At 37.9% G+C, this 144,179-nt stretch overlaps 5 protein-coding genes across 12 annotated transcripts in view; 3 read left to right on the top strand and 2 right to left on the bottom strand.

Annotated features, from left to right (window-relative positions):
* Positions 1 to 25,030: 25,030 nt before the first annotated feature.
* On the top strand, positions 25,031 to 89,221 carry GNAL (G protein subunit alpha L). Of its 3 annotated transcripts, none has more exons than XM_083360512.1 (12): positions 25,031 to 25,343; positions 25,647 to 25,719; positions 26,455 to 26,509; positions 26,647 to 26,766; positions 58,305 to 58,402; positions 77,197 to 77,251; positions 77,771 to 77,844; positions 78,850 to 78,926; positions 79,156 to 79,276; positions 80,215 to 80,345; positions 81,376 to 81,443; positions 89,173 to 89,221. In XM_083360512.1, the coding sequence occupies exons 1-12, from the start codon at positions 25,205 to 25,207 to the stop codon at positions 89,173 to 89,175; spliced, it is 1,014 nt and encodes a 337-aa protein (XP_083216638.1). In that variant the 5' UTR covers positions 25,031 to 25,204; the 3' UTR covers positions 89,176 to 89,221. The 3 variants fall into 3 exon arrangements, with proteins under 3 accessions (XP_083216638.1, XP_083216637.1, XP_083216636.1); XM_083360511.1 differs by lacking the exon at positions 89,173 to 89,221 and adding an exon at positions 82,062 to 85,070 and having other exon boundaries at positions 78,868 to 78,926; XM_083360510.1 differs by lacking the exon at positions 89,173 to 89,221 and adding an exon at positions 82,062 to 85,070.
* Positions 85,210 to 99,095, bottom strand: MPPE1 (metallophosphoesterase 1). 5 transcript variants are annotated; one of them, XM_083360505.1, is made up of 12 exons: positions 98,960 to 99,095; positions 98,432 to 98,594; positions 96,782 to 97,103; positions 95,433 to 95,824; positions 92,728 to 92,836; positions 91,425 to 91,528; positions 91,194 to 91,274; positions 89,734 to 89,842; positions 88,562 to 88,633; positions 88,338 to 88,460; positions 87,243 to 87,383; positions 85,210 to 85,670 (listed from the first exon to the last, which is right to left on the bottom strand). In XM_083360505.1, exons 4-12 carry the CDS (start codon positions 95,705 to 95,707, stop codon positions 85,488 to 85,490), a joined length of 1,197 nt encoding a protein of 398 aa, XP_083216631.1. In that variant the 5' UTR covers positions 95,708 to 95,824; positions 96,782 to 97,103; positions 98,432 to 98,594; positions 98,960 to 99,095; the 3' UTR covers positions 85,210 to 85,487. The 5 variants fall into 5 exon arrangements, with proteins under 5 accessions (XP_083216631.1, XP_083216634.1, XP_083216632.1 ...); XM_083360508.1 differs by lacking the exon at positions 96,782 to 97,103; XM_083360506.1 differs by lacking the exon at positions 98,432 to 98,594 and having other exon boundaries at positions 96,782 to 97,098; positions 98,956 to 99,093.
* Positions 99,096 to 101,237: 2,142 nt separating this feature from the next.
* Positions 101,238 to 110,302, bottom strand: LOC310639092 (uncharacterized protein). Of its 2 annotated transcripts, XM_083360513.1 has the most exons (7): positions 109,987 to 110,302; positions 108,165 to 108,307; positions 106,759 to 106,845; positions 105,473 to 105,563; positions 104,527 to 104,686; positions 102,385 to 102,482; positions 101,238 to 101,560 (listed from the first exon to the last, which is right to left on the bottom strand). In XM_083360513.1, the coding sequence occupies exons 1-7, from the start codon at positions 110,062 to 110,064 to the stop codon at positions 101,399 to 101,401; spliced, it is 819 nt and encodes a 272-aa protein (XP_083216639.1). In that variant the 5' UTR covers positions 110,065 to 110,302; the 3' UTR covers positions 101,238 to 101,398. The 2 variants fall into 2 exon arrangements, with proteins under 2 accessions (XP_083216639.1, XP_083216640.1); XM_083360514.1 differs by lacking the exon at positions 106,759 to 106,845.
* A 2,977-nt stretch (positions 110,303 to 113,279) lies between these two features.
* IMPA2 (inositol monophosphatase 2) lies at positions 113,280 to 133,606 on the top strand. Its single transcript, XM_083358416.1, has 8 exons — positions 113,280 to 113,870; positions 121,307 to 121,440; positions 123,520 to 123,624; positions 124,737 to 124,782; positions 125,897 to 126,005; positions 127,716 to 127,824; positions 128,331 to 128,482; positions 129,428 to 133,606. The coding sequence occupies exons 1-8, from the start codon at positions 113,763 to 113,765 to the stop codon at positions 129,541 to 129,543; spliced, it is 879 nt and encodes a 292-aa protein (XP_083214542.1). The 5' UTR covers positions 113,280 to 113,762; the 3' UTR covers positions 129,544 to 133,606.
* A 3,141-nt stretch (positions 133,607 to 136,747) lies between these two features.
* Positions 136,748 to 144,179, top strand: part of CIDEA (cell death inducing DFFA like effector a) — a 10,595-nt gene continuing 3,163 nt past the window's right edge. Inside the window, exons 1-4 of the mRNA XM_083361142.1 lie at positions 136,748 to 136,824; positions 140,939 to 141,086; positions 141,567 to 141,713; positions 142,965 to 143,149. Coding sequence (XP_083217268.1) covers positions 136,781 to 136,824; positions 140,939 to 141,086; positions 141,567 to 141,713; positions 142,965 to 143,149 — 524 coding nt within the window. The 5' untranslated portion in view covers positions 136,748 to 136,780. The remainder of the gene's footprint in view (positions 136,825 to 140,938; positions 141,087 to 141,566; positions 141,714 to 142,964; positions 143,150 to 144,179) is intronic.

Raw genomic sequence — 144,179 nt, 5'->3', positions numbered from 1 at the left:
AGACATGGCCAAGGTAAGAAAGGCTGAAAGACGACCACCACTGAACAAGACACACAAGCTGAAACGTCAAGACTGGGCCAAGAAATATCTCAAGACTGATTTTTCTAAGGTTTTATGGACTGATGAAATGAGAGTGAGTCTTGATGGGCCAGATGGATGGGCCCGTGGCTGGATTGGTAAAGGGCAGAGAGCTCCAGTCCGACTCAGACGCCAGCAAGGTGGAGGTGGAGTACTGGTTTGGGCTGGTATCATCAAAGATGAGCTTGTGGGGCCTTTTCGGGTTGAGGATGGAGTCAAGCTCAACTCCCAGTCCTACTGCCAGTTTCTGGAAGACACCTTCTTCAAGCAGTGGTACAGGAAGAAGTCTGCATCCTTCAAGAAAAACATGATTTTCATGCAGGACAATGCTCCATCACACGCGTCCAAGTACTCCACAGCGTGGCTGGCAAGAAAGGGTATAAAAGAAAGAAATCTAATGACATGGCCTCCTTGTTCACCTGATCTGAACCCCATTGAGAACCTGTGGTCCATCATCAAATGTGAGATTTACAAGGAGGGAAAACAGTACACCTCTCTGAACAGTGTCTGGGAGGCTGTGGTTGCTGCTGCACGCAATGTTGATGGTGAACAGATCAAAACACTGACAGAATCCATGGATGGCAGGCTTTTGAGTGTCCTTGCAAAGAAAGGTGGCTATATTGGTCACTGATTTGTTTTTGTTATGTTTTTGAATGTCAGAAATGTATATTTGTGAATGTTGAGATGTTATATTGGTTTCACTGGTAAAAATAAATAATTGAAATGGGTATATATTTGTTTTTTGTTAAGTTGCCTAATAATTATGCACAGTAATAGTCACCTGCACACACAGATATCCCCCTAAAATAGCTATAACTAAAAACAAACTAAAAACTACTTCCAAAAATATTCAGCTTTGATATTAATGAGTTTTTTGGGTTCATTGAGAACATGGTTGTTGTTCAATAATAAAATTAATCCTCAAAAATACAACTTGCCTAATAATTCTGCACTCCCTGTAGTTTAACATGGTTTTTGATCTGACTTTCCTTAACACCATTTTCTCTCATCTAAGTTTGTCTATCCACATGTAAAATTTCAGAATCCAGTCCAAGATCTACATTTGAAATCTACTCAGCTGTGGATAAACATATCTTCCTAGCATCACAATATTGTCATAAGACCAAAATTATACAAACACCAGTGTTGTATTATAAGAGTTATTATAGGAAAACTATCAATTCTCTCAGAAGGTACAGTTATGATTCACAAGACATTTATTTATTTTGAAATTCTGCTTTTTCCTTCTAGAGATTAAACTATTTAGAATACAATAATGAAAACAATTCTAACAAACATAAAAAATAAATATCAAAATTAAAAGAAAAATTCATTTTAACAAACCAGAAATGCAAAATCTAAAACACAGCTAGGATCTGGTATGGTTGTTAGCTACAACTGACTGTGTGAATAAGCAGGTATTTAGTTGTTTTCTGAAGGAAGCCAGTATTGAGCCAAGCTTCCCTAGGAAGAAAAAGATTCATGTTTGATGTGCTGCCAGAAAAAAAGTCTACTCGCCACTGCACCATGATCTAAATCCAACAATGGAAACATAAGCTGGGCTTCCCTAGATAATCTGAGTGCATGAGTTGTATGATGTCGGGCAAAAGCAATGTTTAAATATAGTAATTGAATCCTATTTTATATATTAAATAGATATGAATCTTAAATTGGGTTTAGTATCTTATAAGCAACTAATACAAAACTTTCAAGATTGTTTTAAAATATACCACTTATACTTTCTAAACCATCATCAAAATAGTTCCATATAAGATGCATTGCTGTAATGTAATTGTGAAAGTATTACTAAAATTAGATGGAATCATAGTTTGTGCACCAATTGAACGGTATAATGGCCTAGAGGTGAAGACGCTTGTCTCCCACTTGGAAAGTTGAGGGTTTAATCCTAGGCAGCGGCAGATGTTTTGCTATCAGGATGCAAAGAGAAAATATCTACTGCGAACTCCACATAGGCATCAGGAAGGGCTTCTGGCTAGTAAATGCTCAGGTCCACTTAGTTGCCCTGACACTACCCTGAAGCAAGGGATTAAAAGGTCATAAAAAAAAGTTTCTGCACTGATTGAAAATGGTCCTGACATGCTAGTCTACCTATGCATCTCGTGACAAATGAAAAACAATAAGATACTCCAAGCTCTGCAACTGATATTTCAGGCAGAATGCTACATTTTCTAGAACAAATCAGGGAGGGAGGTGTTGTGATTCAGGGTCAGCCTGTGGGTTCGGCAGTTGGGTCAGACGAATCAGAGGAGGAGGGGGGTGTTGAAGACCTTGCTGAGGGGGTTGAAGATCTTGCTGATGAGAGCCCTCAGCCAGGCCCCTCCCACTTGGTCACCATGGAGACCCAGCTGTGTGAGCCTGACAGTGTGGATGAAGATGACCCACAGCTGGCCCTGTTCAAGGACGCCCGATGCAGGAGGCAGTCAAGTAGGAGTAAACAGAGGAAGGCTGTGGGGCTTCTCGGAAGGAGGCAGAGAGAGGCCACACCCTGAACTCTTTATAAAGGGAATGTTTGGGGAGGGCTGGTTTGCTGAAAGCAACCGCTCAGATAGTGTTTCAAAGCTCCTGAATCTTGGTTCGTGTCTTGTTTGTTTTTTGTAGTAATAAATTTGGCAGACGTCATTCCAGCCTCTTGCCGTTTATAAAGGGGTTGCCTTTTCTGCAGGGCCGGTAGCAGGCTGGTACAGAACAGGAGAGAGGGAGGGAGGGAGGGAGGGAGGAAGGAAGGAAGGAAGGAAGGAAGGAAGGAAGGAAGGAAGGAAGGAAGGAAGGAAGGAAACTCATGGGCTTCTGCAACTTGTATCATATGACTGAACAAAAATATCCCACTAAAAGTCTCTGGTGGTGACCCTTTCTATAGGAATAAAAATGCCATAATGCTCATTTCAGTTCAAAATCCACTGAGTCACTTATGGCAATATCCCATCTGTGGTGTCAAAGGATTCAAAAATCCAGGAATATCAGCACAGTAGAACTGTCTATTTCCTGTCTTATAGTACAGGTCAGGGCAGCCAAGGATGATTCTGTGTTAAATCTGGGCTTGGAAATGGTTCAAAATAATTGGTTTATTCCAATCAGGATTGTAGCTGTATGATTGCCACTCCCTTCTAGCACCTGGTCCATTTTGTTTTGAGCACTGCGCACCTACCCATAAAAAATATTTCATCCAAAAGGTAAGATCATCAGCATGTGCTGAAATCTTTTTAAGATCGCTATACATTATTCTCATGAAAAGCCTATGAGAGAATGCCAAGATACCTGTGAATCTCATTTATTGGAAGGCATCTCAACTTTTTAAAAAAAGTTTTGGAAATTCCAAAGCTATTGTCCATGCCCAGGCTCTCTCCTTAACCCCTAGACAAAAGGCGTACTAAATGATAACATTAGTTAATGCAATTTTTTATTTAGAAACACAGATGTGTATTGTGCAGTATATTGACTTTTCGTGATCTTTGTCATGTTAATTTCCAGTGCTCTCTGTTGATATTCTTATGATCAATTAAGGTATTTTTAGGTTCATTTTTAGTTCACCTTCTCTTTTGTATATTTGTTTCTGGAGTTATTTTCCCAATACTGAATCAGGCATTTTGTAGTAAGCGCAGTATAATACCATCTTTTCTTTATAGAACAGACACGTCAAACTCGCGATGTCATGTGACGTCGCACAGCATATCAGGACGATTTTGCCATTGCCGGCAGTGGGGTGGGCGCGGCTTCTGGATGACGTGTCCAGCCCGCGGGCCGGCAGTTTGACACCCCTGTTATAGAACATTTTAGTTTCAGATTCAACAATGTACTCCATTGTAAAGCTAAGAGTTCAAAGTAATGGAAGTGCATTGTTGTGCAAGACAGATGCTGCTGCTATTCCGTTGCTGGGTAACAGGTGCTTGGTTACATAGTTGATGATTGTCATACATTCTCTCTTCCCCCCCTCCCTCCCTCCCTCTCACCATTTTATTTCTAGTATGTAAGATTTATGAATATAATTGACATGATCTCAGTGGCAATTTGCAGGCCTATAATCATTTTAAAACTCAGACTTTGCTCAGGTTAAATGTAGCTGTAAGTGATAATGGTCTGGGAGCTGTTGCAAGAAAGAGAACAATCCTTTCCCCCCCTATACCCTGTTTCAAATTACAATAAACAGAAAAATAAGATAGTTCAAATAAATTTTCATTCATTTTTGTTATAGAATAGATAGACATTTGTTCAAATAAAAAATGCATGCTTTCATTAATTTAACTTTTATTTTCACTCAATTGAATTTCAAGGCTTTTCAGAGTAAAGTTAGATGTATTCAGAATTGGAGATAATAGTTTGATGTTTGATAGTTAGGAAGCACATGCCAAGTAGAGTTCCCAAAACAGAACTAGTGTGATTGTTTTCATTTATTTACTGTTATAATAATACTTCCATGTTTCACTGCTTGATCAGCTGGCCAAGAATGTGGCACATTCCTTCGCTTGGATGTTTGATTTTTGTGATATGGAATCAGAATGAGCATGTATTTGTTTTTAATTTTGATGGTTAGTTTGACTATTTTTAATGAGTTTTATAGCTACATCTAGTGTCTGTGCAGTTTTCTGCTTGTACAGTGACATTTTCCTATCAGTCCTCACCTCCCCCATGTTCTCCTGCAGTACTTCATCAATTGGTACTCTTCAGTTAATGGGAAGCTACAATCTGATGTCAGCACACACACACACATTTTTGCATTCTTCACACTTTTTATTCTCTTCTTATTGTATCAGTTGATAAACTGATATTAATTGATAAATTTATTTCCATTAATTGCATTTAGAATATCTTTTCTTCCAATTTTGCATTTATTTATTAGAGATTCCTAAGAGAATAAAGAACCCATAGTTTAGAGCAGGGGTGTCAAACTGCCGGCCTGCAGGCCAGACGCGTCACAAGGAAACCGCACCCACCCCATTGCCGGCAATGAGGAAAAAGTTCCGATAAGTTGCGCCACATCATGTGACATCGCGAGTTTGACATGTCTGCTTTAGAGGGTTAAAAGGATAAAAAGGCTTTTCTGGTGTACAGAAATATAACTTATGAGTCTGCCTTTCTGTGTGTTGCTCTAGCTTTCACTAATCACTAAACAATGGGGTCATTTTTCTTTTCACACATAATATAGGCTTGTGCCATTTTGTCTCCCCTCACAACTCTTGGAGAGCCCCAGTGAAGCTGTCACCTCTTCCTGAACTCAAAACTGCCTGCTACTTTGCTGGGAGAGGGACAACTAAGGGAGCAGCAGACCAGAAGGAAAACTGTATCTCTGTTCCAGGATGTCCCAAGGGCCCCCTCCCTGCATAGAGGAAGATTGCTGGGGCTGCCAGCAATCACCAATTGATTGCTGGCAGCCCCAGTCCAGCCCTACCTTGCCAGCAGGCATCTGAATCACTCCCTCGTTCTGCCCATGCCAGCCACCACCATTAAAAGATTTCAGATTTTGGGCTCTGTTCCAAAGCAACCAATGGCTGGTCACCCATTGAGCCTTGCTGCCAGCCAATTGGGCACAGGAGCCCAAGAGAGGCAGGAAAGAGAATGGAGATAACTCCCCTCTTTCCTTGCACCACACAATCTATAGCAGGGGTGTCAAACTGCCAGCATCACCAGGAAACCGTGCCCACCCCATTGCCGGCAATGGAGAAAAAGCTCCGATACATCACGTGACGTCACGAGTTTGACATATCTGATCTATAGATTTCTGGGAAGCCTAGCCCAGAAGGCGTGGTGCAAAAATTTTGCCAAATTTCAATTCCACAGAAACTATGGGTCTTGGATTTTGGGATTCATTCAATAAGTTAGGCTATTTGAGGGCACGTTGAGTCAAAAATCGTTGCTCTGTGATAACCATTTCACCCACTCAAAGGTTACAAAGTATCAAACAAACACAAATGCTTTAGTGCAGTATATATTGATAACAAATGCTTAGCTAAATATTTTTCTGTTTTTTTCTTCCATTTGAGGAAAAGCTCTTGATTTAAGGGTTTGTTCCCAAGGAAAAATAACATTTTAAGGAGATTTGTGTAGTCCTCGAGGAGGCGGAAAAGCGTATCTGTTTTTCATCACATATGACGCTACTCATCTGCGGCCTCTGATTTCCCATGCACTAATTAAATCCCAAAGAAAGATTTTGTGAGGGAAGTCTTCCCACAGAAGTTGCTTCATATAAAGAGCAAAAGCAATCAGGGAAGCCTAGAGAGATGTATAACAAAAAATAATCTTTCAAGAATTGGAGGACAAATTTAAGATAACATTAATTTAATAATTTCAAAGTTAATCTCAAAGCTTAATTCTCTGAGCACTCCTATAAAGAACCTATCTAGACATGCAGGAAAATTATAATGAAGATGCCCCATCTTTGTAGACCAGTATTACTTATCTTTTTATTCTTTTTTTAAATAAAAAAATTAAAATTTTACAAAACACGCATAAAAACTAACAAACTATAATAAAGTGCAGAAGCAGTCACGAAAGAAATAAGAAAAGCACAAGTGCAGGAAAAAATAAACAAAAAGAAAAATAGAAAGAAGCTTCCAATTGCAGCAAGTATAAATATATTTACAAAATTCTCTCTTATTCTGTTCATTAATCAGGTTTGTATAGCTGCCCATCTTATAAAAAGTGACTCTGAGTGGTATACGATAATCAAGTAAAATGACAGATATAAAAACTACAAATATAAAGATATAAAAATCCATATTCAAAAGATAAATGTTATAAAATATTTATCTTTTATACAAACCCTAGCAAAGAGAGGATAAAATTGGCCACCAATAAAGCCATTGAAGCATGTCCGTGATTCCCTGGGAGCCCCAAGTCGGATAATAATGGAACCAGGTCTTGAGGGACTTCTGAAACATCAAAAGGGAGGGACCTAATCTAATCTTTGGGGGAGGGAAGAAAGAACATTGCAAAAGGTGAGAACCACACAGCAGAGAAGGCACATCTTCTGGGACCCGCCAAATGTAGCTTCCAATCTGATGGTACCTGCAGCAGGCCTTCTCTGCCAGAACAAAGATGATTGGGGGACTGGAGGCTAAAACATATCGGGAACGGCTGCTGGAATTGGGCATGTGCAGTTTAATGAAGAGAAGGACTAGGGGTGACACAGTAGCAGTGTTCCAATATCTCAGGAGCTGCCACAAAGAAGAGGGAGCCAAGCTATTCTTCAAAGCACCTGAAAGCAGGACAAGAAGCAACGGATGGAAACTAGTCAAGGAGAGAAGCAACCTAGAACTAAGGAGAAACTTCCTGACAGTTAGAACAATTAACTAGTGGAACAACCTGCCTCCAGAAGTGGTGAATGCTCCAACACTGGAAGTTTTTAAGAAGAGACTGGACAGCCATTTGCCTGAAATGGTATAGGGTTTCCTGCCTTAGCAGGGGGTTGGACTAGATGACCTCCAAGGTCCCTTCCAACTTATTATTATTATTATCTAATGGGAGTGGACTGATGTAACTGGGGAGAGGCAGTCCTTCGTCCTCTGAAAGGCTTTAAAAGTTCAAAGCAGCACCTTGGTTTGTTTCCAGAAGCAAACTGGCAACCAATGCAGCTTGTATAACATGTATTGTTCTGGGAGCGCACATAACTGATTGCACCACTCTATCCTGTACCTGCTGAAGTTTCCAGTTACTCTTCAAGGGCAGCCCCACATAGAACACATTGCAGTAGTCCAATCTGAAAGCGATTAGGGCCTGAGTGACTGTAAGCACACCCTTGGCCACATGCAGGTGTTAAAGAGGAGAGGAGAAAGCACCTAACCCAGTTGCACATCACATTATAAAGGTCAAGGGCAGGTGTTTTAATACATGTAGGATAAGCTTTTTCTGGGGTCACCCTTAATCTGTCATGCTCGGTTTGAAGAATCGTCCTCAAATAAGGAAGATTACCATGACAAGGAAGTTAGGGAGCTGGGTAAAGAAAGCTCAAGCTGAGGCAACAGCGGGCATGGTAATAAGCTCAAACCAAACAGCAGACCCTGGTTCAATTGACTCAGATGTCACCAAATTTTCAGTTGGATGCAGGCTGGGTATTTCATTTATTCATTTATTCAAGAAAATGCCTGATTGCTGTACAGTGCTGCGACATTTCTATGTGATGGGCCAATCTTCTGTCCTTGCACCATTTTTTAAATATGAAAACATCTTTAGACATTTCAACCTTGCCTGATGGTGCTGTTTGCTTGCCTCTTGGACCTTGATTTTCAGTGACAGTTCTGATTTCTTGTAAATGTGGACTCTTTGTAACGGTATGTGGAAATGGGAGTCAGGAGGAAGAGCCACAGACTGGACAATCATCGTGTAACAGCCTGATTGTTTTATTATTTGAATTGCTTCTAGCCTCCAGCTAGAAGGCCAAGTCACAAGGTGTGAAGTACATTTCCTTGGTCTGCATTCTGCCTTTAGATCTGACTGACAAGATGATAGGTATTAAATGTTTAATTTCAGTGAAATTGGTTTCTAATTTTCATTTTGCAGTGTATATTTTAATTATTGTTAGCTATTTTGAATACTTGATTGAGTAGAGAAATAATGAAAATCCAATCTAATAATTTAAAGATAGACTATTATGTACTGCATGAGAACAGATGTTACATCTTCTCTGCATTACCTAAATATTTGTTTTTCTAGCTTGTTGTGAAAGCTCTGATAGGGCTTCTTATTTTGCAATCAGGTGGGCACATTTGGAATTTTGAGACAGCTACAGTGGATACAGTTAGTCACAAGACTTTCATTTCTCTGAAAAGCGGATCTAATGAGGCTAAGTGACAAGCAGCTTATCTAGTTACTTGAATATAAAGCACCATTGGAATCTAAATGTATCCCAGTATGCTCCCAAACACATGCTGTAGCAAGCAATATTTCCACTGCACAATGTCCACTTCTCTTATTTCTTCATCTTTTCTAGGTTGATTTTTTCCCCAATGGTTATCTCATTTTCTCTGTCATTTTTCTTTTCCTAACCATAACCCTTTCTACCACTTCTGTCTTTAACTTTCTCCATGTCATCTTGCTCTCCTCATCCTAGTCTTGGTCTCCCTACTTCCTGTTCCCATTTCTTCAAGTCTGTTCAAGCCCTCAAAATTGGCAGCAGTAATCAACTCTAGGTATCCATTTGTTCTTCCTGTTGATTGAGCCATCCTCTTTTACAAGCAACTGGGAACAGTTCAAAGCAAAATAATGTCAGCAATTATTTTGCATTATCTAAATGTCTGTTGATCCATCTGGGGACCAAAGACAATCGCAAGAACGGAAAGGATGTTTGAGACACGGACTTTACTTTGAAAAGCTCGTTTTAGAATACTTTTTTTAAAAAATAAAACCTACAGAGATTAGCAGGGTGCTTCTCAGAAGCAAGGGGAAAATGTTTTTGCACCTGCAGCACCATATAGCTCTTAATTATTTAAACTTGTTATTGTTACGTTCTTTTATATTTGTACATCATGCTGGAATCACAAGATGAACAAATAATTATATAGTTTTTAAAAAATTTATTTATTGCATTACTGTTAGCAGCAGTAGAATACAAGGAACATTTATATCAGGGGTCTTCAAACTTGGCCCTTTTATGACTTGTGGACTTCAACTCCCAGAATTCCTCAGCCAGTGTGCCTGGCTGAGGAATTCTGGGAGTTGAAGTCCACAAGTCATAAAAGGGCCAAGTTTGAAGACCCCTGATTTATATGGTGCAAGTTTACTAATCATTGGATTAGTAGTTATTTTTCCTGCTACCAAACTTTGTAGTACCAATTAGTGGGAAGGTTGCTAAACATTTCATAAAGAGGTACTGTGCATCCATTTCTTAATCTGCCTCAGAAATCTTTCAATTAGAGAAAGAAAAGCAGCACGTTTTAATAAAATCATAACAATTGGGAGGGAGGAAAAGCTGTATGTGCAATGCTGAGTGTGTTATAAGAAGAGTGAGTCCTGGTACTAAAAGCCAAAAAAAAAAACCCCAAAACAACAACAAAAAAAACCCATGCTTTCACTACTTACATTTTGCTGAGCATGTTGACTCAGAGAGAAAGTCCTCAGACAATTTGTTTGTTGTGCTTCCATCATCACGGGTCTATTAGATCATTTTAATTGAAAAAAAAACCTACTTTGTTATGCTGGCATCTTTCCAGTAATTGTTCACGCTAGAGCCAAAAAACCCTCTTTTTCCTGTAACACAAAGGTCTACTGAATTCTATTGTTGAAATGGGTCAAATATAACAGGTTATATCTGTTAACCTTAGACCTGTATACTTCCAGGGTTTGATTCTGGAACTGGATCTTTTGCAAGTCGGGAGTAAAGCGTACTTTCACATTAAATGAAATCACTATCGTAATTTTTTTTTAGAACGTATACAGGAAGTTTCAATAGTTTCTTCTGAATTAGAGGTAGTTGTTAAAGGCTTCCAATTCAGTTCCTTTCCACTTAACTATAGCCAGAGAATTAGGAAATGCTGTTTTGTTAGGACTTTTTTTTTTTAAAAGAAAATTAAGTCAGTATTTTTCTCTTGCATTCATAGTTTATCGTTTCTTGAAGACTTCTCTAACAGAGGCAAAATGGTCTTTATGGGGGAGAGAACAGGAGATTTAATTGTCCTAGCAAGAAGAAACAAATCTCTCTAAATGATCAGATTTCTCTCAAGGTCAATTTTCCCATTTTGACTACTGTTAACCTAGAGCGCTAATGTTTTGCAAAGACTTTTATATCATTCTGAAAAATTACCTCCTTGTTAGTTATTTTTAATTCAAATTTTATTTAATCCCAAACGTTGTTTTTTTTTTAATTTTAATGGGTAAAAATATATCAGAAATATCATTTAGTTCCATCCTGACATGATGGAAAATTAGTTTTAATTTAACATTTGCAAATATACCAGAAACATAATCATGTAGTACAAACTGGAAATCAAATCATTGAATTACCTATGAGTAATTGCACAGTTTATTCCCTTACTTTCTTTCCCTTCTCTTCATTCCCTACACAGTTAAAAAGTTCATGTGAGCCAACTACTTCCTCTGTGCAGGAGTCCAAATTATAACATTCCCAACAAATGCTTGTGTACGCAACATCTGTGTGGATAATTGGCCTGACAAAATTCTCCCCCACCCCAAGATTTTGTCAATTAGGTTTGTCCTTTGCTTTCATTTGAGAATCTCATAGACAGAAAGTGCTGTTTGCAGGCTTACAGCTGGCCTCGACTTAACGACCATTACTTTAGTGATTGTTCAAAGTTGCAGTGGCATTGAAAGATGTAATTTATGATTGGTTTTCACACTTATGACCATTGCAGCATCCCCATGGTTCATGATCAAAATTTGGTTACTTGGCAACTGGCATGTATTTATGAGAGTGGCAGGGTCTTGGGGTCATGTGATCACTATTTGTAATCTTCCCAGCTGGCTTCTGACAAGCAAAATCCATGGAGGAAGCCAGATTCACTTAACAAACATATGATTCACATAACAACCGCAGTGATTTGTTTAACAACAGTGGCAAAAAAGTCATAAAATTGGGTACAACTCACTTAACAACTGTCTTACTTAACAATGCAAATTTTGGGCTCAATTGTGGTCACAAGTCGAGGACTACTTATACCATAACAATCATCTGCCCAAGAGGGATTCCACACAAAATTGTTCTTTTCTGTGGTAAAAGGCGTATTGGATGGACGGTATGGGGCAAGCATAGTGCCCTGTTTCCTTACATTACTGGTGTGCCACACGGATAATGCTGATCTTCGATCAGTTACACATATGATAAAAGAGCTTATCTAATAATTCCTAAATTAAACATAGTAAATAGAAGACACTCCTCTAAAGTGGCTAAAACCTGTACAAAATGAGGAAGTGGGTGACTAATCATTCTTCCGTGAGAACATGGAGAAGGGAAATGAATTGGGAGTAAAGTTGATAATTGTTCCTACTTCCTTGCTTTCTAAACAAAAGCCTGCATTTCTATAAACAGGGACCTCTGTTTCAAGCAATGAGAATTAAAGAATAAAGCTAGCTAAATGTGTTAAAAATTTCTGCTGGATTTAAAAAAATTAGTTACAAAAGTTAAAATGCTGTAACTTGTCGTCATGCATACACAATGTATGCAAGTATAGAATGTTAGCATATTTACATAGTTCACAGCCAGCTGCAATACAGTGTAATATATTCCTTTATAGAACTATTGTTTGGTATTCAAATAGGAAAATAAGCATATTGTATTTAAGCTATTTGTAATGTGTTTACTTTTTTTCATCGCATATACAGTAATTCCTAGGACCTAGGATATATCTAAGGGAACACCTGCTGCCGGCATCAACTTCCCATCGTCCTGTGCGCTCCCACAGGGAGGGCCTTCTTAGGGTACCGCCGGTCAAGGAATGCCGGCGGGTTATTCCCAGGGGAAGGGCGTTCTCTGTGGGCGCGCCAGCCCTTTAGAACCAACTTCCCACGGAGCTTAGGACTGCCCCCGACCTTCGCTCATTTCGCAGGGACTTGAAAACCTGGTTTTTTGAGCTGTCTGGCCCAGACTGAGGGGTTTTAATTATTTATTAATGGGGTTTTAGTTTAAATTCAGGGACTTAATTTAATCTTAGTTTTAATCGATTTTAACTTTGTATGTTATGTATTTTTAATTTTTCCCTGTAAACCGCCCTGAGTCCTACGGGAATAGGGCGGTATACAAGTTTAAAAAATAAATAAATAAATAAATAAATAAATAAAAAATAAATAAATAAATAAATAAATAATAAATAAATAAATAAATAAATAAATAAATAAATATAGAAATATAGAAATATAGAAATACACATGAGGTAGTTAGTGGTAGGGAATCATTGCAGCATAATGAAAATGTATATAGAGAATGAATCATTTGAACACTATTACCAAAAACATTCTTTAAAAAATTAAAAATGTTAAAAAATTGTAGGCACTAGCTTAAAAACAAAACAATGCTTCAAAATTAGCACTCTGTAGAAGGATGATACAGTATCCCTTTTTGTTTTGAATGCTAGAGATTAAAATATAAAATAGTTGCTTTTAAATATGAACATTTTATGCATAATTTTAGCAATGTATTCCAGAAAGACAAAAATGGTAAATAAGATGGGCGACCAATACATTTTATAAATAAATAAATAAATTTAGGGTTTTAAAGGCCATTTTAATTGGTGCTTGGTAAGCAGTTATCAAACTCAGGGCTGCTTTTTCAGTAGAGGCATCGTTGTACTTTGAAAGCACTAACTGGCCCATTTTTCACCATTTACAGTTCCAGGCTAGTTTTCAAGAATATTCCCACATAGAGTGTACTGTTGGGAATTATGGACAGTTCTAATCTGTCTCTGAATAGTCATAGCTGGTGAACTAACAGTTTTTCAGATGTGCTTCTTGCCATAACTGCCATCTACAGAACCAGTAACAAGTAAGGATCCAGACTATACAGAGGGACTGCAACCTCATTCAAAGCAGGTTGAAATGCAAGCTCCAAGTCCAGTTGTTTCCCGCCTTTAATTTTCTTAGGTTACATATCCTATACCCTTTTGTGTGTTGTGTAATGTTGCCTATCCAAAAGGCATTGAATGATAGTTTTGTGTGTCAGAGAGAGTGAGTGAGTGAATGAATGAGTGTGTGTGTGTAAAATGTCTGCTGGAAGGGATTCTGAAGCTGCTGACCCATATCTACATGTCAGAAATATGTTTTAACAAGACACCACTATTCTGCACTTTGAGGAAAATCATATTTATATATAGTAGCAGTTACTGAGCCTTGGTGGAGCAGTGGGCTAATGCCTCCTTAAGTAACACCAGCTGCCTGCAATTACTGCAGGTTCGCATCCCACCAGGCTCAAGGTTGACTCAGCCTTCCATCCTTCCGAGGTAGGTAAAATGAGGACCCAGATTGTTGGGGGCAATAAGCTGACTTTGTAATAATGCCGCTTGGGGGGGGTGTGAAAACCCTAACAAGCAGGCATATACATAGAATGAAGGCTATTGCTAAGCACATTGGTTTGTGCTTAAATTGTAAGCCGCCCTGAGTCTTCGGAGAAGGGCGGGATATAAATGGGATTAAAATAAATAAATAAATAAATAAATACTCAAATAACAAAAATGAATGTTCCTGTTACTATTAACAAAAGGATTACCTTGTAATGTTCACATTTAGAGTCGTCATATAAAAACATTGGCAGGTGGAGGCCAAAAAAAGTAAAGATGGTGTGCCTCTGGTCCACTTGTTTTTTAAATATATATGATGCATGTATTTGGGTGATGCTGGCCTTTAAATGGGCAAACCTTCAGAACTCTCCCCTCCCAACCCCCCCTTCACATTTTAGAAGGATTGAAGTGAAATGGACATATTATTATGTACCATGAATGTCCAACAGCTAATAGGAGGGGATAAGGCAGGTGGATTCTAACACCCTGTAATTTGTAAGGTGTTCCTGTGTGCTAATTCCAAAATGGTCCTTGAAGACAGTAAATAAGATTTGCCGCTCGTTAACAGGACAAAGTAGATCTGCCTTATGATGTAAACATAAATCAGACATGTCAAACACAAGGCCCGGGGGCCAGATCCGGCCCGCAAAGTGGTTTCATGTGGCCCGCGAAGCCACCTGGAAACAGTGATGGAACGGCCCCCACTGCCTTGGCCCTGGCCCAGAGACCCTCCTTTTGCCAGAGTCCCTCAGATCTGTCCCACTCCTGCCCAGGCCCCCATAGGCACCCTTGAGGCGAACGATGTAGAGTTGGCCATGCCCACCCAGTAGGCCATACGCACTCTAGCCACGCCCACCCAGTAGGCCACACCCACCCTGGCCACACCCACCCGGCCCCCTGAGGGCAACCGCAATTCTGATGCGGCCCTTAATGAAATTGAGTTTGACACCCCTGACATAAATCATTGGACTTCATAATAATAGCTGCCTGTGGGTGGGGGAATCTTTAGCTCTGACACACTCCACTTACCAAGGTTAACCATTAGTTTTGTTCTAGACAGTAATGAGTGTAAATCGTGCTTTGCTTACTCAGGAAGTCAATCTGAACGCTAGCTTGTTTGGTCTTGCTTTTGCTTTGCCTCTTTATTTGTCCTTTGACATCAGTTCCTCTTTTGTTTTGATCTCTGGTTCTCCTATCTTCCAATTTGTCTTCTGAACCTAACTTTTTTCCAATTCCTGTCAGAGTTAATTCCCACATCTAGTTTTGACACCATCTTAAGTCTGATTTACTGTTCTGAATGCCAAATCCGTAAAAGAAATATTTTTGAAAAAATATTTGAAAAAAAATTATCAGTGGCAAGGGGAACAACTACTTCTCCCAACTGTCCTAGGTCAGGAAACAATTGGTTGTTTGTTAGTTTGCTTATCTTAGATGGAGTTTGTTCACTTATTTTAATTTCCTTGTCAGACTGATTGGACTTTCACTGTGATGATTGATTGAAAGGAAAAGTCCAGAATAATCAATAATATAATTTTCATCATATCTTCCTGGCTCTGTCTTAACAGAGATCCTCCCAGAGAATGTCTCAAACAAATTCCTTGCCAAATGTATAAGTGAATTGAATCCAGTTAAATCCAGGATAATCAGGTTCAGTGAGAAGGACTTGGGAGTTGTCTTGTCAACCACCTGTTCAAGTCTTTTGCCTTGTTGTTAGCTGCGAAGTCGTGTCCGACCCATCGCGACCCTATGGACAACATTCCTCCAGGCCTTCCTGTCCTCTACCATCTTCTGGAGTCCATTTAAGCTCACGCCTACTGCTTCAGTGACTCCATCCAGCCACCTCATTCTCTGTCGTCCCCTTCTTCTATTGCCCTCGATCTTTCCCAGCATTAGGCTCTTCTCCAGTGAGTCCTTCCTTCTCATTAGGTGGCCAAAGTATTTGAGTTTTAGCTTCAGGATCTGGCCTTCTAAAGAGCAGTCAGGATTGATCTCCTCTAGGACTGACCGGTTTGATCATCTTGCAGTCCAAGGGACTCGCAGGAGTCTTCTCCAGCACCATAGTTCAAAGGCCTCAATTCTTTGGCCCTCAGCCTTTCTTATGGTCCAACTTTCACTGCCATACATTGCAACTGGGAAGACCATAGCCTTGACTATACGCACTTTTGTTGACAGGGTGATGTCTCTGCTTTTTAGTGTGCTGTCTAGATTTGCCATGGCTTTCCTCCCCAGGAGCAAGCGTCTTTTAATTTCTTGGCTACAGTCCCCATCTGCAGTGATCTTGGAGCCCAGGAAAATAAAATCTGCCACTACCTCCATTTCTTCCCCATCTATTTGCCAGGAATTGAGAGGGCCAGATGCCATGATCTTGGTTTTCTTAATGTTAAGTTTCAACCCAAGTTTTGCACTCTCCTTCTTCACCCGCAACAAGAGGCTCTTTAGTTCTTCTTCACTTTCTGCCATTAGAGTGGTATCATCTGCGTATCTTAGGTTGTTGATATTTCTTCCGGCAATCTTAATTCCAACTTTTGATTCATCTAGCCCTGCCTTTCTCATGATGTGCTCTGCATATAAGTTAAATAGGCAGGGCGACAGTATACAGCCTTGCCGGACTCCTTTCCCAATTTTGAACCAATCAGTGGTTCCATGTCCAGTTCTCACTGTTGCTTCTTGACCCGCATATAGGTTTCTCAAGAGACAAATAAGATGGTCTGGTACTCCCATCTCTTTAAGAACTTGCCACAGTTTGTTATGATCCACACAATCAAAGGCTTTAGCATAGTCAATGAAGCAGAAGTAGATGTTTTTCTGGAACTCCCTAGCTTTCTCCATGATCCAGCGTATGTTGGCAATTTGATCTCTAGTTCCTCTGCCTCTTCGAAATCCTGCCTGTACTTCTGGTAGTTCTCGATCCACATACTGCTGAAGTCTAGCTTGTAGGATTTTAAGCATGACTTTACTAGCATGAGAAATGAGTGCAATGGTGCGATAGTTTGAACATTCTTTGGCACTGCCTTTCTTTGGAATTGGGATGTAAACTGATCTTTTCCAATCCTGTGGCCACTGTTGAGTTTTCCAAATTTGCTGGCAAATTGAGTGTAGCACTTTTACTGCACTGTCTTTTAAGATTTTGAATAGCTCAGCTGGAATACTGTCACCTCCACTAGCTTTGTTGTTGCTCAGCTTTTCTAAGGCCCACTTCACTTCACATTCTAGGATGTCTGGCTCGAGGTCAGTGACCACCTCATTGTGATTATCTGGGACGTTAAGCTCATTCTTGTATAGTTCTTCTGTGTATTTTTGCCACCTCTTCTTAATCTCTTCTGCCTCTGTTAGGTCCCTGCCGTTTTGGTCCTTTATCATGCCCATTTTTGAATTAAACATTCCCTTCATCTCTCCAATTTTCTTGAAAAGATCTCTGGTCCTCCCTATTTTATTGTTTTCTTCTATTTCTTTGCACTGTTCATTTAAGAAGGCATTCTTATCTCTTCTAGCTATTCTCTGGAATTCTGCATTCAATTGGGCATATCTATGTTTTTCTCCCTTGCCTTTCGCTTCCCTCCTTTCCTCAGCTATTTGCAAAGCTTCCTCAGAGAGCCATTTTGCTTTCTTGCATTTCTTTTTCTTTGGGATGGTTTTGGTTGCTACCTGTTGTACAATGTCGCGAACCTCTGTCCATAGTTCTTCAGGCACTCTGTCTATCAGATCTAATTCCTTAAATCTATTTGTCACCTCTACTGTATATTCAACAGGGATATGATTTAATTCATACCTGAGTGGCCTAGTGCTTTTCCCTACTTTCTTCAGTTTAAGCCTAAACTTTGCAAGGAGAAGCTCATGGTCTGAGCCACAGTCAGCTCCTGGTCTTGTTTTTACCAACTGTATAGAGCTTCTCCATCTTTGGCTGCAGAGCATATAGTCAATCTGATTTCTGTGTTGACCGTCTGGTGATGTCCATGTGTAAAGCCGTCTCTTGGGTTGTTGGAAAAGAGTGTTTGCTATGACCATCGTATTCTCTTGACAAAATTCTATCAGCCTGTGCCCTGCTTCATTTTGTACTCCAAGGCCAAACTTGCCTGTTATTCCAGTTATCTTTTGGCTTCCTACTTTAGCATTCCAATCCCCCATGATGATAAGGACATCGTTTTTTGGTGTTAGTTCTATAAGGTGCTGTAGGGCTTCATAGAACCGGTCAATTTATCCTCTTCAGCACCGGTGGTTGGGGCATAGACTTGGACTACTGTGATATTGAATGGTTTGCCTTGGATTCGAACTGAGATCATTCTGTCATTTTGAGGATTGTATCCCAGTATTGCTTTTCCTACTCTTTTATTGACTATGAAGGCTACTCCATTTCTTCTGAGGGATTCTTGTCCGCAGTAGTATACCTGATGGTCATCTGAATTAAATTCACCCATTCCTGTCCATTTTAGTTCGCTGATACCTAAGATGTCGATGTTCAGTCTTGTCATCTCTTGTTTGACCACGTCCAGCTTTCCTTGATTCATGGATCTTACATTCCAGGTTCCTATGGAGAAAAAATCTTTACAGCATCGGACTTTCCTTTCACCACCAGACATATCCACAGCTGAGCGTCCTTTCGGCTTTGGCCCAGTCGCTTCATTCTTTCTGGCGCTACTAGTACTAGCCCTCTGCTCTTCCCCAGTAGCATATTGGACGCCTTCCGACCTGAGGGGCTCATCTTCCAGCGTCATATCGTTTTGCCTTTTGGTACTGTCCATAGGGTTTTCATGGCAAAGATACTGGAGTGGTTTGCCATTTCCTTCAATCTGATACTAGTTAGATCTTCTGGGTCCATAAAATGATTCTTCAAAATCATAGATGAAAAGAAAGAAGTGTTATGCATTCATATAATGCAAGTAACTAATATGCATTTTGTATTACATATATTAGTTATCTAATTTAATAAATTTAAAATTCAAAATTAATTACATGACCTCATCATTTCTTGATTAGATTCCTAGAGCGTGCTCTACATTGGGTTGATTTTGAACATCTGGAAATTTTGAACATACAAATACAGCAGCCTTGTTACTGAAAAGAGCACCTATTTGTGCTTCTGACCTTGCATCGGTTACCAATAGATTAATAAACATAATTCAGAGTCCTGGTTTTGACATATAAATTCCAATATAACTTGTTGTTTAAGAACCTTCAGGATTGCCGCCTTCTGTTTGAATCAGCCCATTCAGTAAATTGGCAAAAGGTTTTGAGCTGAACCTACTTTTGTGAAGTAATAAATTGGAAGCCAGGATGTGATAAGTTGCTGCTTCAGTCCTTTTATAATTTTGACTTCCTCCATCATTTCTAATGTTCAGGATCTTATTGATTGATGTTGGAACATATCTGAAGAGGGCTTGATTGAATAGTTTGGTCTCATCTTTATTTTACTTCAAGAGTTTTTTAATTGATCTGTTTGTTTGATATTAGTTTATTTGGTTGTACTGTGATGTTTTAATTATTTTTCATTTTCATGAGAAAATATAATGTCCAATTCCAGGCTGAGCAAACATACCAGCTCAATTTTTAAGTGGTTTACTGATGAATAATACTTCAGTCAATTACAAAGGGAGGCAGAGAGCTGCTGTGCAAATGCATACGTTGTACTTCAGAAACTTCAGAGAAATGAAGTCTTGTCTGATAAATGAGCACAACTTTGGTAATTCAGTCCAGAAGCATGCTATAGGAGGCAAATGGAGTATAGGTTCAGAGAAATGGTCATTGCAGCTACAGAGAAGCATAGTCCACAAAAATCCAGGAGTCAAACGCCACAGAGATTAATCAGCCTGTTGGAATTGAAGGAATGAAAATCAAGGAATATAGCATTACATACTTCTCTCCATGTAGACATAGTTCCATTGAGAACTACCTGCTGAGTGCGGTTGGTCAGCCAATTGAGAATCCATCAAATGGTGGTACTAACTATATCATATTATGTCCATAGCATTCTGGTCCACAAATTTATTTACTTCATCAAAACAGGCAATAAGGCTTGTCTGGCATGACTTGTTTATAACAAACCCATGCTGGTGTCTAGTAATCACCTTGTTTGTTTCTAGGTGCTCATGAATCCTTTGCTTATTTTTTCCATGATTTTCCCAGATATTGATACTATATCAAGCTGATTGGCCTATAATTTCCTCAAAGTTCAGTCTTGGTCCCAGTAATCTTCAACATATTCATAAATGATCTAGACAAGAGGATAGAAAGGGAACTCATCAAATTTGCAGTCAACACCAAGCTGGGGGGAATAGCTAATACTTGGGAAGATAAGCTCAAGATCCATAACAATTTTGAAGATGAGCATTGGGCCCTGTCCAATAAGATGCAAATCCTGCAGTGAGAAAAATAAGGTCCTGCATTTAAGCAAGAAATGCCAAATGCATAGGTATAGAATAGGTGATCCCTGGCTCTTCAGTAGTTACTGTGAGAGGGATCTAGGTATCCTAGTGGACCACCATTTAAATATGAACCAGCGATGTGCTGCAGTTGCCAAAAAAGCCAATGTAGCCCTAAACTGCATCAACAGAGGGATAGCATCAAGACAACTAGAAGTGATTTAAAGTTGCCAGAACCTTGGGGAAGAGTGACCACATCATATTGGAATTCAATATAATGCAAACACAAGCAATAGAATATAATCCAATCACTGTCTCAAACTTTAAAAGAGCTGCTGTTAACAAACCTAGAACTATGAAAAATCCCATGGATAAAAATCCTAAAGAGGAAAGCAACTCAAGAAGCATGGGAAACACTGAAAAATATGATCAGAAAAGCCCAGTCCAACACAATACCACTGAAAAAGAAAAACAAGAAATCCAAGAAGAAACCAGCATGGTTGCACAAATATGTCTCTGATAAACTGACAGACAAAAAGGATAAATACAAAAAATGGAAAGAGAGACACATAACTAAGGCAGAATATCAGCAGATAGCCCAAATCTACAAAGATGAAAGCAAAGTTTCAGAATGAACAATGACTTGCAACAAAGTCAGAGATCATTTAAAAAAAAATCTGTCAGTATATAAGTAACAAGAAAAAAGTCAAGGAAACCGTTGGTCCACTAAAGAGAGAAGATGGCAAGGAAGTAATAGGCACTAGAGAGAAAGCAGAGCTGCTTAACTCATTCTTTGTATCAGTCTTTATGTAAAAAGAAACTATAGCCCAACCTACCAAAAACATAACTGTAAAAGACAGACTAGAAATAAAAATTAAAATACCGTAAGCAAAAAAATGGTAAGAGAACTCCTATCTGATCTTGATGAATATAAATCACTGGGACCTAATGGATAACAGATTAAAGTTCTGAAGGAACTGATAGATGCTATCTCAGAACCATTGAACCTTATCTTTAAAAAAAATCCTGGGGGGGGGAACTGCCGGAGGATTAAAAAAGAGTTGATGTGGTTCCCATCTTCAAAAAAGGGGGGAGGGAAACAGACCCAGGAAACTACAGACCAATCAGCCTAACATCAATACCTAGGAAGATACTGGGGGGAAAATAATAATAAAAAACCAGATCTACGAACAGCTAGAAACAAATAAACTTATAACTAGTAGCCAGCACTGGTTTGTTAAAAAAGATTATGTCAAACCAATCTTATTTCATTCTTTGACAAAGTGACTAAATTAGTAGACCAGCGAAATGCTGTGGACATAATATGCTTAGTCTCCAGCAAGGCATTCAACAAAATAGACCTCAAGCTATTTTTTTGTAAATTAGAAGAATGTGAGCTAAACAGCATCACCACCAGATGGATTTGTAACTTGCTGACAAACCACACTCAACAAGTAGTCCTTAATGGTACTATATCTACCTGGAGGGAAGTAAGCAGTAGGGTACCACAAGGTTCCCTCTTAGACCCAGTACTCTTCAATATCTTCATAAATGACTTAGATGAGGGAATAGAAGGGGAACTCATCACATTTGCAGATGACACTAAGATGGCAGGAATAGCCAAGAGAAGACAAGTTCAGAATCCAAAAAGATTGTGACAGACTTGAACAATGGACCCTATCCAACAACATGAAATTTAATGTGGAGAAAAGCAAAGTTTTACACCTACACAGGAAATATCCAAGATACAAATACAGATTAGACGAAACCTGGCTCAAAAACAATACTGTGAGAGGGACCTTGGAGTCCTAGTGGACAATCACTTAAACACGAGCCAGTAGTGTGCGGCAGCAGCCAAAAAAGCTAACACAACCCCTGGTTGTATAAACAGGCATAGAATCAAAATCACGTGAAGTATTAGTACTGTTTTATAAATCCTTAGTAAGACCACATCTGGAATACTGCATCCAGTTTTGGTCACCACATTATAAAAAAGATATTGAGACTTTGGAAAAAGTGCAAAGAAGAGCAACTAAGATGATTAAGTACTGAAGACAAAAACATATGAAGAACAGTTGCAGGAATTGGGTATGGCCAGTCTAGAGAAAAGAAGGACTAGGAGTGACATGATAGCAGTATTCCAGTATTTCAGGGCCTGCCACAAAGAAGAGGGGGTCAACTTCTTTTTCAAAGTACGAGAAAGTGAGGCAAAAAACAATGGATGGAAACTAATTACGGAGACAAGCAACCTGGAATTAAGGAGAAACTTCCTAACAGTGAGGACAATTAACTAGTGGAACAGCTTGCCTTCAGAAGTTGTAGGTGCTTCATCACTGGAGGTTTTTAGGAAAAGACTGGACAGCCACCTATCTGAAATGGTATAGGGTCTCCTGCTTGAACAGTGAGTTGGGCTTGAAGACCTCCAAGGTCCCTTCCAGCTCTATTCTGATTGATTGATAGCACCACTTTACACTGCCCTGGTGAGACCACACTTGGAATACTGCAACCAGTTCTAGTCATCACAATACAAAAAATACATTGAGATCCAGAAAGTGTGCAGAGAAGAGCAAAAAAACTCGATAAGGGGTCTGGAGGCTAAATCATATGACGAATGGTTGAGGGACCTAAGTAAGTCTAGCCTATCGAAAAAAAGAATCAGAGGAGACCTGATAACTGTCTTCCAGTTTTTCAGGGGCTGTTGCAAAAACAGGGGATTGACTTATCTAGGGCAGGGGTCCCCAACCCCTGGTCCGTGGACCAGTACCAGGCCGTGGCACACCAGCGACCGGTCCGCACAAACAAGCAAAGCCCCATCTGCAAGATACAGGCAGCACACAAAACCACGCCTCTTCCGATCCATGGAAAAACCTCTCTCCAGGGAACTGGTCCCTGGTGCCAAAAAGTTGGGGACCTCTAATCTAGGGCACCAGAAGTCAGGACAAAAGGCAACAGGTGGAAGCTTCTCAAGGAGAGAACCAACCAAGAAGTAAGGAGAAATATTTTGACAATGAGAGCAATTTATCAATGGAATAGCTTTCCTCCTGGGGTTGTGGGTGCTCCATCACTGGAGGTTTTCAAAAAATAGGCTGGATATCTATTTGGCCGGGATGGTATAAGGCTCCTGCCTTCAGCAGGGTGTTGGTCTGGAAGATCTCCAAGGTCCCTTCCAGCCGTATGATTTCTGTGAATTTGTACACAAAAATACAAGGTCATTTCCAGTGGAGAGGCAATTACTGGCAGATGTTCTTGAATAGGCCAGATGCAAGTATGGCTCAGTTATGGGCATTGCATCTTTGCTTGTTGAGGAGCCAAATAGTTTGCCTTTGTATGGTTTTCCAAAGTTGCCAATGCATCCTGTATTGGGCACCCTCTTCACTTGACTCTTTCTGCTGATGATGATGATGATGATGATCTGCCGAGTCAACTTCCTTTGGTGCATTGACAATCAGTCCCTAAGTCTAGAAACTCCTTTGAGATTCAGAGACTTGAGGGGCCTGATCCAGAAAGTTGCCAGACTGCTTATGAGGGAGAGGAGTTCATAATTTATTAGTATAAATTGTAATAAAGAATAGTGTTATGGAGTCCATAAAAGTCACTTTTGTTATAATTTATATTTATAATATAACCTAAGGTTGTAAAGTGTAAGAGCAGTTAAGATCTATAGCTTTGTCTTTATGTGAATTTGTTGTGATATTCTGCAAGATCTTACTATTTGTTATTATCACTGTTCAATGCCTATATTCTCATTCCCTCCCTCCAAACGGTAAAGAAACAATTACAGTTTTCATTCTGACATTACTAGTAATGATCTTAAAAATGAAATTATCTTTTTTATTTGGGAATTTACATCCATTGCAGCACGTGTACCTTTGTCAATAATCTGTTTAACTTGGCTGTTTAGAAATCTCATGCAGTCACATATCCGCTTTTAACACCATCTATCATCTCCTAAAACCTGAGGAGACACAGAAAGCAACTATAAAAGTGTCACTGTTTCTACAAAGGCCAACATCTAAAGATTGTAAATCTATAATCTGTGGTTATAGTTGGGTTCACCTTTTGCACGATGGACTTTAATATTTAGAGAGGATGAATCTAACTAGAACCACATGCCAGAAGCACATTTTAAAAATAACTATATGCATGATTCAGTATGGATTTTTAAAACAGTAAATTCAGCTACAGTCAATTGTTTTTCTAATTCCCATTATCCCTTTTAAGGATTTGTTGTAAAGCCCAACCAGAAATCATCAGGAGTTAGAACAGATCATGCAGCTTTCTTGCTTCCACCTTCCCTTCTTTCTGTCTTCATTTTGCAGCATTGTATTTCCACTATTTCCTGGTCTCACAGAAAGAGGCAGTGCTGAGTTAGAAAGACAAAAATAGACCTTTACAGAGAAATATAGGGATCGTAATTGTCTCTGTGTGTGTGTGTGTGTGTGTGTGTGTGTGCGCGCGCGCGCGCGCGTGTCCGTCTGTGTGTGTGTGCACGCGCATGCTGGTGAGAGGAAGACAGCATTAGGCTGATTTCCAGGAGGAGCCTTCTCTCTCTTCAGTGTGTGTTAGGCATTTTGTACAGATTTTCGTTCTGTTAAAAAACACTTACCTCTTCCGGAAGTTCTTTATATCTCTTTGGGGGAGGAAAAAGAAACCAACTGTGATCAGAAAACAGCCAGAAACCATTTTATTTGAACAACTGGTGGGAAGGAAAAGGAGAGATACCATCACAGGGATATAAATATCTTGTGATAAAAATATTTGTTTGAAATAGAACTATATATCAGTAGTGCAGCCTGACGTCCACCCTGAGGGAGAGCCATGGGGTGTTTGGGCAACAGCAAAACAGAAGACCAGCGTATTGATGAGAAAGCGCAGCGAGAAGCCAACAAAAAAATAGAGAAGCAGTTGCAGAAAGAGCGACTGGCTTATAAAGCCACACACCGTTTGCTTCTGCTGGGTAAGAAGAATGGTTTCTGCAGGGCTGGGGGGGGGAGGAAGAACAGGGTGCAGTAGTGCAGTTAGTTTTTCCTGGGAGGCAGCAGATATTGTAGACAAACTGCTATGTATGTGTAAGAGAAAACGAGATGGAAATAATAAAAGAGTCCTGTTTCATTAACCAGAGTGGGTTTAAAATGGAGAGATTGACTAAAGTATATGTGACAATATTTTGGGAGACGAGAGATGCTTTCAACCTGTGTTTCCCATTTTCTCCTCTCCCCCCCAATGTATTTACATCATGCATTTTTCTCTTCTTTTTCAGGGGCTGGTGAATCAGGAAAAAGCACTATTGTCAAGCAGATGAGGATCTTGCATGTAAATGGATTTAATTCAGAGTAAGAATTATTAATACGTACTGGGGTGGGGGGGAGATTTAAAGAATCCAAATAGGCCATTTAGAACTCGTTATCCCAAAGAGAAGAACTGATATTTGTACACATTTTGTCAGTGTTTCCATTACTCGATAAATATGGACTTTACAATGACGCATATATATTCCAGGAATCATGAATTTGTATTCTCACACACACACACACACATAAAATCTGGTCTTTCTACTGTATTTTACACTGTTGTTACTGCAGTGCTTAATAGGCCCTTGTGTAGCAACAACATGGCGACTACTTACAACAAATACTAAATATTGACTGTATGCATGATTAAAGATATATCATCCATTTGTTTGAAATAACTATTACAGAAAAAATGTAATAATTTTCATATTAAAATAACCATGGTTCATTCTTACTTGTGAGTAATATTTTACAGAGTATTTTAGAATTTAATAATAAGATAATTTAAATACGATTGAACCTCTGGAACTGAAGTCATAGAACAAGCAATCAGATGAAGTTTTTCTGTCCTACAAAAATTCTTTCATATTTAATTACTTGACTTACAATATATCACGTGACATTAATAATTTATTTTAGCTAACTTGTATGCCAAATTTTGTACCAAGAAATGAGTATAGTGATTAGGGAAAATAGTTTTTGGCATGGCAAATTATTACTTGGTGAACATGTCAGAAATAACTGGAGTAACCAATTGATTTTTGCTATTGTATACAGAGAAAAGAAACAAAAAATTCTGGATATTCGGAAAAATGTAAAAGATGCAATTGTGGTAAGAATATTTTATTTGGTTTTTTTATATGTTTTTATATACATATTCAGCAATTGGATGAAAAGAAAATTGCCAGATAAGGTTAAATGAACTTCTATCAGTATTTAATATGTCCTGTTCTGATGTTATTTTTCTAGACTATAGTTTCAGCAATGAGCACTTTAATACCTCCAGTTCCATTAGCTAACCAAGAAAACCAATTTCGAGCGGATTACATCAAAAGCATAGCTCCACTTTCTGACTTTGACTACACCCAGGTAACATTTCTTTTTCTTTCTCCTTCCCAATTCTCAAAAAGAGTAGGAGGGCTTATTTTTCATTTGTGAGGCCTGGACTTTGTGATAAAATTATAATTTAATTATTTGGTATTGAAATTAGGAAAAAGGAAGTTATTCTGATCTAATGCTGCATTTTACTTTCCTAAAATATTTAAAATCAGTATAATGTTAATAACAGGCATGCAAAACCGTATCAGTTTTCAGTTTTATGGTTTGTAAAATTTGGAATTGATTCTAACATAGTGTAGAGTTTTGGTGAAAATCAGTGCTGTTTTATTATCAGAAAACTGTATTGCTTGTAGAAACTCCATTTTCATCCTTATGAAAATTTTGATGCAATATTGTGATTTAGTTTGTGCTAGCCATTCTATAAGCCATTGTACAGCTTATAACTAATTCATTTAGAGCAGAGGTTACTTGCATGTATTACTCGGATACACACGAATGTTAAGGTTAAAATTTCTCAGTCCACTCCTTTCTTTTAGCCACCTACATCTATCGGTTTCCATCAGGGAGGTCTGCTAATAATTATATATAATGCATGAGCAAGAGAAATTGATGATAAAAAGAGCAACATGGGGAATTCAGAGTATCAGATGTCATTTTTGGAAATCAGAGGGGAAATCATAGATTTTTAATAGGGAATGTATCTTCAAAGATTGTTGTTGTTGTTTTAAGAGTATAGGAAAAGGCAGTATGGTGTAATGGGCATAAGATCTGCTGGTTCCTATGCCCTGTTCCTCCTCCTGTTGTGTTCTGTAATACCATATACACAATTGTTTCCTTTTCATTTTGCATAATGAAAGGGAATAGAAAGGGACAGCTACTTCCTATTTCCTCATTGATGTCCTGCAGCCAATAAAATTATTGAATGATTGACAGACGTTTAAAATTGTTTGATGGTGCTCACAACTGGCAAATAGCAGTAAAATGTTCTTTTCTTTGTTGCGCTCATTATAATAATCCAAATATAACCTGAAAAAATTTACATGCAAGGTTACTTCTAGTATTGGTGAAAATGACTTATGAGGATACATTGGTAATAATGGAGATTTTTATGTGATTGTTTCTTTTCTTCTATATAAGTAACTGATGTTGTCACTATGAATCCTGAACTTTTAGTCTTATTTTTCCTGTTTTTCTTTTTGGATAGCGTGGGGTTTATTACTAGTTTTATTAAGAATCAGAAGTGGAATATGTGTGTTTGATTTTTGAAAGACACAAATTTGGTAGAGGATTATCTCTGGTTTAGGTTTGTGATATGGTACAGCTAGTATATTTCCAGATTCAGTATATTTTTTTGAAGAAATACAGCTTGGATGTTGTTATATATTTGCATTAAATACAACTATTCAGAAAACTGTCCTCATATACCTTGACTGTCTGTTACTTGAAATAATTTATTAAGAAAAATAAACTTTAGTTTAAGTTAGCTAATATTTAACTACATAACTTTTAAAGCTTCAGTGTTGTACCAACTTTGAAAAAGCTATCACTGAATTCAGCGTGATGCTATTTCTGTGGTACCAGTAATGTAAAATTGTCTTTTGTGTTATGCGCAACTCTCTTACAAATGTAAATGCCAGAGATAGTAATTTGACTTTTAGTTGCAACAATGTTCTTCTCCTGTCCCTTTATTTTTTTAAAGTTTGGTAAATACTATATGGACTTGACCATGTCATTCTTGTAAAGAGGCAGATTGGGAATGTCACAATGTCAAACATATTGAGCATTCAAATACTGCTACATCAGAAAATGAGAGATTTGGTTTAGACCTAATAATAGGAATGTTGCTATAAAAAGTGAACTTGTTGGTTTTCTAACTTGGAAAAATCTAGTATGCAGATTTAAGAGATCTCTTTTGGATTGAAAAAAACATAGAAGTCCTTCTCAAAGATATGGCAAAGCATTTCTAAAAATATTCAAACATAATAATATAGTACCCTACTATTGAAAATAAAGGCATCCGCAGGTGGTGGCTCAAAAAAGTCAAGATGTGACTGCATCATTAAAGCCTCACCTCTTTTTCCTGTGTGTTATATTCATTGCATACATAGAAAAAGAGCCAGAGCTTTGATTGCACAGTTATATCTGCCGTCTTGACTTTTTTGACCCAAACTGTGGATGCCCTGATTAAAAGGGGAAAAAAATCATACTTGTAAGCCCCTTGGCTCAACTAACACTCTTAGGTTCTTATCCAGTATATATTACATATAAACACTAGCTAATATTTTTGGGAAGGAATTCCAGAATATCTTAACTGCTTCTGATGCTGAATAACTGTTGTGTGATGCTAACCTAGAATGTAGAGAGTTGTAATTTAAATGGGATAAATACATTCGTTCTGTTGAACAACATTCTTAGGTTTAAATCGGTGGTATCATTGATACAGTGAAATTCCACCTTGACTCTGTTCCCTTCATTTTAGATCTTCAGTAGTGGAGGTGGTGGTGATACTACATTAATATCCTGGCTCTCCTTAGGGACCAAACAACTTTCATGATGGAGTTACTTCATTTTATTCTTACAACAACAGGCTTACAAGGTAGACTACCTCAAAGCCAATCCAGCTACATCAAAGTCAAGTGCATGCTGAAAGCTGTCCCATTACCTTAATCATTATTCAATACTGGTATTGTGCATAGAGGCAGCCTTTTTGTATTTTAATGCTTAACTTAGCTTAACCACATATTTGTATAGGCACAAATATCTGTAAACTATGGGGAGTCAGATTTGAATTTCTATACCAGGAAGGAATATATATACGTTTCCTTCTGTTATATAATTTGTGCTGTCTGAATGCATGTCCGGGGGGAAAAGAGAAAACTGTTTACGGAACCTTCTGAATGCAATTGGATTTTTCCCCTACTAACATAATATAAGTCTACCACTACATAAATACAGATAGGATTTCAACCCTCATTGAAATTATATCTCATTTAAATCAGTTAAATTTAATTTAGAGTAAAATACGGTAAGGATCAGGCTGTAGGAATAATTATTTGAAGATGAAGCTCTCCTAAATCATCAAAATGTACTGGATATAGATTCAGGTTGTGTTACTAAGAAAACATTCATGTTAATATAGAGAGAATTTCTATTCTATATAAACAGTAGTTTATATTAGTAAACTGCAGTAATTCTGACATCAGCTGCGGAGTTAGCATTTCCTTTTTGCTGCTGCTATTATTCTGTTCTTAGATGATGCTCATTGCTTCTTACTTTGGAGTAGTTAGTGAAGATAACTGAATATATTTAAAAGATATTCTAATATGTTTTGATACAGTAATTATAACTTCAAATTACATTTGTATGTATGTGTGTGGTGTGTTTTCTGTGCTATAAATCTTTAATTTTGCAAGTAACCATAGTTTTTTATGCTGTACACAGCCCAGAGTCACATTGCTTGACTTGGGATGCCTTATCAATCTTATCAGTAATTCAGTGTGTTATGATATGCAAAAAAATTAACAAAGAAAATTGTATGAGCTATGGATTATAATAGATGAGTCATGGTGGACTTGGATGGAGGCTGGCATTATTAAAGTCCTAGATTTTTTTTTTGGAAGCTTTCAAAACTGTTAGCAGCATAGCCTCTGGCCTGCTTGCAAGTGTCGGGAACTGGAATCATAATGTTGTGGTGGTTCTACTTCCATCTGAGTGGGCAGGTCCAGGTGGTGGTATGGGGTAATAAAGGTACTTCATTATGGAGTGCCTGAAGATTCCCAATCTTATTCAATAGCCCTTGAAACCAATGAGAAAAGTTCTGTTGGTTTCAGATGGGTGTGATAATTATAAAGTATGCAACATTTCATTTACATATCGCCACGCTTAACCGATTGGGAGATGAGATGGAAGTCATGACCCAAAGTTTGAAGGCTATCAAGATCTGAATGGAAGAAAACAGACTCCAGTTCAACTTAAAGAGCAAAATGTTATTGATTCCAAGGCTGACTAAGATTGTGCTTCCTCAGATAAGCAGGCCCACAGTCTGAGAGTCCTGGACTCAGCTCCCACTCAAAGAGTTGGTGGAGACTATGACTAGGAAAACTTTTACACAGGTTTTGCTGGTGTGCCTCTTTTAGTCTTACAACAGGAACAGATTGCATTTGAGATAGTCATCATACCCTTGTGATTTAAATATTCAATTACTGTAACTTCTTCCATGTAGGTTGTCCTTGAAGACCACTTGGAAACTTTAAATAATCTGGAACATGGCAGCATGTACACCTCGTGTGCAAGATCTACAATGATTACCAGTAGTTCTCCAAGTGCAATTCAAGGTTCAGGTCATTCAGGGCTGGTTATCTTAGAGACTACCTTTCTGCAAGTGCTACCTACCATAAAACACCATACAAAATAGTGAAAAACTAGGATATCCTGTTAAGGGTCCATAATTGTCAGGACATATGGCATGGATATGTGTGTGTGATCATGAGCATTCTTTGTAGATAGTCCCCAGATTTGGAATAGCTTCTCCTCTTGGATGAGTGTGGCCTCCACCCTCATGGCTTCCAGAAGCAGATAAAAACTTAGCTTTTCTGGAATGGTTAATTAAAACCATAGTGACATGTTAGCAGAAATATTTAAAGTAATGGTAATCATTTTAATGTAGTGATCGTGTAAAAATAATTAGAAGGGGTTTACAGTTTCAATTAATTATTACATTGATTTATATGGTGTTTTATATGTAAGTTCTATAAGTCATCTAGAGTCCATTTGGAGAAGAGTGCCTCAGCCATAATTACATGCCTCAGCCATAATTAAAACTATAAATATAGTGCCTGAGTTCAGACATAAAGGAAATTCAAATTACATATCTTCTGGTATCTACATTACAGAAAGGAAATAGAGGAAGAATATACAAGCCCAACATTTCAACAATATAATGTTGAACATTGCATAGTGTATCTGCTAATAGGCCTGCAACTCTCTTGTGTAAATATTCCACCAAGAAAATTCAGTTGGGATAAGTTTGTATTGCATCTTATTGAGTCACACTTTCAGTAGCATTAAATTTCTATCCCTCTGACTTTTTGTAGCTTTGATTGGCAGATTCACCAATGGATGATTCCCCCTTTTCAGTCCCTTGCCACATATTTCATTTCTTTCATCTTCCTTTCCCCCCCTAAATTTTCTACTTTTATTCTAAAATCTCTGTTTCTGCAAAGGAGAGCTGAAGCTGTCAACATGTGGAGCATGTCTATAATCTTTGGATTTTTGGATAGCCTGAAAACAGTAAAAGTGCACTGGTTTGTTGCCTAGCAGCAGCTATGCATATCCCTACACAGGTGCTTCTGCAAGTGGGAGAGGAGTGGGAAGAAGAGAAGGAAAAAGAGCCACAAGATCAGGAGGGACTTCCTCTGTTTTTTGTTTCATAATACCAGTCTTTTTCCTAAATGTGCTGCCTTGAATATTCACTTACGAAAAATGGGGAAAGTGGAAACATGAACCTTTCTCTGAGGAATTTATCAGCAATAACATTTATGGGTCAGGTTTGCTTTCTTAATCTCTGCTCTCCATCCCTGGAGTCTAGTTCTTCCAGGAAGATGGCAGTGCCACAGTCTATTCTCTGAAACTGGCTAGAGATAGTGTTAATTTTTTTCCCAGATGGTGACATTTGGCTCATAAAAATTGCCTCTGGTCGATTCCTGGTGGGGCCTAGATCTGATTCTTATTCAGATTCTTATTATACCTAGACCACAGAAATCTAGACAAGCACTAGATGATAACTTAGAAATAGAGAAAATTCAAAGTTTTTGCTGCCATATAGTACTGGAAAGTTTTGTAGTCTTGATTTGATAGTCCTTTCTGAAAAATTAATGGCTGGTTTTCCATATACAGGTACCTTCTAACCTCTTATGTTGGTAAACTATATTCCCAGTTTCTTTGGGTTAACTGAATTGTTGCCTCAACAATAAAGATAACACTGTTTGAAAGCAGTGAGATTCATCTAAGAATTATGCCCATCCTCTGTGGTTCAGTTTTCCTAAAAGCGTCGTTCTTTATACCAATAGTAGGTAGATCAAAGTTAATGAATATGTTAGTGCAGGCAGAGAGTATTGGATATAGTTTTTTTAAAAAAGATCATTCTACTAAAGAAAGTCAAATGCTCTGGAAGAATGGATGCAGTACACCTGAATTATTTGGTTTACCTCCTTTGAAACCATTCTTCAGCTTCAGATAACAAATCATTTGCTTTCTAGAGCAGTTAACTCACCCCACCATTTTTAAGTCTTGCAGGCTGTCACAAAGAAATATTTAAATATTTATTCTAGATAATTTCTCTGTGACATATACCAATAGTACATTATTTTATAAGAAATGGATGAACTAGTGGTCAATAGACAGAGAAATACTTATTTTTAAAATGGAAAATAATTATTTCAAATATGAAGTTAATTTTACAAGCAGGAGGGAGGGAAGACGCTGAAGATTTAAGAGGTGAAAAATAATGCACGGTAGGACGTTGGTGGCCATAAGGGCAGCTGAGGGAAGAGAGGGAAAGGAAGGTGACGGGGAGCAGAGGTGGTACCAAACTGGTACAAATTTTGCTTTATCAAAAGCCAGGAATAACCATATTTCTGTTGTTTTAAATATTTGTATGTATATGGAATGCTTAACATCTATAAGTGCTATATAGTTAGTTTAGAACAGAGGTCCCCTACCTTTTGGGCACCAGGGACCGGTGCCATGGAGAAAGGTTTTCCGCGGAACAGAGGGGGTGTGGTTTTGAATACCGCCTGCATCCCGAGGATGGAGCTTTACTTATTTGTGCAGCCCGCTTGCTGGCATGCTGCGGACTGGTGCCGGTCCACGGACCAGGGGTTGGGGACTTCTGGTTTAGAACACTGGTGAGCTCCATATTTCCTGACTTCCAACTCATAGGACAATATATGGGGTCTTCATCAACAGGGGAATAGTGTCTAAATAATAGGAAATACAAGTAGTGCTCAACACAACCACAATTGAGCCTAAAATTTCTGTTGCTAAGTGAGACAGTTGTTAAGTAAATCTTGGCCCATTTTGTGATTTTCCCTGCCATAGTTGTTAAGTGAATCACCACAGTTGTTAAATTAGTAACACAGTTGTTAAGTGAATCTGGATTGCTCATTGTTTTTGCTTGTCAAAAACGTGCAAAAGGTGATTGCATGACCCCAGTACACTGCAACTGTCATAAATATGAGTCAGTTGACAAGTGTCTGAACTTTGATTACATGACCATGTGGATGCTGCAATGATCATAAGTGTGAAAAATGGTCATAAGTCTTTTTTTCTGTGCCATTATAACTTCAAACAGTCACTACCTGTGGTTGTTCCATTTTATTTTTCGCAGTTTAGATCCCAGCTCCAGTATGGTTTCCAGTTGTGGGTACCATTCAGATAGAGTAGAACAGGGGTGTCAAACTCACAACGTCACCTGATGTGTCGTGACATATCACGACTTTTTTTTCCATTGCCAGCAATAGAGAGGGTGCAGTTTCAGCATGACGCATTCAGCCCGCGGGCCAGCAGTTTGACACCCCTGGACTAGAACAAGAGGATGGTGCCAAGGATGATTTAGAAGTTAATTTCTGTGGAATCATAGCAAAGAAATTTGAAATGTCTACCCTTCACAAGAGAAAAATCAAGATAGCTGAACAATATTATACAAAAGAAAATCAGAAATGGGTGTTTTCCATACTGATGTGCTGAACATGAAACAATGAATTGCAGATATAGGAAGCCTGATCCCAGCTGACTGATAGTGGGGGGGGGAATAAAAGTAAGAGCAGTTCAGTGGTAAAAATATTCAGAGTAGTTATGGGTGTGTTCATTGATTATATTCAGGCAGAATCACTATATCTCAGGACTGCTTTAATTTGGATTCATGCATTTAGCAGATGATTGAACTTGATGGTATCTCTGGCTTCTTCTACTTTATAATACCATATCTCATCACTTCTCCATTGGCCAGGAAGACAAATATTGTTATATCAAATCAGTGTTTGAGAGGTACTGTATGTTGACAGTTTCTCTGCAGCTTCTTGGAAGACTGGGTAGGCAATAAAGATTTAGTTGGCTGGATTTAAGTGTTCCAAAAACATGATTGTCTGTAATGAATATAATCTGTACAATTATGAATCTATTTTGGTTAAATTCAACTATTGGAGATTTAGTTGATTGAGTCAATTAATCCCTTTTTGGGTATTTCCATAAACCTCTCCCTAATTAAATGTATTTCAGAAATAAATTTACTCTGGAATTTCTTTTACTAGTTATTTTAACTTTTGGTCCATTATTAGAGCTGTTATAAAAATAATCACATTTGATGCACAATCCTGGGAAACAAAACTTTCAAATTGTTTTTTTAAGGATATTTATAAACATTCACCTGTAAAGTTAGCAAAAGTGCAGTATGATACTGGATACCCAATTAATATTGCTTCGTTAAAATTCTGTAATGTAAAATTATGTTTCCAATGTTCCTACGAAGCGCCTTTTCCCTTTTTGCAATAAGTGCTTTTCCGTGATTTTGTGTGTTGCTGGATAAAGTTATTTTTCAACCTGTTTCTCCGTTGGTAGTTGTTGCAAAGCAACTGTTCGTGTCAACAACTTGTTCTGGATTTCTTCCTCATGTGCCCTGGTGCTCTACCATGGTAACATTGTTAAGGCTCTTCCACTTGAATTCTAGTGTAGCAGCTGGGGAGCACTATTGTTTAATAATGGTGTTCACTAGAGAAACAGTGAAGATATCAGCTGCTAATACATTTACAAGGGAATTTTCAAGTACACGGTGCTCTTTTATTTTAAAGCTAAACAGGTCTCATTATTCCCCAGGCAGAAGATTGCCTATCATCAACCTGTAGAGTTTCCAGAGAAGGGTAAGATAGAAGTGGAATATATAGCACAGGTGGTTTTTCTGTTTAAGCTCAAACTGGATTTATTTATTTATACGATTTATAGCATATTATAACCAATTCCAGGCAGCTTCCAATCTTAAAACGAAACATAAAATCCATAATAAAACTATACAGCTAAGCACATCAAATCATCAAAGGGATAATCATCTATAGAGATTCTCAGTCATCCAGGTCATGGTTGCACCAAAGGTGCTTTTCAAAAGGCAATTGGACTTCCTTGGGATATTTTTTTCTTTGAAAATGTTTTGCTTCCCATCCAAAAAGCTTCTTCAGTTCAAAAAGCACCTTCGAAAGTACATTTGGGACAAAGGGATAATCAGGAACTGAAAGCAAGAAACCTTGATACAATTAACTGTGGATTTGATTCAAATGCTGTTCAAAAGTTTTGGAGGTCATTAAAAAAGGTTTCTAGGTTGTCTTTGAAACCCTAACAGTTGGAATATATATAAAACCATTTCTATACTAGTAGTTTTCATTCATTTAACAACCGTACAACGTTAACAACAGTGCTGAAAACAGTGACTTCTGGCAAGCAAAGCAGTTGTGTAATTCACCTAACGACTATGGTGATTCATTTAGTGACCATGGCAAAAGAGGTCATGAAATTGGGTGTGACTCACTTAACGACCACATCCCTTACCAATGGAAGTTCCAGTCCCAGTTGTGGTTGTAAGTTGAGGACTACCTGTATTTACCAGTAATCTTGCAAGATCCCATTCCTAGTAAAGGTTATCTTTAAAATCCAACAAGTTTCCAAAGAGATTAATTAAAGGGAAGCCTACACCAAGATAGCTCTTTAGACTTTGATGAATTACAACTGGCAACAATTTCAGTCAGCCAGAAAATGGCTTAGCAGGGGTCAGCAAACAGATCCAGCCTTCTGCCTGTTTTTGGACAGCCCACAAGCTAGAAATGGAAAGGCATGCAAAGAGCAGAACACTAAGGCTCAGCTTTCCTGTTCCTGGATGAAGAGCGGGGCCAAGATGTCCTGGGTGGTAGCCTATCAACAGTCTTCATCTTGGTGGTCCAGTGAACTCCAATGGCTGCCGTGCTACTTAGCCTGCAGACCTGCAAGCTGCCCCATGGAAGGACAGGAAAGTAGAATCTGGCCCTTCATAGAAATAGTTTGCTGATTTCTAGTAACATTTCTCACCTAGTAGTCATTGAACCTAGCAGTTTGAAAGCATATAAAAATGCAAGTAGAAAAATAGGGACCACTACGGTGGGAAGGTAACAGCGTTCCGTGTGCCTTTGGCATCTAGTCATGCCGGCCACATGACCACAGAGACATCCTCGGACAAGCGCTGGCTCTTCGGCTTTGAAACGGAGATGAGCACCGGCCCCTAGAGTCGGAAACTACTAGCACGCACGTGCGGGGGAACCTTTACCTTTACCGTTAGTGATTGAGAATTGAACGTGGAAAACAGGATTTTCTTAATCATGCTTGTCTTGTGTGGATTTATTTTGGTAGGAGAATCACTTTTCCTCTTGGTGTATGAATGTGTCTTAGTGACCTGGTTAGCCAAAACTATCCCAATAAAAGCAACAATTGGGGAGCTCCAAAGTTTAAATTTAGTGGCATGCTAGTGATTTAAGATGGATTACAGAGAGTCAAGCCACTCTCTATGGAAGGAACAGGATTTCCAGATGATGTGCACAAATAACTTGAATTGATGCAAATAGAAACAAGTAATTTATAAAAGACCATGAAGTAACAAACTGTACAAGTAGTCCTTGACAACTGAACCCAAAATTTCTGTTGTAAAACAAGGCGGTTGTTAAATGAGTTGCCCCCCATTTTATTTGCTTTTTGCTGCAGTTGTTAAGTGAATCACTGCATATGTTAAGTGAGTCATGCAATTGTTAAGCAAATCTAGCTTTCCCCATTAACTTTGCTTGTTGGAAGATGGCTGGGGAGATTGTAAATGGTGCTCGCATGATGTCAAAAATAGATGCCAGTTGCCAAGCATCCAGATTTTGATCATGTGATCATATGGACGCTGCTGTTGTGATTCAGGGTCAGCCTGTGGGTTCGGCAGTTGGGTCGGACGACTCAGAGGAGGAGGAGGGGGGTGTTGAAGAGCTTGCTGAGGGGATTGGACAGCTTGATGAGAGCCCCCAGCAAGGCCCCTCTCATCTGGTCACGATGCAGACCCAGCTGTGTGAGCCTGACAGCATGGATGAAGATGACCCACAGCTGGCCCTGTTCAAGGACGCCCGACGCAGGAGGCAGTCAGTCAGGAGTAAACAGAGGAAGGCAATGGGGCACCTCGGAAGGAGGCACAGAGAGGCCACGCCCTGAACTGTATTTAAGGGGAATGTGTGGGAGGGCTGATTTGCTGAAGGCAACCGCTTGGATTGTTCCTGCTTTTTAGCTCGTGTTTTATGGTTGGTGTCTTGTCTTACTCTGTTTTATGTGAATAAATTTGGCAGGCGTATTCCAGCCTCTTGCCGTTTCTAAAGGGGTTGTCCCTGCCTTTTCTGCAGGGCCGGTAGCAGGCTGGTACAGAATAGCTGCAATGGTCATAATTATGAAAACTGGTCATATGTTTCAGTGCCGTTGTAACTTCGAACAGTCACTAAACAAATGGTTGTAAGTCGACTCCTTGTATTAAAACTTTGGGATCAGTACAGGAAAAGAATTAGACATAATTTGTCCCCTTTGGCTATACTGTGAAAAGTTTACTTTTATCATAAGAAAGGCACAAAAAGTTGCTTAGTGAGAGTTCGTATAGTTTGTGAGATTTAATATATTAATGAAACAAAATATTTTGAATCTTCACAATGACTCAGTTCATTCGATTGGGTTGAGCATCTTCACATAAATAGTCTAATATTAAAAGAACTGCAGAAACAAGGAAGGATATTTCAAGATTTAATTGAATTTGAAAACTCTTAAAACACTCAGGGTTTTCTGGAGCTTATTTGTAATTATAGATGAAGCGAGATTCAGAAACTGAACAAGTTAGATTGTATGATTAATAGTTCCAGAATGTATATCCTATAGTACAGGGGTGTCAAACTGCCAGCCCATGGGCCAGATGCGTCATCTGGAAGCCGCGCCCACCCCATTTCCGGCAATGGCAAAACTGTCCCGATACGTTGCGTGACATCACGTGAGGTCACGAGTTTGACATGTCTGGTATAATAGATTTGCAACAGTGAGAATTTCAGTGGAAGAAAAATATTAAATTCACACTGTATATTTTACTTTAAAAAATTGCATAAAATGATCTATTATTAGTATATCATCCCAGTCCTGATCACTAAAATGGATAGGTCATTTTCTAAAAATGACTGGAAGTATATAGGTAAGGTCAGATCACTTTTTTCAAGTCTGGTGGCTATGCTGTGAAGCTGAACAAATTTGGAAAGTGATTCATATCAAAATGAAATAAATCTTAAAAGTAGAATTTACTTTTCAACCTTCAATACTTTTACTAAATTTTATTGAACAATATATTCCCACGCTACTACCGAATTAGCTCTATACATCGTAAATGCTGTGAGGATATTTTCTGCCTCCTATTGCAAACAAAGTTTAATCTCTTCAGTGGAAGAATGACTAACCATTGTTGGAGTGTGTTTCTATGATCAGGATAGTTTCGTATTTTAAAATAAATCTGACATAGAATTTAATTAAAATTGGAAACAATTACTAGATTACAATTTAACACAGGTTCATTTTATAATTAACAATTTGATATTTATATTGTGTCTAGTTTACAATAATTATGATTTTTTGGATTTTTAAAAAATGATATAATTAGTTATTTTCAATTAACTAATGATATATTGAAAAATGATAATTTCTATAATACATGTAAAACCCTTGTTTTCTAACCTTGTATTTTTTTTGTTCTTTTTCTTTGTTTATATTTTTCCCTTAAAATTGTCACTAAAATATATTTGAAATAAAATATAATCTAAGGATATGCGTAAAATATAGTATTTTGTTCATAATTTTGTTTTATCCAAAACCAACCAACTATTATAAGTTGTTGTTGTTAGTTGCGAAGTCGTGTCTGACCCATCGCGACCCTATGGACAACGTTCCTCCAGGCCTTCCTGTCCTCTACCATCTTCTGGAGTCCATTTAAGCTCACGCTTACTGCTTCAGTAACTCCATCCAGCCACCTCATTCTCTGTCATCCCCTTCTTCTCTTGCCCTCAATCTTTCCCAGCATTATAAGTACTCAACTATTATAAGTACTCAACTTATAATCACAATTGGGACCAGAACTGCTGTTGTTAAGCAAGGTGGATGTTGAGTTACCTGATTTTATGACCTTTTTTGCTATGATTGTTAAGCAAATCATTGTAGTTGTTAAGTGAATTGTGCAGTCATTAAATAAATCTGGGTTTTCCCATTGACTTCATCAGAAGCCAGCTGGTAAGGTTGGAAATAGCAATCTTTGGACACTGCAATAAACCTACACTGGTTGCTAAGTGCTTCAGACTTGATCACATGACCAGTGGGGATGCTGCAACAATTGTAAGAGTGAGAAACAACTGTATATTTTTTCCTATCTGAATTGTTGAATAATTTCAATGGAGTATACCAAATTTTACACACAAAAAAAATGGGTATCTAATGTTTTTGTGTGATATAACCAAAACAAAAAACCCTGCAGAAAAATCCCTTCTTATAATTAGAACTAGTTTGATCAATTGGGGGGAAAATGTACTTTTGCACTGCTTCTTCATTCATTTTTGTTTATGAAGGGTTTATCATACACTTGTAGCTAAATTTTGTTTTTACTGTTTATATTTTTATATAGTAATGAATGGATTTTTGTGTTTTATTAAGATAGAAGGGATACAATATTATTACTTACACTGAACCGAAGTGGGATTTTATGAATAGTAATTCCCACAAACAGAAACCTTTGTCCTATGTGGTATCACCAGCTCCCAATCAAAGAGTGATCAGGTGATAGAAAAACTTTCCGTGGATACAGTTATTATTGCAACTTTGTTGAAAGAAATGTAAAAAGGACAACTCTATTGCTAGGACATAAAATTGACTCCATGTAATTTACCTGTTTTCAGTATTTAGAGCATTGTTATCCACTGATTCTATAATAAGAACATGTTATCTATAATATGCACAGAGAAGAACAAACATCAGAGTTATAATTGTAAACCCCTTTCCTGGTTTGGTAGAAATTCTCTGTCATGAAGATTTATAATAAACTCTGTGAATTTGCATGCATGCAGCTTCGGTTTGCACATTTGTTTTTATGGTTTAGGGAAGGTCAGTGTCACATACATTTCTGCATTATGTTGCAAGATCCTGGAAAATAATAAGCTTCATTTTAACATTTCATTAGATGTGACAGTACTTTTCCCCATAGAATAGTTTGTTTTTCAAAACAAGCTCTTCAGGGAAGGAAGTTTAAAGCAGTCAATAATTGTTCCTGTAGATACCAACGAACTTTGCCTAACACATAATATATTGTACTACTACTTGTTTAGGAACTTTTATTGTACCATGTTTTCATGAAGCTTGATCAGAATACCGGTATGTGGCAGACCGATCATCATTACTATGGTGCTAGCAAACCTGAATTGAATTTGCTAAACTACTTTGTATGAGCCTTGAATTATTAATCTAAGTTTGGGCAGAGTGGGAGAAGGGAAAACAATTGATATATGACTTTAAGGGCCTTGAAACATTTTATAATAAAATAGATTATATACATAAATATGAATGTTTTCTAGAATCTAAATTGTAACATTTCTACATATTCATACACAGTGGATATGAGTTAACTCAATTATTTGAGTCATGAGCTAAATAACCAACAGTGCTTTAAGTGTGGAAAAACTGATAGGTAACTTCTAGGTCTAAGGCTGAACATGCAGAAAGCTCTGCTCAGTTCAGGATTGAGGATTCCATGGGTATAATCCAAGATAAGAGGTTCACCCATCCCTTTCAGGCATTTGTATAACTGATGCCAGCAGCACCTATATGAATGACATACACAAAGGGAGATGCTTTAAAGCAGACATGTCACACTTGTGATGTCACATGACATGCGATGTATCGGAGCTTTTTCCCCATTGTCAGCAATGGGATGGACATGGTTTTGTTGTGACACGTCCGGCCTGCAGGCCAGCAGTTTGACACCTCCTGCTTTAAAGAATCACAAGTTAAACATGAGTCAGGAATGTGATGCCACTGTTCAAAAGGCATTTGCTATCTTAGGACATTAACAAAAAAGTTAATGGAATGCAACTCATGGGAAATAATTGTTCCACTCTATTCTGCTTTAATCAGACCCTTCCAGAAATAGTATGTCCAGTTCTAGTCACCATAGCTGGAAATGAAGGGTGACACATTAGAGCAAGTTCAGAGGAGGACTTCCAAAATTATGGGAGGACTAAAAAAATCAAGCCTTGTAAGGAAAGCTGGAAGGATATGAGTAAAGGTCTCTAAGAGATGATATGGTAGCAGTCTCCAGATACTTGGAGAACTGTCAGCTGGAGAAGGACAAGATCTGAACCATTGAGCTAAAAGTACAGGATGATTCAGGGGAGATGTTGGGAGGAGCTTCCTCACTGTTGGAGATATCAAGTAGTGGAACATGAAGTGCTGAGTTTCTCCTTTGCTGGAGATCTTTAAGCAAAGCTTTGATGGTCATCTATGAGAATGCTCAGGTGGATCTTACACTGCATAAGGGATTGGACTAGAATGACATTTAAAGCCCTTTGCAACTCTCTGACATTATTACTCTGTTAAATTCCCAACTTTCTTATTGAATTTACCCATTTCCATAATACCATAATTGGGCTGCAACTGGTTGTATATTCCAGTGTACTATGTGAGAACCTAGAATTTAATCCTCTAAAATAACAGATTTTAACCCAAAGGTCTTCAATTATGCTAGCACTGACAGTCTTGTGCAACATTTAATCTTTGGACTCTACTGCTCTCACTGAATTTATAGCTTTCTAGTTAAATGCCTAAGTGAAGTGAAAAAAATACTTTCTGGAAAATATTGGGAGAAAATAGTAGGAATGATTGAAGCTACTTGTTCTATTGCCTTAGATTCTTATTTGGTGAACAAATAATGCTAAAAAAGCATACCAGGGTTTTAGTCCATTTATTAAAACATTAATAGGCTAACTAAAGCAGATAAAACAAAGAACAATTTCCCTGGATTACAGGAAGCATAGCAACTGTTGGACAACATATCACCACTTCAGTGTTATGTCCCCGACAGGCCTGGAAACTACATAAAACTACCTCTGATATAGAGATTCATCTAAACTGAGCTTTTTCTAATACTGAGTATACAGTTAGCACATTTTCAGTCAACAACTCCTGTAATAAAATAAAAAAATTTGTATGCTGAAATCACAATCTTATTGAAAAGTATTTTATGGTAGTAAAAGGAGTTGTAATTTGAAATTCAACCAAAGGTAAACAATTATGAAGGAACTGGATTTTTATGAGAATGTTATAAAAACAAGCATTATAACATGACATAATATAACTTCTTACCTCTGGCTAAAATTTGCACAATATTTATTTAGATAGTAGTATCTAGGAAAGATTTGAAAACATCACGTAAACCACTACACCCAAAATTTTATTAGAATTTTCCTTACCATATCTTAAAGTTTGTAATGAGTAGTATGAAAACAAGTAGAATGTAATTGTAAATGATCAGTTAAATAACTGTCCTGGCATCAGCCTCAGTCAAGTATGAACACGTTTGTAGCTGGTTAGTGATGTGTTATGTCTAAAATTAAGGAGGCAGAATGCTTTCACACGTTCAGATTTTATTCAGTAAGGCAGTAGACAAAATTAGGCCTACATCCTGATAATCTATCTTTGTGATAATTTTTTTTAAGCTTTGGGATTTTCAGTGTGCAATTTTTAATAAACTAACTGATTGGGTTATCTGGGATTCTCTTTAGCCAATGGACTCCAATTAAATGGATAGGATGGTCTCTAGTAGGACTCCTGCTATTTATAGGCATATTTCATGTTCCTCCTTGCTCAATATGGGGCCTGGGTGTGTGTGATGACCTGGATTAGGATAAAGCCAAGGGTGCTTTTCAAAAGGTAACTGGACTTTCTTAGTGTTGTTTTTTTTTGCTTGAAAACATTTCGCTTCTCATCCAAGAAGCTGCTTCTTTGCTTCTTTCATCACTTCTCTTTAAGATGGGATGACACTGTTAGCCTTGAAAGAGATTTTGGTATGTCTCCTCCTTAAGGGGTTCTCTTCAGTGTTTAATAATGATTGCACAGTCCCCACACTGTGTCTTATAGTCTCTGCTCAACCCACCAGGGAAGACAGACATAGAAGTCCATTTTGTAAAACAATGTCATCTAATAGGATCCAGCAGACTCTAGTAAGGTCCCTGACCTAGGGAATAGCCTCCTTTGAAATCTGGATGGTTTCAACCCTATCTGCCTTCTGGAAAGCTCCAAAGGCCTGACTTTTCCCCATAATTTAGAGCCAGGTTACTAGTGGAACCTTATATGTGTATTAGTGTGAGTTGGTTCTTAAGGCCTCATGGTGTTATCTTTGAATTGCATTTTTTTGGCCTTGTTTCATATTTGTTTTATAATATGGTTGTTGTGAGTAGCGTTAACTGCCCAAAGTCATTTGTTTAAGATGGATGACTATATAAATATAAATAAGATCTTCCCTAATGGGGATTCAGCTGAAGAATACTCTAAAGTCAGGTTTCAGGTTTGTGCATGGATGGAGGCAGACAGCTGGTCTTATGAATTACTTTTGCAGGACCTTGTTAAAGTTAGAACACAAGTCTTGGTCCTGTTCAATCCTGTCCAATAGATCCAGTTGGAGATTCTTCCTGTCTTGCTGTCGAGGGGCTGTTGGGATTTGAATCAGATGAAGCAAGCTGCAAATGAACACCAGGAAGATGGAGTTACTTTTCATTCACTGTGGTTTTCTCTCAATCTCCAGTTTTGCTCTTAAGTGAATGGCATAATCCCTGAAGGAGCAGGCCAGGTAACTACTCCATTATTATTTCTAGAAACCAAGTGGATGTCTTGGCCAGGAAAGCCTTCATCCAGTTTTGACTAGTGTCATAGTTGCAAGCATACTTAGAACTATAAGCTACAATGACTCACAGTTATTTACCCCATGGTTTAACTTCTGCAATGTGCTGTACATGAAACTGGCTTTGAAGACTACTCAAAGATTACATTGGTAATGGCCTTTATATTGATTGGTTACTATGGTCATATTACACCTGTTATGTAGGCCCTACTTTGATGCCAGTTGAATTTGGGATAACATTCAAAGTAGTAGTTTTTACTAAAAAGCACCTAGGCATGTTTAGGACTGTTGCTCCAATAGAGTTGACCCCTCTGAGATCTTTCAGGAGAAACTTCTGCTTGTGGTACCAAAATTTCAGAAAGTGGAAGCATGGGGAACTGAAGCTAAAAAGTACTATTTTTCCATAATGGCACCTATATTCTGGAATAGGCTCCCTTCACAAGCTAAGCTACTATCCTTGATAATGGCCTTCTGGGAAATAGTGAAAATTGAAGTTTTCCTTCAAGGAATGATTATGTGTCATCTGAAATTAAATTTTATTAGTGTATTAGCATTGTGTATTACTTGTGTACTACTAAAACTGTTACATCTATAATCTTTAACTAAGCAAAACAGTGCATTGTTAAAAAACAGTTTTTAAACCAAGGTACGTCAAGTGGGTCTCCTGTGGAACTGACATTTGGTAAATTGTTATAACACAGAAATTATCATAAAGCATTTATGGCAGCATACAAAATGTCATAAACATTTCCTGTAATCAAGTTCTGATGTTTGACTGCTATGCAGTTCAGCATAGACTACTTTCAAGACAGTTACATCTGTGAATATCTTCCTGAATGTTTAAGAACGTTTCATTAGAATTTCTGTCATTGTTGAAGCCATTGAGGAATCTGATCAGGATTCTCAGCAATGATCCAAGGGGTCATGGGCCATCGAGTTTATTATAGTTTTTTTATTCTGAAATTGTAAACAGTATAATGTAGTGTAGAAAGTGAAGAGGAACTAAAGAGCCTCTTGTTGCGGGTGAAGAAGGAGAGTGCAAAAGTTGGGTTGAAACTTAACATTAAGAAAACCAAGATCATGGCATCCACCTCTCTCAATTCCTGGCAAATAGATGGGGAAGAAATGGAGGAAGTGACAGATTTTGTTTTCCTGGGCTCCAAGATCACTGCAAATGGGGACTGCAGCCAAGAAATTAAAAGATGCTTGCTCTTGGGGAGGAAAGCCATGGCAAATCTAGACAGCACACTAAAAAGCAGAGACATCACCTTGCCAACAAAAGTGTGTATAGTCAAGGCCATGGTCTTCCCAGTTGCAATGTATGGCTGTGAAAGTTGGACCATAAGAAAGGCTGAGCGCCAAAGAATTGAAGCCTTTGAACTATGGTGCTGGAGAAGACTCCTGCGAGTCCCTTGGACTGCCAGGCGATCAAACCGGTCAGTCCTAGAGGAGATCAACCCTGACTGCTCTTTAGAAGGCCAGATCCTGAAGCTAAAACTCAAATACTTTGGCCACCTAATGAGAAGGAAGGACTCAGTGGAGAAGAGCCTAATGCTGGGAAAGTTTGAGGGCAATAGAAGAAGGGGACGACAGAGAATGAGGTGGCTGGATGGAGTCACTGAAACAGTAGGCGTGAGCTTAAATGGACTCCAAAAGGTGGTAGAGGACAGGAAGGCCTGGAGGAATGTTGTCCATGGGGTCGCGATGGGTCGGACACAACTTTACCGCTAACAACAACAAATAGTGTAGTGTACTATTCTGTAGTGTAGCATACTGTAGTGTTTTGTATTATTTATATTGTAAGTTAATACCTAATTTTTTGCTTTCATTTTGCATTCACTAGGCTATTATTAGTCTTTACACTTTCCCAGAATGCTGAGGGTAGATTGGTGATGCCCTAGATACATCATTCATTGTGAACAAAGCTAATCGCATCCATCTCAATTTGGACTTTAATGTTAGGGCAGGGTATGGTGATAACCAGTATTTTTGTTCTTTGGGCTCAGCTTGTGAATCTTGAAAATAATTATAGGATGTCTGGAAAGTGAGGAGTACCACCTGTTTTTTTTATATTTTCCCCTCCTGGCTTATCCAATATTGTCTGGTTTTTCTTCTTGTGAAAGGGTTGCTTTTATTTCTGCTTTAAGTCTATTGTTAAAGAAACCTTCTTCCTTCTCAAAAAGGTTGGGAAATTATCAGTCAGTGTCAAAATATATAATTTCTGGTTATGATAATCTGGAAAGCAGCTATTTTATATTTTTTCCTGAATCTGAATTCTGTAAGAAAGCCCACCTTTTCCTACTTTCTGGTGCTCTCCAATTTCTAGTGAGAATTTTCATTGACTTGACATTCTGGGAGTAGAGTCCGGCCCATTTGGAGGACACCAAGTTAATCTAGACATAGATTAACAGAGTTTTCAGTCAGGAAATGGGACTGCTAATAGATGTTCCTTTGCTGGAATTGAACAGAGAAGTCCATGCTACAATTTACATACTTCTGTCAGACCTCAAGATGCAGGTACATGTATTGAAATGTCTAACCATCTGTGGAATAGCAAGAAAAAGAATTGTTACAAAAGAGAGGAGTTTGATCATGTGACCATGGAAGTGCTTGACAACGGTTGTAAATACAAGGGCTGGTTGTAAGTAATTTATTTCAGTGCTGTTGTAATTTGAATCATCCTAAATGAATGATTGTAAATCAGTAACTACCTGCATATGACATGAGACAATTAAACATATATTTCTGCTCATTTAAATGCCTACTTACTATTTATGTGAAGTTGTTTCCAGATTCAAAATAAGGAAACAGATGCAGTGGTTTGGACATCCTTTCTTAAGTCACTAATAACACTTCCTCTGGCAAAAGTAAATAATAAAACTTGCAAATGTGTCTTGTAATCAGGTAAGGGCTTTTCTATTCTTGCTCTTGGAAATTTTTTGTCACTCATCCTTGAATAACTTTTTACTTCAGAAATATTTTTGGGTGAATTGGCATGCCCTGCATGTTTGAAATCTCCTGGTGGATTTTTAATAATATTTATAACTGGCTACCCTGAAAGCCATTTCAAAATATTTACTTTTCTTTTCTGTAGGGACTTCTTGGTTCATCTTAAAGTTTGTTTTGGATTGTCTTACTCAAATATTTGACTTCTTTTCATCTTCAATTTTGTCACTGTCTCCAGATATTAGCTTCTAGAATAGGTTAATTAAAGCGATTATTCCTTTTACTCAGATCATATTTCATATGTCAGTGGCTACCACATACCAAATGCTATAGAGCAGGGGCAGGGGTGTCAGACTGCTGGCCCGTAGGCCGGACGCGTCATGAGGAAACCGCACCCACCCCATTGCCGGCAATGGGGAAAAAGTTCCGATACGTCATGCGAAATCACGTGAAGTCACGAGTTTGACATGTCTGGTATAGAGCGATCCTCACATTTAATGATTAGGAAATATTCTTTTCTTCAAATGTCACACTCTTTCTCCTCCAAAAGTAACTACTGTACTTGTGGGCAACAGTCCAGTTTTTGTTTCATCAGCTCAAAGCACTTCTTCAAAAACAGAGCTTATTAAAGTTTCTTTTGCATACATTAAATAAGGGATTTTGTGATAAGATCAGATAAAAGGCTTCTTTCTGACCAGTTCCCCCTACAGCTTTTTGTTTTTATAAGCAATAGTGTACTGTGAACCTGTGGAAAAATGTCAGCTAAACTTTTCAGCAAGTTGTTTGCAGTGATCCATGGTTCTGTTTTACAGTTCTGAGCAGGTTTCAGGCAATTTTAGGAGAGGTGTTTTTATTTTGGGATTTGTGTTTCTCCCCCCCCCCTTTTTTTTTTTTTTTTGTCTTCCAGATATTGCCTTGACTTCAGCAGTCTCATGTAACTTTCTCACAGTTGAAATTGCAATCTGGAAGGATTTTGAGATTGTTTATAGCCTTTTCCTTGTTTGTTAGGCTGAATTGTTTTCATTTTTATATGCTCAAATGGCTTCCTAAGGAGCCCTTGTTTGTTAAAAGTAAACAAAACAACACTTATAGCCAGAGAACTCAAAGGGTCAGAGTATTTGCTCACCTGTGGAATTGTCTTCTCCTAGCTAATGGTAGTGAATCACCTTTTTGAGTATTATCAATATTTTTACAAGTGGCTATTAATCACTGGGAGAGTATTGCCATTGTTTTATTTTGAATCTGTACATAAGTTCATACAATAAAGCCAGCATTTGGGGGGCTGGGAACAGCCTTTTCAAGGTTATTCTTCCTGAGACATATCAGAAATTATACAGTTGACCTTTTTCAAACTGTATTTTTGGGAGGAACTTTTGGTTTAAAAGTGGGGAAAAAAGAAAATTACACTATTGAATTTCTTTTTGTAAATTGTGACAGTGCAAACATAGGGGGGTCAGGGGAATAAAGAGATGATTAAGCAGCAATATCATGAGGTAACAATATCGCTCTTCTCAAATCACTTAGCAGACCATCTTCGAGCCAACTATAACTCAAGTATGAAAAATACAGTAACACTAATTTGTTGAGGTAGGTAGGGGTGTATTGTGTACATATATTAAAATATAAACCAATGCATTTAGAAAAGACTTTCTAAATAGGCTGATACAAATTATTATAATTGCTCTTCACAGGATTTAGTCACCAAGCACTTCACAATCCTTGCTTTTTCTTCTCTGCCATCATTCCAGTTTTCCAGGGCCCCTTTTGTATTATGGTGATTAAACTGGACACAGTATTCCAGGTATGGCACTGCCAGTGCATCATGAAGCAGTCCTATCATTTTTAGTAATTTTGACACTATATCTCTATTGATGCACACCAAAACTTCATTGACTCTCTTGGCAACTGTGATAGATTGCTGGCTCATGTTTAACCCGACAGTCTTTCTACAAGTACTATTGCGAATCAGGCACAACCCGATCTTAACAAAATCATGCTGGTTCCTGGTAATAATCATGTTAGTTTCTAAGTGCTCACAAGCCCAGTACTTGATTATCAGATTTTCCCAGAATTAATGTGAAGCTCATTGATCTGTAGTTTCCTATGTCCACTTTTTCCTTTTTTAAAAATATTGACACTGGCTCTTCTACACTCTTCTGGCACATCTCCTATGCTCCAGGATTTCTCAAAGACTTAATGAAATTTCCCTGACACCTGCTAATTCCTTTAGCACCCTGAGATGTAATCTGTCCAATCCAGGATGTCTCCATATAATGATGGACACATTTTGGATTACTTTGCTGGGTAATTTTGCCAAATTGTTTGGAAGGTTACATGTATTGTGGTGCTGCTGGATCTTTGGAAGTAAAGACCTACTGATAAGCTTGGTCAATTTCAAATCACTTTCTGGTTCTGTGGAAACCCAACTCTACAACAATTATTTTTACTTACCGTACAATCCTGCTAGTCTGGGTGTGTCTGAATTTACAGGATGATTAAAATGTTTCAGCATACTTTTGAAATCATGTGGGAACATATTGCTATTACTTCTAAAAGAACAGCGTGAACATAAATAATAAGGATGAAGAAAATTGATTATACAGAATTATATAAACCAAATATATAAAGGTTTAGAATAGTTTGTCATTTACATTAGGTAAATGAGGCATGATCAGTATTGTTTTCCTGTTTCCCTTTTTGTAGCTCATTTACTACCTAATATTGCTTGGTGATTGCTATATTGAATTAAGTGGTTTCATGTAGGCAGAAGAATTGGAAAAGTAGCAAACATTTAGAAATGCTAATCATAGCTGGTGACCACAGAGAACCTGGTCATTAATTGAAATGTCAAATTAAATGCTTATTTAAATAATATTTACTGAAAAACTGTACCCTTTTATTGAACTATTGTGTATGAAATATTCTTCAAATGTATACAAAGTTGTTCTTAAATCTTACTAAGCAAATATTCAATGGCTTGCATCAGTATCTTCACTAATGTGAATAATTTTACATGAATGCTTGCTGTATTTTATCTAGAAAATAAAATGAAGTCCCAATCAAATCTGCTTGTTGGAAAAAGAATGTAAAAGGTCTTAAATGGAGTGTAATGAAATCACCAAAAATGTTCTGAGTATTGTTTCTGAAAAAGTATTTAGTATCTAGAAAATTGTTTTATTGTGCACCTACTGTAGTGTCATGGTGTAGAGAAATATTTTGTTAACTTTATAAAAGATTACATCATACAATTCTCTAGGAAGAAGTGATGTTTACCAATTCTCTATATTAAATAATGTGTTCTGCTACATAAATGGTACAATTACATCCCACCCAAATCAGTGGTGAATAATCAAATAAAATTGGAAAAATGTTTTCTCTTTTTTTGAAAATAGGAAAAAATGCTCCTATGAAAGAAAATAACTGTTAGTAATTAGCAAAGTAATTGGATGCTTATTGCATACTTAGAAATTATAGTAGGAAAAATATCTTGCCGGTGACAAATATTATTTTCTCCCAAGGGTTACTGTCTTAATTAAGTGTACACTAAAGCAGGTGTACAGTGAGACTTTGAACATAATACTAAGCATGTCCCATGGCTGCTAAGTTGGCTATTCCTAAATGGATTTTAATGACTGTTATGCCTTAGGCTTTGTGCTAATGAAGCTTTTGTTGTAAGTTAGAGAGAGAGAAAGAGAGAGACTCTGCCCTTGTGAGAGATTTATTTGTGTATTAGAGTCTTCTTTATCTTTGTTGCTAGTTTAGCACAACAAGCTGTTGTTCCCAATAGCAAAATAATCTCCTTCTTTGAATAAATCCATGTACGCAGCATGGAGAGATGCAAGTGTTAGACCCATAAGGGTATATCCAGTCCCCTCAACAAAATGTGATCATCATGGAACTAAAGTTGTTTATTTGAGCTTCAAGTGTACAGATTTTTATATTAGATTATGTTTAACTTTGTGTTAAGCAAATAATCTTAACATTTAGAATGATTATGTATTTTTCTGATGAGAATTCCTAAATCAATACCACTGTTACTAGCAAGTTGTTATATCCTGTTTTAATGTTCATTCCATTCTGTTCATGTTGTCATATAATTTAGTCAAATTCCTGTCCACATTAATACTGCATATGTTTGAGACAATTGAATAAACCTGATAAGTTAAAGTAGTTTTTTTTATTTCAAGCTATTCTCAGCTAAATAGCTACTAAAGCAAAAAATGAAGAAAAAATAACACAAAATACTTGCATGATTCCACTTTTCTTAAAGCCTTATTTTTGAAATTATTTCATAATTATTAAAATAAGTTTTGCTATTTTTAAGAGTAAGTTTCTACATTTATCCTTCCTTCATTAATGTCAGAGCAAGAGAGAGAAACTCCTACAGGAATAACAACAATCTGACTCTTAGATTATGGCGCTTTTAAATAAAAAACAAAGTTAATTCCTGTGAATCACATATAATGCTGTTTGTTTTAGAAAGCTGGTACAAACAGTCACACAAAGATACTAGCTTAATCAATTTTCCAGTCAGAGAGAAGAATATGATACTGCATAGCCAAAAATAGACTGCTAAAGAAAACCCTAGAGGGGATTAGAAAGACAGGTTCAAAATACAAATTTGACAAAGTGCATTCAAAAATTCTACAAAATTGAACTTTAGGGTAATTTCTTAAATAATTGAAGAGAGTTAGAGTATATTTCATGTGCCATTTTTTAATTTTGAACAACTTTCTCCTAGTTATGAGAAGGAGCTGTACTAGAGATATTTATAAACTACATCACTTACAAAATTCCTGACTATATTCATTACTCAAGGATTCTACTTGAGACTGAAAAAGTTTAGTGGCAGTACTAAAATATCTTTTGCAACAAGCCTATATTAGGCAAATTCATGTTTCCATTTCCTCCACTGTATTTATCAAACCTCTTAGTCCAGAGTTATAATAAATAGTAGAGCGGTTGCCATTGTCTACATGATTTGAGATAATTTGTTACATGAAGTTAAGCTTATAGGAGTTGGTTAAAGAGCTGTTTTCAAACATTTGATTATCTCTTAAATGATGGAACAAATGACTTATAAGGGGAAAAAAAGATTTAAGACTAATCACTAGGAAGAATTTCCTGAGGTTATGAGCTGTTCAGTAGTGGATAAGAATTTCTTGAAAGGAAGTAAATAGTGATTAGAGGTTTTTAAGTAGAAACTAGATGACTGGAGATCTATCAATTCTTGCCTAATAATGGATTTCTTGTACTGGCAAGGTGTTGGATTAAGTGACTTCCAGTGTGATCATAAAATGTTATCCTGTTGATTTCAGAAGTGTACATTTCTGAATAAAAAATAGACAGCATGCATCTTTCCTGATGGATGTTCATGGGTTTTAAAAAGTAAAAAAAAAAGAAAAAGCATTTCTAGAATTGCATTCCTTGATTCTAATACCAGTTTTCTTGTCACACTGCATAGATCGTATTTAAAATATTGAGGGTTTCCCCGTCTCTCCCTATGAACCTGTGTGATCAGTTCCACCCGTTATACAGTTTTTGTTGGGACATTCTTCTCTTCTGAATATTTTTAACTGCATTAAGTATCGATATCTTTCCTAGAACCAGGGCTTTTTTTCTCATAGAACGCTCAGAACGGAGTTCCGGCACCTTTTTTGGATGGAACCTTGTAGGATAGGGAAGGCGGGTTGTATGACATGTGTGAGTTCCGGCACCTTTTTCTTTTACAAAAAAAGCACTGCCTAGAACTAAAAGCTTTTTGCTCAAGCCTACTTCTGTATAATTTTTCAGTTTTTCATACAGTATTGTACTTTCAGTATATGTTTCTATTTTGGACACATTAAAAGTGATAATTTTGTGACAAAATGGGAATAGTTCTACGCCAAGACTTTTGAAAGCAGTGTTTAGGAAATCTCATGTTGTGCTTTCTAATTTTACCCATTCTTCTCACATCAACATATGGTGGTTCAGCAGTTAGGACTCAGCCACTCAGCGGTCCTCAGTTAGGACACTGTCTTAGGCGGTTAAAGGTGTCCAACTTGGCAGTTTGAGACACAAGTGCTAGGAGACAGAGTGAGCTCCTATCACTTGTCCCAGCTCCTGCCAACCTAGCAGTTTGAAGAATGCAAATGCAAGTAGATGAATAGGTATTGCATATGAGCATGGGGAAATGTAACAGTCTTCTGTATTTCACCATATGCTTTATGTTGTGGCATGAAGTTATGCCGGCCACATGACCACAAAAACATCTCTGGACAACGCTAGCTCTTTGACTTAAGAAACAGAGATGAGAACGGCCCCCTAAAGTCGGTCACAAGTAAAACCTGCAGGGACACCTTTTCTTACATCAGCTGTTAGAGTGTGTGGTGGAATCGATACGTTTTTATGTTCTTCATCTAATATTTTTATTCATTTTTCGTTTTATAACCAGTTTTAAAGCAATTACTGTCTCCTGTTCCCTCAATAAGCTGTGTTTCTTATTTTCATGTGTTGGCCTTTAACTTTCAACTTTTGCTGTTTGTCTCAAAAATTTTCTTCTATACTTCGATTTATAGGTAGACCTTGAAAAAAGAGACAAAGTGCATTTCATGTAGTTAGTTTATATAATTTATCATCATCATCAAATCTTTCTTTGGTCAAAAATCAGCATGTTATGTAATTTATGACTGTGATTTCATTCTAGTTCATTTTCAAATTGCATAATTGACATTTATAGGTCTTGGGTGTCAGTTTACATAATTTGCATAAATAAATTGACATAGATGGCATAAAATGTAAATTATGTAATTATACAAATTTCATCTGTGTAAATTCAAAGATATTTGTATCGAATGAATAAAATTTCCCCCTTTGTCTATTAAATCAAGATTGAGGACAAGTATACAGTCTTGTCCCATTGATCAGAGATTTGTAAAATAAGCTGGCGGAAGAACTTCTATCTTCAAGCTAAATTATGGGGAAGAATCCTTTTAAAGCTTTGAAGCTTTAAAATTGATGTTTTCTTGGAAAGTGTCAAAACTATGCTTTAAAATTCTGCTATAAACAAAGGATGCATTTTATTTTCTTTGCATCCGTACTGCCTGGCAGCTAAACTGATTGAAGGTTCATTATTTTAGATGCTCTACAAATTCAGGAAAATATAATTCCTGGGCTTGTTCACCTGTGTGATACATCCCTACCTAGAGAACAAAATATTGCCCATCCTTGTGTTAATTTTCAAGCCTACCTTTATTTCTTGTTTCATTTCTTCTTGTGTTTTATTTGAGATTTTCATTTGCAAACATTCTATGAAGTTTAGCTAAAAGCTAACTTTTTAATTTCCCAGACAGTTTAGTTCTTTTTGTTTTATTTTGTAAGTCTTTTCTGATGTTGGCTCTACTCTAGTGTAATATATATACATATATATATGTGTGTGTAAATTTTTTTGGATTGCTAACAAAGAATTAAAGGGAGACTGATATGCATTTCAAACTTATTTGTTCTCATATCAGTCTCCCTTTAATTCTTTGTTAGCAATCCAAAAAAATTTACACAAGTATGAGCTGTCACTGCTGTGACTACTGCCTGTTGATGGCCTTGGGTTAGGCTAAAACAGGAAATAAGATTTGTCCCATGTTTGGGGCCTAGCAAGGTAATCTAAATACTTAACAAACATTATATATATATATATATATATATATATATATATATATATATATATATATATATATATATATATATATATATATATATATATATATATAAATTATTCAAATTGCTAATAAAGAATTTGGGAGGCTGAGATGATCAGTTCGAACTTATTATGTTCTCATCAGTCAGTCATACCCTTTATCTGAGATTCGAACCTGGGCTGATTATATATTAGGCAGTTGTTTTAACTTCCTGAGCCACAGGTTCTTTCTCTCTTTTATTAGCTAGAAGGCAAGGGAAATATGTGTTAAGAATTTGTCAAGGCTTTTTTTTGTTATTTTGTTATTAGCAAGGTGCATTCAAAAAAAAAAGCCTTGACAAATTCTTAACATTATATATATATATATATATATATATATATATATATATATATATATATATATATATATATATATATAATATATATATACACACTATATATATATATATATACACACTATATATATATATACACTATATATATATGTATACACATACACTATATATACACTATATATACATACACTATATATATGCATACTATATATATATATATATATATATATATATATATATATATATATATATATATATATATATATATATATGATTTTTTACCTTTTAAATTTTATTCAAAATTAAATTTAAAGGAATTAACTTCACCCAAAGGTGCTTTTCAAAAGGTAAGTAGACTTTCTTGGTTATTTTCCTTGAAGATGTTTCACTTTTCATCTAAGAAGCTTCTCCAGTTCTGGTGAATAGTGGAGAATAGAAGGATTTATATTCCTTAGCAGTCCTGTGGTTACGAGCACTCTGAAGGTCAATGGTTACCTCTCTGAAAGTCGTTGAAGCCATTTTGGGATTTATTTGTACCCTCAGGGTCACCTGAATAAAAGTGCAAATGGTGTGGAACCTTCTTGGAACTTCTGGAAGGACTGTCTTGGCACACAAGACATATATAAGCTAAAGAGGAATAAGAAAAGAAAATTCTGCTGCTGATGTTACCTAGTCTGGTAACAAAACATTCAGAAACTAAACTGAAAAAAAGCTTGGAGAGCAAACCACTGCCAAAAGGCTGAAAGGACTGTATTGTAGACAGGGGATAGGTGATGTCATATCTCTCCCTCTTTGTTGAGAGACGGCTCTTCAACTTTAATACAGATTGCCTCTTTGACCCCTTTTTCAAACTACTGGTCCTCTCTGTCCAGAATATGGATTTTGCTGTCTTCAAAAGAGTGACCTTTGTCTTTCAGATGCAGATGGACTGCTAAGTCTTGTCCTGATGGGTTTGTTCTCCTCTGTTGTGCCATGTGTTTGTGAAGTTGTTGTTTGTTTCACAATGTACAGATCTGCATACAGTATGTCTCACTGCATTGCACAGAATATAGCACATTGTTCAATTTGTGTTTTATCCTTGGGGTGGACAAGCTTCTGCCTTAATATAATATTGATTTTAAAATGTGTACATATGTTGTGTTGAAAATCCTCCTGAGCTTTTCAGATATTCCTGCAACGTATGGAATGACAACGTTGCTTCGTTTGTTGTTTTCTTCTTTCCTTCCATTCCCCACCATTCAGTGAGAACTGAAGAAGCTTCTTGGGTGAGAAGCAAAATGTCTTCAAGGAAAAAAACCAAGAAAGTCCAGTTGCCTTTTGAAAAGCACCTTTGGGACAACCATGACCTGGATGATTGAGAATCTCCATAGGCAGAATTAAACTTAAGTTAGTAAGAATTTGGGATTAAAGTTTCAAAGCAAATATCATGGCATGTGGCAAACTTTTAGAACTTTTTTTTAAAAAAAAAACTGATACTGGAAATAAATAATTCCCTGAAATTTAACTGCAGTGGTAAAGGCTTTAAAAACATTAGTCTAAAATTGTCACTTCATGCAGCTGAAATGAGCACTATATAAATCAAATAAATAAAATTCCATTAAATTAAGATAACTTCAATTGCAAACTAATTAAGTAGTTTAGATTTTCTTTAGAGCATTTTTGAAATTCAATTTTCCTCAGTTAAATACTTATTTCAATTGAGGCTTATTTGAAAATAGAACTGTAACTTACATTAAGGTACAGCTGTCATTGTAATTAAGATTAGTATACAATAAACTAACATTTGTAGCAGAATTCTGTGCTGAAAAAAGGCACATTGTATTTTTACATAAAACTTCATAATATTTGTAAAAAGTACATTGTCATCTAGATATTCTCTTACTGTTATGCGCTTTTGATTAGAATGTTTCACTGCTATTTTCATTTTCTGTACATTTTAAAAAATATATGCTAGCTTCCTAGATCATGTCATAAAAAACTAATTTCAGTCTTTTAGAGTATTTTTAATAGCAACATTTACTTCCTATTTTCACTTTCATATGTTTTGAGGCAGGCAAAGTAATTTTGGAAGTGATAATATAATAACATTCTTGGACCCCCTGAACCAATGAATAATACTATATATGAAAATAACATTTCCTTTTTTTAAAAAAAATGAGCATTTATTTTCTCCCTTTTCCAACAACATTACATTTAAAATAGCACCTTACATTCTAATACCCATTCATGACTCAGGGAGAACTTACATTCTAAATGGGAATTGTGATACATAAAATCTATAATTGGATAATCTTTATCCAAATTGAACTATCATACTAAAGATTATACATGAAATTCATAAAATAATAGATCAGCAATTTACAGTATCTCTATTTAAAACATAGATATACCTAACATCTTTTAATAGAAATTTTAATAAAAGAATCTTTTGTTTTTTGAAATAAAAGTTAAAATAACATTTGAGAGGCAACATCCTACAAGGCTCCTTTTGAGTGTAAAGATGCTACATGATTGTTTGCATAGAGTGCTAATGAAGCTTCCTCCTTAAATGTTTTATAATAGTGGAATGATTATTTAAATACTTTATAAAATATATTATTAAATTTCCAATTTTCAGGAATTCTTTGAACATGCAAAAAAGCTCTGGGATGATGAAGGAGTAAAGGCATGCTTTGAGAGATCAAATGAATATCAACTTATTGACTGTGCACAATAGTAAGTAGCACTTCTAGGAAAATCTTTCTAAAATTGTGTTCTGTCTTTTATTACTACAAGCCAGTGGAAATATGCATAAAGTGTTCCTGTGTCTGGGATTCTGTCTTGAAAGGCAAAAGAAAATAATTTACATTGTAATTTTGTCTGAATCATTCATTCAGCTAAAAAGTCCATTCACCCCCTTTGTTAATAATTACTTTTATTGATACTAGTAGTACAGTATATAAATTTTAATGTGTTATTTACATAACATAATAAGTTTTCAGTTATATACAACTATTCAAAGTCCCTGAGTTTAAATATGTATGCGTAATAGGTTTGGTTTCTTTTCTTTCAGCTGATTTGAAATTTTAATTTGTATAGGAAGGCATGTTAGTATATAACAGAGGATTCATGATGGGTGGAAAAAACCTGCAGTCCACCAAGATACTTTATTATATGTGCCTTAGATACACATTAATAAAAACACGACACACTTTTTCCTTATAAATAAGACAATTAGGCAGTTTGATTTCATTGATCATTGGAAAATATCCAGTGGTGGGATTCAAATACCTGAGCAACCAGTTTTCTGCGTGGACGCCATTTCCGGAAGTCCATTCTGAGCGTCGGAGGCCTGGGGAAAGCCTCCCAGGCTCAGAACGGACTTCTGGAAGTGGTGTCCATGCACTTCCAGTGGGCTGCTCTGGGCCTGGGAGGCCTCCCCAGCTCAGAACCGGTTTCTGGAAGTGGCATCCATGCGCTTCCGGCAGTCTGTTCTGGGCCTTGCGAAAAAGGGCTAGGCTAGGACATCAGCCAGTTGGCCAAAGTCAACAAAAAATTAGCTACCAGTTCTACTGAACCAGTGCTAACCGGCTGAATCCCACCACTGAAAATATCTAATACAACGTATAAGCTATAAAATATACTGAAATCTTTTAAGGGGAAAAATAACGAAAAACATACAATAATGTGCTTGCTTGAAGATGCACATACTTTGAAGATTCCACATACTTTGTGGAAGTTTTAGTTTCCTTTGTTTCAGAGATGAAAAACAAATACAAATTTCTGAGTAAAAAATAAATTTTCCACAATATTATTGTCATCACTTCTGTTGTTGCTAATTACTGCAAGAACTGATATGGTTTAAACTAAAATAAGCATAAACTAGTGGTTTATGCTTATTTAGGTCTCATTGTAGTGACTAAATAATGGATTGTTTGCATAGCTGAAGGAGTATCTTTTAAGATACATTATTATCCCCTACTACTACTACTGTAAGGTAGTATACTTTCTTAAAATGTTACGTGTGTTATGAATATGCAGATTTCTTACTGTTGTGAATACCAGAGATTTCAAATTGATCACAGTTGCCAGGGATGTTGGCAATTCTCATTTGTTGCTTAATTGTACACTTAACAAGCTATAGATGCATTGTAGGGATTAAAACACTTTAACACTTCCCATTTCCCTGCGTAATGGTAAAAAACATTATTTTGGTTTGGTTCTACCAATTTTCAGGAACATTAACATTACCTTTTTTTAAAAAAAATGTTTTCTCACTTCCCAGTCTAAACTCCAGTTCTGGAATTCATGTGAACCTTTATCAACTCTGTTTATATTTCAGAGCATCCAACTTTGGCCCACCCTTTATCCAGAAACTCATGTAACAAGATACGGTTCATAAAACTGAAATAAAACAATATAACCACAATTATTCTGATTGAGCTGCCACAATAGAGGGAGAAAGTAAAGTGATAAAAAGCATGGTGAAGCTGTGGTCACTGTGTTCTAAATATGATTTTTTTTTAAAAAAAAAAACTTCCCCAATGGGAAAAAGCAGAAAATGTCAGAGCCAACCTGGTCTCGGGGAGGTCATCTGAAAGTTAGATGACGAAGAAGACTTTTGCCCTCCCCAACAAACCACATCTCTCGCAGTCATAGAGTGATGACATAGCCTCTTAATACTTGGGCATGTTATAGTGGGAACGAAGCTATCTGAAATATTAAGGTTTAAACTTTTAAGGGTTTTAAATATTACTAAAACTTAAAGCCCAATGAGTAGTACAGGTAGTCCTTGATATACAACAGTTCATTTGGTGGCCGTTCGAAGTTACAATGGCACTGAAAAAAGTTACTTATGACCATTTTTCACACTTATGACCGTTGCAGCATCCCCAAGGTCATGTGATCAAAATTAAAATGCCTGGCAACTGATTCATATTTAGGATGGTTGCAGTGCCGTGGGACCATGTGATCAGCTTCTGTGACCTTCTGACAAGCAAAGTCAATGGGGAAACCAGATTCACGTTAACAACGTTACTAACTTAACAGCCGCAATGATTCACTTAAGAACCGTGGCAAGAAAGGTCATCAAATGGGGCAAAATTCACTTAACAAATATTTCACTTAGCAACATAAATTTTAGGCTCAATTGTCGATGTGAGGACTACCTGTATATAAGACGTAAGTACAATTAATTTAGGACAGGTGCTCCTTGAACAGTGTTTGGGATAGCACTCCTATTGTTGCATTCCACAGTACCATTCTCCATGTTGTGCTCCTTCAATTTCCTACTTATCTTCAAGGACAGACCCTCTTGCAACATGTTGCAGTAATGCACCCAGAAGGATACCAGAGTATGAGTTATGTAACCAAGACATCCCATTCATGAAGATCCACAACTGCCATACCAAACACAAATGTCTCATTGTTGTCTGGCATACCCACTTGGATTTCAAGTGATAGAGATTAATCTTGGGAGTGCACCAAGAGTATAAAATTCAGTTTTAGTGTAAATTCTCAATCTAACAGACTTCAGATAGTCCTTGATTTACAACTGGTCACTTAGCAACTGTTTGAAGTTATAATCTACCTGAAAAGGTGAACGTATGATCTGAGCCAAAATTCTGATGGTGACTGCAGTTCGGGCAATCGGCAACATAGCCACATTTATGGCCATTTGCAGCATCCTCTGGTCATATGACTATGTTTTACAATGGTTTTGTCAAAAACCTGCACTTCCGTTTTTGGGCAAAACCAGACCGTGGTGAACAATAGGCTCACTTAATAACCATGACATTCACTTAATGACCACAGCATTCACACGCCTTCCACGTTCACTTAAAGACCACCACTAAGTAACCCATTTTATGATTGTTAATGACTTATGACTGTAACAGGCAGGGTCTATTACAGACCTAACTGGAAGAATACCTCTTCCAGGTAGGATAACAAAATATCAGTTGGAACTGAATGTCTATTAAATACTGAGATTACACATCAGTAGAATATGCATAAACTTCATAATGTAGATACTGTGGGTAAAACCTATGTAAAATGTACATTATGTATAAAAATGTAAAGTATAAAATGTACCATATTTTCCGGCGTATAAGACGACTGGGCGTATAAGACGACCCCCAACTTTTGAGATGATTTTCATGGGTTAAAGTCTGATACACCGGAAAATACGGGTAAGTAGGAAGTCAGGGCTGCTTCTCAGTTAGGTGAAGGTTTATCAAGAGCTTTTGGCCTCGAGATCAGCTTTGCTCTGCCTCACCTAAACCTCGTCTCCTCTCGCCTTGGCGCCCCCTTCTACTTCAGCCACATGCGCTGGCTATTTCGGCCAGGAGCGACGAGCATTGTGGCCCAACACTTCGGGAAGGCACCAGGTCTGAAAGAAGGCGGTTCTTTCTGTAGGTTAGTTAATGAACAGGGCGGCGGAGGGCGGGGTGGTGGTGGTGAAAGAAACGGGCTCAGCCCTGCGCCGCAAGTTTGAGATTCCCTCAAAGAAAGCCCCGAGTTTCCAAGTAACTAGAAACCAGAAGGAGCCCTGTGTGGCACTGAGATCAAGAAGCCTGTTTACCCTCCCCTGCATTTTGCTGTGCTTTTCTAAGGTTTTCCAAGAAAATGCAAACTCGGGGTTTTTCCTCCTTTCACTTGCATAAGATCGCTGGAGTATACAGAAAGGGGAAAAACCCTGCACATATTATAATATTTATTTTTCAAAAGGCTGCCTTCTACTTCAGGGTGGAGGGGTGACCCTGGGTTGCTGAAGCCCCAGCGCCAGCTTTCCACTGCGGTCTGCCTGTCGCAATTCCCAAGCTGCGCCTTCCTGGGCGGGTGTTGCTGTAGGTCTGGCCACGGCACCACGCCCTGAAGTCGAACTCCCAGGGTCAGGTGAAGCTCAGCTCCACGTGAACATGTCAGGTCGGCCTCCACCTGGCTTCCCGTGCTCCCTTGAGCTCTCCTGCTCGCCAAGCGCCGGAGGCTCAGCACGCGCTTGACTCCTGCTCCCTTCCAAAAAAAAGGGGGTCTGCTGCCCTAGGACGCCGGTAAGCTGGAGCCTCAGCCTCAGTTGGGCTGGTCGGTTTATTTATGAGGAGGCCGTCTTTCGCCATTCTCGAGCACTGGATTTGTCCGTTTCCACTAACGTCTCTGCTCCCGAGGATTTACTATTTTCTGGCGTATAAGGCGACTGGGCGTATAAGATGACCCCCGACTTTTGAGAAGATTTTCATGCGTTAAAAAGTTGTCTTATATGCCGGAAAATACGGTACAAACATTGTTCAAATTAATTCACCAAGTCAATTGAAACAAAGTCTATTATTGTCTGATATTCAGATTTTCCCCCCCATAATATTCAAAATCCACTGATTCAAGATTCATATAATTGAAGGTTTACTGTGTATTCAGTTGGAGATTTCACATTAAAGTTCCCTTTGCTCTTGCTTATTCTATACACCTTATACTAATACTAATAATTGTCCATTAGGTAATGAGGTGACACCATCTTGATTTTAGCCATTAATTAAAGGTGGTGATTTCAATTTTGTGTGTGCTTTCTAAAAGCATGTATGATTTTGAAGATAGTATTCACCTTGAACAGCATCCTTAAGTATTTAAATTGAACAGAAATAGCAAAATGAATATATGGACTGAATTAAACTCACTATGAATATAAATTCATAAATTGCTTGATTGTTTAATTATTAAATAGGTTGGTTGGTTGGTTGGTTGTGTGCCATCTTGCAATAGAATCACCTTGCTGTTATCCATCCTCTTCATCTTTCACTTTTGTATTTGCTATAGGACAACTCAGTCCTATAGCAACTCAGTCACCCTTAAACAGCCAGATAATATTTCCAGTATCTGAAAACTAGATGCTATAAAGGCTTTCTTTTCATTTCATTTTAGACTATTCATTATAATGCCCATGCCAGGATCCTTGGACTGCTGGCATGACACATAGCGTAGTACACATTTAAGTACTTGTACATCTATATTTAAAAGTTACTAATGAAGACCAGATTGCATTGTCATTACAGGTGCATTGTATTCTTGCATTGAATATTCTTGCATATTTTAGAAAGCCCCCACACAGTGACCCTTTTGCTAATGGAAAGGAGGAGAAAGATCACTAGGCTCTATGCCTTCTGCCATGAGAGCTAAAATCCAGTTCGCTTGATTGATGAACTGAACAGCAACCTAATTTTTTCTGAAAAGCTGCTGGTTTAGATTTTGGATGACAAAACATACAGCATTTGCAGTTTTTTGTACGGGCGATCTGTTTATTAACTTTTGAACTTCTGCTTTTAAAGAAAGTTGAATTTTCTTCATTTCTCATACTGTCTATATAATTTGTATTATTTTAGCTAGCAATAAAGCATAACAGCTACAGGCTATCTTATTGTGATAACTGCATGTTGTGTTTTAGTATGAGTTTGCTGTGGTATTATAAGGCTGATTTGCATTATATGTGATTGATTTTGTGTTCCTAGTATACAGACTTCTATCAACTTTAATATCCTACATCTTCCCCATCTCCATTCAGTTTAAGCAGCAGAAAAGGGCACTGCAGGAAAAGGGAAGCTGGTTTATGGGTCCCATTTATTTATTCCTCACTTTACGTACTTTATAAGTTATTTCTGCCCTTGAATTGTGCAGAAACAAGGTAGAGAAAAGGTTGTGAGACATGCAAACATCTCTTGTTCCTTGCAATACCAGTGCCCCTTCATGCTGCTGAGATGGAAGTAAAGAAAACCAGTCCTTAAGCCCTGCAGCAGAACGGCTAGTCTGCATAGCCACTGCATTAAAAGCCTCAAGCAGTTTAATTTTATAGCATTCAGTGTAAAATAATACAGTGTTGGTTCTATTTTTATATGCATTCTGAATAATGTATAGCAGATGAGAAACAAACAATTTAAGAACCTAAGAAATCATTTCAGAAGAGAGAGACAGAGAAAATCTGTTTAAATGTATATTAGAAATATCTTTAATGATTCTTGCTTTTGTGTCATAATCAGCTGCATTGCATCAACTAGCACAAACTTGTGTTTACCTTCTAGTATTACAAACTGGGCTTTTTTCTCTTCCCTTGCATGTGAACATATGCCAGAAATTTTTGCAGTAGGAACATCAGAACACCAAAATATTCCATGTGAACAGATATGTATTTTAAACTTAATACCGTGGGAGTCTGCTAAATTTGTTTTTATGTGGCAGTACTGCAGATATAAATCTTAATATTGTTTGCACTAGAACAAAGGTTAATTATTTGACTTAGAAGCCAAAAATATCTCTTCAACTAAAATATAGTTCATACACTACTGTATTTACCTGGCACGAGGACAATCCTGAATGAAGACAGTTTCTACCAAAACAAATTTATATTGCCTGGTCCTTAATACAAGAAGAAAGATTTTCTCATTACTAAGTTAAATTATTTGAAAAACAAACCCTCATCTTCTTTTCACGTAAATATAGTTAAGAAAACTAACTTTCCTCAAAATCTAGACTGCTTATCCATGACACACTTCACTTCTTTTTTTTTATTGAAAAGTTTTACAAAATTTTAATAATAATAAAAAAAACCTCCCTGTCAACCCTCCCCCCTTCCCTCCCCCCCCCCGGACTTCCCAAAGCAGAATACAGAGTATTACATATAGCAATCTTATGCAAACTTATGCTAAATATCTATTACCTTTTTAGTCCCATATTTGTTTTGAATATAATCAATCCATCTTTTCCATTCCAAAATATATTTTTCTTGTGATTGTTCTTTCAAATATGCTGAAATTTTTGCCATTTCAGCTACGTCCATTACTTGTAAGTATCCATTGTTCTACTGTAGGTAAATCTTCTTTCTTCCAAGTCTGGCTGCCGTTATTAAGTGTAATATTAATTTAGTTTCTATAACAGTACAATCCGAAATAATCCCCAATAAGAATAGCTGCGGAGTAAATCTTATTTTTTTCTTAAAAACTTTCTGAAAAATCCACCATATTTTTATCCAAAAGGCTTTAACATTTTTACATGTCCACCATATATGATAATAAGTTGCCTCTTCACTACCACATCTCCAACACTTAGGTGGTTGATTTGGATACAAACATGCTAACTTTTTAGGATCTAAATGCCATCTATAAAACATCTTGTAAAAATTCTCTCTTAGGTTTCGTGCTTGTGTAAATTTTACATTTCTAACCCAAATTTTTTCCCAAGTATCCATCATTATGGATTCTTGAATATTCTGAGCCCATTTTATCATACAATCTTTAACTAACTCCGATTCTGAATCAATCTCTATAAGAGCATTATATAACCTTTTTATATGCGATTGACTTTGATCTCTAATTTGCTTTATCAAATTTTCATCAGCTTTTATTATACCAATTTTCTGATCTTCTTTCCATCTAGCTTGTAACTGTATAAACTGAAACCAAGTCTGTACTATCTTTTCTTCCTTTAAAACATTTAAAGGTTTCAGTTTCAAAATATTCCCTTCCATCTTAAGAAGTTCTTGATAGGTAATCACATCTTGTCTCTGCTCCACATTTATATTTCCTATTGCATGTCTAGGTATTGCCCATATAGGTATTTTATTATTTAATATATATTGGTACTTTTTCCAAACTCGGAACAAAGCGTTCCTTAAAATATGAGTCTTAAAAATATTATCCACCTTTTTGTCATAAAATAAATACGCATGCCATACAATAAATCACACCCCTCAATATTCAATATTCTTTCATCCGTTAAATTGAACCAATCACTAATTGTTGATAACACAACTGCATCATAATATAATCTCAAATTGGGCATCTTCAAACCCCCTCTCTCACGTGCATCTTGCATTATTTTAAGCTTTACTCTCAGTCTTTTCCCTGCCCAGATAAATTTATTAATACCTTTTTGCCACTCATTTAAATTTGCGTCTTTCTTAAGTATTGGTATCATTTGGAACAAAAATAAAAATTTTGGTACACTTCACTTCTTAAGAGCATAATTTGATCTTCTGGATGAGGTCTTAATTATATTCCCTGAAGCCTGTGGGAAATTTATAGCTTGGGATATCTATTAACTGTTTGGTCTTGTGTCTGTAAATATTTTGTACATTATCTAATACCTAGGGAATGTCAAGCAACCGATAAATATGCATCAAAATATACATCTGGCTACCATTTATATTCACATGATTTCTAACCCTTCAAGACAAGCTGAACATAGAAATCCTTTTGGTGCAAAGTGTGTTCATTGCTGAAATAGCTTTAAAATCAGAATATGTTTGACTAATAACTGCTGAAATTACCAAAGGACAGGGAATATTGCTCTTAGTGTAACAGTTCCGATACAGATCGGCCATTTAAGCGTTGGAAATACAGGTATGAAATTCAAATGTGAAGTGGACAAGGATGCTTCAGAGCTGGTGTGAGCACCCTCACTATACCTACTGGCTGCTGCTTAAAGGAGCCACACATTTACCTGGGCTTATGTGATTATTATGAGAATTCGGGAACATACAAAATTTATTTATTTATTTTATTTATTTAATTGGATTTGTATACCGCCCTTTCCCGAAGGACTCAGGGAGGTTTACAGGGAATTAAAACAAGAAATACAAAAATTAAAAACAATTAAAAAGATTATAATAGTCCCTGAGAGAATAAAAACCCCAATTAAAATTAAAATTAAAATTAAAATTCTCAGCCTGGGCCAGAGAGCTCGAAGAGCCAGGTCTTCAGGTCCCAGCGGAATGAACGGAGGTCGGGGGCAGTCCTCAACTCCACAGGCAGCTGGTTCCAGAGGGCAGGCGCACCCACTGAGAAGGCCCTCCCCCTGGGCATTACCCGCCGGCAATCTTTTACCGGCGGCACCCTGAGAAGACCCTCCCTGTGGGAGCGCACTGGACGAAGGGAGCTTGATGCTGGCAGCAGGTGTTCCCTCAGATATCCAGGACCCAAGCCATTTAGGGCTTTATAGGTCATCACCAGCACCTTGAATCTCACCTGGAGGGCAACCGGAAGCCAATGCAGCTCACGGAGTAGAGGTGTTACATGGGAGTATCGGGAAACCCCCATCACAACTCGCACGGCTTCATTCTGCACCAGCTGAAGCCTCCGAGTGGTCCTCAAGGGCAGCCCCATGTAGAGAGCGTTGCAGTAGTCTAAACGGGAGGTCACAAGCGTGAGTTAAGGAGGTAGCAACAGAGTGCAAACTTGTGTCACCAAGATCTTAAACTGTAACATATATTTCCTAAGCCTGTGCAGCTACTATGTTAGCCCAGAAAAAAAAACATGGCTCCTTTAAGGAGCAGCTAACCCAGTGTCCATGCCTTTTATATCTGTATCTATAAAACCTTTTGTTTTGAATCTAAATACTGCGTGCCACATATATGAATTTGGGGGTCCTCCTGGACTTGCAGATACTGCTCAGAGAACAGGAGGTAGCCATGGCCTGGAGAGCCTTAACGCAGTTGTGCATTTTTCTCAACCACAAGAGAAGCCCTTCAGATAGTCACTCATGCCCTAGTCATCTCATAATGAACTCTACATGGGGCTGCCCTCTAAGACATTCACTTAACAGCCATGGTAATTAGCTGAACGAATGCTGCAAAAAAGGACATAAAATCAAGTCAGTCAATTGATACCCCACTTTATGACTAACTTACATGACTTACAATCGTAATGGGGATAGGTTGAAGACTACCTGTAATTCAGTTCAATTGCCTACAAAATAAGGTACTTGTTTAATAAAAATTGCCTCCCATTTGCATATATCACACATTTTCCCTCGTGTGTGTGTGTGTGTGTGTGTGTGTGTGTCCCCTTTCCCCTTAGAAATGCACACACTTACATGCTCCTTTGAGCAGAAACAGCCAGAATAGGAAGAAAAAAAACAAGCTAAGGATGGGATTTAAAATAATATGAGAGGGGTAGTAAATTAGGAAAACAAAGCTTGGAAAAAATTAGGAGAAGGGAAGAAAAAAGAGACAAAAGTTATGTTTAGGCATTACAAAATAGTTGAATTTAACCATGGAAGCAATAGGGATTAATCACCCCATAAATTGGATGGCAACAGCTAATAGCATTCTTAGATGCTTATTTTCAAAAGCATCTGTGCTATAGTTGTTTGCAGCCATTTGTTCCTTTTCAGCAGTAATTATTTGAAGAAAACCCTCATCTTTCTAGCAGGTAAATAGGATAATGCCAACCAACTGGCATTTCTAAGTCTGATGTTTATGTCTGTGAATAAAAATTCATGACTGCTCTTAAGCTGGTCTCTCAAATGTATTAGCACTATCTCCAAGCACATGCATCATGTTCCTCTTTTGTTCAAATTACAAGCAAGAAAAATACACAGGAGAAGAAGCTGCTTAGAATACTTTCCCCAAATTTAGTAACCTCACTATTGACTAGGAATTATACAGTTTGTAGCCCAACACATTGAACACATATTTCCCCTGGTTGGGGGAAGACTACAAGCAGTCTTCACTTAAGAATGATAATTGGAACTGGCAACTCTGTCACTAAGCGATGTGGTTGCAAAATGCAACATTATGTGATTGCACCCCATTACAGCATCATTTGCAGCAGTTCCAGTGCCATCATTGGGCAAATCCTGCACAGTCACAATGTTCCCATTGACTTTGCTTGTCAGAAACTAGCAGTGAAGGTCACAAAAACTAATCATATCAACACAGGACAATTGGAAGTTGGTCACCAGGTGCCCATATTGTGTTCACATGCCTCCAGGGATGCTGCAATGCCACAATTATAAGGATCCATCACAATTTCCCCATATTCAGCAGGATCCTAACTACAACAGATGCTGAAGGAGTGGTCATTCATCCAGGACTACCTGTACTTTAGTACCTCTGCAGTAAGTCCAGAAAGTACACGCTTTCCTTGTTACCGGTACCAAACTGGGGCCATGTCCTCGTAGACATGTGGCCATATACTAAGAGGGAAATGAGGGAAGAGAGAGAGATTCAAACCACTCAAATGATTTAACAGGCTGGAAATTTTGGTGCAGTAAGTAGCACCAAAGGGAACCAAGAAAAGACTGATAATCAGGCATACCTGGGCAAGATGATCGACAGCAGATTTGTAGAAAAATGGTGTGGGGAGACTGCATACTTTTACATGAAGCAAATAATAGGCAGATTTAACAGACATTCATGTAAGGAGGTTGATGTTTTCTAAAACAATTAAAAACATGTATAATAGGAAAATGACCCTGTCTGAAGGAAAATATTAAAGTTCCCTTAAATAGTTTTCACTATTTCCTTATGTCCTTTGCATAAGTCCCCTGTTTTTCAACCATTGAAATTTGTTTTTAATACAGATTTTCTTTCAGCAGAGATTCCACAAATTTCTAGGTTTCCCCACATTTCTAAATAAATAGCTACATAAGTTTGTATATAGTACCTGTCAGTTAATGTAATCAAGTGATAGATTTGACATCAATTCCAAAAGCCAAGGCCATGTACCCTGAGATTTCTCTCTCTAGCTATTTATAAATTAAGTTTTAACGACTGAATTTCAAAATGACAGTATTTTCTCAATTCATGGATATCAAAACTTGGGTCACTTGCATACATTGCTTTGAAACAAAAAGTTTCAACAAAATGGATTAATTTTTAAACAGTTGTTGGAAAGTAAAATCCCTTTAAGGCCTCTGTTAAACTTGCCGTTCCATGTGAACTGTTTGGAGTACTGAATGATTCTTAATCATTTGCCCACATATTATGTCATCTGTTATAGTACATGTAGTGTTCTCTGCCCTCTGCAGGCTATTTCAGTCATATTGAAAAGGCAGTTAACAAAAGATGCAAAGCATTTTTCTGGCAAGGCAAGTTAAAAAAAAAAGTCTGCCACTTAAAGCAGGGTGTTGCTTATAAAAATCACTCTTCTTGAGCTGTAATTTGAAAGTTATTGAACAGCATGATAATCTGCTGATAATGCTGGAAATACCATATTAAAAACTAATAATTATGTGCCCTGAAATGAAATCATGATTAATGCCAATAGATTGTATTTATCATACAGGTTAACTGAAATAAATAAAATTAATTAATTTAGAAGAACACTGAAGATGGCCATAAAGTGCTTATATTTTTTTTCCTAAAATCTTTTCTCTTTTCTTTCTCTTTTTTGGGACTTATATGCCACCCTATCTCCCGAAGGACTCAGGGCGGCTAACAACAATAAAAAATACAATAATACAAAAGTTAAAAAAGAATTAAACTAGCAGCCCCAATAGTAAAATTAAAAACATTTTAAAAATACCTGTCATCAGTCCAGGTCAGCCTGATGGAAAAGGAATGTTTTAAGGCTGCGGCGAAAGGACCGGAGATCTGGGGCCATCCGGAGTTCAAGGGGAAGTTGGTTCCACAGGGCTGGCGCTCCCACAGAGAAGGCCCTCCCCCTGGGGGTCGCCAGCTGACATTGTCTAGCTGACGGCACCCTGAGGAGGCCCTCCCTGTGTGAGCGCACTGGGCGATGGGAAGTCGTTCACGGCAGCAGACGGTCCTGCAAATATCCCGGGCCTAGGCCATGTAGGGCTTTAAAGGTAAGTACCAGCACCTTAAATCTCACCCGGAGGGCAACCGGTAACCAATGCAGCTCACGCAGGAGGGGTGTAATATGGGAGTATCGGGATGCTCCCATCACTACCCGCGCGGCCGCATTCTGCACCAGCTGGAGCCTCCAGGTGGTCTTCAAGGGCAGCCCCATGTAGAGAGCATTGCAGTAATCTATACGGGAGGTAACGAGTGCATGAGTGACCGTACGTAGGGCACCTTGGTCCAGATAGGGGCGCAACTGGCGCACCAGGCGAACCTGGGCAAATGCCCCCCCTGGCCACAACTCCTATATGATCTTCAAAACTGAGTTGTGTATCCAGGAGGACGCCTAAGTTGTGTGCCCTATCAAGGGGAGGTAACACCTCTCCTCCCATAACCAAAGATGGAAACTCTTGGACTAAACGAGATGCCAGTACGTAAAGCCACTCAGTCTTGGCTGGGTTGAGCTGGAGCCTGATCTTCCCCATCCAGATCCGTACCGCTTCCAGGCAACGGAACATCACATCGAGGGCATCGCTGGGTTGGTTCGGGGTGGAGATGAAAAGCTGGGTATCATCAGCATATTGATGATACCTCACCCCAAAATCACAGATGATCTCACTCAGTGGCTTCATATAGATGTTGAACAGGAGGGGGCAAGAGGACCGACCCCTGAGGCACCCCACAACTAGGGCCTCGGAGTTGACCTCTGCCCTCCTGCCAACACCATCTGCGAATGGCCCAAGAGGTAGGAGGAGAACCACCATAAAACAGTGCCTCCCACTCCCAACCCCTCAAGACGTCGCAGCAAGATACCATGGTCGATGGTATCAAAAGCCGCTGCAAGATCTAATAGGACCAGGACAGAGGAATAACCCCTATCTCAGGCCCGCCAGAGATCATCCACCAGCGCGACCAATGCCGTCTCCATGCTATACCCGGGCCTGAAACCCGATTGGTACGGGTCCAGATACTCAGTTTCCTCCAAGACCAAAGGGAGCTGCCGTGCCACCATGCTCTCAACAACCTTCGCCAGGAAGCGAAGGTTGGAGACAGGACGAAAGTTATTTAAAATAGCTGGATCCAAGGCAGGTTTCTTGAGGAGGGGCCTCACCACCGCCTCTTTCAAGGTGGCAGGGAAGCACCCCTCACTCCAAAGTTATTTTTTAAAATTGCTAATTTAAAGCCAAAGCTAAGGCTGGCTCAAGCTCTACAAAACTAGGAAATGATCAGTAAACATCAGTGAGCAAAGTCACAAATTGTACTTGCTTACAATCTCCCTAGCTCTTTTTTTTCTTGGCCTTTAAGACTAAAATGTAAGTAGAGAAAAGTTGATATTTGGTCCTATATAAAGAATCTGAGCAATTTGAGTAATCAACATTATTTTAGGATGCAAATCATCAGTCTTGGTTTTCATTTTCCTTTCTTCTTAGAATTTGAATCAACACTAAGTAACCTTAATTAACTATGGATCAAAAAGCTTTTTAAGCAATACATTTGTAAAACTCCTCATGGGTTTTCATTCTACAAAGAATTGCATTGCATTCATCTTGCACTCAGTAGTTTTCAGGTGGATGTGAATCCCACATTTATCAAGATACTGGTTTATACGAAATAATATTTCAAGAAAGTATACTAATGACTGGATAAAACAGTTTTGTCCTGGCGGCAGAAAAAGTGCTCTTGGGTTTGCTTTTTTGGTTTACACAACATTATTCTTCAAAAGCAAGCAAGCAGTTAACATTTTGTAACCAATTTGTATTCAGTCTTAAAAAATAGAACAAGGAAGAGGGAAAACATAGAAGACTAAGAAACATCTAGCTTATACCAAACCCTTCCTATTATTATATAATGAGTTTCATAACAAAGGTTGTAGTCACTGCAGGACATGGTTCTGCTGAGAACTTCCTTTAAAAATAATCTTTAAAAAGCACTAAGAATCTGAAGATAATTTGATGTATTTACTAGCATTTGAATGTTGTGGTATATGTAATTGCCAAAGAAGCAGTTGTTTAATAGGTCTTTTTTAAAAAAAATGAGTATGAAAAATGTTCCTGAGATAAATATAATTTCAGAATCCAGGATATTCATGTTGAATTCAGTGGTATCATTTTAGGTCAAAATAATTGGCTACTCTACTCCTTCATTGCACAGAATAACCATTTATTTTATTTTTGAACATAAATTCTGTATTGTTATTGAATAAAACAAGTGTGGATCAAAATCCATATTTCTGAGTCATCTGCCTACATAAGATAACATTTAGAGATAGCTTGTCAAAAAAAAGTGTCTGCTGTATTTCCTAGGCAACTTGCTAATGATTCTTACGAATCTAAATATAGATTATAATATCAATAACCAAAAATATGTTTCATTCTAACTTTTTTTAATAATTAACTATGTAAAGGTAAAGGTTCCCCCACACAAGCGTGCTAGTCATTTCCGACTCTAGGGGCCGGTGCTCATCTCCGTTTCAAAGCCGAAGAGCCAGTGTTTTTCCAAGGACGTCTTCTGTGGTCATGTGGCCGGCATGACTAGACGCCAAAGGCACACGGAACACTGCTACCTTCCCACCGTAGTGGTCCGTATTTTTCTACTTGCATTTTTACGTGCTTTCAAACTGCTAGGTGGGCAGAAGCTGGGACGAGTAACAGGCACTCACTCTGTTACGCGGCACTCGGGATTCAACCCACCAAACTGCCGACCTTCTGATCGACAAGCTCAGCGTCCTAACCCACTGAGCCACCGCGTCCCTAACAGTATTTAAACATTGTTTATTTATTTATTAAATTTGTTTGCCACCCATCTTATTGCAAGGCAACTCTAGCTGGCTTATAACATTAAAATGAAATCATTTGTGTGTGTGTGTGTGTGTGTATATACACACACACATTAAAATTGCAATAAAATACAAGTTATAACTAAAGATAGGGAGAAATGGAGCAGAATATATGGGGAGGGGCGGAGGGGGACACCTCAGTCCAGAGGTCCCCAACCTTTTGGGCACCAGGGACCAGTTCCTTGGAGAGAGGTTTTTCACAGACCAGAGGGTGAGTGGTTTTGTGTGCTGCTTGCATCTTGTGGATGGGGCTTTCCTTGTTTGTGCGGACTGCTTGATGGCATGCCGCGGCCCGGTACTGGTCCACGGACCTGAGGTTGGGGACTCCAGTGTGATATTCCTCTATTAGATCCCCAAACCAACTGGCACACCCAGATCTCCAGGCTGTTGTAGAAAGCAGGAGGGTGAGAGCCAATCTCATCTTGGGGCAAGATGTCCCTTTTGTGATTGTTATTTAGTATTCTGGAAATTAAGATTTTTTCATATTAGCTGTAATACTTGTGTTTTTATTTCTGATAATCCCTACTGAAAATTTGTTGTTTAATACAGAGAAATAAGGTTGTACAGATGATTTTATAGAAGCTAAGATGTATGGAATGAAAAGATGCTTGGTTTTATTTTAAGAGATAGTGGTAAGTTGTTAGTGTTGATTATACTTTCTGGGGATAAACAGGGAGGTTTTCTTTATTTTTCCAGTCGTCCTGCACTTTTTAATTTTTTAATGTATTTATTCTGTATTTGTATAATTTTACTTTTATAATATCTTGAATAAAATTATTGGAGGGAGAGTGTTTCCTTGTTAGAACAAAATAGTAAAGAAATTCCAATATCTAAGGGGCTGCCACAAAGAAAAGTGGGTCAACCTATTCTCCAAAGCATCTGAAGGCAGGAAAAGAAGCAATTGATGGAAACTAATCAAGGAGAGAACCAACCTGGAACTAAGGAGAAATTTCCTAACAGTGAGAACAATTAATCAGTGGAACAACTTGCCTCCAAAAATTGTAGGTGCTCCAATACAGCAAGTTTTTAAGAAGAGATTGGATTTGTCTGAAATGGTGTAGGCAGGGCTTTTTTTCTCATAGAACGCTCAGAACGGAGTTCCGGCACCTTTTTTGGATGGAACCTTGTAGGGTAGGCAAGGCGGGTTGTATGACGTGTGAGTTCCGGCACCTTTTTCTTTTACAAAAAAAAGCACTGGGTGTAGGGTTTCCTGTTTGAGCAGGGGGTTGGACTAGGAGACCTCTAGTCCTCCGGTCCCTTCCAACTCTGTTATTCTGTTGTTGTTGTTTTAAGAAAAACACCAGAGGTACATGTAGAGGAGAGTTTCCTTATTGGTAGAGAAGATTAATTTGTATATCCCATGTAAATTGTTTGAAAATAATGTTTTCCTAGATTTTTCAACACAGAAGCACCTCAGTGCTTCTACTCAAGCGTAAAGACAAAAACAAAAATAAGTTGACTATGAAAAAGCCTGCAACGTAGACCATGGGGAATTAAAGCAAACCATAATGTAGGTGTCAAAAATGGAGAGGCACATCCACTTTCTTTCCTGTTTTTTTCTTTCCTGACACTTTCGCTTTTGAAAAATAACATGATGTAGAGATGGTGTTCCCATGCTTGTAATTGTGGGATGGGGAGGTCCTGACAGTTATACTCAGCAACAGCATTTCTATGAACCTTCCAAGAAAAAAAATGGCACAAAGACATAAAAGAATATTCAGTACCTGCCTTGCTTCCTGTGAAAAAAGTGTATTTCACAGCAGAGATCCAGGTTGCTGGGCTTTGCAAAAAGGTGTCAGAAAGAGCAGTTAAAGTACCATAGTTGGACATTTTGATTGCTGTTGAGTCTCAGTGTGGCATGAAGGATGGTGTTTCTTCATTAGTAAATTTTTTTTGCTAGCATTTTTCCCACAAGTGCCCTATTTGCACTTGGAGCCTCTTATAGGAGCTGCAGGGATCAGCACATGCCCTTTGCAGTCATCCTCCTACAATGTGCAAGCTCTCCCTGTAAGCAATCTGGCTCACCCAGGGTCAGGTTGGCTGTCGTGGGAGGCTCGTCCTGCATGTGCGATGGAGCTGGAGGATTGGGATGGGCCACGCCTCCCGCAATGGCCAATCTGACCCTGGACAAGATTGCTTCAGCTGTGAGTTGCCTGGCCTAAGGTTTCCATTGCCCAGGCTTCCTCATGGTGAAGGGAACTTTGGCCCACTACAGATGAAGAGTTTAACTGAGCCACAAAGTTGAATGCACCTGTAAAGCAGTGGTGCACCCTGAACGCGGAAGCATGTGCTTTGAGAGTGCGAGTGTCTATTTCCGTGGCTCATGCACAGAATTCACACCGTGCCTTCCCATTGACGTTCAAGGAGGCTAATTGTGGTAAATACAAATCATTTTTTTAAAAAAAAATAAATGGACAGATTACAATATTGATGATGAATGTAAATGAAAAGGCAGTTTCCAAAGCCTTCCTGCCCCATGGAGGGAAACCTGAGTCGCCTGGGGGGGGGGCGCATCAGCTGGGCTGTGCCTTGTGATGAAAAAATAAGACATCCCCTGTTGGGCTTATTTTGGTGGACCAAAAATAAATATAAGACCCGGGCTTATTTTGGGGGAGACGTGGTACTAGAGCACTCTTTCCTGCTCAATGCCCTACAGTTGGTTAAGTCTCGTTATCCATCTTGTTGCCATGGAAATAGCTTTTGCATACTTAGGTAAATCAGATTCCAGCTGATCCTACTGGTTCTTACATCTCCTCTAAGAATTTATCACAGTACCACTTCCCCAATGGACCTATATATTTTAGATTAGCATGAGCAAAAGAGTCAATTATCCCTAATATTTTGTCTGGACAGTGTTTAAAAGAGAATATTGGCTCCCTGGAAGATATTGATTGGTTGCATCAACATAGATACATAATCTGTCAATGTAAAAAACTCCTTAGTATATAATGTATGTCATGTAGTACTGCCCTTTTGGGATTTATTGTGTTTGTCCATTGTAGCTGCAACCTTAATGTAATTCATAAAACTGGTCTTAATCTATAAAAAGATGAATGGAAATGAAACTGCAGTTTTTGACAGTTTTCAGTGTTGGGTTTGTTATAGTTAAAATTGTATGTTTTCTTTCAGCTTCCTGGAAAGAATAGACAGTGTCGGTCTTCCGGATTACACGCCCACAGATCAGGTGAGTAAAATGGAGTAACAAATGTGAACTAGTGTGATAGTCACCTTTAATAAATTACGGTATATGAATTCAAGCAGGCTTAAATTGAGAAATACGTTGAATTCAATAATGCTTTTATTCATTTATCCCAGCCACAGTTTAACAAGTCATATATGTTGTTCTTGTTAAAAATGCTCTTTCTGATTCCAGTAAAAAGGGAATTTTGAGAGTAGCTTTCCATATTTTGTGTCAAGTTGCTTTTTAAATTAAGGAAAGGTTTAAGAGGTTTGTGCAGTGGAAAAGAAAATCAATATTATGTGAACAAAAAGTAAAATAATTCTGCTGTCCCATTATAATTTTTTCTAATATTTAAATAATTGTTCAGAATTACTTTTTACATTGTCTGATTTGAATACATACAGTAGCATGTGCTCACTGCATTCGTTATATGAAATTGTTGATATATCACGTTTCTTTGCAGGCCAAATTTGCTGCATTAAAATGGAAAATTTCACTGGTGCAATTGTTTTTCATTTCCAGGATCTCTTAAGATGCCGGGTTTTGACTTCTGGGATTTTTGAGACAAGATTCCAAGTAGACAAAGTAAATTTTCAGTAAGTACAGTAATAATGACCTTTAATTTGTGTCATGTTTTATAAAACTAGAAACAATTAAATGCAGTAATAATTAACTTTTTTAATTATGAGGTTTTCTAAAATGTTTGCTGATTTATCACATAAGGGGTAATAGATCAAGACATATACAGTATATATTAGTCAATACTATCCAGGATGTTTCTAACATAGGACATTATCTGATAAGTATTTTTGTTTGATGTATTAGTCTGTGGGCCTTAAATTTAGTATAGAACATTAGTATAGTACAGAACATTAATATGGAAACTAATGTTTCTATTAGTTCATATATAATGAGTTAAAGAGCATTAGTTAATAGAACTAATTTAATGGGCAACTTTAAAATTTTACTAAATAAGAAAGCTCTTTCATAAATAATATAGTGCACACAGAATATTGTTACTAATATTTTTATCTTTTGGCTGTAGTAAGTTTTTTCTTACCTAATAATTTTAATATATCAAAGCTGCTTATTGGTTTTAGTGTAGAATATTCTCAAGGACAGTCACCTCTGATGATCATATATTACAATTGTTGCTTATATCATGCTAATAAGACTGAATACATGGCAAAAATTGCTAAAATTGTTGCTGAAATTGAAAAGCTCATCCATCCTTCCTTACACATGGAATTCCCATCTCTATAACTCGGTTTGCCCAACTCTTTTTATTTAGCTTTGTAATTAGCTAAATTGCTAATTGTAAATTGCTATTACATTTGTACTCAGCCACACTATTCCCCCTATTTTCAGCTGAGCTTAGCAACACTAAACAGCCACCTATTTTTTAGTCTGCCCTTTCCTAAATTTGACCAAAATGTAGCCCTAGCTACATTTTGATCAATTGAGATTTAACTAAAGTTTGACAGCAGATATTGCAAAATAATGTTCCTGTTTGCTTTCATGCAGTATTTATTGCATTTTCATTTCCATTTGCAAAAGTAAGTGCACATTAGGCAAATGTGACATTCACAAAAGAATAATAGCCTCTGGCTTTTCAACAGCATGTTTGATGTAGGTGGTCAGAGAGATGAAAGAAGAAAATGGATCCAATGCTTTAATGGTAAGAAATATTTTCACGTTCTGTATTTGGTCTGAATGCTTGTTGTTTGTTTCTTATTGTAAATATGCATTATTTTGATTTATCGGGGCTTATTGTTTCATCCTTTATAAAATCTCATAATTTTGTTTATATGTGTAATTACATTGCATTTATCATCATACATGGGACACATAGTGTTTCTGATTAAGTCTTACTCTTTATGTTCTATCTATGATATGTTCTTCCTTAGATGTCACAGCTATTATCTTCGTTGTGGCCTGTAGCAGCTACAATATGGTCATAAGAGAAGACAACAACACAAACAGATTGCGGGAGTCCTTAGATCTCTTCAAAAGCATCTGGAACAATAGGCAAGATATCCATGCAAAAATCAGCTGCATTAGTTTGGTAAAAATGTATCTGGGATGGGCGGAGGATTTTTGTGAAAAATCTGTTAGAACAAATCAAGATGCCTATTCTGATTTTAATCATTATTGGAATCTTCATATAAGTACCTAGTTTTCTTATCATCATTATAAACAGAGACTGATGAGGTGCAGTAAAACCTTAACTTAATGGAGTTTGGACAATTTACTCAATGTACAGCAGTTCCATCAGTTTATATTGTTTTTATGCCAATGAGCTTATCTCAAAGAACATCAATTCAGATTTAATAGATATTTGGTTTCAGTGGATATCTCGTAACTCCCAGTTGGTCTGATAAAAGATTTTCTGCCTTAGATGGCTGTTTTCTCTTAGAGAATATAAAAGGTAGCAGGTATGTAGCAGGTATATTTAAGGTGCTGGTACTTACCTTTAAAGCCCTACATGGCCTAGGCCCGGGATATTTGCAGGACCGTCTGCTGCCGGGAACGACTTCCCATCGCCCAGTGCGCTCACACAGAGAGGGCCTCCTCAGGGTGCCGTCAGCTAGACAATGTCGGCTGGCGACCCCCAGGGGGAAGGCCTTCTCTGTGGGAGCGCCAGCCCTGTGGAACCAACTCCCCCTTGAGCTCCGGATGTCCCCGGATCTCCGGTCCTTTCACCGCGGCCTTAAAACTTTCCTTTTTCATCAGGCTGACCTGGACTGCCGACAGGGGTTTTTTAAATGTTTTTTTAATTTTTAATTGTTTAGTTTAAGTTATTTTGGGGCTGTTTATTTAATTTCTTTTAATTTTTGTATTGTTTTTATTGTTGTTAGCCGCCCTGAGTCCTTCGGGAGATAGGGCGGCATATAAGTCCCAAAAATAAATAAATAAATATATGTCCAGCTGTGTTGGACTCTGAATTATTTCTTCGGTCTTCACAGGTGGTTACGGACAATTTCTATCATTTTGTTCTTGAACAAACAAGATATGCTTGCTGAAAAGGTCTTGGCAGGGAAGTCTAAAATTGAAGATTATTTTCCAGAATTTATACGTTACACTGTACCTGAGGATGGTAAGTTTCTTAACTAAAGTCTCTTATGATTAAATAATTTGAATGTTTATGAGATTGATTACTTTTGTGCCATCAAGCTGGTATGAGCTCGTAGTGATTAGATAAATTTTTCGGCATGGTGTTCTGTTCCTAAGCTGGTCTTTCAGCTCTTCCAGTGATAAATTCATTGATACTATCCACCTTGCTGCTTGTCTTTCTCTTCTCTTTCCTTCCATTTTCGTAGCATTAGAGCAGACATGTCAAACACAAGGCCCGGGGGCCAGATCCAGCCCACAAAGTGGTTTCATGTGGCCCGCGAAGCCATCCTGGAAACAGGGATGAGGGAACGGCCCCCACTGCCTTGGCCCTGGCCCAGAGAGCCTCCTTCTGCCAGAGACCCTCAGATCTGTCCCACTCCTGCCCAGGCCCCCATAGGCCCCCTTGATGCGAACGATGTAGAACTGGCCACCCCCACCCAGTAGGCCATTCGCACTCTAGCCACGCCTACACAGTAGGCCATACCCACCCGGCCCCCGGAGGGCAACCGCAATGCTGATGCGGCCCTCAATAAAATTGAGTTTGACACCCCTGCATTAGAGTGTTCTCTAGAGAGCTAAATCTTCCCATAATTTATGCCTTATTTGTTCAATAATCGATGAATTGCTTGTTCATAATATTCTCACGCGTGTAGTCCAACATCAAAGTTCAAATGTGTCAAGAGTCTGTCCTGATTCTTCAAAGCCCAGTTTTGCGTATCAGAGTAGTATCATCTACATAGCATGGATTATTGATCTTTCTTTCTCTAATATTACAATCACACTCATCTTTGAATCCAGCTTTCCTTAATATAGATGGCGGCAAATAGATTGAATAAATAAGGGGAGGGTATTGTTTCACTTTTTTGCCAACCGGGACCCAGTCTGCTTCACTATATTCTGTCCATATTGTGGCTTCCCGATCTATATATCGGTTTTGCATGAAAATAAGATGCTATGCATGCATTTTTAAAATTTATATTGCATAGATTTGAATAGGTCTGTGTTCATTACAGCAACACCAGATGCAGGAGAAGATCCCAAAGTTACAAGAGCAAAGTTTTTTATTCGGGATGAATTTTTAGTAAGTATTGATGATTTTTGAGGCATTGTATTAACTTATAAATTTATTTGAATATGTTTTATTTTTATGTAAGTTTTAATTGTTATGAAAGCAATTCTATCTTGAAACCTTTCATCATTTAAATTACAAATTATAGTCCATTTGTTAAAAATTGTCACCTCTCTTTATAAGCTGTGCAAAGCATGCAAAAAAAAGCACCATGCTATCATAAAAGCCTACTTTTCTTACCCTCAACATCTTGATTGTGGCCATATGTGAAACATTAACATTAACATTAACTGCTCCTGTAGTTTTCTGTGAGCTGTAATAAGCTGCAATGAAAGAAACCTGTAGTACTATATAACCTTTTAGTGGAAAATCAGGCTAAGCTTACCTGGTGAGTAGGTTGCAAAGTTAATATATTCAACTTACTGTCTGGTTATTTATTCAGTTTTACACAAGACAGTTGGGGGCTTTATCTTTGGAACATCCAGGCATTCCTTGAATAAACAGGTTTAATGCACAATTTTTTGACATTAGTTTGAGATGGTGCTACTAGACTGACGCATCTTGTTATCATTCCCCAGAAGTGCTTTTATCCAACTCTGTTTTCAGCGACTTTTTCATTATCTCTTACAGCGATTAAGTACAGCAACCGGAGATGGAAAGCATTATTGCTATCCACATTTCACATGTGCAATTGACACAGAAAATATTCGGAGAGTGTTCAATGATTGTAGAGACATCATTCAGAGAATGCATCTTCGCCAGTATGAACTATTGTAATTAAGGACACCATGGAGTCCGTGGTTTTAAGCATCTTTCTTTCTTGGCTTCCTCAGATGAAGTAGAGGAAGAGATATTAGATCCATCTGCCTCCTCAGTTCGTTTGCTTTTATTAGCTTTTCTACCCCAGCCCATGCTTTAAGGACAATATGTGTGCTTTATTTTTATATGCCACTTCTTTGTCATTCCACTGAAGTCTTTGGCTACCTCTGTTTCCTTTGGTTTGGTTGTAAATTTTTGTTTATGTTTAATTAATTGGACATAGTCTGCTAATTTTTTTTCAGCAGACTTGTTAGTTCAAGCTGGTATCTGCTAGTTAGACACTGTGTCATACCTAGAATGTTTGTGGAAGGTTCCTTTTGTATCATGACACTGAAGAGTACTTGATAGACAGAAAGGGAATAATGCACTTTGCTTCAGAATTAGAAAATACTGTTGGAGATGTATACATGCATGATGTAGCAGCACTATGATATTTATTACACTGAGTTTTTAACGAACTGAGTTGCAGGTCAACTGATGAAGTGACCTCCTCTTCTAAGCCATTGCTGGCCCAGGAATAGAGTAGGTAAGCAATTTTGGGAGGTTTGGAGCTAAGAGTCTCTTTACACCTCAGGCTTTTGAATTTAGAGCTACTTTTTCAGCCTATTGCATTTAGGCAGAAAATTCACCTTCACATACCATATTTCTTCTGTCCACAAATGATTCGATTAATTTAGATCATTTTGGGGCATCAGTCTTCTATAAAAATATAAATATATATATATATATAATATATATAATATATATATTTTTTTGTTTTACTGCTGGTTTATTATATTGTACAGACTGTAAAGTGTAATATTATTTTGTACAATTTTATTGAAGAAAATACTTGTAGAAGATCTTTGTGCCTTGATTATGGCTGTACCTGTAAAATGAGCTAAGATGTAAGTATGTTTTTGATTGCGCTGTACAGCTTGATGTCAACTTTACCTACAGCAGTGACTGGAGGTTTGAAAAAAAACTCTGTAGAGTTTAGGGTTTTTTTCTGATTTATATAAAATGTTCTTTAGTATAAAAAGTATAAATTATGCAAATTTTAGTCATATTACCTTTCCAAGTAAGTAATTGCTGCTACTGTGGCAGCAATAGCCTTTCAGACTCAGCTTTAAAAATTGATTTAAGTGTCCAAATTGCAACCTGGTGTTAGTTTTCTGGGAATATCTTGTTTTACCTTTAAAACTATGTTCAGTAATTCTTTGGTCATTCATAAACCATTCACAGTTGCAAATTGTGAATGTGTAAAGGCACCATTAGATAAGGGTTTTTTTTTCAATCTTTGTTGCAACAGCTGCTTTTATTGTGCAAATTGCAAGAAAGAAAAAAGGTGTAATCCTTGTGTTTGGCCTAAGAGAATTACAAAATGACATATTTATTTCTCTTAATAAACAGATCTTAGAAAATGGATTTATTTTAAATATTGTAGAAGCATAATGTTTTTCAAACTTGAATAATTTATGCAAATGACATTCACAAAATAAGTTGTGGTACAGTTCAGCATAAAAGCAAGAATTGGTGTAGCAATAAGGCATGCCTTTCTCGGTAACTATGAGATTGTTTTATATTTTATACATAGGCATTATGTCAGAGTACAGTTTCCAGTGCCTGAGAAAATCTGTACAAATATTTAAAATTTGTAGATGCAATAACAAACTCAAAACTTCATAAATTATAACACTTCGATTATCTTTGCCTTTTGCTATGAAGATAAATTACTCTTAAATTATTTTGATGGCATAATATGAAACTATTTTTAAATTAGGAAGGCATGTTTATTGCATATATTATCCCAGATCGCTCTTGGAAACTGAGAAACAATTGTATCTGCAAAAGAATCAGGCTAGTAATTTGAAGCATTTTAGATCTACTCTGAAACTGGTACTTTGACATACTGTATTCAGTCATAACCTTGTTATGTTTCCAAGATGATTGAAAGAAACTAATTTTGATATGATGAAGACATACCAGTCTAAAGATTCATATTTCCTCTAAAACCATAGCAGTAAAAATGTAAACTACCTGTTAAAAAAAGTGGATGGTTCTGTTATTGAAAAGAATGGGGTAGGGTTATTGTAATTCTATCCCTTCTTTTTTGTTTGCTGCAAATGTTACAGATTATATTCTGTCATTCAGACAATTTTAATCTAATGCCCTCCAAATAGATTTTTGTTTACAACTTTCAGAACTCTTTCCAGTGTGCCTGGAAATTTTGGGATCTGTTGTCTCCATACTTAGGTGGGCATCAGGCCGAGGAAGGCTAACCTAAACTTTTACTGAATAAAATTCTCTTTAAAATTTATATAAGTAGATGAAGAAAACCAAGTCTATAAATTTCTTCAGCTAAATTTATAATGCCTTTTTAAGTTGCATACAAGCACTTTTTTAATGCTATTAATCTGATAGGACTTAAAACATGTAGGAATGGAATGCCAAGTTTTTTGGTAAGGTTTATCTCTCTTGGGAGAAAATAGTCAGTCGCGCAAACTGAGTCATATCATAAAAATTCTGTGTGAATCTAACAGTAGTTGTTTACATCTTATTCCAGGGGAAATGTTCAACCAAGCTTCAGTCCATGTGTTCATGGATACAGAGTGCACACCCTAATTCTGAATGTGCAGGGGGCTTCTCAGTTTTCTACTTGCAAGCTTATTAGCAAAGGTTTTTGCTGATGCTGTCACACGACTACCATCTAAAACTATTTACATCTAATTTAAAAGTGACTCATGAGACTAGAAAATTATGTCACCTATTATAATTATGTTTTGCTTCTGTTTTGGTAATACCTTGCTGTAAAAAATAACTACATTATCTTGTATTGCTGGTATCAAGGAAATGAACTACCACTTCAGATGGTCACGCAGCAATAACACTTTAAAATTCTTTTTCTATTACAAAGACTGAGCCTCTGACAGCGTAGGGCACTAGTGCAGACACAAAAGGAGGCTTGTAGAACTTAGTGTACAGTTACAAACTTTTAATATACATATTTGATACAAAAAACTTTAGCAAGAAAACCATTCGTTTGATTGTAGATTACAATATTTTTGTACAGCATGAAGCAGTTACTTTATCCTGTAGTTTAAAAAAAAAACGTCCTATCAACTGTCTAGAGCTGTCTGTAAAAGCAGTTTGCCTTTGGGCTAGCAATTCAAGTACGCATTTGCTGGCATGAATGTAGTCTGATGGATTGTTCTTTAGCTTTGGTGTGTCAGTGACTGATTCCAAGTGTCTGACTTTTCATAGTGCTTTATACTTAGTGATTAAACGCTGAACAAAATGGTAAGGGGAAAGAAGGGGCTGAAAGTGAGCCAGAATGAGGACCACCAGCACAGATCCTGCTGTACAGTAAATGGTTATTACTGTGTTCTCATGTGGAAGGAAGCACTTGTAGAGCGAGAACTCTGTTGATGTTATGCTGCCCTGAAAAATGAAAGCAAGAGTTTAGAAGGTCTGTGGCAAAATGTCTGTAGATATTGAAGATTCTATGAAGGGAGAGGGAAGCTGAGTTCTTCTTAAAGTAGCAGTACTTTCAATTGTTCATGGTTCAAGAGATGCAGACAACTCTGAAACTTCTAATGGTAGTTATTTTGCAATTAAGCACTGAACTGCCCTGTGTGAACATTTTGTGCCATGTGAAAAAAGGACCTTCCAGAACACAACAGCTGTTGTTTGGCCGAGCAAGGGAAGACTTATATAGTTAACAGCTTAAAACCCTTAATTATACTAATGGTTGCTATATAATTGGGGGAACCAAGCATTTGAAATTGCATGAAATAAAATACAACATAGCTCTCTGTTCTTATAGAATTGGGAAGGGATTGGGATTATGGATAATCTAGCCCCATAGATTAAGGGACGCGGTGGCTCAGTGGGTTAGGACGCTGAGCTTGTTGATCAGAAGGTCGGCAGTTTGGCGGGTCAAATCCCGAGCGCCGCGTAACAGAGTGAGCGCCTGTTACTCGTCCCAGCTTCTGCCAACCTAGCAGTTCGAAAGCACGTAAAAAATGCAAGTAGAAAAATAGGGACCACTCCAGTGGGAAGGTAACAGCGTTCCGTGCGCCTTTGGCGTCTAGTCATGCCAGCCACATGACCACGGAGACGTCCTCGGACAAGCGCTGGCTCTTCGGCTTTGAAACGGAGATGAGCACCGGCCCCTAGAGTCGGAAACGACTAGCACGCATGTGCGGGGGAACCTTTACCTTTACCTTTAGCCCCATAGATAAGCATCCACATGTCAAGAGTGCTAGAAACATGACCTCCTAGATGGTTAAATAAGGAGTTTAAACAAAATATAGGTGAAACTATGCTTCTCAAGGAGAACAATTTAAAATCATGTTACCTAAAATGACACAGATCTATGAATTAAAAATTACAATAGAGCTATAATTGCTTTGCCTTTCCTGAAGCTCAAGGAGTTGAAAAAGTAAAGTTAGCATAGAACCAGTTTTGAAGATAGCATCATTTAAAACAAAGCTTAGAACCAAGAAATTTTTTGGGCTCTGGGTTCATTAAGAATTGTAATCTAGTATACCCCAAAGTAAACTGTGAATTAGTTTCCTCTGAATAGAATTTTGCTGTCCTATGATATAATTTGCACTTTTGAAAGACAAAGAATTCCAGAGGGAAAAGGTGGTCTTGTGAATCAATCAGTCAAGCAAAAACAAGTCTCAATACTGTTTGTTGCAGACTACTGACAATTGTAGTCAGATTGTTTACACTGCATCCTCTTTATAGAAACGTACTAAATATGCTTGCATTTAGAATTGTAGATCATAAACTTTATTTTGCACTCTACAAGCTAGATGGCTCTCCATGTATGTGCTATATAAAGCGGGTGCTTTGTATTCAACTTAAGTGTACTTTTGGAGAGGATGGAAGAAGCTGTTCTGTTTTGCTTTTTTTTACAGGTAGCATCAGTCTGAGAAAATAGCTGATTGCTATGTTGATTTATATTATGAAAAAATATCTGATAAAATAAACATTTAAATTTACCATTATGAAACTAGGATTGTTTCTGTTCCTCCAACTGAATGACGGAACACTGATTTCATGAATGTTACCATTATGAAGCACTTCACAGGCACTGTGGGTATGACCACTCAGAATCAGGCGAGGATGAAACCACCATAATAGCTATAAAGTGGAATAAAACATCACTGTTACTATTTCTGATTTAAGAAATAACTCCCCCACACAGCACATCTTGCTTTCAGTTTCCCCTCAGTCATTTTAATCAGTGCTAATTTATTAAGAGTTGTTATCCATCCATCCTTAAAGTACTATCAAATCACACCAGTAAATACTAGAAGTAACTCAGTTTTGACGCATAGCTGATTCCAAAGCTCCTGCCCACATCTTTGGGAGAAGTGTGGTTCGGCGTTACCCAGAAATATTTGACTTAATAGGGCTCAGGGAACCACTGCATAACTGTTGAATTCACTCTGATATATCATTAACAAGCATGCTAAGGGTGATATGCTTGATGATTTCCAGTGCCAAGCTAAAATACCTTTTGCTTTATGGCACTCCTCAAATGTATTGGATCTCAGATTTCAAACATTCCCACCCAGCTGGGCTTTGAGCCACAAAGACTGAGATCGAATTGCAAAACAGGTACATCACCTGCAGTGCAACTCAGAACAGAGGTGTACAATTTTGACTTCTAATATACTTGGTTGCAAAGTAGGTTCTACACTGCACCTAGGTCTTCTTTACAATAGATTTATATCCTTGAAAACTGGTGAATCTCTTGTAAGCAAATACAGTAAAAGATGAAACTTCCCACTTATGGCACTGCGTCTTTCTTTAACAAAGCAACAGTATGCTGTCATTTTTCAGAAGAGGGAAAGAATTGTCTCCCAAACTCCAGATGTTCTGAAGACAAAGGAAAGCTCCTCTTGCATTGGTTACTTTGTCACTGTATTTATAGCACTGTTTGCTACAAATATTGTGTGTAAATAATTCCTAAAAGAAATAAGTTCCACCGCGCAACTTTTAAGAATAAAAAAAAAAATCACACTTTTTCTTTAATACAACTCCACAGTTGACACTTAAGTAATGGAAAGCCTCTGGTCAAAACAAAAATACCTTCTGGGAAGCTTCTTGAGAAAGAACATCGTATTTCTCTCTAAAGAGGTCATTCTTTTTCTCCAGGGGAGCAGAATCTTCCCCTGTACATTCTGAGTCACTTCTTCTATAAAGAGGATAATGCTGAGAAGTAAAAGCACAAAATAGTTCCAGATAAAGTTTCTCAATATGTCCATGCTAAATAAAGTGCAAAGATCTCATTCTATCATAGTCTTCCAACTTACCTGCAACAGAATTGGAGCTGAGGCTGGGAGCTTAGCCACATTACTGCAGCTTCTCTTATACTTTTTTTGCTCCTGTCAACAAAAAATCAGAAATGATTTAATATATACCTTACACAGAGCAACAAATAGAAAAGTCACCATGGTTTTTAAGGAAAATGTCTAGTATTTCATTAGAATTGAGGGAATGGTGCAGCTATATAAAAATGGATTTTCTAAAAGATACCTCTCATGTTCAAAGAACGGATGAGTCAGTCGGTTTTTAGGCACCACTTGAGTTAGAGGCAAAAAATGTTTGCAAGATAAATTAGCATATTTTAGCAGAACCTCCCAGGATGTTTTAGAACAATGTCTATGCACACAATGCACAAAAAAGAAAACCGTCCTAAGTACTGAGGGTGTCAGTCCTTCAAGATGGATCAGACTAGGAACCAAATTTTTGAATGCTAATGCTACTTTTATTATGCTGTTACAGTAATAGAATCTGCAAGTGTGGATATGCTTCCCCTCCCCTCCCTTTTATCATCAAGGGAACTGGGGAAGGGGGGGTCAAGCCTAAGGTGCTTTCTTAAATTACAATTCTGCCTCTAACTCAAATTTCTTTTCTCTGACAGTAGCCTCAAGTTACTGCTTTTCCTTCTGCTCAAAGTTATTCTCTCAACCCATTACAGAGGAAGGTGCACTAAGTATGCCAACCTTCAGTTTTTATATGTGGTATAAATCTAACAAATATCAAACTATCAGATTTAATTAATTTAAAGAGCAGGAAAGCCCTGCTATATCAAGAGTTTATAAGTGCTGTAGGATTGAGGAATCCATAAATAAACTATAATTTAAAAGGACTCTTCTCTCCCATCTACTAAATTCAGAGACAACAGCGACTTCTGAAGATGATTACAACACTAAAAAGAACAAATTTGATAGTGCTGCTGCTTTATTCATATCCACAATTTCATCCTGGTTTTCCCAATGCCCAAGGACAGAAACCTTCACCCCATAAGGGCTTTCTCATTCATTTTAATGAAGAGAACATATAATTTTTAGAGGAAAAGACATATTGCTGAAAGATTGAGTGCACCAGAATAATAATTTGGGAAGGGCTTAGTTTAAAATAATTCTGGAGAGGAGTTGTTCTTTACGTTGATAAGCTTTCCCAAAAATCATTATATGCCTACCTTCCATGAGCAATTCAGTTGGTGGGAAAGTTCAATGAGTTTGGCTTCCGCTGTTCTGCAAATCATACAGTTGTCACCTTCAAGAGCAACACTGTTCACTATAAGAAAGCTAAGAATATAAGAAGGAAATATGCAAGTTACAGCCAATAAATTAGAAGATCCCATATTCTTAACTCGGAAAGAAAACTCAACAAAGTAAACCCACATAGCATAAGAAGACTTCCCCACTGAATATACTTCTAATGTGCTCAAGAGGATTCCCATCCTCCAAAGAGGCCTGGGAAGGTGTAGACACAAATTCCTTCCATCAGACATTTCTTTGTCTCTACATAACACCTTTGGATTACAACAAAGAGAACCATGTCACAAATAAGTGGAAAATTCGCCCTGGGTTTGCACAGAACCTGCCCAAGGTAATAAATGATCAAGGAAGAAAAATAATCCTCACAATGGATATATAATCATAAATATTGATCTTAACACTGAAGCCGTCATAATATGATTCTGTGTCTTAAATGTTAACTTGGCAAAAACCAATAATGTATCTATCATTGGTTACTATTTATTTATTTATTTGATTTGTATACCGCCCTTCTCCCTAAGGACTCAGGGCGGTGAACAGTGACATAAATAATAGAATGTACAAATATAGATATTGAAAATAAATTAAACCCTAATTTAGCCCAAATGTAGAAGATAGTTACCTTAAGATAATAATTACAAAAGAACCTATCAGACCAGACCGGATTGCTTAAACAGATGTGTTTTTAGGTCGTGTCGGAAGGAGCGAAGGTCGGGAGTCATCCGGAGCTCAACCGGTAAACGGTTCCATAGGTCAGGCGCGCCCACAGAGAACGCCCTCCCCCTGGGAGCCACCAGACGGCATTCTCCGAATGGTGGCACCCTGAGGAGGCCCTCTCTGTGGGAGCGCACTGGACGGAGGGACGTTGACGCTGGCAGCAGGTGATTCCTAAGGTACTCCGGACCCATGCCATGTAGGGCTTTGAAAACCATTACTTGAATCTTACCCGGAGGATATTAGCACTGATATAAAAATGGAGTTTAAACAATGCAGAACCTTAAGATATTGTTTATAGTATCAGGAAATGAATACATGTTTCTATATAATGGGCTGCAGTTAAATTAAAACCCAAATGTTAAAAGCAGAATTAGAACAAATTTAATAAATATAAATATTTTATATGGCTAAGAAGCTAATACCAGATAGGGGGAAAAAACAGACCACAAGCAACAATTTTTATCCTTTCAGCAGAAATATATTACAAAGTATTTTCTGGAGAGCTGAAAATTAATCTTAAAAAAATCTATTTATAATTTACTTTTTAATAAAATGTAATGTGATGCCATCATTGTGAAACTAATATTTTGCTGTAAATGCCAAAGCACAAAGACTAGCCACAATAATAAAAATCCCAGTAAATAAAAAAAGTTATACTCACTTTATCCCTTTCCGAGTTATTACGTTTTCAAAAGACAAGTTGAAAATTTTAGAGAAACGTTCCAACTTGAATGATGTCATCCTAGGAGGGTATAATAAAAGACACAGCACTTCATTATACCGTAACAAACAACTTAACTCCCAGCATGAAGAAAACATAACTGAATTAGAGCATCTTCACTACAACACCAATATTTTAATCTATATTCCACAATTTTAAAACGATGCTCACTCATAATGAAAGCCAATGTCATGATTGCCAACAATACCAAATACTTCTGTGTGGTCTGGATGCCAAAATATTTTTTGATAGCGTCTTACATCATCTGACCAAGCCTGCAGAAAAATATATTTAAAAATTTAAATGCTAGAATCTTGTTTAAATAAAATTAAATACTATTAGTTTTAGGTTTTTCTATTTTGATTATTCTTGCCTTCGTCTAGAATAAATGGTCAGCAGACAATACATTGAGCTAAGGCAATCAATTGCAAAATATTTATATTAAAATTCATTTTTATATATTAAAAATGAAAACAAACTATTTCCTACATTATATTCAGGGGGAAAAACTTAAAAGAAGATAAAGGGCACCAGTGCATTTCTTTAAACATAGCAGCTTGCATTATCTTATTTTTCCCCACCTAGGGCTGTTGAGTGTTTAGATACTAATATATTAAGAGTTATTCTTAGAACCATAAAAAACCTTTCCAAACCAACACAGATTTCTACATATTTTATTTATCAGCCCTATTTGTCCATAATGTGTCCAATTTATCCCAAACCACAGTTCATTTTTGTAACAGTGTTCTGAATATAAATTTGGCTTTAATACCATAAAAATAATCTACCCAAGACATCTACTGAATTTTACACTAATTACTGGGGGAAAACTACAGAGTGTTTCATTTTAAAAAACACTTGGTCTATAACTTACGGGTAACCTCTTGCTAACTGATGAATTTAATCACTACTACCCTGGTAGGAACTGCAAATCTGTCAAAATTCAATTTCATACAGTTGCTCTTTTTTCTCATTTTTTATTCTGTGCTATTTCATCATCTTTGTTTTCTTCTCACAAGCCTACACAAACAATCTGCATTTTTCTTTGTCCACATTTTCCTAATACACACACACACGCACATATACCATATATATTTGTACATGAATTTTCTGAATACTTTAACAAACTGGTTAATTTAGAAAAAATATTTCAGCTGCATTTTAATCGGTATATAGGAGCGGAAAATGGGAATTGTTAAGGTTCATTTCAAAATGCAACTTATAGGAACTAGCAACAATACACCATAGTTATCTGTGCTCAAAGGTCTGCTGCCAATACTGCCAATATTCTCTCAGTTGGCATATCTATTGTGCAAAGTACCATCTATAAATACAAACTTAAATTCTAACAATGCTGCAATATTCATAAACAGCTTCCATTTAATAATTAAGATTCTAAGAACTGAAACTACTCCTGGCCTTGGACTTACTAAAAGCATCTATTTTGCTCGGAGACCCATTCAGGAACACACACCTGGGAAGAGCTCCATTTTCCTTCATCAAAAATATCGCCCAGGATGAAGACTATTTCTGGCTGCAGAAGCCAGAGGGCAGATTGGAAGGCCCTCTCCATTTGCCATTCCCTAGCAGGGGAAAAAATACAAAATATATTTCAATTAACATTACAAATATTATGAAGCAATTATAAAACCTGGATTAAAAGTAGCTGGATACAGAATGGCCTTCTCTTTTAACATTGTGTGGAATGTCACATTTAATAATCTGGGGCCAACATCTACATTTTAGAACTGCCGGGGCTGTACAAAAGAGCCACCATTGGAAATCCTTATCACCCGGGAACCAAATATAGGTGGTTTCACTAGATTTTGGCCTAATTTTGAAGCTTTTCCAACTCTTCAACTACTTAGAATTTATCCACAACAGATGCTAGCAAAAATCATCTCAAGGAAAGGATAAACTGTTTAGAGTTACAATCAACTATCACAAAGCCCTGACTATGTAACATTACTCCAAATTACATATACAATGCAAAGGGCAGACTAAGCTTCATTTTCCACTTGAATGATCAAAATACTGGTGACACAGATTTTGTTTTCCTTTCTCTGCAAAGAAACTTCAGTAAAGGAAGAACAAAGGAATTGGCAAAGTACCAATTCATTGCCGTTTTTATTGCTCCCCATCAGCTATCAGCAAGAAGACCTGGTTGGCAAAAGAGGACAAAATGAAGACAATTGCTACCCTTGGCAACAACAGAAATGTTGCTTACATTGGAGAACAACAAGGGCCACTCAAAAATTGCTATTCTGAATGTTCTAACAGAAGGTTGGGAAAATCGCATTTGCCAAATAAGAAACAGAAGAAGGTACTTTGGAAATGACATGGTAGATCCAAAGACCAGTTAAATTGCTAAGTTATAAAGGTGGAATATATATATATTAGAAAAAAGAAATAATCAGAGCGCAAGTTATTATAATCCCAAAGTAAAAAAGAATTATCCTTGATTAGTCAGAGAGCAGAAAAAAATACTGTGACTGAAAGTTATATAAAAATTTCCATTATTACGACACAAATTCAATAGAGAGCAAACATTCTGAAGTCACTCGTGATTTCCTGACATTATCCAAAAACAGCAGACCACCCACCTAGACTCCGTGACCTACAGCAAGAATGGGAAGACTGAAGAAAAGTTTATTAGAGAAAACCTCAGCACCATAAAATGGAAACAACATTTTTGGACCTTGAAGACACCAGAGAAATTAACAGTGTAATAAAAATATTGAGAAGGACAGCCAAAATTACGTATCTTGGTGACAGGATACTGTAACAACAACAACAATAATAGAGTTGGAAGGGACCTTGGAAGTCATCTAGTCCAACCCCGTGCTCAGGCAGGAAACCCTATACCAGGGGTAGGCAACCTCAGCTCTTTTATGACTCATGGACTTCAACTCCCAGAATTCCTGAGCCAGCCAAGCTGGCTCAGGAATTCTGGGAGTTGAAGTCCATGAGTCATAAAAGAGCCGAGGTTGCCTACCCCTGCCCTATACCATTTCAGACAAATGGTTGTCCAGTCTTTTTTAAAAATCTTCAGTGTTGGAACATTCACAACTTTTGGAGGTAGATTGTTCCACTGATTTAATTGTTCTGTCACGAAATTTCTCCTTAATTCCAGGTTGCCTCTCCCGTTGATTAATTTCCATTCATTGCTTCTTGTCCTGCCTTCAGGTGCTCTGGAGAATAGCTTGATTCCCTCTTATTTGTGGCAACCCCTGAGATACTGGAACAGCTATCATGACACCCAGAGTCATCCCTTTCATTAAACTAGACATACCCAATTACAGCAACTGTTCCCCACATGTTCTAGCCTCTAGTCCCCCAATCATTTGTTCTTTAGGACAATATATAACAACATGAATGACGACAACATGCTGGTAAATACAGTCCTTGATATACAACAATTGGGACTGGAAATTTGATCATCAAGTGAAGCAGTCATTAAGATGTGATTGCTTTGCTTGTTCAGCCCATGTAACTGTTTCACTCAACAACCATGGTTAGAAACTAGTATCTCTGGGGTCTGATCATGAAGCTGAGCACAAGGAATTGGAAGACAACTTTGATACGAAACCTCAAGGCTCTCTTCCCAGACAGCAGCTGCCCTTTGCCTCCTGCATAACTCTTATCTCTTTCCTTTCAACTTTTATAGAACAAGAAAAAATTCTGCATAGATAAACTATTGTAAAATTAAGATAAACAACAGTATTTTATTATGCAACATGTGTTTCATGTGTGTATAAATCTTTGTTTTAATGTGAGCTGCTCAGAGACATGTTCTGAGATGGGTGACTATACTGTATAAATCAACTAAATAAATAATTTTTAAATCACAGTATTAAGCTGATTCAGACATTGCAGAATACTTGTACTCTTGAACACTATTTTGGTTTTAATGTGTTAAACCAACATGCAAGGAATAAGGTGATTGTTCCTTCAAATAATGAATGGGAAATTTTGCTCAATGAATTATAAGATTCATTATTCCTTTCTTATGAAAGGAAACTACACTGAGATTTTAGCAATGTTAAACATCAACATTCAACAAGTTAGAAAGTAGATACTCAGTTTATAAATTTTTAGATTTGTAACTTTAATTTTTCAGCATGCAACAAATGCTTCCACAAATCAAGAGCAACAAGTTATTGATATTTTGGCTCCTACCTCCTTAGCTTGTCCAACCAATGTCCATTGATTCTACCAAGCAAATGAGGATCTGATAAAAAGATGGTTTTCAAGACAAAATGTGAATTCTGTTTGTTAGTCCCCAGACTCTGATTTTTCAATTCTGGCCAATGACACTGAATTATAACTACATAATAAATTAAAAATTCACAGAAAATGAATACTGTCAGAGTAAAACAAATAAGTTTCAGCATAAAAATGCCTCTTTTTCTCAAAGAATAATAGTTCATAGGTTTTAAGCATAGAATCGCCATCTCAGCCTATAGCAGCACTTTTTCCATAGAAGTATCACCAATGTCCCTTTTTTCATGCCCTGAATCAAATGTACATTACTGTGTATTTCATGTGGTTCTTCTCATCAGCTAAAAGACCTATAAAAGACACAGAAATAAATTTTATAGGGCCTGTACTGAATACAAACTACATCATTCACGTATATACCCCAATTCAACAATGCAATAAATAAGAATGTATAGCAATTGCTTAAAAGTCATTTGGTTATAAGCTCCACTGAACTCTTACAGCTTCATTCTTCTAAATAAAGTGCATGCCATTGCTCTGTAACATTTTATAGTGACAGATTTTAAAAATTTACCAAATAACTGAATTGTAATAAAAGACAAATCTATCTCCAACATTTGTATTTAAAAAATACTGTATGAGAAATAGTAATATTTGTGATACCTATTATTATTATTATTATTTTGAAACTGACATTTTTGGCTTCAGAATAACTATTCTGAATTGATCTCAAGCTGATCAACTTCAAACCAGGGCATTCTGACCTCAAAATTGTTGGCCATAAATTGCTTTACATACCAGACATTTTCTGATTCTGTGCTGTAAACCTCCATCATGTGACCCTTTACTCTAGCTCTATGTCCATTTCTCTACCCAAAAGAGCCATCATTCATTTCACACTTAGAGGTTTTCACTGAAGGGCCTTTCAATGGTTTACCTACTCAGCAATAGAACTGAAAGAGTAATATCTACTATTTCTGTATCTATCAAAAGAACACTTGTAAATCATTTACTATTTAAATTAATACAACACTGCAACAATAACCATTTAATTTCTATTCATCGCTATAGCTGTGGCACATTCCATTTCCTTTCCTTTCATGTTGTGCTTTTTATGTAGGTTGCAATGATTTCAAGAGTCCAGCAAGTTGATAGTTATTTTCAGCTATAGTTATTTCCAGAGACCATCAAAAACTCAGCTTATTTTTTAAGGCCATTCTTGCCCCATAACAATTAATCAAGATTAATAATATAGCTTGGATGGAGGGCCAGCAGAAAATGCCTTATTCCTTTCTGAGCAGACTCACCTTCTTGATGCAAAACTATGAATGTTGCTTTGAACATTCTTGTGTGTGTGTGTGTGTGTGTGCTTTTAATATAGTGCTTTCCCTTTTCAGACAGCAGCATTCATGCCTGGAAGCCAGCTCTGCAGAGGGGGAAGGGACTGATAAGCACCAAGCCAGACTGGCAGGAAATTGGCTGTAACTGTCACCCTCAGTGCAGCTATTCTGGGAATACTCCAAAGGCAACTTAGATCCCGCCAGTGTTTGCAAGCTGCAGCAGTTTAAGAGAACTGCTGATTCAAAGCAAACATCTTTTGCTTGACCTTGGTGAATGAGAAGGGCTCCCCTGAGGAAAAACAAAACAAAACAAAACAAAAGAAGAGATTTTCAGGGAGTTAAGCAAAACTCAACAAATCCATTATTATTTTTTTTTAAAAAAATAAGAACTTTTGTTGGAAACTGTTTTCTAAAATTTATACCTTTATAGTATATACATGAAGGGACGCGGTGGCTCAGTGGGTTAGGACGCTGAACTTGTCGATCGGAAGGTCGGCAGTTTGGCGGGTCGAATCCCGAGTGCCGCGTAGCAGAGTGAGCACCTGTTACTCGTCCCAGCTTCTGCCAACCTAGCAGTTCGAAAGCACGTAAAAATGCAAGTAGAAAAATAGGGACCACTCCGGTGGGAAGGTAACAGCGTTCCGTGCGCCTTTGGCGTCTAGTCATGCCGGCCACATGACCACGGAGACGTCCTCGGACAAGCGCTGGCTCTTCGGCTTTGAAACAGAGATGAGCACCGCCCCCTAGAGTCGGACCGACTAGCACGCATGTGTGTGCGGGGGAACCTTTACCTTTACCTTTACCTTTTAGTATATACATAAGGTAAAGGTAAAGGTTCCCCCGCACATGCGTGCTAGTCGTTTCCAACACTCTGTTACGCGGCACTCGGGATTCGACCCGCCAAACTGCCGACCTTCTGATCGACAAGCTCAGCGTCCTAACCCACTGAGCCACCGCGTCCCTAGTATATACATATTAAAATGTAATTATTCAAAGTAAACAGCACAATTTCTTTCCCAACTCTAAGCTCACAAAACCCACTGTTTTACCGGGGTGGGGGGTGGGGTGTCAGGTTACTGTATCACATATCGAGAGATCCTGTGGGTAAACCTAGTTCAACATTACCATAATTTTCATTAGGACCAGCTAAACCAAGGTGGGGTGTGTGTGCAAGCTTGCCAACTTTAAGACTTGTGGACTTCAACTCCCAGAATTCTCCAAGTCCACAGGTCTTAAAGTTGCCAAGGTTGGATACCTCTCAACTAAAACCTCACAAAGTAGAGAGCACACTTTGGGGTTAAACACAGTTGTCTTCACAAAGGAAGAGCAAGGAGCACAAAGCGATTGCTGGGCACCATTTCCAAGACTTCAAAAGAGCAAACAGCTCCTCATTTCGCCCAGCCTCACTTTGGGTGGACAAACCATCCCATCGCAAGCATTTCAGCTAGACTTTCTCGTTACTTTGTGACTTATCAGACGGTCGAAACGAAACGTGGCAAAGGACACCCATCTTCAAAGCCGGAAGCCCCCAAAACGATCTGTTTAGTTCCGCCCCGGTGAACTCTGGCAAAGGCTTGGCAGCGCAAAATGCCTGACACCGACCCACGCCAATCACACCTCGGCGCGATGCACGAACCCGACCCTATTTTCTCGCTCGGAGGAGCAGCACTTCTCCCAGCGCGGAAAGCTCGGGAGGACAAAACGGAAATCCTTTCGAATCGAAAGTCAAATCTATTTCAGCCAGCCAGAATTATTTCTCTTATTTTTCTTCCTTCCGACCCTGCAAACGAGGCAACCTTTCAGCGTTATTATTATTATTATTATTATTATTATTATTATTATTATTATTATTATTATTATTATTATTATTATTATTATTATTATTATTATTATTATTATTATTACTATTATTACTATTATTACTATTATTACTACTACTACGTCCAATCTCTTTGCGCCCATCTCACTCTTTAAGGCAGGGGTTTTCAAACTGGGTCCTTTTATGACTTGTGGACTTCAACTCCCAGAATTCCTCAGCCAGCACGGCTGGCTGAGGAATTCTGGGAATTGAAGTCCACAAGTCATAAAAGGGCCAAGTTTGAAGACCCCTGCTTTAAGGCGACCCGGAGCGTTGCTGCAACTCACCGAGGAGGGGTGGGCGGTGGGGGGGGGAAAGATCTTCCGCTCCAAGAACGAAACACGCCAGCGGGGAAGCTTCGCCTCCGCATCTATGGGAGGCCGCCGGGAGCAGCTGACGCGAGAGCCGCACCACCGCCAAACCCCGGAAGAAAAGAGAGGCGGCAATGATGAGCGAAGGCAGGGTCACGCGCCAGGCACCGTGTGCGCGCCCGCCGCGTCTACGGCGAAGTCCTCGTTTTGCGGAAGTTACACAAGGTCGGCTAGGCGGGACCCTTTCCGGGTCTCTCCTTCGGCCTCTTGAGGAGATGGTGGGTCTGAGCGGGCAACGCCACCCGCCTTAGCCCTGGCGGGATGTTTGGATGAGTAATTGTTGCTGCCTCCTCACATCCGCGTGGTGCTGAGGGGCTTCTCTGCAAGGTTCCTTACCAGCAAAGCGTTTCCAAATTGATCGTGGCTTGTTGTTGGGCGATAATGGCGTCCGGATGCAATCGATGCAGCGGTGTCCCGTTGATCCAAAGAATCGGTCCAAAACCAGGCGGCACCGAGCACCACACTGACAGAAACGGTAGTGTTTAAAATTAGCCTAAGGTACCGGAGGAGGTGGACCATGCCCTTATTTCAGGGTAGGAGAAAACCAGAGATGGATAGGCTTGCTTTCTGAGCAAAATCTTTTGTTTATTAAAGCAGGTCATGCAGAATCTTCAAGTTTTAGGTGCAGTCCATGGTGGACCTCCGTAAGTTGCAACCAAACCGTCATTTTTAATATAATACACAGGATGTTATTAGGTTCACAGGGGGACAACTGTTTTAAATGTGTATAAAAAAAACAAGCAGAGCTTCAATTTGCAGATCTTTGTCCAGTAGCAGCTGCATATTTGCAGTGAGCTTTCCTCAAGCACACAGCTATTCCTAAATATTTGAAACCTGCCGCCTGTTCTTTTCTATGAGTGAGCCCCAGCTTCTTGAATAAAAGCAGAAGTCATACACACCTTTATCTAGGACTTAACCCAGTCCTAGTGACCTGTGGTTTCTGCCCTGTGCTTGGACCTGAACTCCAAAAGAAAGAAATCTACTTCCTCTAGAATAGTCTGCAACTGAAATGGAAGAACTATCTTCATTAATTTAGATCAGCAATTCATTTATTTTGAAATATACTTTTAAGAGGATATATCTATAGAATATATGTATCAAAAAATAAAAGCTGTATCATTTACATTTTAAAAAGATTCTTAGAATTTTATGTAACCCTTAAAAGTGTAATACGCAGGGCTTTTTTTTGTCATAGAACGCTCAGAATGGAGTTCCAGCACCTTTTTTGATGGAACCTTGTAGGGTAGGCAAGGCGGGTTGTATGACATGTGTGAGTTCCGGCACCTTTTTCTTTTACAAAAAAAGCACTGGTAATAAGGGACACTATCAGTTCAAACATTTCATTAAAAATGCTGATAAAAACTATTGGGACATTCTCTTCCTTTAACCCAAATCCTAGATAACATTGGATGTTGTCACAATCATCTCATTGAGATTTGCCTCCATGGAATCCAAACAAATATCATCTATTTTATAGGCAAATTATTTAGCAAGCATTTTGTAGGCTTACAAATAAATCATCCTGCTTATCCATCCCCAGCAAAACACAAATCACCTTAGTTTAAGACAGGGGTCCCCAGGCCACATGTGGCCCATTTAGAACAGAGCTGCGCAAGCGACCGTTGAGTGCACATGTGCACAGCTCAATTTGTGCAAGCAGCAGGCTGCTTGCATTTGCACAAGTGGTGGGCAGACACGAACATGCACACACTGGCCCACCACTTGCGCAGACCAGTTCCCTTCTCTCCACCCTGCCGGGCTATCAAGCCATAAAGATTGGGGACTGCTGGTTTAAGACCTGTTACATATTTTTTTTCCTAATGTTATTCTCTCAATACCTCTGTAAGGAAAAATGGGCTGAGAATGTAGCCCAAAGTTATTGTTTTAACAATGACTTGCTGGACATATCACACATTCATTTTCAAAAAAAAGTTCCACACATCTAAGCTATAAAAATAACCTTGAAATACCTTTGGATAGAACAACCATAGTTTGAACTAAACATAGGTCCCCAAATTCAGACATAAGGAAGTTCTACAATTAGTTTAAAAATCAGAATCAATTACTTCTATTTTCCTCTTTTGATATATGCCTCCAGAAGACAGAGCAAATGGAAGAACTTAAGTACCTCATTCACCTTCACTTACTGAATGCCAAACCATAGTTAAGCATTGCATTTAAAGCCAGTCCCAAATTTATTAAAAATAGAGGAAGAATAAAAAGTATACAAATTATGCAAAATGAAAAATGGGTAAGAGTCATGATTTTATTGCACAAATTAAGAAGTTACTCAGTTGAGAGTTGATTTTTCTGTATACACTCAGTATACATTAATAATAATCTTGACTGAGCATATTATTTCCATAAAGTTGTACGAGGATTGCCAGCTGTCAACCCTGATGTAGAAGTGATTCCATAAGTGGAACTTAACTTTTTAAAACACTTTTCATAATGAGTATTCAGCTTTATGGCTTCTTGTAGAGCATATTTTAAATCTTCTATTTCATCAAAGAAATCCTGAAAAGTTATGACACAAAATGTTTTACTTAAATTCTACTTCTGAATTAGATACTTTGTCTCAAACTTTGTTCCTTTCTACAAAGAACATCCCTGCTTCAAATAATTACAAAATTTGCTAATTGAAGAAATTGTTATTACAAATCCTACATTTGTAATAATGAATCACGACTCCTGCCCTAGCACTAAATCCTTCATTAATTCAGTGTTTTGTTTTTATAAATTATACATATGTGTATAAAATCAGTTAAAATAATGAATTCAACTGGCCATATTTCTAAGGTTCCAAATTTAATACAAAGAAGATAATAGACATAAAACAAATTCCCTTTCTACAGATAAACATAGTGTCCAAATCAAATGCTGTATATAGTATCTCTAACATATATTACAATCTTTAGCAAAAATTATTTGAAAATAGAATTGATTGCACATAGGATTATATATTTAGAACTTTTTATTATCCATCTTTGTATTATAATCTATAGCAGGATTTCATCCTATATAGTATCACACCTGTACTTAGAAGTTTTCAAAGAACTGTCTTAAGTACACAGAACAATACATTTAACAGACAACTGTATCTTCAACCCAAAGATACATACAAACAGGCAAAGAACATTATACATTCTTAAATACGCCTCTGCTTGGAAGGGGAAGCATTACTTCACCTATCCCTATCCACTGATCAGCAAAGCTAAAGCTTCTAGAGCACACTCACAATGTAACAATGCATAAAACTTTATCTCCTATAGCAGACATTTTCCATTTGCAAATGGGAGCTTTCTCTACATTGCCTCAATATTTTTTTTAAAAAAACCCACCTTATCTAATGCAGCAAGCTCATTTTTTAACATTCTTCTTTCTTTGGAAAGCGTTTCATTTTCCATCTTCAGTTGCTGTGTCTCATAAAGCAGCTGGTCTAAAGTACATAAGTAATCTCTTTAAAGTCACTAAAAGATAAAAATTATGTTCTTATTCTTTTTTAACTGTACCTCAGAATTGTTTTCACTTCTGTAAAATCAGGTTTTCCTCTTAGAATATGTCAGGTTTAAGGCCTGAAAATACAGTATTTCAATTTCAGTTTTATGGTCTTATCATCATCTGATTTTATTTGCTGAAGAGTCAAGGTATCTTACAGAGAATTCAGAATAATGAAACAGTCAAAGACAAAGCAGCTGTGAAAAGAGAAAATCTCAAAGGTTCTGGAAACCGCAGATCTGCAAGCACTGGCATAAAGCAGTTGTCAGTCTAAGAAGTCAGTCTTGGTGAAAGAAGAAAATGTTAACAGCGGTGGAGTTTAATGGTATAGTTAAGCCACCACAATGTAAACCAGGACACTGTAAGTTCTAGTCCTCTCTTAGGCCCAAAGCTAAGTAGGTGACCATGGGCTAGTCTCTCCCTTTGTTTTATGGATTTATGGTCCAAGCACAGAAAACCATTTTGGCTGTATAGGGCAAGGAATTTACAGCAACTAAGACCAGTTTATATAATGCAGGAGCCAGAGAAGTAGTATAGATAAAATATGGTAAAAAAAATCCTTTGCACAAGCCAAATACAATAATCAATTTGAAAGAGGAAAATGATGTCACTTAGCAACAGCAGTTACAACATACTCAAATATATTGTAGAGAATATGTACCAGACTAAAATTAAAAATCTATTCAGAATTGCACATAATTTGACAGCACTTCCTATAAGGTGATAACAGTAACACTTCTTCTCTAGTGATGCACATCTCCTCTATCTACTCTCACTATAATATAGATTACACGGACAGAAATAAAGCCAGTAAACTTTATGACAAGTGATGGTCCATTTCCTGGTCCTAGTCTGAAAATAAACAGTACATACCATCAATTCTCCTTAAGGGCCATAGTTCCCCACCTCTGTTCTAAATAAAGGAGACTATAGAAAACATAATTATGGTACTATTTCGTTAAGCAATGTTTGCATCTGAATAGGAAGTATTTTTAATAAGTCTTTTTGGAGTAGGAAGAAGTTAATTATATGCATTTTCAATGCAAGGGTCTCTAATATTCAAATTACTGGATTTCCATTTATACACACAAACATATTACCTTTGGCTCAGGAGCTACACATGGACTATATCAGGGAATTAGGTGCAGCTCCTTAAATCCTCTGAATTCTTCTGCCTTGCCCCTTCCTTTCTACGAATACACAATTTCATCTCACTGTACAATGTAGGTGTAAATGTCTAAGTGAAATTTTTGTGAAATATGAGCACAGTGCACGTGCATATATACTAAGGCTCACATGCTGTCTCTACCAATTAATAAGACTAGAAGTTTTCCATTTCCCTTTTATTCTTTCAAACCATACTTTAAAATCTCTCTACAGTATGGCACAGCAAAAATATGTGTAATCTGTTTTTTTTCTCCCTTATCAGTGAGAGCTGGTATAAATTCCCACCCCACCCCCACCCCCAGCTTAGCAGCAGAGAATTAGGAAGGGTTCTTGAATCAATTCCTGCTCACCCAGTCCCAATAATCTGAACTAAGAAAGCATCGGTCTGTTTCTGGGACTCTGGGATTGTGCCCATTGTAAGCAAATTCATTTTTTTTAATAACCATATTTTATTATTTTTTTGTAATCACAAATCCTTAATATTTTATCAGCTACATGTTACATGTTAAACTCCTTTCTCTCTCCCTCATTTTTCTAGCCATTGATAAAATGTATCCCATGTTCTAAAGTATTCTGAATCTTCTTTCTTTCATTTTCAATGTCTGTCCATTTCTACAAATTCATTCTATTTTGAATATGTTTGTAAACAATTTTTGTAAACCAATTTTTTTTAACATTCAAATAAAAGACAAAACTGCCCTGTGTTGCAAACATTTAGAAACTTCTAATCTTCATTCAGTCATAGATAAGAATATGCCAAAAGGTAACACATGAGATCAAGAGCCAATGAAGCGGAAATAGGAGAAAAAAAGTATTACCTAAATATTTGCAGGAACAGCTTCCCTTCTTTTTGCACATACATTTGTCAGATGACAGTCTTCTCTGAATTGCAACAAATTTGTCCTTTTTTTTATATTCCAAGGCATTTATCTTTTGGTTTGCTAAATGAAGTTGGTGTTCCAGATTATTAATTTTACCCTGTGATTAAATAGTTGAACAATTTTAAAGAACAAGAAAATTAACACATTCTTAAACATACTAGGGAAGGGCAATTGGGACATCAATTCAAAATTACTTTTTTAAAAACCGAAGTTAGAAATAAATATGTGATTTAAAGAGTCACTGTCTTATCTAAACAATGATAAATGCCACTAATATATTGTTGCAGATGCCAAGCATTATAAGGCTGCCTCACGCATGGGCTGGATATGAGATTAAAGCAACAGCATGGCAAGATGGTAGAAAAAAACACGTTACAAGGCATATTTGTCCTGCAGTTAGGTTCAAGGGCAAAAGCTGCTTGCAAAAACCCATTTCTCTATCTTAACTACCTATTTTCCTTACTTCCTGGGGGCTTGGAGCAGATGACAACACTTAAAAATAAGACATGTATCATAAAAACAAAAGGCCAAATTAAATTATCCTATATCAGGTCAATCCAAACGATTATCATGTTAACTTACAAAGGGAAAGTTTATCATGTTCTGACAGTATATGAAAGAATTATGAAATAATTCAAGAACACAATGCCATATTGTCTGTCTGCAGATATTCCTTGACGTTGTCATTTAACTTTAATAGCAGTGATGGACAGAGATACATGTGACAATGTTTTATTAGAAAACCACAACTGAATGAAAAACAGACAGTAAATATATCTTGCAATATGCTTATGAAACATGCAAAAATACAGTATTCTATATATACCAAACACATTTCATTTTTTTTAGTTTATGTCAAAGTGATCAAATGATTAAAGCTTACAGACAGCATTGCAACTGTTTCATTTTGTCTTTGATTTGTTTTGACTTCTTTATTGTACCTTTTCTTCAGTTCATTATACAGCTGAAGTACTCTGGAAGCAAAAGTAGAAGAATCGTTAGTCTTCCAAATATGAATATCTATACAAATGTTCACTGAAAAAGAATGGAAGCTATTTATCTGTTTTAGCCACAGCAAAGGCCTGGCGGTTTGTCTAGACTCTGCTCACCACAGCCTCCAACTGGCAGAGTTTCCTGCTTCAGCGCCTCTCATGTAATGCAAGAATCGCTTTCACACATATGGGCAAGTCTCTGGACAATTCACCACACATTGGTTGCTTCCAATTAACAGAGGTTCTGTGTAGGAACCCCATTGTGGACCCCCTTGTGCTTGACATGTTGTGCTGTGTCCTTCAACATCTTTTCCTTCAGTGGACTGTTGCAGCAGTCCCCAACCTTTTTGGCACTGGGGACAGGTTTCTTGGAAGACAATTTTTCCATACACCAGGAGGGGGAGGAGGAGTGTACAACCTAGATCCTTCACACACACAGTTTCCAGTAGGGCTCATGCTTCTATGAGAATCTCATGCCTGATGATCTGAGATGGAGCTGAGGTGGTGACGCTAGCGCTGGGGAGCAGCTACAAACACAGATGAAGCTTCGCTTGCTCGCCCGCCGGTCACCTCCAGTTGTGTTGGCCCAGTTCCTAACAAGTCACAGACCGGGTTGGGGATCACTGGACTGTTGCATATCCATGTGTTTCTTTTCCTCTCATGTCCACTGCACAAACAATGGAGTGGGGGGATATAATGAGCCCACTGGTGTCCCAGTGGGAGAAATAAAAAAAATCATGCATCTGCTGCAGTCCACTGGTCCAGCAATGGACCAATAAAATATCAAGGGATATTTTTTGAAAAAAGTGAGCATTTTACCAGTAATATGGTAATGTTTTAGTATAAAACTTTATAACTGTGTAGATGACTCTTCTTGAAAGCTTTCTATTTGGCAATGTGTAATTAAAAGCATACACCACAGATATAACTTTTGTTCTATCATCTGTTATGGAAGGGAGAACTAGCAGAACATTTTTATACAGTCAAATAAAAGAATAATGGACCTTAACAAATATTTCAACACTGAGCAGAAAATAACTCAAAAATGGATCTGTATATTTATGGATAAATGTATAAAGAGTGGTTGTAGTGTCATTAAAGGCTTTTGTTTGTATTGTTGACCAAGAATCCAAATTATGTGCTAAGATGTATGTTTGACTAGTGTTCCAAAACTCACCTGGCATGTTCCTTTACTACTTCGTGTTCCTTGTGATGAACGCCATCACCTTTTTGGTATAAGTGAAGCTCTGTTTGAATCTGTACACTAAAATAAACAGCCAATTAAATAAAAACACTTCATATTGAATATTATTGATGTAATGGGTTTTTTATCTAACCTTCCTAAAAATCCAATAAAGTTGAGAGAGAATACTAAAATCTCAAATCTCCTTTTAATCTCAAAGAGAAATACCATCTATATATAAAAAACATTCAGAAGAAAAAGACATGGATACTGGTAGTTGTTTTTGTTGTTTTTGTTAGCTGCGGTCGTGTCCGACCCATCGCGACCCTATGGACGACGTTCCTCCAGGCCTTCCTGGAGTCCATTTAAGCTCACGCCTACTGCTTCAGTGACTCCATCCAGCCACCTCATTCTCTGTCGTCCCTTTCCTCTCTTGCCTTCAATCTATGTGATCATAAACTGAAGTACATAGTAGTCTCTAACTTGATCATCTCGGGTTCCCGTTATGCTTGGGCATCTTATGCCTATGGCTATTCTGCATTAAGGCGACTGGAGTTGTGAAGGCTAGTTTAAAATCCATATTTTCCAATTTAAGTATTTTATACATTGGTTATGAAGCCTCTGCCAATTTCTCAAATTACTGTAACTTCAATTCTCATACATAACCATTTAATTCTATAAACCCATGTTTATCTTTCTGGAAGTAAATGTTCTTAAATCCAGTAAGATCTATTTATTGGACATAAAGAATTTCCCACCGTCAGGCAAAGAACCCACTTCCATTTGCCTACATTTCCCTAAAAACCAAGAATTCTTTCATCTTTTAATGAAAGAGCCTTTCATTAAAATAACAAAAGTACTAATCCAGTCTTGCAAATGCCATTCTATGTCCTAATTACAGCAGGCCAAAACCTTGCAAAAATTGGGGCTACAACCTTTACAAATATTAATTATTCACAAGACTAACTGAATCGATCAAAAGTTAGTATGTTAAGCTAAAATATTGTGTTGGGTAATGATACAGATATTTATCTTAATGTTTAATCATTATATTTCTATGTGAATAATAAACTTTAGGAAAGAACGTCTAGAAGTGTGTGGCATGGCCTTCAATTTAAACTCATTCATCAATGATTCTATGTAAGTTTGAATCAAATATTGCTTTAATGAAGAAACTGACAGATGAGAAGCTAAATCTTTATACATATTAGAATTCTAAGTGAAATCTTAGATCAGGGGTGTCAAACTGCCAGCCCATGGGCCGGATGTGTCATGCCAAAACCGCACCCACCCCATTGCCGGCAATGGAAAAAAAAAGTCACGATACATCGCGACACGTCACGTGACACCCCTGTCTTTGATTCTTAAGAGGCAGTTGCTTAGAGTATAGCCATTCTTACTCTTTCCTTGTGACACAGGCAGGCAAGCACTTCTTTTGCTCACGTAGTTTATCATGCAGCTGCACTACATCACATTCCAGCTGCTTGTTTTTTAGGCGTACATGCCTCAGCTTTTTAAGGAGCAGCTGATTTTCTTGATTGAGCTGGAAAAATGAGACAATTTTTCTTGTGTTTAAAAACAAAGAGTTGCCCAGAGTTGACTTATTGGCGAGATGGGTGACATATAAATTTAATTAATAAGAATACAAGCAAATGCAGGTTATTTAATGTAATACAGTAACATTCGTAGTATGAAATAACCCATGTTCATTTTATAGGGCTGCCTTTGTTTAGTCAAGCACTTTAAAGAACCGACCTACATACACTTTCAAAACTCCAAAAACTGAAATGACCCTACCTTATAAAATTATCAAACACAATTAATAGTTTTCCCCAACAGCTATTTTTATTACTAATTATGACATCAACATGTACATTAATTTGATTATTAAAGTGAGAAGCATGTAGTAAGTTATCTGCAGAAATGTGGTACATATCAAAGTGCCATTTTTTCACTTTATTTCCACTTTTCAATCACTACATCATCTGTCAGCCACTTTATCGAAACTTTGCTAATTTTAAATTCATTCCTTTCATTCTCTACTCACATATCACAAAGTGTAAACTCTGCAGCACTGACCTTTCCAAAGCCTGCATTCTATATTTGTTTCTCAGACTAGCAATAAAAAAGCAGCCCCTTCCAGCTCTAACCTTTTACTGTACACATCTTTTTCTTATATACCATTTTTACTACTGATTTTCAATTAAGAAATATTCCTGCATCCTAAACTATATATATATATGTGTATGTATGTATGTATATGTATATGTATGTATATGTATATATGTATGTGTATGTATGTATATATATATCATTTTAAAACATTTTCTAGACTGATTTGCATTGGAAATAATTTTTTACTAGGAGTAAAAAAATTAAGGGAGAGAATAGAGACATTTTTAATAGCTATAAAATTTACCATGGGGGGGGAAGGGAGACTGCTGGAGGAGAAGACTAAAGATACCTTCCTACTAATCACGCAGCTATCCAAAGGACCAAGCACTACTGATATGGGGAAAAAAGAAAGGTACACTGCTTTCATGAAATATATTCCCCAACATGACATTCCCAGCCCGATTTATCTATCATCAGAAAAAAATTAAAGTACCGTTTCCTTCAGGAGGAAAAATACCTAGGTGGTGGTTGTTTTTTTTCCTAATTGCCTCGGAGGAAAAAGGACTGGCTCTTTGAGCCTTACGCGATCTGCAGACGTAGGATCTGCAGAATAATACGGATACGCAGGAATTTCTGGGCAACCGGGAAACACCCAGGAACCAAAGCAACCACCTTCCCACAGCTCGCCTCTCTTTCTCTCGCTCTCTCCCCGAAGTGATGCCCTACATCAGGGGTCTTCAAACTTGGCCCTTTTAGGACTTGTGGACTTCAACTCCCAGAATTCCTCAGCCAGTGTGACTGGCTGAGGAATTCTGGGAGTTGAAGTCCACAAGTCCTAAAAGGGCCAAGTTTGAAGACCCCTGCACTTGTTTCTCAAACTTGGCAACTTTGGGACATGTGGACTTCAACCCCCCTCGCGATTTCCCACTTGCCTCGAAGTTGCCCAGGCTGAGAAATCCTGCCCTACAGCTCCTGCCATTCCCATCCAAAACAGTGCTGGATCAGGAGAACTGCAATCCAACCCACTTGGGGGGGTGGGGGGTGGCGCAGGTGGAGTGAAACTCGGCCGCTCCGAGACGCCGCAGCGAGCTGCCCTTCGTCACTCACTTGGACACATTTATGAACGGAGGGCAACGCCATCCGCTTCCCTTCCACGGCCTCCCACACCGAGCGGAGGCCAAACATGCGGGAGCAGGTTCAAGGCAGCGCCCCCTCCAGAAAGAGACCGGCCTGACAGCCGCGGGGTTTCCCAGCGGTCGGATAAAATGCCCAGGCAACGGTCAAAAGGCCCCCGAGAGTGCGGCGTCCGCTGCCCCGCCTGTCCCGAATTCACTAGCTAAAGTGTTTCTTCTTCAAAGCTGAGGGGGGCGGGGAATGTTAATTGGTAGCCGGCAAAGATTCACCACACGGATTAAAAGGGCGCTAGCGTAGCCGTATCCGAATGAGGAAGCTCTCGCCCTCGCAGGCCGTTCCCACGCGCACGCAATTTTCGGCGGCGAAAAAGGAAGCCTGCGTTTGTTTACGGAAAGTATTTAGTGACGCCATAATAACGCGACTATAGGATCAGGTCCCTTTCCAGAACTTCCGCTCCGTGGTTCCCATGGTGATGGGATCCCGAATCGGCGGTATCTCCTCCCTTCTGGTTTAGTGGGTGATGTAAGAAACGGGTCCTTAAAGAGTCGAAATTACGTTTTTCTGTTCAAAGATAGTTGAAGTCATGTGATGGTAACCTTTGTGGAATGTATCTGTAAATTTTAGGTAATATTTTTATGCTATAATACTCTATTTTACATTTAAATATAAGCTTGTCTAGAAAAATGTAAAAACCTAACATTGATTTTGATTAAAAAGAAGGCCAATTCCTTAAAGAATTCCGAATTCTTTTTTTTTTATTGAAAAGTTTTAAAATACAATTTTCCTTTAAAATTCTTTAAGGAATTGGCCTTCTTTTTAATCAAAATCAATGTTAGGTTAAGCTGATTGTAGCATTTAAAAAAACAAACTAAAACCGGGTTTGGTAGCCTGATACATTTGTAATTCCCATGAACTGCTTGTTTAAGCCCTGAAAAGATGGAATCGGTCAAAGGAAAGATAGGAAGAAAAGTTTTTAATTCTGTCAGAGGCTAAGTAGTAACATCTTGAATAATTATATGCTCTTATCAACTAGTTTAAGGTAAGATTTAGTTGCAAAGGAATATGTAATTCTTTATCTTTGTCCTATATTATTTAAGTTTTGGAACTGGTAACATTCATCCTGGCATACATTTTGTAACTGCACAAAGCTAAACATTTTGTGAATGTTCCTAACACATCATCTCAAAGTTCTGATCACATCTGCTGGTGCCTCCGAAAGCTGGCCATCCTTGTTGGAGGGATTCCAGCTCCAATGCATGAATCACGAGAAGTCTTACTCTGTTGTGTGAAATATTATTTGATCCTTTTTCTGAATTTAAAGGGGGTCAAATAGATGCTATCTTTCAAAACAGAGCTACCAATCTGGGAGAGCTTCCTACTTGGATATACCCAGCTAAGGTTGTTTAAATATGGAATAATGCTGTCATTGAGAAATCAAATTCCTGAAATCTATGAAAGATATGAACAAATGATAGCATTTAGCAGATCTTGGCATATTTGGGAAAAAACTAATGAGGGTCAGACCAGGTACATTTGAATAAGAGATAATCAGGAAATTCCAGAGCTATAGGCTGGACTGGTAAGTCAAAAAACATATTGGAACAAATCAGGCACAAACCGCTTACTTATTATTATTTATTTACTATACTTTTATGCTGCCTTTATTACTTTTTATAAGTAACTCAAGGTGGTGAACATACCTAATACTTCAGAGATATGTCCATGTAGTCACTAGGAACATAAGACGTTATAAAAGGCTCTGCCTAGCATTTGAAAAAACACAATTAACTCTGAAATAAACAAAAGTAAAGCAAAAAATGGAATATGTAGCTTTGTCTATAATTCATATTCCTATTTTATAAACAATATTTAGAATCTTTTTTTAAACTGTACTTAGCATTTATAAGAACCTTTGATAAAACTTGCAGTTTGACACCCCTGTATAGTTCCTAGAAATTTGTTTTCTCTTTATAGAGGAAGGGCAGATTTACTTCCTCCAACTTGACACTTTGTGTGGTCATTTGTAATCAAGTCGTTTAAAATATGAAAAAGAAGTAAATCAATATTCCAACTAACATTGATATTACAGTTTACTTGCTTACCATTAACTAGTTTTAATTAATTTAAAATTAATTTAAGATAGTAAGACTCGCCATGTGCTCATTGAACTCAAATCTTTTCTGCGCGCTGGATAAATGTCCTATAAACCGATTTTGTCTGGAGGATCTGACCAATGGCAGAACGGCGGGAGAGGAGCCTTAACTTTGTCGGTTCTTTTTAGAAAGAAGATTCTGGTAAAAAAATAAGGTTAATAGTTTCATCGAGAGAAATACTATCTCACCCCTCAGTAAAAAATGTAACACCATCATAATTTAATCATTTTAGCAAAAAGACTACATTTAGCTGCCAGTTGGCCTTACGCAGTTTCCTAAGGCGGGGAATTTGTATTTAAAAGGGTGGATATTAATTTCTGCCATCAAAAATAATGGAAACGAAGCGCCTTGGCCGACAAGAACTCCAGACTGACTCGACAAGCGGGACAGTGGCGTAGCGTGGGTTGTCAGCACCCGGGGCAAGGCAAGTAATTTGCGCCCCCTAACCCGTGGATTTTAGCACTCGGCCGCTGCACTGTCCCTCCCCCAGATAGTCCCTCGCTCTCTCTCCGCACCGCACCGCACGCCTGGCACCCCCCCTCCACAGTGGGCGGCGACCCGGCGGCTCGGATCGGATTCGCATAGCCAGCACTGCAGTGAGAGAGAGAGAGTGAGCCAGGCAGGGGCAGAGAGCTGCGAGTGCGAGCGCGCCCCCCCAGATGTTGCGCCCGGTGCGGCCGGCCCCCCCTGCACCCCCCACGCTACGCCACTGAAGCGGGAGAAATGCGAACTTTCAAGAACTGCATTGCCAGCACCCGAAGACGTCTTGCAAAAAAAAAATGACCTGCAAAAGCAGCACAAGCACCCCACAGAGGGTGAAAAAAAGAAGAAGCGAAAAGCAGACTGGATTCAAATTTTGAAGGGGAGGAGGGCTGAATTGTAGGGGGTGGTGGTTTGTAAAAAAAAAAAGAAGAAGAAGAAGCGAGGAACTTCCTGTGAATCACATCCTATTGCCCTAGAACAGCGTTTCCCAACCTTAGGAACTTGAAGATGCGTGGACTTCAACTCCCAGAATTCCCCAGCCAGCTATGCTGGCTGGGGAATTCTGGGAGTTGAAGTCCACGCATCTTCAAGTTCCTAAGGTTGGGAAACGCTGCCCTAGAAAACGCCCACCCCGCGCCCGCGATTCGCTAGCTACGTGAGGAACCCGCCCGAGCGCGATGTCCTAAAACTCGGGGTCAGCAAGAAGAGCGCGGGGCGCGGAGAGAGGCGGTTTCTCCTGCAAGACGGGCGGAAAGCATGGCCACTCGGCTGAGGAAGGCGGGCTCTGTGTCAGTGGAGCCTCTCCCGCCTTCCCCCGTGCCGGTGACCGGGGTGCCTGAGCGAAGGCGAGAGGGCAGCGAGGAGGGCGAGCGGTGGCGGCGCAGGGAGAGCGGCGGGGCGGAGGCTTCAGCAGTGGGGGGGGGAGGAGACGCCCCGCGGGGCTGAAGTAAACAAGCCCCTCCTTAAGCCCGGGCCAGGGAAGCCCCCGGAGCGCCGGAGAAAGTTCAAGGACTTGCCGCACCAATTCCTCCCTCCACCCACCCCGCGCTTCCTATTTCCGCGGAGATCCTCGCGAACGCGGGAGGAGGCGGAGAGAAAGGAGCGGCGCTAATAATGAACCCCAGCGGGCAGCGAGGATTAGGCAAAGCGGCCGCCGGCGGAGACAACCCCTGGGAAGAGTGCCTGGAGGTGGCGGTGCAGCTCGCGCTCCAGGCGGGACAGGTGAGGGGTGGGGGTGGGGGTGGCTTGTCGCATAAGGGGGCTCCGAGTTCAGGCCACACGTGGGGAGCGAGCAAATCCGAGGCGGAAAACTTTCTCGGCTCTCTTTCTCCTTCCTCCTCCTCCTCTCCCTCCATTTGGGGGCATCAGTTAAACTTAAGGAGGCTCCCCGGTGCGCTTTGTTCCTTCCGCCTTTTGGTAAATTGAGGTCGAGATTTCTTGCTAACCTGAGTTGCCGCTGTGTGCAGATCTTGGGACCTTAACCAATGCACAAGCCAGCCTTCGCCAATATGGATCCCTTCAGATGAGAGAGACGGAGCCCTTTTTCAGAGATTTGTGTCTGGAGGGGATCAGGTTGGAGAAGAAGGGCATGGTTGCCCTTGTGTTGATTTGGGTGCAAATACATCAAGCTGGTTAGGTTTCAGTTACTCCTGAATAAGTGCAGAAACCTGCCCCCTACATGCTCCTTTTAGGGTAAGATGTAAAAGAATGCGGTGGTCACATATAGGAGAGTGTGCTCTGTAATAAAATTGGGTATAGGCATATATTTTATGATTTTGGTGTCGTCGTCGTTTGGTACAGATGCTCATTTTTAATTGGACATTTGGAACTTAGGAAATGCAGCTATACAAGCCAAGTAAATCACAAAGTGGACTCAGCATATTTTCTCGCACCTTTACACAATATTATTTGGAGGGTTAATACAATTAATGTTTTCTCTCTATAGATCTATAATGAGTGGTCTTGAGCTCTTCAACTCATTCACCCCTTCATGAACTTTCAGATTGTTCATTGACACATATTTATTATATGAAAATAAATACAAATTTAACTAACAGTTGTTGTTGTTGTTAGTTGCGAAGTCGTGTCCGACCCATTGCGACCCTATGGACAACGTTCCTCCAGGCCTTCCTGTCCTCTAGCATCTTCTGGAGTCCATTTAAGCTCACGCCTACTGCTTCAGTGACTCCATCCAGCCACCTCATTCTCTGTCGTCCCCTTCTTCTATTGCCCTCAGTCTTTCCCAGCATTAGGCTCTTCTCCACTGAGTCCTTCCTTCTCATTAGGTGGCCAAAGTATTAGAGTTTTAGCTTCAGGATCTGGCCTTCTAAAGAGCAGTCAGGGTTGATCTCCTCTAGGACTGACCTGTTTGATCGCCTGGCAGTCCAAGGGACTCGCAGGAGTCTTCTCCAGCACCACAGTTCAAAGGCCTCAATTCTTTGGTGCTCAGCCTTTTTTATGGTCCAGCTTTCACTGCCACACATTGCAACTGGGAAGACCATAGCCTTGACTATACGCACTTTTGTTGACAGGGTGATGTCTCTGCTTTTTAGTGTGCTGTCTAGATTTGCCATGGCTTTCCTCCCCAGGAGCAAGCATCTTTTAATTACTTGGCTGCAGTCCCCATCTGCGGTGATCTTGGAGCCCAGGAAAATAAAATCTGTCACTACCTCCATTTCTTCCCCATCTATTTGCCAGGAATTGAGAGGGCCCGATGCCATGATCTTGGTTTTCTTAATGTTAAGTTTCAACCCAACTAACAGTACTGCAATGAATAATAATACTGTGTCGTCCCATCAATCCTTGAGTGTTGATATTAACCACTTAGGGGAACCCTGATCTAGATCCAATCTTTCTAGGAGATAGGATGGTGAATTTCTCATGTTTTCCTCATGACAACTCTGTAAAATAAGCTCTCAGTTCAGTATTATCCAGTGAATTTCCATGATTGAGGAAAAATCTGAACCTTGATATTTCAGGTTTTACCTAATTGCTTTTAAAACTGAGCTCTTAACATTCAGCATGAAATTATGTCTTAAAAAGAAAAAATAAGGATTACTGAGAAACTCTGCCATAAATAAATAAAAACCAGTAATAGTCATTTGAATAATAAATTCTGTACTGTATGTTTTTATAAGTGCTTCCTTCCTACATTAGTTTTTTACACCGGCACACTAAATTTGAGAAAGGACATAATATTTCTATTCTCCCAAATAAGAATGATCACAACATTTCTTATTTTAGTTTTTCTTCAGTTTAAACTGTCCAGTAAACAGTAACCTCTTAGAAAAGATAAAATCAGCTAGTCATTTTGCTAATAGCGACTACTGCAAAAGCGTATAATTTTATTGGAGAAGGGGCCTATAATGATAGAGTAGAATATTATGATATTTATACCCTTGCATCCAGTTCCCTGTTCTGTATACAAATCCACATTTAACATTACAAGTAGATAGCTGTTTAATTTGGGTTGAGTTGGGTTAGCCAAGACAGTGTTGCCTTTATCTGTTATTTTTGAACAAGATTTTTTTTAACACAAAGCGCACTCCTCCTTTTGTATTACTTTTATTCTTTTCAAACAAATTGTGTCCTTCTACTGCTCTATTTCAGGAATACAGCCATCCTACCAGGTCTCTATTATATCTAATAAACATATTTTACTTTACAGTGATAAAGTCATCCTAGTGGTTTATAATAGAGCCTGGGAAATAAGACAAGCTTGGGCTCTCAGCAGAGAGAGTCAAATATGACAAAATAAGTATAATACTTATTTTGTCATATTTGACTCTCTCTGCTGAGAGCCCAAGCTTGTCTTATTTCCCAGGCTCTTAACATTAATGTATAGACAACAATGACCATAAAGTTTATTCCTCATTCTGTTTGTTTTGTTTATTGAATGGTTTAAAAACCCCATTTCAGCAACATTAGTTACAAGGTAAAGGTAAAGTTTCCCCTGCACGTGCATGGTAGTCGTTACGGACTCTAGGGGCCGGTGCTCAACTCCATTTCAAAGCCGAAGAGCCAGCGCTTATCCGAGGACGTCTCCGTGGTCATGTGGCCGGCATGACTAGACGCCAAAGGCACACGGAACGCTGTTACCTTCCCACCGTAGTGGTCCCTATTTTTCTACTTGCATTTTTACGTGCTTTCGAACTGCTAGGTTGGCAGAAGCTGGGACAAGTAACAGGTGGCTCACTTTGCTACGCGGCACTCGGGATTCGACCCACCAAACTGCCGAACTTCTGATCGACAAGCTCAGCGTCCTAACCCACTGAGCCACTGCATCCCTTACAATGTACAAGCCTTTATATAAAGCCCTTCAGGATTTTTGTTTACATCTATCATCCTTTTGTTTACATCTTATCATCCTACAGTCCTAATGAAGTATGACCCGTCTTCTGCCAACACTGTGTCACCTGGATGATTTAGACAAAAGTCCTGGAAATCAAATACCCCCTACTGATTTATTGTATTGTTTTCCCTTACAGTCCTTTTCATGAACTGAAAGGACGAATGAGAATGTCACTGAGCCCTGGGGATCTTGAGCCTCTTTCCAAGATTTTCAAAGAAGTCTCATGCAATATAGTTGTAGCTGGGTTTTTTTTTTGTTTTTTTTGCAGAACTGTTTGTACCCACATGTATTAGCAGGAAAAGCTTATTATCAGTGGATTTGATAAATCTTGTTTTGTCATGTCTTTGATCTTTGGGCCTGTCAGATGACACACTTCATGAGTCAAAGAGTCTGGGCAGTATCATTTCTTTTAGTTTCTCAGTGATGAGTTGCCAACTGCTGCAACTGCTTTTTTGTTGCTTTATAGGGCAAAGTTTACTTTCTATTGATAGCATATGCTTAGAGTAGTTGTTGGAGGCTGAAAGCTAAGTTATGTTGCTACCTTACCTTTCTGTAGCAATAGTAGGGCAGAAAGGAAATGTGGTTTGCATATCCTGTATATTTCTGACAAGTTCTTTTAACTCTTGAAACATAACAATAAAAATGTTTTTTTAATTATGATGATGACTGTCCATGAACTGGATTTTACTTGTGGCCTTCCAAATAGCAGTTGGATAACTTGAATATCCCATTTTGCATGTGTTCCTATGTGTTTGTACCTAAAAAAAGGCGAGGTTCTTCAGCCCAGGAACATTTCTGATGAGTTATGCCAAATTTATACAGAATAAGAACATATTTCTCCACAGTCTGGTTGTGGATGAGTGTGTATACCTGATAATGGGTATACAGTATTGGGACCTGGCATTGACAGTGAGTTATGATATTGCTCTCTTGGAAATCCACTCTGCCATGTTTCAGGTCCTGCATTAGCAAGCGATCCAATAGTAGGTGATTTGGGTAGCAACGATTGTCTGGTATTAATAGTGACCAAAGGGTCTGGTCTGGAAGGGACAAGTTGTGCATGCCTGTTTGTGATTTTGGGCAAATAAAGAACTTTGCTTGTGTATTGAACACCTTGCTGCACAGCAGAGTGCTTTTGTGAGCTTTTAGAGCTCATTGGAGAGCAGGAGGTAGAAAGCTCATTGCTTTTCATTTGGGAGACTTCAGTCCTCCATATCCTGAAGGAAGATTCCATGAACTTCATGGTAACTCCAGGCAGTCTTGCTGTTGTGCTAGGTATGGTATTCATCTACAAGCAGTTGACATATCATCTGATAATGGAAGATAAAGATTAAATCTTTGCTGTAGTTAGATTGCTTCCTGTTTGTTATGATTCTCTGCAGAATGGTAGGACCTACAGTATTTGGATAATCTGGTCCAGTGCTTAGTGAATTTAAATGGATTTCAGAGAGCAGTTAGGATTATTCTGAATAACCTGGTAAGTGGCCGTTTTGAGTGCCTGAGCAATTTTTGGAATATTGAAGTAACCAGAACACCTGATGAAATCACCTCCAACCAGTCTCTAATTCCATATTTTATGTATGAAATCCTGCCCATGCTGGACTATTCCTGTGTGCTAGTTCCAAGGGACAAGGTGGCAGAAGAGACACCTAGAGTACTAGTGGATAAAAATACAAGAGCAGCTAGGACTAGATACAAGTAACTGTTCATATTTGATGGCAAAAGAATGGCAAAGTAATGCTTCTTATTGTGATTACAGATTGTGCCTCTGCAGCCCTCTGTACAGTTACTTGCATCCTTTTGAGGGGCACAAAGCAGAAGCTCTCACTGAAAGCCTCGTGAGATTCTAGGGCAGGATTTCATACATAACACTGCCTAAATTCTGCACAGGATGGGTCATGATTGGATTAGGTCTTGTGAGGGTAACTTAAGATTCATTTCAGCTTCTTAATTCTGAAGAAGTATATAGGATGATCTGTGGAAAATGCTGTACCACATGATTGTCCAACCTTTTGGCTCCCTGGGCCACACAGAGTGAAGAGGAATTGTCTTGGGCCACTTATAAAATATATATTTAATGTATATAAATAACAAACTTCCTTTATTTTTAATATTTTTACTATCTTGGAGCCACATTACTCGCTATCCAGGACCACTGGTTGGACATGTCTGATCTACCACATGTAACCTAGTCCATGTTCCATTTGGCTGTTTAGAAAGCATAGGAGGGTGCATGGGGCTAGGTAGTCCATGTCTTATTGAACAATGTGATTATGTCCTTTATCCTGACAATGGCGTACTCTTTCCTGAAGAGGCCCTCCCTAGACCCAACCAATTGTGGCTCTAGCTCCTCTTTTCATGTTGTTGAGAGAGTGGTAGAAGAGGATAATCCAGACACTAATCAAGATTTTGACCTGGGCATGGGACAGATACCATATTAGTCTGAGAGATGAATTACATCATGATTTCAAAGTGAGGAGTGTACCCATCCTGGTTCTTTCAGGTCACACGATAACCTTCAGTACCATCAACCACTGTATTCTTCTGGACCACTTAAGAGAGCTGGGAGGTGGAGGCACTGTTTTATAATGCCTCAGTTCCTTTCTGAGTAGGTGGTGTTAACCCTTTATTGTATGGTTTTAAGGCAGGTGCAGGATCACCTAATTAAGATAGGCAAGAGTATAAGCAAGACTATAATGCTTCTCTGAATATGTCCCAGTGTTAGCACAGGAGTTCCCAGCCATAACTTCCCTGACAGTCTTTTGGAGGGCACTTAAGATTATCCTATTTCACAGTTCTATAAATCTCAAATTGGGAGCAGGTTTACTTTTACTGAATATTGAAACTATATTTATGTTTTTATGTACATGGCCATGAATCCAGAATGTCATCAATACATATGCCTTGTTTGAAATCCACAGGAATACCACCGTGTCAAGTAAATATCTGTATGTTTGTAGGATTTTTTTCAAATAATGATTTTAAATAAAGATTACAGCTCAAACACTTACTTTACATTCCTGTGAAATAACAGATGCTTTCAGTCACGCTTAGCTTCTCCTTGCTCTTTTAAAGACATTCCGTTTCCCTTGAGTTTACTTTAAAAATATTTCTACTTACATGCCTTTAGAATGGAATTTGTATTGTAAATCATTTTTGGATACCGTGCAATGGTCATTTTTGCCTCAATATTTTACTCTGAAAGAAAGTGCAAAGGATTAAAAGATAATATTTGGCAATATAAGAAGAATCTAACAATGAAGAAATTATAGGTTTTATATTTTTGTATCATGTATACAGTGGGACAAAAAAGTATTTAGTCAGCCACCAATTGTGCAAGTTCTCCCACTTAAAAAGATGAGAGAGGCCTGTAATTTTCATCATAGGTATACCTCAACTATGAGAGACAAAATGGGGGGAAAGAATCCATGAATTCACATTGTAGGATTTCTAACGAATTTATTTGCAAATTATGGTGGAAAATAAATATTTGGTCAATAACAAAAGTTCATCTCAATACGTTGTTATATACCCTTTGTTGGCAATGATAGAGGCCAAACGTTTTCTGTAAGTCTTCACAAGGTTTGCACACACTGTTGCTGGTATTTTGGCCCATTCCTCCATGCAGATCTCCTCTAGAGCAGTGATGTTTTGGGGCTGTCGCTGGGCAACACAGACTTTCAACTCCCTCCAAAGGTTTTCTATGGGGTTGAGATCTGGAGACTGGCTAGGCCTCTAGAAAATTGTATATATAATAGTTTTAGCAGAAACCAAAATTGTTCTTATAGTAAGAATTTCCATGGTACAGTGTATAAAATTATAGCATGTCACTATACACTCATTAAGGACCAAATTCTGGACTCAGTTCAGTCTTACCAGTTTAACTTATTTCAACTCAGTTTAAGTCAAAAGCAGTCCATTTTATGTAGTTATGATAGTGTGCAAATATTTTCTTCTGATAGCTTTTGTTAAAAACAACGTGCGATTGAAATGCTAATATAGCAGTTACTGAATTCATAATATATACATTTATACAGTGACAAAGTGTTAGTGTCCTAATTTTGAGGCAAAAATATGGCATATAAACAGCAAGCTATTATTGAAGAAAATTTAACAGAAAAACAAGATAATTATGTTAATCAGCACCAGAATCTTCAGGAATAAAATACTATACATTGATGTCATTTTAGAAGTTACTGTGTGCATAACAAAGAATTATATCACTTATTTCCATTGAGAATTTAATGCAATTTTTCAGAAATAATGGGAAAAATCTGTAAAACAATATATAATATTTTCTTTCTAGATTATTAGAAAAGCTCTCACTGAGGAAAAGCAGGTATCTACCAAAACATCTGCAGCAGATCTTGTGACTGAAACTGATCACTTGGTGGAAAATTTAATTGTTTCTGCACTGAAAGAAAAGTTTCCCTCTCACAGGTATATCTGGCCACGGCACTATTCTACTGGTAATTTTTGAATGAATGAAAATCATAACTATGTGAACAGATGTGCTTCACAGGAAATATATTTCAATGAAACAAGCATGTTTCACATGCAGAAACTTTCTGGAGAGTATAGATTGGTAATAACCTGATATAGCCTAGGATGTGTTACATTGCCACATAATGATCTGGTTCTTAAACATACTGCGCCCCAATGGAATTAGGTTGCACGCACTCTCTGAACCTGGATGATATATTGTGGTGAAGGTGGTTTGCACAAATGGTTTGTTAGTTTAGTTTATTTTTGTTTTATTTGAGTGCTTTTAAGCTGCTTCCATTGTATGAACAAGTTTGCTAATTTTAGCCAGGATTCTAATCCTTGTGATTAATTCTGCTTCAAATTTTCAAACATAAATTAAGCAAGAATGAAATGGTTGAGTAATGTGGCTTTTTCAACAGTTCTATCTCTACTATTCCAAGCTCTGCTTTCATCTGAGCATGCTCGTTGGGGAATTCTGGGATTTGAAATCCATGCATCTTAAAGTTGCCAAGTTTGAAAAACATTGCCATAGATGAAATGTTTCTCCAGGTTATGGCAGAAGATTTGAAAAGCTATACCTAGAAATGGATTTCCAGCTAGCATTCTTGTCAGCAATTGACTGTTTGACTTTTTCTACTACAAACATCAGTGTACAGTATGCTAGCACAGGGGTCCCCAACCTTGGCAACTTTAAGACCTGTAGACTTCAGCTCCCAGAATTCCCAACTCAGCCATGCTGGCTAGGGAATTCTGGGAGTTGAAGTCCACAGGTCTTAAAGTTGCCAAGGTTGGGGACCAACCCGTGCTAGGAAATTTGTAGAGACCAAATTTTTTGTCCCTAGAACTGCATCAGATGAAAGCAGAGCCAGGAGGAGGGGAGGTAAGCAATTAGAAAAGTCACATTTTCCAACAGTTTCATTTTTGTTTTTTTAGGTTTGAAAATTTGAAGGAGAATTATTATAACAGGGTTAAAATTCCACACACCTTAAAATTGTGAAGTTTGAAAAACACTGATCTATATTTATAGGAACTAACTTTATAAATATGTACTCAATAAATACATTTCACGTCATTTTAAAGTCTCTTGGTCCAAGTTCTCCATTCCATGGGCTTCATAGATAAGTGGGGATTTGAGGCTGTATTTCTTGGTCTTAGCCCTTTCATTACACTTAAATTATATTATGTAATAGGTGTATATGATTAACCTTACAACACCTTTTGAGAATATTTAGAGGAAATAGTGACAAGAATAGTACTTTCTAAAGCATAACAGAGATTGTAAAGTTTTTCATACACTTGCAAAGTATAATAAAAATATATCCCTTTATAAGAGTATCCACCTATTTTAGTCCCTAGGGTCACAGAGACATTTTCAGACTATTCTAAAATGAATGTTTGCTAATTTCTATTGTGTCATTCTTGTTTTAATTCTCTAGTCTTTGTTGTCTTAAGTCCAGCTTTAAGGATTCCTTTAAGTTTCCAGTTATAGATGGTTACAATCTAGACTTTTTTTTGACAATTATTAATGTTTTGTTTTTGTTTTTTAATTATTGTTTACAAGAGGGACTACAATCTTATAAATTTCTGAAGAGCTGCAGCTCTCCCTCCAGCATATTGTACGAGAGGAAATGAGAGCTAATTTTGCTTTAATTTGTAAAAATAAATGAACTGTACATAGTTCAAAGAAAAAGCCTATGATTTATACACTTTGTGAATGTTCTTCCAGCTGTCATTCAAAGGAAGAATGTTGCAGAGGAAGAAGCAGTCACTGCATTTTTGCATGAAATATGTAGATTTCTCATTCATGTTGGCATGTGCATAAGAACTTTGTCCCTTCAGCCTTCTTGAGATCTTTTGATCACGATGTTTTAAATTTTAGTTTAAAGATATATGTAACAGAGAAAGTTTTTATGCCAATTCCTAGTATGCTGTTCAGGTTGGAACCTATTTTATTAAACAATACATCTGCAATTGCTTCAAATGCACCTTTAATTCAAAGTTTTTTTATCTGAGTCTTGTCTATACCAATGTTAGGTTTATTGCAGAAGAAGCTACTGCTGCTGGTTCAAAGTGCATACTCAATGACAGTCCAACCTGGATTATTGATCCTGTTGATGGCACTTGCAATTTCGTACATAGGTAAAGAAACAGTGAAAACCTTGTGTCAAATGTCACAAGACAGATTGTGAAGCATCTTTAAATACGTGAAGTATCAATTGAATTTCTGTGCGTGTTGAATCCCTTCTAGTTTCATAGAGTGTGATAAAATGTAGAAGGAGATTGATTCCCAGGAGGAAAAGGCAAGAGGCAACACAGTTGAAATATCATGTGCAGGAGAACGAGGCTATTGTGCATGCAAACAGTAAAATGCTCAGTCTGGCAAGATTTTAGGTGGGAAACAATAAAGAACTCAACTTGGAAGAATCACTATGTGTCGTTCTGGGTTTTGAGCCTGACATGGAGCTTACAACTCATCCAATGCATGTTTTGCACCAAGCAAATTTGTGCACAGGATTATATCAAATTTATTTGTAAAATAATTTATATATACAACTATCAAACAGCAAAAATCAGATCATTAATTTGACCTACTTCAGTAATTGCTGTTCTTTTAACAATTAGTCTGTTGAGTATTAAGTTGTCATATTCTGGATCATCTTGAATCATATTTTCTTTTGGAGGGAATTTTCGTTAGTCTGCAATCTTTGGTTCATAAAATACTTCATAATGGAATGTATTGGAAGGCCTATTTTTTACCCAATGCTGCATGGTGAAATAATTTGGGAAATTGGGCTGAAAGGTATGGAAGGAAAAATAATATTTATGTTCTCAAGTTATAAGGGTGGCAGCAGTGGTTAGAAAATTACTTTTGAACTCTAACATTTATTTTAGAAAAGCAGCTTCTGCTCTCTCTCAGTCTATTTCTGGTGTGACAATATCCTATGATGGCAGCATGGAAAAGGAACAACAGCTAATTGGTTGCATAGATTCCTAAGATTTAAAGAGTGGGGAACTTTCTGAGAATCAGATAATTAATCATTGGGAAAGTCACAATTGTCCTTTAGGGTCAGAATGCATATCAGTTTTCCAACAATTAAAATTTCAGGAAAATTTAGAATTTTATCTCTAAATATAAAAAAGTAAGATTTCTTACCTGAGAACCAATGAATAAACACTATCACAATGTTGATATGGTAAAAAGTTATTGTTCAGAAAATTTATTAACAAATAAAATGTATTTATTTACACAGGTTTCCAACTGTAGCTGTTAGCATTGGATTTGCTGTCAACCAAGAGGTATAAAATAATGTTCTGTAAGTTTGATAGGCGTTAGTGGCAGCTTTTAAAACATTAAAAAAAACAGATTTAATAAATACATCTGAACCTTATTCAACATTTTTCCAATTTATTTTGTGATATTTGTGGAAATATAGATTTCAGTGCATAAACCTATTTATAATATTCAAACCATCCTTTCAATGTTTTTACAAAAAAATATAAATGATTCTTCTCTTTACAAAAAATGTTTTGGATAGTAAAAATATACGTGTTCTAGCCATGCAGAACACTGTTTCAAAGAAACAGTTACAGAAGTACTTCTTAACCTAAACCTTTTTCCTTACACTAAATGGCAATCTGTGAGATACACTTGCAAAGTTTATGCATTTAGGAGTGGCATAGTGTTTAAGCAAATGGTCAATCAATGAATCAAATCAGTTTATTGCAATCATAGACCAGCAGTGCTGTCTATCCGTTAAATCACAGGATTAATAGTTCTCTGTATTCTGTGTTGTTTCATGTTACTGTAGAATATTTGTCTGGATTTCTAGAAACAATGTTGGTAGCCAGTATGTGGCTTTTATGCTTTTCCTTTAGAACAGGCAATCCATTGAACTGAGTTTCCCTACAAAAATAACCAGTGCCTTTTCTCCCTGCCTCAATTTGCCCACTTTGCTCACCTGACATCCACCCTCGCTGCTAGACAGTGTTCAAAGCCATAAAAATGTTGTAGCAAAAACATCGGATCGTTAAACTTTGGAAACACAATTACCCTTCATATTCTGTAAAAATGAGAATTGCTTTGGGGTGGATTACACATGATACGTCTTGATAGTAGGCGATAGGCAATGGAGAATTCAAGGATGATGGAACACATCTGATAAGTGATTATGATTGCAGTGAGTACTCTGCAGAAGACATTTCTTGTATTTCTCATTTAGTAACTATGATGTAAAAATGAGCCATTATATAAGGGGATGATATATTTAATTTCCTGTGGCTTTTATCATAAGGAATATTTGGGATAATTAAAATAGTGTAAACTGCAATCTTATGCAGTTAAAAGAGATTTGTTTATACTGATATAATGCAAATTGCATTCATGTTCCTTTTCTTTTCTTAAAATCTAAAGCTTGAATTTGGTGTAATTTATCACTGCATTGAAGAACGATTATACACTGGTAGAAGAGGTCAAGGGTCATATTGTAATGGCAAAAGGCTTCAGGTGTCAAAAGTGACAGGTTGGTTTAGATTTTGTAAACACTATAAAACTTATGCATATATATATAATATTATAGAGTTGTCACTAATTTTAGATAACAATGTATTTTCTAGGTAATGCCTACTTTTTCTTAATTCAGTTTAATAATATTTTTGCTAAATAACTATAAATTCAGCTCCACTAAAATTAAACTCTGTTTAATCCTATTGCTAGTTGTCTGGGCACCCAGAGTGGGGGATGGAGGGCAAGTGACAAAGCATGTATTGTGATTTTATGATATAGAAATTGCAACATATACTTTTGCATCAGGCACTGGGACACAAGCATATCAGGAAGATTCTATTATTGATGTCACCATGCATTGTTGTAGTCTCAGTTTGCTGTGGATGCCTTCAGCTGGGCATATCTTCAGTGGCAGACAAGTGAGCGAAAAGTAGGGTTAGGATTATGTTATGGTTGCTATTATGAAAAGCAGGCTGTATTGTTCTGGAGATAACAGTGTAAAAAAACCTTTTAACAGATTTCCCTGGCAGTTCACAGAAGTTCAGACAATTATCACGACCTCTATTGTTTTATTAGTGTATAACTTTAAGAGTGTAATTACTAATTTGATCTTGTAAGGATGAATTAGGAGACATTCCTGTTCTCCCAGACATTTATGCATTAATTTGTTCCACATTTTGCATTTTACTGGAATATGTACATATGCAAATGCATACACATAAATTGGTTTGGTTTGAATTGCTTAAATCACTTTGCAATCTGCCTAGAGGCCTCCTATTATTGAGTGCAATAATATCTAATATTGTAAATAGTATACAGTGATTCATCCTAAAGTATTTTGCATCTATTTCTAGAATAGCAATGGATATTGTACAAAAGTTTATTAAGCTGTTGTGTTGTCTCACCTTTCTTTCTCAAAGATATATATCATTTGCATCTGACATTCCCACTCTTGTTTTATTGTATTTATTACAAGATCTAAAATTTAAATCACATGGCCTTTGAATCTCATAACTTTAAGTCTACAAGTCCAAGTAAAGACCTAGGGTTAGACTAGAGTGATCAAATGCTGTGGATTTTTTGTGATATATAATAGGACAAAGATTTATTTCTCAGTTCTAGAATGGCAATGAAAGAACAGGTATTCCTTGTTTAGCAATCATAACTGGGATTAGTAACAGTTGATAAATCAAACAATCACTAAGTAAAATCACGACTACTTACTATTTTCTTCAGTTTTCCTTTGCTTTACAGATCTGCAAATGTCATAAATGTAGGGATTGCTGATAAAGTTACTTTTTCAACACAGTTGTAATTGTGAACAGTTGGATTTTTGGATAGAAGACCAGTATGAAATCTCATGCTATGGATTAGATTGTGAAGTTAAAAAAGAAAGAAACCCATACCAAATGAAACCAGTGGAAAGCTACTTCCAAACTGCAGCCAAGAAAACAATGTAGACATGTCTATTTAATCAGCAGGCATTTAGTATGACTCCATGAAATTGAACTATTAGTATGGTTGTAAATGTATTTAAATGTTAACATAAATGAAATCAAGTTTAGTGTTAATTTTTTGCTGTGGTCTCTGGGCATGCCATTCAAAGATCAGCTGTGGGCTTTGCCTCTTAAAAGACTTCTTGAAAATGATTTCTGCATCCAAAGATATAGAACTCTATAAAAGAATTTAGAATAAGCTGTTGCCTTATCTATTATTTTTCTTGCAGATATCACAAAAGCCTTGATTTTAACTGAGATTGGTCCAAAGCGAGATCCTGACACCCTGAAAGTCTTTCTCAGTAACATGGAACGATTGCTGAAGGCACAGGCACATGGGTAATTCTGTTTCCTGTAAATTAATAAACTTAGTAACAAGAAAATGGTTAATATAATATTTTGGTTAAGTACTGCAGTCAGAAATCCAGGCAGCCAAATCAACAGTTTCATAGGTATTTGAATGCATGTATGGACTGTGCCATCAATAGCGCCTCTCATATATCAAGAGAATTCTACCCCTGAGATATATCTGCTGTAGTGCTATCACAGTCTCCTTTTTTGCACTGCATTCATGAACTCCGTCACAAAAATAAACTGTGTTTGGCATAATGTTAGACTATAAAATGTATTTAATGCATGCTTCCCACTTCATCTTTATTGCACTTGGCTCTTTAAAGAAAGTTGTCTGTGTAGAATATGATACTGGGCATCAAGGATAAAAATCTGTAAAACAAGTAAAAATGTTGAGTCCAATATTTGGAAATGTATGTCACTGCACAGTCACTTCATTATGAGCAAAGCTAGGGTTTAATGTTATTTGCAATTTTTTTCAACATTTATCACAGGGTTCGTGTTATTGGAAGTGCTACTTTAGCACTCTGTCATTTAGCATCTGGGGCTGCAGATGCATATTACCAGTTTGGCTTACATTGTTGGGATTTGGCAGCAGCTACTGTTATTATCAGGGAAGCAGGTGGAGTTGTGATAGATACATCAGGTAAGCAAATATATTTTAAGAAGTACAAAGTATGATTTGCACATGATAACACTCCCTTCAAATTCAAAAGTTTATTTGTTTATTTATTTTGCCACAATCTCATTCTAGACTTTCCTGGAAGTCCAGCCTTTAGGAAAGAATGTTCAGAAAAGTGTGAGTCCACATTGGGGGCCTTAGAAATGGGGAAGGAAGAAAGCCAACATGTAGGAAAGCCATTCTGTATTCTAGGGCAGGGGTTCCCCTGGTCCGTGGACCGGCAGCTGGCCACAGCATGCCAGAAACTGGGCCGCATAAACAACCAAAGCCCCATCCGCGGGATGCAGGCAGCACACAAAACCACACCTCCAGTCCGTGGAAAAACTTTCCCACAGAACCGGTCCCTGGTGCCCAAAAGGATGGGGGCCTCTTTTCTAGGGGTTTAATGTACAATTTTAAAAGTTTGCAGATACTGTCCTTCTTATTGTACAGTTGCAGTCCTTAATGGCTTATTGTATTATTATGATGGGAAAGTCAAGTTGGCTCAAAGCAAGACTTCCTCCTACATGTACCCACAAGTGTTTTGGGTGATATCAAGGTGGACTTTAGGACAGGAAATGTCTGTCTTACCTTTCAGCCAACCCCTGTTCTAGTCATACTAGTTCTCCACCTTCTTCTGGAAGGAGGGGGGGAAAAACCAGTCAACACTCAAAAGAAAAAATTGGTATTTCCAAGCACTGCTATGGAGCTTAGGTGAAAAGGATTCTGAAGAGAGAAGGAGCAAGAATGAGATTTTAAAAAAGGGAATCGTTGACAAGAAACTTTGCATATCAGAATAAAGTTTAGTAATGTTCTTCATACACACACACACCCCCCCCAGATAAATGCACTTAGTGGACTACGCAAAGAACCGTTGTCTTCATCACAAAAGAAACATCTAAACTATTTTTCAATAAATTTTTCTCCTAGGTGGACCTTTAGATCTGATGTCATGTCGAGTAATAGCAGCAGGTACCCAGGAGATGGCCTCATTCATCGCTCAGGAAATACAGACGATTCACTATGGACGTGATGATGAGAATTGACCAGACATCAACCTAACATAATATGAAATATGACCTTTTGGAAATGTTTCACTTCTTTTAAGATGGATGGCTTTTAGAAACTGTTTCTTGTACAGTTTGTAAATCAAACATATTATACAAACATTTTAGTTGCATTTTAGGAAGGTGAAAGAAGTGTATTTGGGCATCGTGTGTGTATTTGTGTGTTTGGGACCTTTCCCTCTTTTTAATGAGAATATTTTTCAGTTACGTTTTTTTTTAATGTTGAAAGCTCTTTGAGGCTGTAATAGAAGTGGGGATCTTTCTGGTTTCACATAGAATGAGAAATAAACTTTATGTTTCAGATCTCAGGTATTTTTTGTTGTTGTTGTTGTTGTTCCATAACAAGGAACAAGTAGTGCCTCAAGTGCCCTCATCCAAAAATACTTGAGTGAAAGTATTATTTTTTTCTAAATTTAAAACAGACCTACTGAGCAGCTCTTGAGATAGTTACATTTACTTATGCGGAACACACACAAGTATGATAATGGTACATATTCTTAGAAATATATATGATCCTTGGATAAGTAAACAGGTACTAAAACAGCTGGCTAAGGAATGAATTTTTTAAAAAAAAAACATTCAAACATTCTTTGGCTTGATTCAAACCCTAGACTATAATAGGTTTTTAAAAATAACATGGAAGATTCTCTAAGATGCTACTGTTCACAAAAGTTTCTTACTAAGCACAATCGACCACAGCTGGATATCAAATGTCCAAGTTACATCTCTTGGTGACTTCATAGATATTCTTGATTTTCTTGATAGCAATATAGAAGTGATTTTCTATTGCCTTCTTCCAGGATAGTGTTGCATTTGTTTGTTTACTTCTACGGTAGTCTAAAGCCCTGGTATTTTCAGGATGTTTTCCTCTGCGATCTTAATTAGACCCACCTCCGTTTAGCTTTCAAACCCAGGCAGGTGCTATTATATACTGAGATGGCCATTGTGTATCCTTGAATAATTATTGTGGAGAAAAGTAATCTATCAAAAACTAGCAGAGAGATTCCTGCAATGCTGAGTTTAGTATTCCTTGAAAAGTGCTTTGTAGCTTATCCTGTGTATCAGAACTGAAAAGAAGTACCGCACTATTATACCAAAATTGTGGCTGGACATGTTACAAGAACTACTGTTTTCTTGAATGGAAATGGGCATGACATAAGGTGGCAAACTTTTATAACTTTGGTTTACATAATGAAATGTTGCATATTTCCAAATAAATGCCTAAGAAACAGAAATTACACTGAAAGGGATCCTAACCTAATCTTTTCACTGATGTCTTGTTTTCTATATTTGAGTATTATAAATTGTTGTGATAAACTCTTATGAGCCGCCGCCCCCCCTTGGCATTCCAACTAATACAATCTAGGAATAGTTTACTATCTCCCTGGATGTCAAAATTAGGCTTTAGATTTATGTGAACTAGAGTTACTGACAATGACTGTATGGATTAAGTGCTGGTTCTGATAATCCATGTTCTATCCAAATGCAGGAATGTTACATTGGCCATAGTGTACCTTGCCTCAATATCTTTCAGTCCTAAATGCAGTGCTGATGAATGGCATTTATGATACTTTGAAATAAATATCTTTTTATGAATTTAATTTAAACCTGAACCAGTTATCCCTGTATGTATGAAATTAAAAATTTGGCCCATTCTCTTGAATATTGAAAATATCTTTTCAGAGGTTTTAAAAATTGAATAAATGCTCCAGTTTTTAAAAAAATTGGATCCAAATTTAATTCTAGTAAAAATAGACCTATTAAAATCAATAGGACCTCATTTAAAAACATGTTTGACATAAAGAATTTGCAGCTGACTAGTTTTTGTTGCAGGCTAGCCTTGCTGCTGTAGAATTTGATGACAATTATTAAAGGAACCACTGAAGAAGAGATTCTTCCACTATTTGATATTGCCAAAAATCTGCCTCCGCTAAATCAATCTTTGTATGTGTGCAAAAGTTCATCAAAGGTTTAACTGTGTGATAAGAACTTTGTTACTCATTGTTAACTGTGTTACAATAGCAGTTGCCAATGAATCACTTCTTCCTTTCTGTGCCACTAATGTGCTATCTGTATGAATTGTCTCATTTTTCCATATTAAAGAGATTTGTGGTTTGAGTACTTAGAAAATGTGACATATCTTAAAAAATGAAAATTTGAAGTTAATGTGTACAAGAAAGCATGTATTGTGCAGTTAAACCAGAAGGGACTAAGAATGCAGGTAAAAAAATACTAAAAACAAAAGCCATCATTAATTCTACTTCAGTAAATTTATGTCAGTCCCTTTGGTGACAGATGCCTCTCTTTACTCACCAACTACATAATAGTGAAGAAAACATGAGCATTCCCCATCCATCTCCACTTATGACTGGAAAATTTCTGCCACTTAACTTCTTTCCTGTCTGCAGTCATCAAGATACAACTGAGAATCAGACAAACTTAATAACTGAAATGTTAAATGAACTGAAACATTAAGAAGTAATATGTAAATAAGATATTAGGACAGGATCATAAAATAGGATAAGCTGCCATTGCACAAATGTTTAAAAATGATAGTGTATGCACTTTTATGCACTGTTGCTTTTATAACAGCACTTCTATAGCACTTCGGAATGTCCAAAAGCACTTCCTCAGTATCACTTGCAAAACTTATAGTATTCTTCTAAGATATTCCTCCAATATATTCCCCTTCTGTAACAAAACATAAAAGGATTAAATTAATCTGCCTAATGACTAATTTAGTGGCGGGCACAAGATTCAACCAGAATTTGCTTTGAGTGACATAGGAGCCAAACTATATGTTATGCTACATCTGTACTCTTACTTGGGTTAAGAATCAAAAAGATGCAAAATATGATCCGAAGCTACATGCCCATTTTTTCTTTAGTTACAAAAGCGAAGAGGCAAAATATTTAAAATGTATGAAAGAAGATACCTGCCTCTATTGTATCAGTAATTATTAAAGACTAATTCACAGAACTTTATGCACTGGTAGAATATAGGCACTAGATTTAGATTTGATTATGATCCACATGAACTTTCCCATTCACCCCTTTAAAAAAGTGATGTGGGTAGTAATCTGCATAGAAAACATGGAAACTAGGAAAGAGAATAATCCTTCTATAGATCAAAAAGAACATATCTGGTTGTGAATTGAATATTAAAATCAGTAACAATCTGAAGGAGTGATTTGTCTGAAGCAAACCTGGATGGAAATATGTTAACTTACCCATGTACCAGAGTTGCATTTTTAAAGAAAAAAATAATATATGAAGGCATCAAATAAGGATTTCACATTTAATATTCTTAGTTTTCCCACCCTTCGTTTTCCAATACAATAGTTTCTAGGAAGTTTAATAGCTTAGCCATTATTTTCTTATATGTTTTATAAAAGGGCAGATAATCTAAGCCTCATAGGCTAATTTCCATTTTTTGTGCAATGGATCAGGTCAGATGTCTGGGAAGAAAAGCTTCCCCCCCACACAAAAAAAAGGCTACAACAGTATGTGAGAAAAAGTGGATGTCCGTATCTTCTTTGGGTTCTTATCACAGTCCCCTACTGTTTATCCCTGAGAAAATGTATGGTTCTTGAAAATAAGTGTGTGCCTACCTGTGCTTTACAGAAAATATTTTAGGTGGAAAAATATATATAGCGGAAATTACTAGGCCATCAAGTGTCAAGGTGACCTATTGAGTATTTTGCATGTATAAGGTATTCAAGAGCTGTATGGTCATGAGTTTTTGTGCATCTTTATTGCAAGAACTCTGAAACTTAACCGGTTTATGCTGTTTATATATACATTATGAGCCATTTGGTGTTACGTTCTTGTTCAGTTACAAACTCTGTATTACTGGTTGTCTGCTTTTAATCCAGACATTTCTACCTCATAGGGGGCTATGAGGAATAATGTGTAATTATTATTCAATAGAATAAAAGTTGTTTCCAATGGATAAAGAACTACATCATGATATCTAGAATTCTTATTAATGTATGTTTGTCAAAATAGCTTCATTTTCCAATAAAACCAAAAGGCAAATGTGTATTATCCATCTGTTTTTCTGTTATTTTTTTAACTTAAGAGGACTTGTACAGAGGCCTGATCCAGATGTGTGCAGGAACTTGCCCATTTTCCTCAGTCCATTTGTTTAGAAGACTTCTGCCTCACAAAAAATATATTTAAAAAAAAAACTCAGCAGTATACAGTAAGTTAATTTTTCTAAAGAAAGAGGTAAGAGTAGAAAGCATTAGAAATTCAGATCAGGATATGGCCAACATGTACTTCATTCTAAAGAAGAAAGGGCAGCTATAAGATGTGTATTGTATAGCTTAGCCAGGATTAGCCAGAGTTGCCATCTTTGGAAAACACTAGCCTAGGTTGAGGCAAACCTATAACAGCGGCCCCCAATCTTTTCAACACCAGGGATCGGTTCTGTGGAGAGTGGGCCTGATTTTGTGTGCTGCCTGCATCCCATGGATGGGGCTTCACTTGTTTGTGTGAACTGGTTTCTGGCATGCTGCAGATCGGTGCTGGTCGAAGGATGGGGAGTTGACCTGTTCTATAACACAAGTGGAACTACTTAGCTTCTATAGCAGGGCTTTTCAACAAGTGATACGGGTACCACCTGTGGTACATTGGCACCTGGCAGGTGGTACGTGACCATCCTAGAAAAGTAGCAGGGAAGGGGGATGAGCTGAACCGGTGGCAGCACCACACAAGCCTGAGCGAGAGATGGCTGGAGCTGCAGGGCTGTCGGCTCAGTGGAAGCGCCAGGATCAGTGCTTCTTTGGGGCTGTCAGATCTCAGTGGAAGCGCCAGGATCAGCGTCAGGCTCCAGCTGGAGCTCAGCGCTGATCCTGGCGCTTCTGAGCCCAGAAGAAGCGTCGATCAGCTGGAATGTTGCAGCATCTCCAGGGTCTTGTGAAGTGACAAAAACCTGCCACAACCACCCAGCAGACGGGGGAATAAAAAACAAACACCCACCCTACCCCCCCCCCGCTGCCAATCCTCAACAGAAATGCTCACAACAATGAAAACCTCAGACAGGAGGAAGAGCGCAGCCAGGCAGACAGGTGTCTTGCTCGGCTGTGGCTTGGAGGGCATTTTTTTCAGTGCCACTGTAACTTCGAACAGTTGAGGACTACCTGTACTTCATCACTTTTTTCCTTTTTTGGGGGGGTCATCAAGTTTTTGACACCTTGCTAGGCGACTGGTGGTACTCAGTTGCCATATCCTAAAAGTGGTACAATGGGCGAAAAAGTTGAAAAGCCCTGTTCTATAGTACCATAGTTTTCTTCCCAGTAGAACTGCAAGTGGGGGGGGGGGAATAAAAACCAATAAAAAATATTAAATATTTCACAATCAAGTCTGAGATTATCTGATGTTTAACTGTATTTTTCTCCTGCAGGATTATTTTTTTATCATTATGTTTACTACCACAATGTCAATTGCTTATATTATTTGTTTTTAATTCTTGTAAGCTGCCCAAAGTCACATGGAAGTGGGCATCCATGCAAATTGAAATGATAGATTACAATCCTTTTCTATCTGTCTATCTAAAATAGATCAGAAGAAATTTAGATAACCCTCAATTTACTTGAGTTCAATCTAAGAAAGGCATGTGAATGCTCAGGTAGTTTGTAGATGTCATCTCAAGGCTAACTTCTGTGATGCTGTATCAGAATTCTTGTACAATAAATGAGGTATTGGAAACATGGTATATTTTAAAAATAAAATACATTGATAAATAAGAACTATATCGGTTAATCAAAACTAAATCTTTTTTATTAGTTTTCTATTAAAAAAAATAAGTCTTGCCAAATCAACTTTCATAGTTTTAGTTTGGTGAATCATAGTGTGTTCAGGAAATAAGTCCTTCACCTTCACCTTCACCTAGTTCTGACTGATTCCACGCCTCCATTTTGGCTTTACTAAAATTTGTCTTAAGCTGTCCAGCACACTATTAGATCTGGGACCAATGTAAAGCAACATCCTAAACTGCATGGAAAGCTATACTGATATGCAAATGAAAGTGGGTAACTTTTCTCTCCAGACCTTGTCAGAGGTTAGAAAGAAAAATAAGCATAGTGGAAGGGTCAAAAGGATGTAAGGATAGTGTAGGTACATTGGCGCTTTTTACACATTTTTATTCCTGTGCATTAACTGCGTGAAGGATGAGGATTTATGAATATAGCATATATAATTTTCAGCAAAGCATTTGACAGTCTCTCAGAATTTTGTTGACAAGAGTAAATGTGACTCAGATGATCCTGTTCTTTGACAGATCCAGATTGGTTGAACAGAGCTATTAACAGCTCTGGGTAAATGTAGCACAGGAAGTACAATGTCCTCTAGATGTGTGAGTTTAACATAAACTGAGTTTGCAGGGCAATGCTATTGTGGAACAGTTCGTGCAATTTTGTACAGCAGAAGCAGTACTATAAAAGCATGAGAACAGTTCCAAATGCTACTCAGGTCATGTATGAATGCTGTGTCTGCTCTGTGTATCATAGTTCAAGAAACTCACTAATATGCTGAACGTGCAGCCTTACAGTACAAAGCTTGGCATATCCAAGCAAATCTGGAATGCAGTAACATTTGCCTGAATATTTGGAGAACTGTTGCCGTTGTGTATCAATAATAACGCTCAGCTGCCTGGTGGATTTCTATGGTCTTCAGAGTAGCCAGGGGACAGAACAAACCAAGTTCTTCAAAACATGGTTTGAAAGTTATGTGCGAAAGAAAAAACTAGAGGAAAGGGCGAGGGAATGATACCAGTCCTTAAGCATTTAAAATATGAATGGTGATCAAGAGTTTTGTTTTCTAATCTAGAATCAAGAATCAGATACAACACCTTCCCTGGAGGAGTAAATACGAAATTATGAAAGATGGATCAGAATAAAGCCATGCTTTTTCTTGTAGCACGGTACAGCCGTGAAAGGTGAAGGGCAACACCTTCAGATTATAAATTCGTAGACCCCGGACTGCAAAAAAGATCCAATCGGCCTTGTGCCAATAATAGCATCCGGCACCAACCACCCCAAACGAAGATAAGGGCTGGTTGAAATCGCTTCCCTTTCGCGTGTTGGGTTTCTGTCCCCCTCTTTCTCCTCCGACCGATGGGCGGTTCTGCGGCGTAAAGGACGAGGAGGGCGGGGCGCCTTTGCTCATAAGGAGTAGCGGAGGAGGTCATAGGTGAGAAGGAACAGAAGCTGACCATGGCTGTGGAAAGCGCTCGTGATTATGCGGCGGTTTTGTTGCGGTAAGTGCGCTACAACTTAAGCCGGCAACCATCCCGCTTGCGGAACTATGTTGTGTGCGTGCGGTCCGCGGGTGTTTTAGTTACCAAGGCAACCTGTCGGGTTTGTTGCTGTTTTTTGCAGCGCAGCTGAACTCGCGTCCTTTGTCGCCTTCCGACAGCGTGGAATTTTCTAGTCAGGGAAGCGCCTTTTCCTCGCATTTCTCTGTTGCACGGCGCCATATCTACACACACACACACACACACACACACACATCCCAAGACCCAGCCACGACTGCAGCGTTGGTCCTCAGTCCGGGCTCGCCACCAAACACCGACTGGTGGTTCTCCAACTAGGCGTTTTCCGGCTCCTGCTCCTCTTAGTTGCTTCGCCTCCTCCTCCTCCTCCTCCTCGGCTAGTGAATCAAGAAGCGAATGGGGGTGTCGTCCTAAAGGAGCTCAGCTCCCGGGCGGAAAGGAAGCTTAGCTACCTTGCTCGCTCTCTGTGCCTGTACTCGCCTCGGCTGCCTTTTACACTGTGCGAAAAGACGAGTAGGCTGCTTGTAGCGCTTCGCTGCCTTATAGTGATTTAAAGTATTGCTAAAGTACAATGGCTTGTTGCGGTGGCTGCCCTAGTTGACCACGCTCATCGTAAAATTGCAGTTACATCTATACTCCAGAAACTGTCCAGTTCTTGGCATAAGCTAGAAAGCATGGTACTGTATTTCCGGGAAGCCTTTTTTTCCTTTATTGGGATGGGATTTTGAGCTAAATGTGAGTTTTTACCTATTAAGCCCTTTAAGTAAAAACCAAAGCAGCGGACAAAGTTGGGGTACCGGCTAATGTGTTGTATGAACCCAGGTATTTTTGTTAATTCAACAAACTTAAGTCAAATGTTAAATCGGCCAGTTTCGGTGAAGACTAAAAATTGAAATAAGGAACGAAAAAATACACAGTTCATGGGGAAAAAAGGTGTGGGCTAGAAGTGTAAGAAAAATAAGACTGGTGTGTTGGGCAAGCATACATTGGACTTTGCTGAGAACAAAGCACTACAGGTGCTACCAATTTACAACCAGATGTTAGCACCCATTTAAGTTATGACAGCCACCCCCAAAAGGTATTTACCGCCACATTCCTAACTTACAAACTCCAGGCTCCCACTCCTTGTCATCATGTGACTGCATTTTGGGCTCTTGGGAACCAGCCATTTGCAGTGCCCTGCAGTCATGTGACTACAATTTACAATGTTTTTCTGGAAACCAGAGTATATTTCTATTTTGGGGGGGAAAATGTTCTATGGGATTCTTTAATGACCACTGTAAAAAAAGGTTGATCCACTTTATGACTGTCAAGACTCAATTATAGTCATAGGTAGAGGGTGCTGTACTGTACCAAATAAGCATCACCAGTGCTGACCTCTAAAATTTTTGAAAAAACTTCAGTTACAGCTTGGCTTGGTAATCATTTTGTGAGCTTCAATCACAATTAATGTGAATTAATACCTATTTGACTTTTTTTCCATTGAAAACCTTTGCTAGTTAATCTGATCCATCAGTTCCACTGTTTTTTGCATAAGGCTTTCAGGGACTTAAAGCCTTTCTGGAGACAAATGTCACATAACAGGATGAACTGAAATACACAGACTTTGTACTTGGAATCACACTGAAATTTGCACAAACTATTTTGTAAGCTAGCAATGCAATTTGGTGCCATTTTGCTCTAATAAACTGTGACTGATCTTTTCAGCCTATGGTATTAGGTCAAGAGGTGATGAGTTTCTTTTTTTTTTCTTATTACATACAGAAATGTTAAAGACAACTGCAGCTAGAAGTTCAAAGGAAATTTGGGCAAAAAGATTGCTGATATGCTGCTATAACAGAGGTGCCATTTTAGTCATATACAGCGGCTTGCTTCTTAGTAATACCCCATACTGCTGCAGATTTAACTTTGACTAACAAATAGACATGGTGTTATTATGAGGCTTAAGAAATATGGGGCAACATGTGGAAGAAAGTTTAAATATATATTGCATCATGGACAAAGTCACGAGTGATCTATCAAAAGATATATTTCTCTTGACTTGAATCTTATTGCTGTAATTGGCATCAGGTTTGCCTGAAGAAACACCTGTACCTGGGGAAATTTTGGCTAGGTCCTCACTGGCAATCAAGTGAAGACTAAAACCGACCTTTTCTAATCAAGATCTTTTCAAATATGTTGAGGTAAATTCCTAAATTAACCATATGTAAGAGCTTGATGGATAACTTAAGCTGTATCTTACTGTAGGAATTATATTAGCTAATGTAACTAGTTGGCCAACTTCCTACATATAATAACACTCCTCTCCTCTAATAGATCTCTAAAGGTTGACAAACCTTTTGCGTGGATTAGTCGTAGTTTCCTGAAAATGGAAGCAATGTTCCTTGGGGATTCTTTTTAAGATATATGAACTTTTTTTGTTGTTATTCCTTTTAGCTACCTTCCTGTAAACCTGAATTAGCAGACATTTTCCCTTAAATGCCCTGGTGAAAAATCCTGAAAAAGCTACCAGTTTTGGCAATTGCAGCTGGATTTAATGTCATCTTGCTACTATGCCCATCAAATCCACAAAGAGTTTAGGGAGTGTGTTTGGTCTGTTAATTCCCTGCCCCTGCATTAGAAAATAAAACCATTGTTGGTGGTACTTAGCTTCATCCATTAAAAACTTGAACTGGTTGCTAATAAAAAGCTGGTGAAATTTCTAGCTTTAGTGCAAGTAAAATAAAATATAAAAATCCCATAATGTGCTAGTATTAGATATAGTTAACAATCCATTTGTTTCAAATTCCTGGGTGCAGTTAACAAGTAGGCTGGCTTGGTTGCGAGACACTGGTGAAGCGGCACAGCAGCCCCTGCATTTTCTGAGTTGCATGAGAAAAGCACATCTTCCTTCCCCTGTTCTGACCACTTTCTACAGAGAGACGATCGAGAGCATCCTGTCATACAGCACCACAGTCTGGTTTGGAAGCATCACTGCTTCAGACAGGAAGGCGGTGCAGAGAGTGGTGAGGATGGCTGAAAAGATTGACAGTTCCCTCCCTTCCATCCAGGGCACAGCATATAAAGGTTGCTTGAGCAGGATCCGCAAGATTGTCTGGCACACTACACATCCTCTTCATGACCTGTTTTCTCTGTTACCTTCTGGGCGGAGGCTTCGCGGTATCCAAAGCAGAAGATTCAGATTCAGTCACAGTTTTGTTCCATACAGTATTAACTTTGTGAACTCTAAAGCTTCCTCCTTTCGTTATGTATTCAAGATGGACAGCGGTTAATATTTATATGTTACTTATATGTAAGGGTGTAGGTCTATACATATGTTGTATATAGTATGTTTAAATGTGTGTATGTGTACATTTAGAGAGCAACTAAATTTCATTTTTAATGTGTGCCATTGTGCCCACAGTAAAAAATTACAATAAAGGTTATCTATCTATATTTATCTATCTGTAACTGGCACTAAAGCTAGGTTGGAGAAGTATGGTATAGTGTCAGATCTTTGCTTTCTCAGATGCTGGGTCATCATAACTAAGCTAGCAAAGCCTCCAGATACTACTATTCCAAAGATGTAGCACTAACCTGGAAACTTCCCACAAATGAAATTTATCTTTAGGGAGCTGGCAAACAATTATTGGAAGAAAAGTAATAAACTTGCTAGCTGGGTCAAGAATTGCCTTGATTTCCTCTAGAAAAAGGAATAGGGATCCATGTTAGGAGTTTCAGACAAAGACGGTGTTTGGCTTTTCTGGCCTAAAATAAAAATTAGATTTGAAATATATTCTTGAAAAACAAAAAGCTCATGCTGCACCCTTCTGGTTTTTTAATTCAGCAAGCAGTTTGAGAAATAAGCCATACTTTTAGCAATAGATTTACCAGTAATTTTGGAAAACTACAGCATGCTTTTCTTCAAATGTTTCTGGAATACAACTCCCAGAATTCCAAGTCAGCCCGACCAGTTCATGCTGGCTAAGAATATCAGCAATAGGAACTACAATATAACATTGGCTCCAGATTGGAAAAGGCTGCTACTTGAAACTTTTTAACTGAAATGTCCTCAGTCATTAGGGAGATTAAGTAAAGAATTACTGTATTTCTCTTTCAGATCTTTAGTATCAGTGGGAACATCGGTGGGATCAGTAACAAGACAAGCCCTGCTTCCATATGCAGCTCGGCCTTTTCGTGTTTGTAACCATGACAGAAGCAGCCGGAGAGGAGTTGTAGCAAGCAGTTTACAGGAGCTTATCAACAAGGTTTGAGTCTCTAAAGAAACATAAGCCTGCCAATCATGCTTAAGTATTCTTGTTCCAGCTCCATTAGAAGTTTCTGTTGTGATCCAAATGTGTGCAATAGCTTCTACTTATATTCTCTAGAGCAGGGGTCCTCAACCTTGGCAACTTTTAAGACTTGTGGACTTCAACTCCCAGAATTCCTCAGCCAGGCTAAGGAATTCTGGGAGTTGAAGTCCACAAGTCTTAAAAGTTGCCAAGGTTGAGGACCCCTGCTCTAGATAACCTACAGTACCTATATTACATGTTCCTGAATACGCCGTCAGGAAGAATTATGATCTTTATTTGAACTTCATGGTAGATGGTGAAATGCATCTTCTACTTTATAGGAAAGATTCACTGAGTTACTTGCAGTAAATCAGAAATTATTTCCACCTGACTTATAGCATGCCTTTCACAAAGGGGCATTCAAAATTAAACTTTCTTGTATTCCTTTATCTCTAGACCTTGGATGCTTTAATGATAACTGCTGGGTTGATGACACTAGTTCTAGAGGAAGATGGAACAGTGGTGGATACTGAAGACTTCTTCCAGTCACTAGAGGGTAATACACAACTCATGCTTTTGGAGAAGGGACAGAAATGGAAGCCAGTAAGTGTTTTGCTCTGAAATAGTGCATTCCAACCAACAACAAGCATGATATAGTTCTCTTCTGTATGTGTCTCCGAAGCTGTACTGCAAATTTCATTGAGTGAGGAGAATGGGGCGGATTGATGCCTCTTGTTTGTCACCTGTTTTTCTGAGGACAAAGGGTAGAAAGTTTTATAAAAATAAATAATGGTTTCAAGATCTATTCAAGTATGCCCAGAACAATGCTTCCCTTCTTCTTGTAATTTTTTCCCCTATGATTTATAAGTGACCTACGATTGGTCTCTTTCCAAAAACTTGTGAGATTCTTCTTTCTTTGTCATTTTTCTCAGCTCTCATCTTTAGCGTTCATTTTATTTAGGCCACATAAGTCTAGCTAGCTGTATCTTCAAAGGAAAGCATTAATTTTCTTGTATTCCTTACTAGTTCTCTTACTTAGCTGGCTGCCTTTCTGAATTGTGCAACTCCATAGAATTAAATTTTTACTACTACTACTACTACTACAATTCCATGACCTAAATAGGAACAGGATTTTTTCAGCTTTCTTGTCTCACTGTTTCGCTATACCAGGGGTCTTCAAACTTGGCCCTTTTATGACTTGTGGACTTCAACTCCCAGAATTCCTCAGCCAGTGTGTCTGGCTGAGGAGTTCTGGGAGTTGAAGTCCACAAGTCATAAAAGGGCCAAGTTTGAACAGCCCTGAGCTATACCATCTTCTTGGATCTGTTTCTATTGAATCTTGTCTTTAAACCATAATATATTTTCTTTTATGGAATTGCCTGAATATACACTTGTAAATATTTGTATATATATTTGCTATAGTTTAATCTGTTGGTATCAGAAACTTTACTATATTAAAACGCCTCGACAAATACATCTATTCCAAACATAATAGCATATTACTACAGAATGGTAACTAATGCATGAGATTTCAGTCTTGTTTTTAATAGAAGAAAAAAAGCACTAGTTAGTAATGTAAACTTAAGCCTTGTTTTTATGATGGTGATGACACTGGGCCTGCCATTGTCTATTATTATAACCTAATTCACTGCGTTATTATAGTTAGGGGATAAGCAATTATGCACCAGTCTTCTGTTTTTGAAGGAAAGATGAAATCTAGATCCATATCTCCTAGTTAAAAGAAGGGGGAAAAGATAGACTTGTCCCAAACTTTCAGTATAGTCTAGTGGGTATTGCAAATGTTTGGGTAATTAGTCTAATATTTCATGCATATTTTTCTGCATTTTGAAATAGGGACCAAATTATGGTATTGCAACAATACAGCAACCAAAGAGAATGGGAGTAGCAAATTTCACTTTGGATTTGTACAAATTGAATCCTAAGGACTTCATAGGTTGTCTGAATATTAAAGCTACCTTCTATGAAATCTATTCTGTGTCCTACGACGTCAAGTGCATGGGAGCAAAAAGTGTGCTAAGGTAAGTATTTATTAAATTTGTTTGCTGCCTTTCTCACCACAAAGCAACGCTAGTATACATTTATACATTTACAAGTATACTTTTCTAGTGTTGTATATGGAACAAAATGATCACAGATGTTTAACAAAACCCTTCTAATAGCTTATTGTCACGTCCGTAATGGTCGCTGGCCTCCTCCAACTCCAACAGAATAAAACAGGTAACCGAGAACCAGGAACGTAGCAAACAGATGCTGAATCGCAAACAAAGTTAGCACTGGGAGTGGTTTGCTCCCAGTGCATTAAATACCCTCCCCCTGCTGCTCCATCCCTCCCCTCCCCGCAGACCAGCATCCGGATAACCAGGTACAAATCTGTTCCAGATCCCCTCCCCCCTCCTTAGCCACATTATTCATCCTCCGGCTCCACGCGGGTCCATGGCTCTGCAGTCAGGTAAGTCCATTCCTTTCATCCGTGCTTCCCCATGCAGTAGGCCGGTGGTGAGAACAGCTGGTCGGCAGGGGGGGTTAGCCTCCGAAGCACTCAGCTGATCGTCGGAGATGCGCCAGGCTGCCAGTGCTCCCAGTTGATCAGCGGCCTCGATACTAGGCCGCCAATGCTCCCGGTTGCTCAGCGGCATCGGGGCCGGGCCACTGAGCCTCCCAGCTGTGAGGCAAAGGTACAGGCACTCCCAGCTGACCAGCGGCCCCGATTGCAGGTTGCCAATGCTCCCGGCTGTTCGGCGGCGTTGGGTCCGGGCCGCCGAAGCTGTCAGTTGGTCAGTGGCGTCAAAATCGAAGGTTCTGGCCTCCCAGCTGTTCGGCGGTGCAGTCAGCTGTTCGGCGGTATCAAATTGAGGTTTCTGGCCTTCCAGATGATTGGCAGTGCAGTGAGCAGCTGCCAGCCAGGTGGAGCAGTTACTGCACAGATTCCCCCCCCCCCCAGAGATTGTCAAGCCAGGAGCTTGACACATGTAATCAGAAAAACAGCATATTCTACTTTTTGCTTTAAGAAGAGCTTATGAAAGAAGGCTTTGAATTCTTACAACTAAA

The sequence above is a fragment of the Vipera ursinii genome, assembly GCF_947247035.1.
Source record: "Vipera ursinii genome assembly, chromosome: 3".
Classification (NCBI taxonomy): Eukaryota; Metazoa; Chordata; class Lepidosauria; order Squamata; family Viperidae; genus Vipera; species Vipera ursinii.
The sequence above is the reverse complement of the archived record's forward strand: the minus strand, read 5'-3'. Positions and strand labels throughout refer to the sequence as shown.

What these genes read in the sequence shown, in the direction of transcription:
- GNAL (XM_083360510.1), top strand. Translation starts at nt 25,205, where the DNA reads ATGGGGTGTTTGGGCAACAGCAAAACAGAAGACCAGCGTATTGATGAG. An exon ending in ATGTAAAAGATGCAATTGTG is followed by an intron (nt 26,510 to 26,646) that starts GTAAGAATATTT and finishes TTATTTTTCTAG; the next exon opens with ACTATAGTTTCAGCAATGAG. An exon ending in TTATTCGGGATGAATTTTTA is followed by an intron (nt 81,444 to 82,061) that starts GTAAGTATTGAT and finishes TATCTCTTACAG; the next exon opens with CGATTAAGTACAGCAACCGG.
- LOC310639092 (XM_083360513.1), bottom strand. Translation starts at nt 110,064, where the DNA reads ATGTTTGGCCTCCGCTCGGTGTGGGAGGCCGTGGAAGGGAAGCGGATG. An exon ending in GCCTGTGTCACAAGGAAAGA is followed by an intron (nt 106,846 to 108,164) that starts GTAAGAATGGCT and finishes TGTTTATTTTAG; the next exon opens with TGTACAGATTCAAACAGAGC. An exon ending in GTAGTAAAGGAACATGCCAG is followed by an intron (nt 105,564 to 106,758) that starts GTGAGTTTTGGA and finishes TTTTGCTTCCAG; the next exon opens with AGTACTTCAGCTGTATAATG.
- MPPE1 (XM_083360505.1), bottom strand. Translation starts at nt 95,707, where the DNA reads ATGGCGATTCTATGCTTAAAACCTATGAACTATTATTCTTTGAGAAAA. An exon ending in TGGTTGGACAAGCTAAGGAG is followed by an intron (nt 92,837 to 95,432) that starts GTAGGAGCCAAA and finishes TTCCCCTGCTAG; the next exon opens with GGAATGGCAAATGGAGAGGG. An exon ending in ACAATCCTAGTTTCATAATG is followed by an intron (nt 85,671 to 87,242) that starts GTAAATTTAAAT and finishes TTCATTTTTCAG; the next exon opens with GGCAGCATAACATCAACAGA.
- IMPA2 (XM_083358416.1), top strand. Translation starts at nt 113,763, where the DNA reads ATGAACCCCAGCGGGCAGCGAGGATTAGGCAAAGCGGCCGCCGGCGGA. An exon ending in GATTTGCTGTCAACCAAGAG is followed by an intron (nt 124,783 to 125,896) that starts GTATAAAATAAT and finishes TAAAATCTAAAG; the next exon opens with CTTGAATTTGGTGTAATTTA. An exon ending in CTGAAGGCACAGGCACATGG is followed by an intron (nt 127,825 to 128,330) that starts GTAATTCTGTTT and finishes CATTTATCACAG; the next exon opens with GGTTCGTGTTATTGGAAGTG.